The sequence below is a fragment of the Nylanderia fulva genome, unplaced genomic scaffold, assembly GCF_048542155.1.
Source record: "Nylanderia fulva isolate GAGA-0341 unplaced genomic scaffold, ASM4854215v1 Scaffold65, whole genome shotgun sequence".
In the NCBI taxonomy this organism is placed as follows: Eukaryota; Metazoa; Arthropoda; class Insecta; order Hymenoptera; family Formicidae; genus Nylanderia; species Nylanderia fulva.
In genome coordinates, this window is record NW_028190753.1 from 387,869 (window position 1) to 532,047 (window position 144,179).

General features: G+C 33.6%; 9 protein-coding genes and 3 long non-coding RNA genes across 20 annotated transcripts; 5 read left to right on the plus strand and 7 right to left on the minus strand.

The window, feature by feature from the left end:
* Positions 1–7,995: 7,995 nt before the first annotated feature.
* On the minus strand, positions 7,996–12,141 carry LOC146720632 (uncharacterized). Its single transcript, XR_014925999.1, has 2 exons — positions 8,764–12,141; positions 7,996–8,666 (listed from the first exon to the last, which is right to left on the minus strand). It is a non-coding gene; the product is annotated as an uncharacterized LOC146720632 (long non-coding RNA).
* A 284-nt stretch (positions 12,142–12,425) lies between these two features.
* On the plus strand, positions 12,426–43,749 carry LOC114931316 (luciferin 4-monooxygenase-like). Of its 5 annotated transcripts, XM_085488209.1 has the most exons (10): positions 12,426–12,567; positions 16,286–16,338; positions 16,626–16,791; positions 17,082–17,204; positions 26,214–26,421; positions 27,709–28,178; positions 29,768–29,942; positions 30,335–30,556; positions 38,973–39,202; positions 41,517–43,749. In XM_085488209.1, exons 3-10 carry the CDS (start codon positions 16,771–16,773, stop codon positions 41,685–41,687), a joined length of 1,620 nt encoding a protein of 539 aa, XP_085344335.1. In that variant the 5' UTR covers positions 12,426–12,567; positions 16,286–16,338; positions 16,626–16,770; the 3' UTR covers positions 41,688–43,749. The 5 variants fall into 5 exon arrangements, with proteins under 5 accessions (XP_085344335.1, XP_029159127.1, XP_029159126.1 ...); XM_029303294.2 differs by lacking the exon at positions 16,286–16,338; XM_029303293.2 differs by lacking the exon at positions 12,426–12,567 and having other exon boundaries at positions 16,232–16,338.
* LOC114935128 (protein GVQW3-like) lies at positions 20,900–26,206 on the plus strand. Its single transcript, XM_029307870.2, has one exon. It carries the CDS (start codon positions 21,738–21,740, stop codon positions 22,257–22,259), a length of 522 nt encoding a protein of 173 aa, XP_029163703.2. The 5' UTR covers positions 20,900–21,737; the 3' UTR covers positions 22,260–26,206.
* Positions 32,583–34,639, minus strand: LOC146720633 (uncharacterized). Its single transcript, XM_085488193.1, has one exon. It carries the CDS (start codon positions 34,587–34,589, stop codon positions 33,057–33,059), a length of 1,533 nt encoding a protein of 510 aa, XP_085344319.1. The 5' UTR covers positions 34,590–34,639; the 3' UTR covers positions 32,583–33,056.
* Positions 43,750–45,541: 1,792 nt separating the features above from the next.
* LOC114931317 (luciferin 4-monooxygenase-like) lies at positions 45,542–65,823 on the plus strand. 4 transcript variants are annotated; one of them, XM_029303296.2, is made up of 11 exons: positions 45,542–45,720; positions 48,677–48,725; positions 49,062–49,231; positions 49,428–49,544; positions 54,401–54,608; positions 55,057–55,532; positions 58,525–58,702; positions 59,973–60,194; positions 62,779–63,008; positions 63,250–63,416; positions 63,514–65,823. In XM_029303296.2, the coding sequence occupies exons 3-10, from the start codon at positions 49,211–49,213 to the stop codon at positions 63,409–63,411; spliced, it is 1,614 nt and encodes a 537-aa protein (XP_029159129.2). In that variant the 5' UTR covers positions 45,542–45,720; positions 48,677–48,725; positions 49,062–49,210; the 3' UTR covers positions 63,412–63,416; positions 63,514–65,823. The 4 variants fall into 4 exon arrangements, with proteins under 4 accessions (XP_029159129.2, XP_085344333.1, XP_085344332.1 ...); XM_085488207.1 differs by having other exon boundaries at positions 49,186–49,231; XM_085488206.1 differs by lacking the exon at positions 48,677–48,725.
* On the minus strand, positions 50,143–50,593 carry LOC146720634 (uncharacterized). Its single transcript, XR_014926001.1, has 2 exons — positions 50,543–50,593; positions 50,143–50,463 (listed from the first exon to the last, which is right to left on the minus strand). It is a non-coding gene; the product is annotated as an uncharacterized LOC146720634 (long non-coding RNA).
* Positions 65,824–88,295: 22,472 nt separating the features above from the next.
* LOC114931617 (uncharacterized) lies at positions 88,296–95,696 on the plus strand. The gene is made up of 8 exons (XM_085488202.1): positions 88,296–88,484; positions 91,192–91,405; positions 91,484–91,852; positions 91,939–92,160; positions 92,238–92,267; positions 94,696–94,913; positions 95,164–95,329; positions 95,515–95,696. The coding sequence occupies exons 1-8, from the start codon at positions 88,470–88,472 to the stop codon at positions 95,607–95,609; spliced, it is 1,329 nt and encodes a 442-aa protein (XP_085344328.1). The 5' UTR covers positions 88,296–88,469; the 3' UTR covers positions 95,610–95,696.
* On the minus strand, positions 92,579–97,343 carry LOC114931616 (uncharacterized). Its single transcript, XM_029303739.2, has 3 exons — positions 97,222–97,343; positions 96,573–96,719; positions 92,579–94,344 (listed from the first exon to the last, which is right to left on the minus strand). Exon 3 carries the CDS (start codon positions 94,240–94,242, stop codon positions 93,151–93,153), a length of 1,092 nt encoding a protein of 363 aa, XP_029159572.1. The 5' UTR covers positions 94,243–94,344; positions 96,573–96,719; positions 97,222–97,343; the 3' UTR covers positions 92,579–93,150.
* A 431-nt stretch (positions 97,344–97,774) lies between these two features.
* On the minus strand, positions 97,775–98,638 carry LOC146720635 (uncharacterized). The gene is made up of 3 exons (XR_014925997.1): positions 98,552–98,638; positions 98,175–98,381; positions 97,775–98,103 (listed from the first exon to the last, which is right to left on the minus strand). It is a non-coding gene; the product is annotated as an uncharacterized LOC146720635 (long non-coding RNA).
* A 20,533-nt stretch (positions 98,639–119,171) lies between these two features.
* LOC114939729 (uncharacterized) lies at positions 119,172–122,342 on the minus strand. Of its 2 annotated transcripts, XM_085488192.1 has the most exons (4): positions 120,880–122,342; positions 119,954–120,171; positions 119,538–119,703; positions 119,172–119,354 (listed from the first exon to the last, which is right to left on the minus strand). In XM_085488192.1, exons 2-4 carry the CDS (start codon positions 120,137–120,139, stop codon positions 119,260–119,262), a joined length of 447 nt encoding a protein of 148 aa, XP_085344318.1. In that variant the 5' UTR covers positions 120,140–120,171; positions 120,880–122,342; the 3' UTR covers positions 119,172–119,259. The 2 variants fall into 2 exon arrangements, with proteins under 2 accessions (XP_085344318.1, XP_029169987.2); XM_029314154.2 differs by lacking the exon at positions 120,880–122,342 and having other exon boundaries at positions 119,954–120,223.
* LOC114934719 (uncharacterized) lies at positions 120,909–122,000 on the plus strand. Its single transcript, XM_085488198.1, has one exon. It carries the CDS (start codon positions 120,909–120,911, stop codon positions 121,998–122,000), a length of 1,092 nt encoding a protein of 363 aa, XP_085344324.1.
* A 2,138-nt stretch (positions 122,343–124,480) lies between the features above and the next one.
* Positions 124,481–125,530, minus strand: LOC114939728 (uncharacterized). The gene is made up of 4 exons (XM_085488199.1): positions 125,510–125,530; positions 125,220–125,433; positions 124,773–125,141; positions 124,481–124,686 (listed from the first exon to the last, which is right to left on the minus strand). Exons 1-4 carry the CDS (start codon positions 125,528–125,530, stop codon positions 124,481–124,483), a joined length of 810 nt encoding a protein of 269 aa, XP_085344325.1.
* Between the last annotated feature and the right edge of the window lie 18,649 nt (positions 125,531–144,179).

The following is a 144,179-nucleotide window of genomic DNA, read 5'->3' on the forward strand; positions in this document are numbered from 1 at the left end:
TCTGTACAAACGTTTCGACCCTACTTGGTCTTCCTTAGTGCAACAATATATAATTAAATTTTTAATAAATGATCTGTTCAAGCAAAAATAAATTCATATTATTAAAAAATTAAAAATTAACGATGTGTCAATACATAAAACAATTAAAATGTCAATCGGTATGAGTCTTAGAGCGAACGGAACGAAAGGCGAGGATAATGCAAATTAGACAGACTTGTTGAAAAATGTCAATAGGAATGCACCTTCATCGTTGTGAGACGAGAAGTTACTCTTTAATTTGTTCATTGCTATGGTGTCTGTCTCTATTAAAAAGAAAATTTTTTCCTCGTTTTTGTTAAAAAATTTGATTGTAAACGTTATAAATGTTATAACTTACATGTCAAGAGCGTTGTCTAGGCCCTCTCGTCACATTTAAAGTCAAATACCGACTTATAATATTATTCAATAATATGTAAAAAGGAAATAAATTCATATGTATTGTACTAAAACAATATTATCATCACAGAAACAAATGGAGAACTAGGATAACATGTCAAGAACACCAAAATACGTATCATCGAGTAATTCTGTATTTGTATTTAAATTAATACCATCTTTCTGTTTTCTAATGTGAATTATTTCAGATATAATTCTTTTATGATAATTATTTATAATGTTCAGTATTTTCACGTTGTTCCAATTAAAAGTATGCTGTAAATTTATAATGTGTTCTGAGACAACAGAATGTTTCGATGAATTAAATTTTATGTTGTTCCTCTGTTCTTTAACTCTAGTATTAAGTTGTTTTTTGGTTTGGCCCACGTATGAAGCCTTGCAATTATTACAATTGATTTTACATATTACATTGCTGTTCGAATCATGGATGGTTTTATCTTTTTGTGTTTTAATGAATCGATCAAGTTTGTTCAGACAACGATAACCCACATTGATATCTGATTTTTTAATCGCAGATGCAACTGATTCAGATATGTTATTGATGTATGGAATAAAAAAAATATTTTTTATTGTTCTCAGCTATTGTTTGATTGTTAGTAGACTTTGTTTTATTGATCATGCTTTTAATTCTGCAGTTAATAGTGTTAAAAATGAGATTAAGAGGGTACCCATTGCTCAACAATATGTCTATGCACAATTCTAAATTCTTTCTGTAAAATTGAGGATGTGACAAAAGTAACGCTCTATCGACTAAATTATAAATTGTTCCTACTTTGTAGCAGGTAGGATGATTAGAGAAATAGGAAAGTATTCTCCCAGAACATGTTTTTTTCTGATGCCAATCCGAGTAAATAATATTATTAATTACTTTAATCGATAGATCTAAGAAACTGATACATCTGTCAATCTCATGTTCCACTGTGAATTGCAATCTGTATGATACTCATTAAATTTGTTTAAAATTGTTGTGATTCTTCGGCCCAGCTAAAACTATGTCATCGACATACCTATAATAAAACTGTATGTTTGCATTACAACTATTAAGTACTGAATCCTTCACAAATCTTGCGTCACCAAGTCCGTAATAATAGGTGATAATGGGGACCCCATAGGAGTACCAAATATTTGTTTGTATATAATACCATTAAAAGTGAAATAAGTTGATGTTAAAATGAATTTTGTAGATGACATAAATTCATTTTTAGGAATTGTGGTGTGCAATACTATGTATTCCCATCTTCTGTTAATGCTGTCCATTGCGAGATTTAAAGGAATATTGGTAAATAGTGATTTAACATCTAATGACACTAAAATATCCGATACGCCTATCTTTTTACCAGAAAGCATGTTACACAGTTTGAAACATTTTTCACACTATTCTTAACATGGCTATTTGCTTTTGGGACCAATAAAGTTAATATTTTTTGTAGGTAATTAGCAATCGAATATAGGGCCGTATTAGTTGAAGAGACAATAATTCTAAAGGGATTGTTTTCTTTATGGATTTTAAGTAAGTAGTAAGCCTTGGGCAAAAGGGAGTCGCTAGATCTTAGGAAAAAATATTCTTTTTTTGATACGAGGTGTGTTCAAAAAGTATCGCGAATTTTGTGTTTTTTCAAAAATTATTTATTTATTCATGAATATCTATTTTGTCCCCTTCAAAGTAATCCCCACCAGATATTATACGTACACTTGTGCCAACGTTTTTTCCAATCCTCGAAGCACTTCAAAAAATCATTTTTTGTGATCTTGTTCAGCTCCTCCTTCGATGCCGTCTTTATCTCCTCAATCGTAGCGTAGCGTCGTCCTTTCATGGGCCTCTTCAGTTTCGGGAACAAGAAAAAGTCACAGGGGGCCAGATCTGGGGAATACGGTGGCTGCGGCATTATTAGTGTGTTGTTTTTGGCCAAAAATTGAGCAATTTTGGTACGAATTTCGCGGCGACCCGTGTCATGCCCAAATTATTGGTAAAAATCGAATGGTACGAGCCAATCGATATGTTTAGGTCCTCAGCAACTTCTCTAACGGTGATTCGACGATTGACCAATACTATTTTCTTCACTTCATCAATGTTTTCGTCTGTTGTTGACGTGCTCGGGCGTCCGGCACGCTCTTCGTCGTTCACATCTTCTCGGCCCTCGGAAAACATTTTGTACCACCGATAAACGTTGCTTCGGTCCAAGGTAGCTTCACCATATGCCACAGTCAACATTCGGAATGCGTCCGCGCACTTAATTTTGTTTTTCACACAAAATTTGATACAGATTCTTTGATCCATTTTTTGGAATAAGCAAAAATCGAAGACGAGCCAAAACACGTGCAAGCAAAGCAGCTGTCAAAAATTAACTGAACATTCAAAATGGCCGTACTTGTCGGCATAAATGAGAAACATGAGTACCAACATAACGCCACAAAAAAATCGAAAATCGAATATACGTAACCCGCGGAAATTCAAAATTCGCGATACTTTTTGAACACACCTCGTATGTATTCTTTTGTTAATCATTCTTTTAACGTGTTATTCAAGTATCTTTCAATTTTAAGGGATGGATTTTATGTGACTATATTATATGTGTTGTTATATCGCTAAGTAAATCAATCATCTTCTCTACGTAATGATCTTTATTCATGGCCACCGTAACATTTCTTTTATCAGCCCTTGTGAAAATGATGTTCGGATTATGGAGACAAAAATTCTTCGTGAATTTGTACATCATATGGATTTTTTTTTGTATCAAATTTTCTTGGAGTTGATTGTGCATAAACTGGATGAATTGAGGAATTGCTAAATTTCTGATCGTTCTGAGGCTCGCAATTTTATTGCTTTTTGAGTAGCCTTCCAAGTCTTTAATAAATTCATGTATGGCTATTTTTTTGTTGTTAATTGGAAGATTAAATTTACCACCTAGTTGTAAAAGATTTGTAACCTTTTCGGGAATTTTCATATCTGATAAATAAATTAATGAACCATTTATTGTTAGTTTGGTTTAATTGTTGGAATGATTTCTCATAAAAGTCCTTAGGAGATATAAGTATATTAAACTTGTCATTATCATTAAGAGATATATAAGTGTTAATCCTGTCATTAGCTATAGTCATTTGTTTGTTGCTTGCGTGTGAAATATTGTGTAGTTTATTGTTTTTCAAACAGTAATTAAAACTAATTGATTTGATGTTGTTAATATAATTTAATTTGTTTTTTTTCCATCAGTCTGTAAAATTTATTTTTATGATTGTGATATAATTTTCTTTTATAATTGTTAAAAGAAACTGTGTGATGTCTCATAATTTTATCAGTAACGTTACTAGAAAGATGATTAGATAGAATATATAAGGTTTCTAGAAGCTCTTTGTTTTTAATTGTTTTTAATCAAGTCGATATAAATAGCACGTTGATAAAAATAAACATCCATTATTATTCGATAAAATATTCTCTCATATATGAATATTTTATCGAATAAAAATCTAGAAATGACTTATTTAATACATACACGTAATACATTTTTGAATTCTGTAAATAAATAGTACTTTGTATTATTTACGAAGTAAGATAACTGAAATATTTTTTACTCAAATAATCTCAGCTGACTCTTTTAGCTGAATGTTTTTAGGTAGTTACAGCCTTATGAAATCTATATATCTATAATAATAAAACTTGACTCAATTCATAAACTTTTGAAAAAATTTTGTTTCACTGATAAAATAATTCAATTTACAGTATTTTTATAAGTAAAACGACTCATTTTATAAGTAACATAAAAAACATGAATTTGCCTTCAGGTACGTTAGTAGTTATGTTTATATTTGTTTATTTCTTCTTCAACGCGCACAGATTCTTTCATAGCTTCATCCATTATCTTAGCCTTCTTAGCCTCCATTCTTTTCGACGCTCAAACAATGTTTGTTTTATTCTTAAGACCATCCAAAGAAACTGAATGTTCACAAGTAAAAAATCAAAGATCTACGAAAAATTTAAGCACATTTCCAGTATTTTTTAAAAACAAACAAAATTCCATAACATTTCAAGGACTTCAAGGATTTCAAGGACGAATGGACACCCTGTGTGTGTGTTTATTATTCAAATGCAACGTAGTCAATCGCAACGTGGTCAAATGCGACGTGGTCAAATGCAACGCGTGGTCAATAGTAATGTTTAGAATTATTATTCCATGTTATTATATTTCACGAATTTGCACGATGTTTGGACATGTATGTGTTGGGATGTGCTGGTCGAGACAAGAGACACGGTTTTCTTTTATATATATATATATATACGCATCATTGTCTCACTTTGTTTTGGTCTTATCACGTGAACGAAGAAACGGTCAATCACATGAACATGAACGGTCAAAATATCAATCACGGGATTCCGGGATGTATCGGGCTTTTTCGGATCGACAACGAAGGCTTACCTGTGCGGCCTGAAATAAATTCGCACAGGTCACTTGCTATTCTTCATGTATCGAGGAGCGCATCGCAATACATAGTCGCGCATAATCTTAATAAATCAATATTATACGGGGATCAAGTCATTACAGTTTATTTCAATCAAACTCTCTCATATCATCGCGCCCGTACTGCTGCATTAAATAAAAACTAGAAGCCTGTGCTTCGGCTCGCGTCGCCCGTGGAGATTCAAAATTATACCCGGGACTTTACACGCGAGAGAATTCACGAAACAAGTGACGTGGTCAAACAAAACGAAGTCAAATGCAACGCGTGGTCAATCGCAACGTGATCAAAAGTATCTGTGGTCAAATGCAACGTGGTCCAAAGTATCTGTAGTCAAAAACAACGTGGTCAATCAACTTCCACTCCGCCCACACACACACACATACACACACACGCGCGCGCGCGCGCGCGCACTTTTTTGTAAATACATGCACACATTTTATGAATAAAAATTGTAATATTTTAAAAAAGTGTTAATTGTAAAAAAAACCTCTCTCCATTTTTATTAAGAAATATATGTATATTATAATATAAAAAACATTTAAAAATATTTTAAAAAATTAAAAATAAAAATACATTTAAAAAATCTATCTCGCCACATCATCTCTCTATTTTGTACTATTTTTCTATCTCGCTACACCATCTCTCTATTTCGTTCTATCTTTCTATCTTGTCGTCTCTCTCTCTCTCTCTCTCTCTCTCTCTCTCTCTCTCTCTCTCTCTCTCCTTCGCATGCGTCTCGAGCTATCTTTTTTTTCTTACGCGCCGTCTCCTTCCTTTGCATGCGCCCGGATTTATCTCTTCTTCTCCTGTGCCTAGTCGCACCATCTCCCTCCTTCGTACGTGTCTCGAGCAATCTCTTTCTTACGTGTCCACACCATGATATCTCTCCTAACGCTAGCTTTCGCAGTCCTTAGCTTCGCGTTCCCTTTTCTCGCGTGACGTCATCCCTCCTTCGTACGTGTCTCGAGCAATCTCTTTCTTACGTGTCCACACCATGATATCTCTCCTAACGCTAGCTTTCGCAGTCCTTAGCTTCGCGTTCCCTTTTCTCGCGTGACGTCATCCCCCACTAGGACCACGCAACTATTGGGAGCTATGTATAAGAGTTGGGACTGTTTAAGGATGGGGGAAAGATGGAGAATGGAAATGCGTGCGAAGAAATTACATCATAATTTAGACTTAAAAAATTCTAGTGAGGTGATGATCTCACTCGATGTCTCTTTGTTATTCACTAATATTCCTAAACAACTTGTTATAAATGCAATTGAGAAACGTTGGAATAATATTGCACATAACACAACGTTTAGTCTACCTCAGTTCTTACATGCAGTTGTTACTGTTTTGGATTCAATTAGTTTGTGTTTTGAGGGCCGGTTTTATGAACAAATTTATGGTAGTCCGATGGGTTCCTCCTTATCACCGATTTTGGCTGATTTGGTTATGCAAGACTTAGAGACGATATGCTTGAGTTTGCTTGGTTTTTTAGTGCCACTGTACTTTAGATACGTTGACGATATTTTCGCTATTGTTCCGAAGACGAAAATTAGCGAGATGTTATTGACCTTTAATAGTTATTACCCTCGCTTACGTTTTACATATGAATTAGAATCTGATTTTGCAATCAATTTTTTGAACACTACAGTCATTAGATGCAATGGCAAATTAATAACAAATTGGTTTCGAAAATCCACATGTTCTGGTAGATATATTAATTATCACTCTAATCATCCAATGTATCACAAAATGAACACAATTTATAATTTTGTTGATCAAGCTATTTTGTTATCGAATGAACGATTCCATCAAATTAACATTAAAATTGTGTAAAATATTTTCCATAAGAATTGTTTTCCAACACATATCATTATGTGTCATATTAAAAAAAGACTTAATATTTTAAAACAACGAATAAATAATAATTTTGATGTAGATAATGTTATAAACAATCAATTTGATCTATCTACCGTTATTACATTGCCTTATGTGGTCAGTTTAAGTGATAACATTCAAAGAGAATTTAATCGGATGGACTTGAATGTAATCTATAGTATACCGAAAAAAATGGATTTATTAATTATGCGTAAGAAAGATAGAATTCCTATAAATAATAGAACGGAATTGGTTTACAAAATTGATTGCAATAATTCTAATGCTTCATATATCGGTCAGACAAAAAGACATCTAGGTACACGCGTAAAAGAACATTTTAACAATATAAAAATGCATATTAGCAATTTTTCGGTAATTAGTAAACACAAAACAGATTGCAGACATGATTTTAAATGGTCTACTCCACAAGTATTACATAAAGAAAAAAACGTAAAGAAAAGAGAAATTGCTGAAATGTTCTTTATGAAAAAATTTGACAACACGTTAAATTTACAAAAGAACACTGATAATCAAAACAATATTTATGACAATAAAAATAATAAAGGTCGCTTAGTATATTACTGTGCCGTATTTGACAACTAGCGGAATTTAGGTATATAAATAACAATTTTCTTGCTCTTTGTTAAAAAATTTTATAGAGACGATAATTTGTTGATTTCTGTAAATACTAATTGATTGCGCTAATTACTGTCTATATTGTTTGTGTAGTACACTTGAGAAGGACCAAAACCCATGGTCGAAACGATGTGTGATTATTGATTAAATAAAGCATTGCCAGTGTGGTCGATTTATATAATAAACCTTTGAGGGAAAAATAATAGGCCTTTGTTGAGCAAAAATAATGAAGACTATATATTTTTATTAAAAACCATGATATCTAAATGTTAAACAAAAGAAAATTTATAAACAATTTACAAAAAAATGAAAAGAATAAAAAAACCTCTTAAATATTTACAAAAATCGAATTTACAAGAAATGATACGTTTTGCCACTTACTTGTGGCTTCTTCAGTCGTGTATATAATTTAAGAATTTTTGTTATTAACATAAAAATAGTCGTTTCCTAATTATAAAAGTCAAGATTTAATACAAAATTTCATGCGAATAAGTACGATAAACGCATGCAGCGGAATCCCCTATTTGTTGCAATTTGAGGTGCATGATATTCCACCAGATATTCGTCCTCAATATAATGTATTGTCAAGCTATAAAACACCTCACATCTAATGATAAACCTTTCTTTGATTTCATCTACTGGCGACTATCATTAATTTCAAATTATTAAAAAATTCTTTTTATTTTTTTATATATTTATTATACATATTTTTTCTTACGTATTATAGACTAAAATTTAAAGCTACTAGCTCACAATCGACGAGGTTGGTGCTTATTGAAAGCATTGCTAGCACGTATTACATTTGGTACTTTATAATGATCCGTTACAGTAGACGTGATATTTGAAAATTGTGTAAACTTTATATCGACAATAGTTTTAATCAATCGATCAAAAGTTAGATCGATGTATCAATCGAGATTGAACATACGATTCAACATCGATTCGATCATCATTACGCGTACATTTGAAGATTTGAGACTTACGAGTTTGGTGTCGTTAATCGTATGAAATCTCACTGTTAGGTCCAATGCTTATAAAACTGTCATCTTTAGAGTTCCGAAGAATATTCTGAATATGGTGACGTTGCTCGTAGAGTTCCTTCTACGTTTCGATAGACAATATCAACTGCTTTCCTCGATGATCTCCTTATGACAATTTCCACGTAACTCGGTGAACTCACGTTAATACCAATTTCGAGGAATTTTAATTCCGTGGCTGTCAATGCGTATCGTCTTCCCAGTATACGAACCGCACGACGCCCTAACAAAATGCTGTAGAAAAAAAACAAAAATAAAATTAGTTTTATAAATAAAACAATTCTAATCAAACAATTTATAAAAATATTAAATAGAAAGAAGTTAAACTTACTCGTCACATTTATTCTCAAACAATGGAGTTTCATCATGACTCGGCATGTAATAATTCATGCGTAATAATTCTGCCGCAGCTGCTTCTTTTGGTGGAGTACATTTTTCTATGTTCCGAAATATGAACTATCGGTCCGAGCAGTTAATGTGAAACTAATCGTATAAAAATTTAGAGTATATATATATATATATATACTCATTTTCTCAAAGATAGTGGGGGTAAATGTGCTGGGAGAGTTTTTAGGAGTATTTCTAACGCTCTGAAATTTAGAAAAAGGGAAAGACGTCGCTCGGACAACATTAAAGATCCAAACAAGCGAAACAAAAATCTTAGACTACGAAAAAAATTATTATAAAAGGTTGATATCGGAAATGATACACATTAAAGAAGAAAAAAATAGTATCAACCTAAAAAAGGACACTGAGCGTCTTAACGGTTTTTATTTTGATATTTTAGAAAAATTGTCTATGTCATCATAGCATAGAGATATATATACAGCGCTCTGACATTGCGATTTACAGATATTGATTAGCTTCGCAAAAAGTACACATTGTGACAATGTTATTTAAAAAGAAATATTTTATCGTCTCGACACAGACGTAAGTAATCACTATTTTTTAAAATTCTAATATTTAATATTCGGGCTGACACATCAATTGTTTCACAGCATATTACATACTATAACATCATGAACTACAGAAATCTGATGTTCGAGAGTAGACGATTTATCTCAAGTCAACAAGCAGAAAATTTGTTACTGCGTTTTTCACATTATAAGCCGATAGATTTTATATTTATAATATGTTCGGTCTTACCAAACGATTTAATTCTTTGACTTATTAACATAGCGATAATGATATTGAAAAAGACTGTTGTACAGCCGAAACGTTTATCATTTGTAATATTATTTTATGACATATAATAAAAAAAAAATTTAATTAACATCTTATTAGCTCGTTAAGTTGGCCTTTTAATTTATTACATATTTTAATTTTATACGAGCCGAAGTTCATATTGTATTATATATATTAAAGATCCAATAAAAATTTAGAATAACTATCAATTCAACTTTGACCCAACTGGCAGATTACAAAAATAATGTCGCACAACGTTTCGGCCCTCCGTTACGGACCCTTATCAAATGCGTCTACAATAATAATTAAAAGTAAATAATAAATTATACAATATTTTACTTTACGTAATTTGTACAAATTAAATCAATACCTGTTAAAACAACTTTACATATTAACACTAAAATGATATTCGTGATTGTATATTAAGATATTAACAAAGAGTATAACAATACAGCCCGCGCCGCGAAGCCCGAATATATTTATCTGAATATATATATAGGTATATATGGATACTAGTATAACTAGACATATATACGCTGCGCGGAAAGTACCGTTAGAATTACCGCTTCCCCCACGCGCCACATTAATTGGGAATTAGACCGAAGAATTATGAAGCCGTACAAAGAACAACGATCGGGCCGAATAAAAAGCTCGCAGAAAACTGAAAAGAGATATTCCGCTCCGTACCGTCTTATGACAGTTACCGCTCCAGAAAACGCGACCGAAAAGGCTGAGAATAAAGAGATCGGAAGTGCCCAGTCTCGTGTGGGTGAGTTTCCACTGCCGAAGCCGCTTCGAGCGTCTCCTTAACAAACCCGTTTCTCACGCTATCCTCCTGAAAGATCGGCTGTTTATCCAGAGGTTGGGAGTTCTCCGCCTCTGTCGGGAGTTCCCGCGGCCGATTTCCTAATCCCAATTCCTCGGGAAAAGTAAACAGAATCCCCGCGACGCGATTACTGGGAAACAAACACCCGTTTCATAAAATTGCATCGCTCTCTCTCGCTCCCACGCGCGCGAGGGAGAGAGAGAGAGAGCTTTGCCCCCGCACAATAACAATAATACGGGAATTGCACCGCGCCGCGCCCGAAAAAGAAAAACAAACGCGGCCGTGAGGATTTAAAGAGCCGGTCTTTTAAATTCCGCATTCCGATCACCGAAACTATTTAATAGACCGTCGTTCCGTGGGGCCAATTAGCATCGCGCAATTAACACAAGACCGACACTTTTTTTTACAGAGTCAAATTGTCGTCACCACCGCTGCGCCGACCCGCACCCCGAAATACACGCACACACCAGCGTCAGGTGTATATACAAAGAGAGAGCTGCTTTCGCGTATTCGATTAGCACGCGTCCGGTCTCGCATTCATACACGCATCCGCACACGCTTGTACACACACATTCGCTGTCATACACACGACATACATTTATACTGGCGTTCGCATCCATACACGCACCCGCACATATTTATACACATACATACGCTGTCATACACACGTCATACATTTATACTTGCACTCGTATCTTAATATTATATACTCCTGCGTTCACACACAAACATCCACACACGTACACACACGCACACGCGCACGCACGCACGCGCGCGCACACACACACATGTACATTTGTATATAGCACACAAATAAACACTTGTTAAGTTTCATAAATCAAGGCGCACGTTTCTTGGATTAAACCCTTTCTCGAACCTTGTGATCCCGTCTGATTGTGAGTGATCCGGCCGCACTGGGAAAGCGGTCCGTTATAAGAGGACGACGCGAACATAATAGTCTCCGGGTAAAATTCTTTCTTGTTTTATAATGTCGCTTACAGCTAAATATTATAACAATAATCCGTACAAAGACAGTGTTGTACATAAAAATATAGGAACCAAATAAATAGAGAACACACAAGGAAAGCAATAAATAAATTATAATAAACAAACAACTAAATGTAACTTATACTCTCTGTATCGGCACATCATATATCGGGTTTAAATTTTCAGTATCCTTTTGCAAATTTATGTTATTATCAAACTTTTTGATAAAAACATCTCAGCAATCTCTCTCTTCTTTTTATGTTTTTCTCAATGTAATATTTTAGGGTCTTTCCAATTAAAATCGTGACCATGTAAAGCACGATGTTTACTGATCACATTATGATTACTGGGATGTTTTTTTATATTATTGCAATGTTCTTTAACACGTGTAGCTAATTGTCTCTTCGTTTGTCCTGTATATGTTGCTTTACAATTGTTACATTCTAACTTGTATATTACGTCTGTTTTACAGCCTAACTTGTCTTTGCCTCTGACAATTAAACTATTAAGACTTTTCAGGATGGTGTGTACAACTTTCCCTAACAGCACACATATCCCGAAGATGTTCAGAGAACATCCTGAGGATGTTCGAATGTCCTCTGAATATCCTCTGAATATCCTCTGAATATCTTTTGGATATGTTGTGCTCTTAGGCCAACCTTGTTGCGAAATTGAGAAAAATGGGTTCTTAAATTTTTTGTTAGAGTGAAAACTGAGATCTACCCGAAAAAGTAGGTTTTCTATACCAATTTGTATGTAATTTACCACTATCGTTTATCACTGTCACATCAAAATGCAAAAAAAATACTGAAAATTTGAACCCGATATACGATGTGCTGATACAGAGAGTATAAGTTACATTTAGTTGTTTATTTATCATAATTTATTTATTGTTTTCCTCGTGTGTTCTCTATTTATTTGGTTGCTATGTTTTTATGTACAACACTGTCTTTGTATGGATTATCATTGTTATCATATTTAGCTGTAAGTGACATTATAAAACAAAAAAGAATTTTACCCGGAGACTATTATGTTTGCGTCGTCCTCTTTGTTAACGTCTTAATGTACAATCGTGAATATCATTTTAGTGTTAACATGTAAGGTTGTTCTTGGATTGGATCACTGGTTGTTTAACAGGTATTTATTTAATTTGTACAAATTACGTAAAGTAAAATATTGTATAATTTTATAAAATAAATATAATATTGGAAGCTTGTTTTAATAAATTAATAATGAACAAATTAACAAAAGCTGTTTTACGAGCTAAGTATTGGATGGAATTTATTTTAAATTATCAATACATCTATAATCCCGAGATGTGACATTTCGACGCTAACTTGTGTCTCTTTAGCCACAATATATTAAATTTACAAAAAGTTGTTACAGCATTACTTCTTCTTTACAGTGTCAAAGTATAGACAGGTGTCATTTGAATGTATCTGTTACAGACAATGGATATAATTTATATAAATTAGCTACTAAATAATTTAAATAATCTTAGCAAAACACAGTTACTAAATTAATTAATAGAAAGAAAAATCAAATTTTATACCTTTACTTTAATAAATACGATATATAGATTCTTAGAGTGTCACACATTTTTAACACAACTTATATACACCTTCATACCTTGAAGGACAGATACGCAATGAGAAGAAATATTTTTCAGTATAAAGTGGGAAAGAAAATTGTGAATGCGCATGTGTGATGAAAAACAGCTGAGATTAAATTATTCAAGCTTTAGTTAAGCCATCCAGTACTGGGAAATACATTTTATCTAATAAATCTAAATCTTCGATTACATTCAAACCACTTTTTTGTTCTTTTATGCAGATCATTTCCGAAATTAATCTTTTAAAATAATTTGGTTCATGATCCGTGACTTTAATTTTTTCTCAATTCATAGAATAGTTAAAATTTCTTATATGTTCTGTAATAATAGAAGGTATTTTATAATGTTGAACCATATTATTTTTGTGTTCTATGATTCTCGTCTCTAGCTTTCTTTTAGTTTGTCCCACGTATGACGCTTCACAATCCTTACACTCAATTTTATATATTACATTATTCTTATTCGTTTTTGGTATTGTGTCTTTATGCACCTTAATGAACTTATTTACTCTGTTAAAACATCTGAAACCTATAGTAAATTTAGTGTTTTTAAAAGATTTACAAACACTCTCAGTGAGACCCTTAATATATGGAAATGTAATAAACTTTTTGTCTTTTTTTTTATTAGTGTTTTTTAATTTGTTGTAATTTAATTTTGTAAACAATAAATAATTTAATATAATGTTTTTTAAATCAGCCAACAGTACCAAAGCATGAAAAATTAATTATTCGGAACTGTATCTCTTGGTATGAGATCACTAAGTTTCATATATAATTTAATCTCAAAACTTACATATGTGGAGAAATAGGCGCGAAAAATATAGGTCCGAAAAGTCGCTGAAGCGGGAATCGAACCCGCGAAAAAATAATGTAATATAATTTGTAACCGCTCTTTAAAAAATTAATATACATATAAAAGGTTATAAGAGCTAATTTAATTCTTTCATTAATATTTATTTGTGGAAAAATATTTATAACATAAAATATTAGACAGAAAAAAATTCGAACGTTTCGGGTGCTTTTTCAACCTTCTTCAGCGCATCATTTAAAATTAAAGATGAATAGAAATAAACAATCAATTATTCATAACTGTCAATATATTAAAACTATATAGAAACACAGTTATTTGCATAAAACTACGTCAAGCTATTTTTTTAATTAACGAAATCAACGCATTTTAAACCTGAGCATTTTTATATATTCTATTCCTCGAATCATCATTCTACAGTATGTAATTGTCGCGAAACAGATCTCTCGCTAATTGTTCGGTTAGGAGGTCGGTTGCGAATCTCGATAACAGCAATCGTTATTATGTCTATAAAATCATTGTACGAAAAAATTAACATTGAAAGATAAGTAAATTTATAAAAATAGACCTCCTTTATCTCCTATTATAGCTGATATAGTACTGCAAGATTTAGAAAATAAAGCTCTTCAACTACTAAAGTTTTGTCCACTCATATACATCAGATACGTGGATGATATAATAATGGCTGCTCCGTCGGGTGCCGCGTATAAATGAGAGAGAGAAAAGATGAAGCACGACCGCGTGCGAGAGCGCGAAAGTGACAAGGACGGAGAGTGCGGGCGCGCGAGAGCGAGCGAGACGGCGAAAGCCGTGGACTGCTGGTCACCGGCGTATTTACTTTAAAAATCGAACTCTACCATATTACGGCGGTATTTTTGCTCTTTGCGTGTCGTCAAGATTCTTTCAGACCTAACTTCTGACTCTCTTAATTGTCGAACTCTTTGTTCTACTCTTTTCTTGTATATCGTATATTATAGGATTGTTGCGCATCCGACGTAAGTAAAGTCTTCGTTATTTTTCGAGCCTAGATTGTCGCGGTACTTCTCGTACTATTATATTTTGTTGGCTCTGTCGAAATCTTAGTGACGTCAATTCAATTTGTTCTTGAAATTAGCTTTCACATTACGAATGTTATATCGTATCAATTTTTTTTTTATTATCTTCTTTTTTTATATTGTAAAACCAATTATACGTTATTTTCTCTCTAATTTTCCAAATTATGTAAATTATAATTTCTGCTATATATTTTTTTTTTGTAATTTCATAGTTATTCGATTTACGTTATAAAATATATTGTTTTTCCTTTTCTTCTCTTATTAGAATAAATCGGAATTATTTTATATCATACTTTCGCGTCCTTATTTTCCTTTGTCTCTTTGTTCTGTTGCGTCTCATTACCGGATAATCCGTGTACAATTAATTTCGCGTGTACTTTGAGTAAACTATTTATTCTTTCTTTCGCGGCAACCACATCCTGTCTCTCTGCCGTTAGGTGAGCAGCCGGCCCGTCGCAGAACTTCTGGCCGTATTATCGCGTAATTTCGTGTGTCGCGAATTGGCACGTGCAAAACCGTGTCTGGCACCATAAAATCATAAAACCATAAAAGTACTTTTGCATATCTATCGGCTGGCGTTCTGCTACGGTACGCGCGGAGCGACTACGTTCCTAGTTCCCGCGTAATATCTTTCATAAAGAACAATTCCTTTCTTTTTTTTTGACGTCGACCTCTGCTTGCCGCGTTGCTCCGGGCGAGAAAAAGTCGTCGTAATATATATATGTAGTTATAAAAATAAGTAGTAATAAAAATATCAAAATATTATTTTATTAAAGAGATTTTATGATCAATAAAAATTAATAAAAATCATAAAGTGCTGGAAAAATTAGCCGATATATATATATATATGAACAAATATATGATTTTGCAAACGCATTTGTTGCTTGATTTAAAAAATGTCAGGATGAGTAGCAATTGTTTTTTTTCATTGCTTTTATTCTTTTCGCTATTCGCGCGTTAAAAAAACTTATACATATCTTCGTATGGTCACTTCAGTTATCTTTTGTCCGACATATGCTTAGCTTATCTTAGCACACGTAACTAGAAATAGAGAGAATATGTTTCTATTTGTCATAATTTCGCTATAGGGGCAATATATGCTTCTATTTACCATAACTTCAATGTCATGATAATAATCTTTAAGTAAAATTGCAGATATTGTTATATTTGCATAACCATATACAATAGTCTAACTAGTAAGCACAATGTTTTAGCATACATGTCATCAGCATTACTGATAATAAATAAGATTTTTTTTTGCAAACACTGTATGACTAATTAAAGACTCAAGTTAGCATTATTATCGTATAAATAAGTAAAGTTCAGTTTTTTCAAGTCATTAGTAAGGACACTGTTAATAATTCGTAGAATTTCTTTTCAGCGCTTCGATATTTCATGTTATTATATCATTCTGTGTAATACAACATATCGTCAGTAAGTGCTTAATTCTATTTTAGATATTTTTGACACATAAATACACATTTTAATTTTCATAAGACAAAATATTTACGGGTTCTATAATGATTCATTATTTCGTGCATAAAAGTATTAAAGTAAGATTATCGAAAACTGATTACTATACAAGATCTGTAATATATTTTATAGATGCGTGCGTACGTATGTGTGTGTGTGGGTGTCCAATACTATTTTTTTGCTTAACAAACTATTTTCTTATACAATATATATTTATATCATATTAATAATCAATTTTATCATTTAAGTAAAATGAGACAATAAAACGAGACCACAGAACATTGGATGCAATATATTATTTATGATTAGGCATATCATCAAATTATTACATTAAGTTATAACCATATTTGACACTTTATATTTGGGATATAAAATTTGAATATCTTCAGCAAAATGGCTACAAATTATTTGAGAGTAAGTACAAAAACAGTCGCGCAAATCTTATAAATAATTTTTTTATATAATTTTTTATTTAATATTGTAATAAAACGCGACCGTCAATATGACGTAATATACACACAGTTTAAAGATATGTGAGCAAGTTTTTTGTGACATGCAAAATTATAGTTGTTATTTAAAGTAACAAATTCATTCATTAATTTTAAGCGTTTACTGTGCGAAATAATGTTTATAAAGAGAAAATATTATCTTATATTCTTACTAACTATAACAGCCTTGCAGAGTTATATAAATTTGAATTTTAGGCTTTTACTGTGCGAAATAATGTTTATAAAGGGAAAATATTATCTTATGCTCTTACTAATTATAACAGTCTTGCAGAGTTAATATGGATTAAAATGATGAGCAATGGAGATAAAATTGCACACGTAAGTCAATCTTTACACGTGAAACAACACAATGTAAAACATTTTAGCAAAAGAGAACTTTTATGAGTACATAATCAAGTTATTAAAGTAAGTCACATATAAAACAAAAAAAATATATTTAAAGTTGTATAAAATTTGTTGAAAAAGCAATGACGAAAGTGTTACGTTTTATTTATATTATCACAGATATATCAAGAAACATAAAATAGATATATTGTAATAAAGCAAGATTTTCTCATGAAGGAAATTGAGAAAAAACGAACTAAATTTTGTTACATTTGCTTAAAATTTAATTGCACATTTAGTTTTTTATAATATTTTTATTATTAATATACGTACTTCTTTCCAATCGCTAGTCAATAAATAGGAAAATTAAATAATTGATCAAACTAGCAAGAAATTAATTTTATTAATTTTCACGGCGTTTTGACCATGTGATTGTGGCCCTTCTCAAATGAACAACACTAAAAAATATTTAAAAATAAATATCTAATGACTACTCAAAAACCGCATATAATAATGTACAAGTGCAAAACTAATAATACATATAATAATATTACTCACAATATAATCAAATTATAACAAAAGTTCTCAAGTTATTATCGAATTAAAACTATATATCTTTATGACAAAAGTCAGAAATTAAAAGCGAGAGATAGCATACAACATATCACAATAACGATCGTCAACAGAATAATAAAAATTTTTTGCCGGTAAGGCTATTTTATACAAGCTTACCTTTTTCATTTTTATTATTTTTTGTGTAACTTTATTCTTGTTGGAATATATGCATGCTAGGCCCTGTCATCAAGGATTGGCTCCTAAATCAAAAGGGTTAATGTTTATCTTTACACAGACCATTTGAGTCGCCTTGACATTGACATATGTTGTCCTGAGTAATATTGACAAAGTTTTAGCCGTCGTTAATTGTTTATTAAAATGTTATTAACAAATAAATTTTCATGAATTGTCTGTAATTCTCATACACCACGTATATGTTATAAAATTAATTTACTTTACGTGAAAAATTGCAAATCCATGTGAACTTTTCCATATATAGGTTTTTTTGCGCATGCTTTTGACTTACTACACATATAAATAAATGATTTCATTTTATAAAACGTACTTTATGATAATTATATTGCAGTGGTTCCATAAAAGAAAGCAAACTTTTATTTTGTACAAGAATATCTTAATGTACAAGAATAAGCACAGGTAAAAAGCGTGCGGCGAGAGATAAAGATAAAGTTAGGTTTCGGCGCTTTTTCCTAGTAACTTACTTATAAAACCAAAAAGAAACTAAAAACAGAGAAATGATAATTGTATTGCATGTCGCGCGCGCTATCTGTATCTATTATACAGTACAAATTATCTTTTTAATACCTTGCAATTTGATAACTCTAAGAACAAAATTAAATTTAAATTTTATTAAAACTTAAACTTTGAACATGCTTACACCCATAAGTGACCGTAGTTTGACAAACCGTACACCTGCCAAACCTTTTGTCAGAATATCTGCAGTCTGATCTTCAGTACAAATATACTTGACTTGCAACTGTTTACTATTATATAGTTTTTTCACAAAATTATATTTAACGTCAATATGTTTCAGCCTGCGATGCTTCTACTTACTTAACAAATGAATACACAATTGATTGTCCTCAAAAACAGTAATGGGTTCTTCACAGTTGATTCCCAAGTCACGCAACAGTTTCTTGAACTATATGACATCAGATGCAGCGGTGGCCAATGCCACATACTCCGATTCTGTCGACGACAGAGCTATTGTAGATTGCTTCCTGGTTACTTATGTTACCGTACCACCATATACTTGCACCAGGTATCCAGTAATGAATCTTCGATCACTGTCAATTGCTCAATCAGCATGCACGTATGCTAATAGTCCACGTAGGCTCGGAACACTTCTTTTGAAAATATAAGCCATAGTCTAGAGTTCCTTTGATGTAGCGTAGTATTTGCTTCAAACAATTCCAATGACTTTCAGTAGCACAGTTCTGGAAACAAATACAATAATTAATTGCAGTACTTATATCTAGTCGTGTATACAGGGTGTCCCATTCTAATGTCCCGTCTCAAATAAGTTTTTTTATTTTTGATTGTTTCAGACAAAAATTGTATGGTTTTATGGAGGACATAAGGTGGTACTATTAATTTGACCTAGTTGCTTGAAGGTCACGTAAAGGTCACTTTGAGCTGAGGAGATCTTGTCTTATAACTCAAAAAGTACTTGAGATAAAAATGTTTCATTATAGTGTTTTGGAAAGTTCTCGATCTCAGCTACAAGAATATGTAATAAAAAGTAGGTGGTTCCATTTAAAAAATTAAAGGTGATCTTCACATGACCCTCAAGCAACTATTTAAGGTCAAACTAATGTCCTCCTCGAAACCATACAACTTTTGTCTGAAACACTTTTCTACAATCAAAAATAAAAAACTTATTTAGGGTATATCCAACCAATTTACGATACAGCTTAGCTTTAATAATGCACTCTGCTCTTTCTTCAGTTGTTGAATTAACTCGGGTTTCCATAGGGGTTGGTTTGCACTCAGTCATATTAAAGCGCTCCAAAAGACGTTCCATGAATGCTCGTTGACTTAGAAAAACTCGCACATGTTTCAAACGTAAGATGTCGTACATTAAATGAAAGCTGCAATTTGTGCTGACATTTTACGAAAGTTCATTGAGTGTTTATTGATTTCCGTGACGTGTATAAAGTTTAATTATATTTTGAACATGGAAGGAAAAAACGTATATTTTCGGTGCATTTCGCTTTTTTATTTCCGGCAAAACTTTCCGGCAAAGAGAAAAGGCAAAAAACGCGTCGCAAACTCACAAAAAGATATGCGCCGTGTACGGAGAGAATGCCGTAAGTGAAAGTGTGTGTCGGAAGTGGTTCCAAAAATTTCGTTGCGGAGATTTTGATCTCCAAGATGCTCCTCGCTCTGGTCGACCAGTCACTACTGATCTCGATCAAATCAAGGCTTTAATCGACTCCGACCGACATTTGACGACTACGGAGATCGGACGTAACCTAAACATTGATCATTCAACTGTTTCAAGACATTTACGGAAGCTTGGGATGGTAAAAAAGCTTGATGTTTGGGTGCCGCACGAACTGAGCGAAAAGAATTTAATCGACCGAATGTCAGCTTGCGATTTGCTGCTCAAACGCCATCAAAACGAACCATTTTTAAAGCGGATGATCACTGGCGATGAAAAATGGATCGTCTACAACAATGTCAGTCGAAAAAGATCATGGTCGAAGCCCGGGGAGGCTGCTCAGACGGTCGCAAAAGCTGGGTTACACCCAAAGAAGGTCATGCTCAGCATCTGGTGGGATTGAAAAGGCATAGTCTATTATGAGCTGCTGCCACCCAACCAAACGATTGATTCGACCAAGTATTGCTCACAACTGGACAAATTAAAGCGAGCAATCGATCAAGAGCGACCCGAATTGGTGAACAGAAAGGGCGTTGTGTTCCACCACGACAACGCGAGACCACACGTTTCTTTGCTGACCCGACAAAAGTTATTGCAGCTTGGGTGGGATGTTTTGGTGCACCCACCATATAGTCCGGACCTTGCACCTTCCGACTGTCACTTATTCCGATCACTACAGAACAGTTTAAATAATAAATCCTTGAGTTCCCTGGAAGTACCATCAGTTTGAAAGTCAATCTTCATTCCGAGGAAATAGTGTGGGGTGTTTAAGTCTGTAATTGGGAACTCTTGCATTAATGTATCTCTCAGATCAAGCAAGTCTGGTTTATTGCTACCTGCCATAATAATGTCATCTACATAAAGCAAAATGTATAACTTACAATTAGTACATTTTGTAATTTTAATATAAAGACACATATCAATTTCAGATCTTTTTAAATTGAGGCCTTTAAAAAATTGATCAAATTTTGCATTCCAAGCACGGGCCGTTTGTTTTAAGCCATAGAGAGACTTATTTAATTTACATACTAGTTCATTATTTGTCAAATACTCTTTGAAGACCTTTTCATATATATTTGTCAAATACTCTTGAGACCTTTTCATGTTTATTTTCTCTTCTATTCCATGCAAAAACGCATTTTTTACATCTAGTTGCCTTGTAAATAGTCCTTCATAATTGGTGATAGACAGAAGAGTTCTAATTGTAGTAATGTGTGCGACATGTGTGTAAGTGTCTGTGTAGTCGAATCCTCTTCTTTGAGCACAACTTTTTACTACCAAACGGTCCTTATACCGCTGAATATTATTATCTTGATTTTGTTTAATTTTAAAAATCCATTTATTATTGATAGCTTTTTTGTCAGCGGGAAGTTTTGTAAGTATCCACGTTTTACGAGGGTCGTTTAAAAAGTCCGTGCAAAGTCAGAGAGATAACACTATTGACGCGTATCAAGGTTATGTTTAGTTAGTAGCATCTCTTGAAAGAACACACACCAAGTTTCAGCCACATCGGTCTATTTCTTTGTGTTTGGCATTTGTTTGAATCGAGGAAGTTGAGTGATTTTCAAAAAATGGACGACAAAGAATTTCGTGTGTTGATTAAACATTACTTTATGAAAGGCAAAACGCCTCAGGAAACTAAAGAGAAGCTTGATAAACATTATGGTGACTCTGCACCTTTGATTAGAACAGTTTATAAATGGTTTCAAAATTTTCGGAGTAGCCATATGGGCACAAGTGACGCTGAACGTTCTGGACGCCCTGTTGAGGTTACTACTCCAGAAATCATTGATAAAATCCATGATATGGTAATGGATGACAGAAGAGTAAAGATGCGTGAGATTGCTAGTGCTGTGGGCATCTCAAATGAACGGGTACATAATATTTTGCATCAACATTTGGACATGACAAAGTTATCCGCAAAATGGGTGCCGCGATTGCTTACGCTTGACCAAAAACGCAATCGTGTGAAGTGTTGCAAGGACGGTTTGCAGCTGTTCCAGAAGAATCCGCAGGACTTTAAGCGTCGTTTTGTCACTGTGGATGAAATATGGATACATCACTACACTCCTGAGACCAAAGAACAATCTTAACAATAGATTACCAAGGGGGAATCTGCGCCAAAAAAGGCGAAGACCGTTCTTTTGGCCGGAAAGATTATGGCGACTGTCTTTTGGGATTCGCAAGGAATAATCCTCATCGACTATCTGGAAAAAGGTAAAACTATTACAAGTGCATATTATTCATCGTTATTGGACCGTTTGAAAACCGAGCTGCAAGAAAAACGTCCACGATTGGTCCACAAAAAAGTCCTTTTCTATCACGACAACGCACCAGCTCACGTCTCAGCAGTTGTGGTCGCAAAATGAATGGAAATAGGGTTTCAACTCGTTGCACATCCCCCCTATTGTCCAGACTTGGCTCCCTCGGACTATTATTTGTTTCCCAATTTGAAGAAATGGCTGGCGGGAAAAAGATTTTATTTAAACAAGGAGGTGATTGCAGAAACAAATGGCTATTTTTTAGACTTGGACAAATCTTATTATTTGGAAAGGATCAACAAACTAGAGCAGCGTTGAACGAAGTGTATAAGCTTAAAAGGAGACTATGTTGAAAAATAAAAAAAGTTTACCCCAAACAATGAAATAGTTTTTATTTTTGCACGGACTTTTTAAACGACCCTCGTATTTATTAATAGAGATGTAATCTCTTCTTGAACTGCGTTGTACTATTTGTCCTTATCTTCTCGTTGAATATCTTGATAATCCTGAGGGATGTCTTCAACAAATGCTTCTGCATTTAGTGCTATTCCAATATAGCCTTTGAGATATTTTAGTCGAGTCTTGACTCTCGTACTGCATCGTGAAGTAGTGTTTGTAGATTATCTGTGGTTTCGATATCTTTGTATTTCCACCATAATCTGTTTTTCCTCGTCAGCTCTTATATAATTCACTTTCTTCTGAACTACTTGAGTTATCAGTACTATCTTGGATCTTATTTCTGTTGATGCTCTTTTTTTGAGCTTTTCTAGATGTTGCTTTAGAAGTCCTTTTTAAAATTATATCTTGATTTGTTGAAAATTATATCGCGACCAAGAATAATCTTTTCTTCTGGACACCAAAGGCGATAGCCATTCGTACAGTATCTAGCCATTAAACACTTTTTGGAGCGTGAATCAAACTTTTCTCTAATTAATTCTTTGGGTAGTTTTAAATATGCTATGCATCCAAATACTCTTAACTTCTGTACGTTGGGCTTTTCTGCATACCATTGTTCTGCGGGAACTTTTCTTTTTAATGCTTCTGTCGAGCTGCTTCTATTTATGAGATAAACTGCGGTGAGTACGGCTTCAGACTAGAACTTTTTGCTTAATTTTGAATTTGGAATCATACACCGTGCACGTTCTATAATAGTGCGATTCATTTGTTCAGCAATGGCGTTTTGCTGTGGCGTATATCTAATAATGAATTCATACTGGATACCTTTTTGTGCATGATAGTTTTTCATTTCAGTAGAAAGATTTTCACCTTCATTATCGCATCTCAGCCTGCTCAGCTTTAAATTAAAATGCACTTCCACCATTGCTTAATAGTTTGAAATATTTGAAAACTTTGCTTTTTTTTGTTAATGTATATGCTGCAGTGAAATGAGTAAAATCATCGTTGAAAGTCAGCAGGTACCTCTTCCTGTCGTAGGATTCCGTGCCCATAGGACCGCATACGTCGCTATGTACTAGTTGCAGGGTTTTTTTTCACGTATACAAGTTTATGAATGTGGCAATTTAGTTTGCTTACCAGTTATGCAGACTTCACAATGCTTTGGTTTGATGAACCTCTTGTTCCACTTGATTTCATTTACTATTGATGGCAATTCCTTTAGTGCACTGTAACTTATGTGGCCGAATCGTTTATGCCAAATTTTAATATTATTCTCACTATTACATACATTTGATGTCACAGATTCCGTACAGAATTCAAATTCATGCAGTTTATTCTTCCGATATGCAACTGCTATTTGGTGATCTCTCTGTATAATGCTTTTTCCATTGCAGAATTGCACTGTATGTCCGTTCATTTTTAACTTTTGAACGGATAATAAATTAAATTGGAGATGAGGTACGATTAGCACTTCTTTTATTGTTATAGATCGTGCTTGACTATTTACTTGTGTGCGTACCTTAAATTCTCCACATTCCGTTGCTGTCAATTTGTGATCAGACTTTGCGACGTGTATCTGTATTGGATTTTTCAGAGTCTTGATATTTGCAAGATTTTCACTCGAATGAGCTAGAAACTCCGTTAGGCCTGAATCCAGTATCCAAGTTGAGGTTTTTTCTTCAAGCTCAGTTTTTGTGTTAAATGCAAATTCTTCTTCTGTATCAGAGTTCTTGTGACCTTTTGTAGTGAGATTTGTACTTCCAGATACACTTTTATTGTGTCTTTCTGAGGTTTCCTGCAGTCGGCTCTTTTATGATCATACTTTCCACAATTGTAACACTGAAAATTAAATTTATTTTTATTCTTATCTTTAGCTTTAGTATTGTTACCTTTCTTGACGATGTTTTTGCTTGTCGCAAACGCTGCATGTTTATTTCCATCATCTGTTGCATTCGAACTGCAGTACTTAGCTTTTTTACCCAATAGTCGATTTTTAACGTAACTAATTCTGAGTTGTTCCGTTGACAATATCTCCAATGCAGTTACCACAGCATCGTATTCCGTTGGTGATGTTAATAATAAATGACATACTACATCTGTTTTTTCAACCGCAGCACTTGTAGATTTCAATTCACGAATTAGTCTATCAAATTTCAAAAAAATGTGCACTCATTGTCTCTGAAGTATCAAATTTCATAGTCAGTAGCTTCTTTCGTATCCTGAGTTGACTTGCGATTCCTTTTTTTTCAAATGTATTCTTCAGGACGTTCCAGATTCCGTACGATGTATCTTCGTCCTTAATGTACTCTAGATGACTATCTGCAATCCGCTGTACAATTAGAGATTTGCATTTTCGGTCACTTTTCTTTAGCAATTGTAGTTGCGTTTCTTTCAAGGTTCATTGTTCCGATGTGTCCGTGGTCCTCACCTCGACCATCTGAGTTACTGATTTTTCAATAAAGTTCATTTAACAAGGTTTTTATACGGAACTTCCAGTTGCTGAAGTTTGTTTCATTAAATAAAGGAATCTTATATCTGTCTTCTTCTATTATGTTGTAGATTAGGTTCCACAAACAGATTTCCGAAAAGAATATATGTACGATTAATTTACTTATATCCAGTTGCTTTGACTTTTTACTTTCTCTGGGCGTTTCGTTTTGGGCCCATAACCGATAATTATTTTGCAGTGGTTCATAGTAAAAGAAAGTAAACTTTTATTTCATACAAGAATATCTTAACGTACAAGAATAAGCACAGGTAAAAGGCACGCGGCGAGAGATAAAGATAAAATTAGGTTTTGACGCTTTTTCCTAGTAACTAACTTATAAAACAAAAAAGAAACTAAGAACAGAAAAATGATAATTGTATTGCACGTCGCGCGCTATCTGTATCTATTATACAGTACAAATTGTCTTCTTAAGCGGAGAGCACACATTTTTGCATAGACGCATAAGCGTAAGCATAAGAATCTTGATTGGTCTATAAACGTATGCATAAGAAATTCAACCAATCAAATTTCTTATGCATATGCTTATGCGCTTATGCAAGAGTGTGTGCTCCCCGCGCTTCCCCGCTATAACATTTTAAAATTATAATTGACATGTATCCAACTGTTTTTAATTAATAAAAATATAATGTATAAAACTATTACACTTTTCAAACCACATTTTATAATAACTTTTTAATAAAAATTTAACGATGATTAAAATCTTCTGAAAGTCACTCAGGAAGATGACGTTGACAACATATATTAAGATCAAGTCGATTCAAGCGGTTTGTGTAAAGGTAAACATTTACTCAAAAAAATTGTTATATCAATTTGGTAAAATGTAATATTTTTTGATTACTAATAATATAAATTATAATATATTAATAGTAATAATTTCATAGTTAGATGCATGCACTGAGAAAGTAGTTACGTATACAGAGCTACAAGACAAAGTAGTAAGATGCGCGTTGTGGCTAAAAAAACAAGGAATCAAATCCGGCGATGTTGTCAGTGTGTGTACACATAATCATCTTAATTCCATTGTGCCCTGCTTGGCAGCAATTTATATCAACGCGATCTTTAATCCGTGGAATGAAAACATAGACTTGCGTAAGTTCTGTCACTATGACAATTAAAAACATTGCTTTATATTCGATTGATAATCAAAGAAAATAAAATTTCAATGATAGCGTATGCGCAAATATAATTTTATCTATTGTATGTTAATTAAATTTTGTATATTTATTTTATTTATATATATATAAGTAATATTTATAAGTATAGCATTTATGTTTATTTAGAATTTTTATACTTATTATTTCTTATATGTCTCTTATTTTGACCCAGACTATACGAGGTGTGTTCAAAAAGTATCGCGAATTTTGAATTTCCGCGGGTTACGTATATTCGATTTTCGATTTTTTTGTGGCGTTATGTTGGTACTCATGTTTCTCATTTATGCCGACAAGTACGGCCATTTTGAATGTTCAGTTAATTTTTGACAGCTGCTTTGCTTGCACGTGTTTTGGCTCGTCTTCGATTTTTGCCTATTCCAAAAAATGGATCAAAGAATCTGTATCAAATTTTGTGTGAAAAACAAAATTAAGTGCGCGGACGCATTCCGAATGTTGACTGTGGCATATGGTGAAGCTACCTTGGACCGAAGCAACGTTTATCGGTGGTACAAAATGTTTTCCGAGGGCCGAGAAGATGTGAACGACGAAGAGCGTGCCGGATGCCCGAGCACGTCAACAACAGACGAAAACATTGATGAAGTGAAGAAAATAGTATTGGTCAATCGTCGAATCACCGTTAGAGAAGTTGCTGAGGACCTAAACATATCGATTGGCTCGTGCCATTCGATTTTTACCAATGATTTGGGCATGACACGGGTCGCCGCGAAATTCGTACCAAAATTGCTCAATTTTTGGCCAAAAACAACACACTAATAATGCCGCAGCCACCGTATTCCCCAGATCTGGCCCCCTGTGACTTTTTCTTGTTCCCGAAACTGAAGAGGCCCATGAAAGGACGACGCTACGCTACGATTGAGGAGATAAAGACGGCATCGAAGGAGGAGCTGAACAAGATCACAAAAAATGATTTTTTGAAGTGCTTCGAGGATTGGAAAAAACGTTGGCACAAGTGTATAATATCTGGTGGGGATTACTTTGAAGGGGACAAAATAGATATTCATGAATAAATAAATAATTTTTGAAAAAACACAAAATTCGCGATACTTTTTGAACACACCTCGTATACAATATATTCAAAAGCTTATCAAATTCAGAATTTGCGGATGGCAATCTTATTTTTATTAGTGATAGCAGAATCTTATATTCGAAATTCAATATTTTTTCTCGTCTGCTCTAATACTTATGTGTTATTTGTCATTAGAAACAGCATTGCATGTCATGCAACTGACTACTCCGAAAGTGATCTTCTGCAACGAGAAAGTCGTAAACGTTATTTTAAGAGCAACAAAAGAGAACTGCTTCAATCCCAGTGTTGTGGTTTTTGGCTATTATTCAGACGCAATCATGTTTTCCGATATTTTAAACATGCACAGCGATGCGGAAGTAGCAAATTTTCAATATGTCGAGCCTGATAACATCAAACAAACAGTATGCATTATACACACATCAGGCACCACTGGAATGCATAAAGGCGTCGAAATGTCCCATTACGCTCTCTTAATTACCAGCGAGAATACAAACATGAGTTTAACCAATACAGTTTGGTTCTCATCACTCCATTGGATCGGCGGAATAGTAATGAACCTAAAATCGATCGTGCAAGGCATCAAAGTGATCATCTACCCGGAATTTGAGGAAGAGATGACATGCAAACTAATCGAGAAATATGAGGTGAAAGTTGTAACGGAGCTAACAGAGAAAATTGCGATAATATATAAATTATAGGTTAATAAGAATTAAATCGATCAACTGGCTAAGGTGTTGAATTTAATTTATTAGCAACGTTTCAACCGCTATATCGGGTCCTCTTCAGGCTACAATAAGCAAAAAATTTTTTTACGAATGAATTGAAATTTAAGACGCATCAAACCAATGTAGGATAAATTAACAATAAATGTATAACAACGCACTAATAAATTATAAATATGAAATAAAAATGAAATAAAATGTACAACTAATTACACCTAGTCGACTAGCAAACTTTTGCAAATTTATTTATTAATAAAAAAATACAGAGAATTTAAATGCTGTTTATGATACGATTTTTAATGTTTTTTAAGATCCTTGAATATGTATTTTTATTTATTTTGACTTATATTGATTATTATTGTCTATGTTTATCTCATAGTTAATCCTTCCGATTATTTATCAGTGTATGTTTAACCGGCGTTTGTGCACAGTGTAAAGTTATGACTAAATTATTACTCTACTTTGTTCCTGGTTGGCATGATCGAATCTAAGACCTTTATCATCATTTAATAGGTATTAACATTATTTTACAATTCATTAAGACTTTAATTTAGGTATATTTAATGACTTTTATGTAATATAATCTGATTGTTATTTCGAGATTATTTGATTGTTAGATTAATACTTATTTCATTTGCACTGCATATATTTTAATGACTAGGTGTAATTATTCGTACATTTTATTTCATTTTTATTTCATATTTATCATTTATTAGTGCGTTGTTATACCTACATTTATTATTGTTAATTTATCGTACATAGGTTTGATGTGTCTTAAATTTTAATTTATTCGTAAAAAAATTTTTTGTTGCTAATAAATTAAATTCAACACCTTAGCCACAGTTGATCGATTTAATTCTTATCAACCTTGATTTCAAAATTCACTGGTGATCAAACTACTTATCTTGTTATATATATATATACACATTATTTGTTAAATATATATATATATATATATATATATATATATATATATATATATATATAACTTTAAAATTCAAATATATGTAAGCTTATAGATAGAAATATTTTTACTGACAAACGCAAATCTTTGAATAATATATAAATAGACTCTAACAGCAAATTAATAACATTTCCATATACATATATATATATATATATATATATATATATATATATATACAGGGTGTCCCATTTTAATCGATCACCCCTTGTAACTTTGCAGGGAGCAATTGTAAAGAAAAATGTTTCAGGCATGTTTGATTGCAAGGTCAAGGCCAAGATCACCATCTTATGTCCCCCTTGTAGCCATATAACTTTTGCCTGAAACATTTTTCTCTATGACTGTTCCGTGCAAAGTTACAAGGGATGATTAAAATGGGACACCTTGTATACATACATTGTTTTCGAAAAATATTAAAATATCATCTTGCAAACTGTTATAACGCATATTTATTAAGTAATTATATAACATTTATATTTACACGTCACTGACATATATTGTAACACGAAAATATGAATCTTTTTTCTCATTCTTTCTTGTTATTCAGGTAAGAATACTTTATATAAGCTCGAGCATGCTCAATCGATTTTGTAAATCAAGTTATGTAAGAAAGTATTCATTATCATCTTTGGAAGTTATAATTTGTGCCGGTTCGGTAATTAAACCAATAGTAGAAGAAACGAAATGTATCTTATCGCATATTCAGATATTACAAGGTTATGGTAGGTATATTGTAATAATTATTATAGTATATATTAGCTAACAAGTGCGGGGGATCGTAAATCGGCCGAGAGTGCGGAAGTTTGGCGCACGAGGCGAAGCCGAGTGTGACAATCCGCACGATCGATCGATTTATGACTCGCACATATTGGCTACGATATTTCGTGTGACCGGTGCGTGGAAAGGGAGCATTTTCTAAAATCCCATTATGTGCGTAAAGGGCGACGTTTCACAAAATATTATAAAGCGCGCTGGTTGCACAAAATATAAATATATATATTAATATATAATACACAAAATAATATCAATATATAATAAATAAAATAAATATATAGCAAGTAGATAAAGAAGATATATCTTCGAAATTCTATTATTATATATATTATATTTCTAGGAATGACAGAAATCTGTGGATTCGGTACATTGCAGCTTCCGAATCATAAGACTGGATCTTGCGGGACTGTAATCAGATATGTGGAAATAAAGATTGTAGACCCAAAAAACGGAAAAGTTCTTGGTCCGAATAATCCGGGAGAATTGTGGATAAAGACACCGACTATGATGACTTGCTACTACAAAAATCCTGAGGCGACTAAAAGCATTATTGATGAGGAAGGTAAAAAAAACACCATATTTCCTTTTGCGCGTATTCGTGCAATGTAAACAATATAATTAAATTAAATTAATTATTTATATGCAAATATTCAATTATTTGCATATATCTGTATTCAAACTATCCAGTTTAGTACCATACAATATAAGAATTTTATGCTTATTAATTTTTGTTATACAATATACCTACAAATAGCTGTTTTAATTTCCTATAAAAGTAGTACATAGTAGTGTTCAAAATTAAAAATTTATGCAAAAAAATAAACAATACAAATTAATACAGAGATAAGTTTTTAGAAATTTTCTAACACTGATGCAAAATTAAAATTACATTATTGTGTAAAATATTTTTTTACAGTAATTCAATTTTTTTACATTTAAAGTGTAAGACAGGCAATAAGAGCCAATCGCGGAAAACGGTGCGTTATCCCAACGAAACTAAATTTTTTCGTTGGAATTATATATCTGTGCGCAAGGCATTAAATTTTACTTGGTCACTGCCAAGTAAAATTATTTATATGCAAATATTCAATTTTTTTACAACCACCGTTTATACTTACAAGAAAACCGTTGATAGTGTCCCTCATCAATTTTGATGTGTTTTAGATATATTGTAGAACATCAAAAAATATTAAACCTATATAACTATACTATACTTTTTAAGTGTTTATCACAACATTTAGGACGGGTTGATACAATCCCTTCAAAATAACAAATTTTTTATTTTTATCGAATATCTGCGAAAATAAGGAATATAAAAATGTTTTACACAAAAATTTTATAGTATTTTATACTCTTACTTGCTTTTTAATCAGACCGTGTTTCGCGCGGTCCTTATATAGTAGCCTGTATAAAACTTGATTTAATACAGAAAATTATTTGTTCTGTCTTTATAACCGCAAACTACTTCCACATTTCTGGACCAATTTTTACTAAATTTTTGTCAAAATATTACAAATTTTTCGAGGATAACTACTGTGTTGTTTTTTTTTCACTTTCTGATATTTTATTTTGCACTGCGTTTTGTATAAACTTAAATATTTATAATAAATAAATAAATAAATATATATATATATATATATATATATATCGGCCAAGCAAGCAACGCGTTGTTATTGCAAAAATTAAGAAACATAGGAATTCGCATCTTGTGGTTGAGATCTCAAAATTTTTCTTATTCCTCTTTTAACCTTCCCAGGGATGGTACCCTTTTTTAAATTTTATTTACTCAAATATTATTTGTTTACGTCTAATTTACTCACCGCTAACCCGCCATTATTAGCTCTTATACCATTTTTTTAACTTTTTAAGGTAGTTCTATCGTTTTTCACAATTCTTACGAATTTTTAGAAATTTTAATATGTTGTAGACGGAGTTAATATCTATCGATTACGAAATTTTGAAGTCAATTCACCGTTTAGTTTAATAGTTATTTACAATTAAAATTAGCACTTTTTCTATACACCACGTGAAAGGATAGCATTTTTATCACATTTTAATATATAACAATAGAACGGATCTTACGATTTTAATAAAAAACAAGTGAGGTATACAATATGAGTGTGGGATTATTGAAAAAAAAATAAATTTTTTCCACCGTTTAGTTTAAAAAATATTACTTTTAAAAAAAATGAATTTTTTTCCAAACGAAACATAGAGAGAAATTGCGATAATGATGTGGCAATGCTGTACGTGACAGTTGACTGCTAGGCACACGCCAAAGCCGTCATTTCAATTTGCTGGATTCCCATGGATTTTAAGTATATAAAAAAGAGTTTGAGATTATTTTCTTTTTTATCATTATAGAATAAATTTATTTCATAACAAACATAACATATACACAACATTAAATACAGGAACAGGTTATAAAAGTATAAAAATAGTAAAAACAAAAGTATGGCAAAGAATAATTATATAGATGCATAAAACAGTCTCAAATATGTGATAATATAATTTATTTTTTTAATCTTTAGAATAATAAATAAATAATCAAATTAACCTTTACTTTTTAAATAATGGATTACTTTTTGGATTACTTTGTTGGATTTTGTAATCAGTGGCTCACGTGAGGTAATTTCTTTTGATAAAAGGTGTTCAACACCTTTTTCTCCCTTTTCCGAATATACCTGTTGTAATATTTCATAGGAAATTCCTGCTCCTGCCATTTTCTTAATAATACTATTCAAAATCACATCTTTTAAATTTTTTAAGGATGGTAATATAATTTTAGCTATCACAGATTCTTTATAAGGCTTACAGATTGTACATAAACTTTCCTTTTTGATGTAAGTATGACTCAATTTTTCTAAAACTTTAACATCAAATAATGCTTAATAAAATTGTCCAGATGTTTCCAATTTCAGCAAATCTCGCGCCAATGTTTGCAGTTTAAACGAATCTTTTTGTCCTTTCCTTTCAGGGAAAAGTTTTCTCAATATAGTTAAGCTGTCGAAAAATCCAACAATTTTCGAGAAATTTTCAATCATACCGTGACTTATAATCAATCAAAGTAAATGAGCAGAATCGAATGGTGCATTATGAGCCACCAAAATGCAAGATTTTGTAGAAAAGTTGAGAAACTCTTGGAATGATTGCAACGCCTTTCGAGGTGAAAAAGTTAGGACTGGTTTTCCATGGAAGTACAGATTCCATTTGATATATGTCAGTCCTGTTACTCGAGAAACATCAGCATCAATAGGTCTGGTAGAAGAGAGATACACAGTAAATGTATATTCTTCAAACTTGGCTGCTACCTGTAGGATTTCTGCATTTTTTGAAAAACCAGAAGTCTTTAAATCAAAATAAACGATATTGCAATTTTCAGGGGACACGGAAACATTAGGCAATTTATCAGCAAAACGTTGTGAATCTATAAGTGTGGCATTTTCCATACTGATATTTATACCACAATTTGACTGATACTGTACACCCTCAGACCTTTCTTGTGACTTTCTTGAAGCTTCTTTCATTTGATTTAGTAAATTTCTACGACTTTTAGTTGATGGTAATTTTGCCTTCATCGCTCTCTTTTCTCTTTTTTTATCCAATCGCATGGCTAAAATTGCAGTGTGTTTCCCAGGAGATACATTCAGCTTTGCATTAACATCCAGAAGATGATTTTCTCCATCATTTTTTGTGCAAACAACACTTGCAAGTCGATAATTGGCTGATTCACTAAGGCTGTAGCAACATTTTCTTGGAGCTTTGTGTGCCATCATATTATTGACATTTTTATTTGCTTGACTGGAAGCTATGACTGCAAATTTTGTTGCATTTTTTGCATATTTTTCAAATATTGCCCACAATTCATTATAAAGATTATTATCTTTTAGCTCAATTTTATGAGAATCTTTACACCAAGTTCCGCAGTTTTCATGTCTGCTAAATGCATGGTCAGGAATAATGTGAATAGTCCTAGCTAGCTGAGCACTTTGTCCTTGATTCTGTGACACTGCACACGTAAAACATTTCTTTAGATGAGGAATGACCTCTTTCTTTCTCATCTCTTTGAAATTTTTTTGCAGTGCATACAAATCTTTCATGACATGTTTCTTTAAATAGTTACTGTCAGACAATTTGTGGACTTTCAGTGGATTTCTCGAATTTATTGCTGCAATTGTTGAACTCTCTTCGTCACCTATCAAGACTTTAACGTTTAAGCCAGCTTCTTGAAGGATTGCGCTATTATTGACTAGAGCAGCCCCTACATCAGGCTCCATTGCTTTTGCACTGCCAGAAAAATTTTTTCTACAATCATGATCTTTTTGATTGTGACCTGTGTCACAAAACTTGTATTTTTGGTTTCGAGTGGCAAAATCGAGAATTTTTCCAGTGAGAAAACCAATTATTGTACCATAGCCATTGAGGCTATTGTAACTCCTCCCATTTCCACGTTTGCTCCATCCCATATCGTATGAAACAATGATATTTATAATGTTCTCTAATGCTGCATCAAATTGTTTGATTTTTGTGACAATATCTTCATGTGTAGCATCAGCATCAAAATTAGCATCCGTAGTAGAGTGAAGGGTGTTCATAAATGAATAGAGCTCATTCACAATCTCCTTTGGTCTAAGAAAAAAACGAATAGAAATACAAGATGTAAAGGATGTAAAGAATTTTCAATTGCTTATTAAAAAAATTTAAATTTATTATTCTTTATTTATCATAATTACAAAAAATAAAAACATCATTAAAAGAATTCTAAAAAAAAAATTTTTAATTCTAAAAAAAATTTATCTATATTCTCCTTGCTTATTGATAACACAACAAAAAACGTACAACTCCTTAGATAATTTGTGAAGATTTTCTGTAACTAATTGTCTCTCTTCTTCAGCAGCTCTTTTGTATGAATCTTTCGCAACAGCCTCTAAAACTGGACCAATCTCTCGCTCATATCATTTATATAAATTAGGGGTGACCAAAGGGACATTCAGACATGAGAGTAATTTATTTAGAGCAGTCTTCCCCATTCCAGAATAGACAGCCTGAAAAATACATTTTTACATTATAATTTGATGAGATATAAAATTCAATGAATCTTTTAATATTCTCTCAATTAATTATCTACATTTATTTATCTACATAATTTGTTTTTTTTTTAATATAAAATTTACTTACTCAATACAGCTTTGATGTTGACATCAGCATGCTTTGAATTATCTTGAGAATATGTGTTTTACTTGTTTGAACTTGTGTAATGATACAGCACTCATCACACATAATATATAAAATGGAATTTAAACCCATTTGCGTCTCTTTTATTGTTTTTCTCAGTGGGATGTCTTTTTTACAATTACAGCATATTAAATGTTTGGCAACATAACTCATATCAATAATACGTCTGCCTTCAAATTGAAATGTTTGTGATTTCTCAGTGAGATTATGTGGCACCTGTTCACGTTTAGCAGTATTTGCTATGCACATTGCCGCAACGGTTTTTTTTTGTTTATCAAGACTTTTTTTTACAAACCGACCTTTAAAACGCAATTGATCTGACATTATTAATAAATTCTTTTAAAAAATTAATATTTCTTAAAAAAATAAGAGACAGAACTGCGATGTTGCCACGATTAACACGCCGCTTCGTAAATGTGATAGTGGTGTATTCATACATGAGCTGTTTCTATGTGAAGAAGTTCAGACTGTACAGACTCAACTAAAATTGTTGCTACGGTAACATTGTATAAACGATAAATTTCCTTATCGATTAGAGGCAAAACTTTTAGTTGATATTGTAGCGATAGAACTACCTTAATCTACGATGATTTAATTTATGATGAACAAAAACACATGTATGATATAGTCATTAGAGCGATTGATAATGATAATGAACCTCAGCGGTTATTTTTCCCGAAAAATATTTAAAATTTTGGTATAGATTGCGTGAAAATCGGTCAATAAATATATGTTTGCGTGGATGAGTGGATTCGGTCAATTTTGTAATTGCGTAAGTGGGTGCATGGGTAGAGGTGTAAAACTTAAAAAAATCGCAATTGTCGCCTTCTTTTCTAAAAATTTTCAAAATTTTTTTTAAAATTTCGAGAGAATCAGTTCATTAATGAGAGAGTGCGTGGGTGAGTGAATAAAGTGGTAAAAATTTTTAAAAATATAGTAGCCATCTCCGACAAATTTACAAAATTTTAGTACAAATTTCGAAAAAATCGGTAAATAAATGTATGAATGTGTGGGTGGGATAAAATTAAAAAAAAACTACACAGCAACCTTCTCAGAAAAATTTGCATTTTGGTACCAATTTCGTGAAAATCGGTCCATAAATGCGCATGCACGTGGGTTGGTGAATAGGGTAATTAAAATTTTTAAAAATTATACAGTAGCCATCTCTGACAAATTTACAAAATTTTAGTACACATTTTGAAAAAATCAGTGAATAAATATGTGAATGCATGAGTGGATGCGTGGGTAATATAAAAAAATCACACACATCAGTCTTCTCCGAAAAATTTGCAACATTTTGGTATTAATTTCGTAAAAATTGATTCACAAATGCGCATGCGCGTGCGTAGATGCGTGGGTAGAGATATAAATCTTAAAAAAAAACTACATTATCACAATCCCCGAAAAATTTGCGAAATTTTGGCACCAATTTGGTGAAAATCGGTCCACAAATGTAAAAGTAGTTTGCGGTCAGACGGACAGACGAACGGTACTTATATACATATATAGATATATAGATTTAAAATAGCGCAATCACATTTATCAAGAATTTAAATCAAGTTTTTAAATTTAGGTTAGCGCAACTGAAAAAGAATATAATGCAAAATCTCGGCGCCTATAGTACGACGTTATCATCTCATTTTTTCAACAATTGAATCATGGAAAGTAGAAACATAATATTAATATATGTATATGAGTGGATTTGGCGTTCAATGCTCTTCAATTTTTCTTTACACAAATTTTTTTTGCAAAATAATAGATGGGGATGGGGTGGTAATTTAACAAATATGAAAATTTTGTAACATGTGTTATTACACCATTTTAAAGAGTATAAAACATTATAAATATCACGTGATACGGTGTCGCTCCCGTGACCATTTTAACGCTCGGTACGCTGCATCACACACACGTCCGACAGCCGTAAGACTCGTCGTCTGATCGACCAGCTGGCGATTTCATAAATCGACTACGAGTCCATAGAAGGATAAAAAATCCGCTCTGATAATAGCATTTTCCACGTCTGCGATCACGAATCTCCAAGCAAACGTGTGTCGCAGTCCGAAATCCAACGTAAGCGTCTATGTGCTATATGTGTATATCACCGTACCGTTCGCGGTGAATAACTCATACGACGATCTCTATTGTAATCCACGCACTAATTTACGGGGAAACACGCAAAGATCCGCACTTGTATCGATCAGAAAACTGATCTTAGTATCTCGATCGAACATGAATAGACGGCGCGATGCCTGATCTGAATCGCCAGCCGTCATCAACAATGGGCCGTGTTTCTCTGCGGTTGCATGGTACAGGGAGGATCGCATCTTCGCGCCTCCGGTCCGAATCGCCAATGGTAATAACACAGGTTATTTGAGACGTGGCCGCGTGTCCTCGACCGCGATCAAGAACGCTCCCGACGACGACGGTAACCTCCGTCACTCCGGCGCGATGCTCTCTCTCCAATCGTCTCTATCGATTTTCGAATCTCCGCTACTTGTTCCATCAATTCCTTCTGCAAGGTCAATCGCATCTGCGTAATCTGCAAATTCATGAACCTCCGTGGTTTGCAACATGGGTGCTCGCGTTGCTTCTACTATCGCGTTTGCCATATCCGCGAGCGTTTCTAATGTATCGTCCATACGCGTTACTAAATGCAGTTGTATGTACGCAGGCAATCGGCTTAACCAAATGGTACGGAACACCTCATCTATCACGTTTCCGGCCAGTCCGCGGAGATGTCTTAAAAATTGAGACAGTTTCCGATCGCCAATCTCCTCATGTTCAAGGAGTCGTCGCGTTTTATGTTCTTGCGACAAACTAAGGCGTTTTATTAACTCGTTTTTTAATGTTTCGTACGCTCGTTCTGGCGGATTTATTATTATATCTCGTACTTCCACTGTATGTCGCGGTCCGATTGCCGTAAGCACATAACTGAATTTCGTAGCATCCGTCGTAATTCCAGCCGGTTGGAAACTTTAGTCGATTATTCTAAACCAGAGTTTTGGATCGCTTGGAGTAAATTCTGACATTCTCATTCCTACGCGATTTATTTCCGCGCTCGGTAAAAATAACGGAGATGGTCGATCCATCTCTATCAAAGACCTGAGGTTTACCGTATTCTGCTGCTGTTGTTGCATCTCCGTTCGTGGCGGTGGCCCAACCTTATCGTCATGGGTTAAAACCATTACTCTCATTCTTTTCGGCTGTCTTCTTACTCCACGATTTCGGTGTCACTCTGTTCGTATGCACTCCTTCCGTCTCTCGCACTAAGATCACATCGGGGTTACCATTTTGTGGATTATTTGTGTTAATGCGTGCAAGAATGAATATGTGGAGAAGTCAGGAGAATTATTTATATCATATTTAATCATCATCACCACCTCAATTTATTCAATAGCGATAATACAAGAATACATTTTAGAAGTTTTATTAAGAACAACAATTTTTGTGATACGGACGTGAATTAATATATAAACGTTAAAACGCTTAAACGTTTTTCTCCTTATCTTTGGGTCTTATTATTTATTACTTCGTATTAGTCGTGTCGGTCGCACGCTTTTTATAATTGTTATTATAGTTTTTTTAATTTGTATCCTTGGTCGCGACGTTTGTTCATATATACCTATTATTTTAACTCTTTTTATTCTCTGATATAATTTAATTTTCAATAAAATTCTTCTTTGCTTTTTTTTATATGATATTTATCGCCACAATACCATAAAAGTAAATTTGAATTTATTTAGGATGGCTGCATTCCAGTGACATTGGTTATTTCGACGAAGACGGAGAACTTTTTATTATCGATAAAATGGACGAATTTATAAAGTACAGAGGGTATCAAATTTCACCTAGAGAAATTGAAGGTATTTTAGCGACACATCCAGCAGTGATAGAAGCTGCAGTAGTAGGAGTACCTCATCCAGTATATGGTGAACATCCTGTTGGTTTTGTTACAAAAATACTCGGTGAAAAGGTATAATCTTATTTCAATGATAATAAAATCACTGAGCGAGATTCTATAAAATGGTAATTTACTAATTTGAGAAGTTTTGAAAATTCTTTGATTAATTTCTTTAAAAGTTTTTTATAACAAAATATTTAATTTTATTTTTTTATTCATTTGACTTTTTAACTATTTTAGAAATAGACAGATGTGTACATTTTTTTATTTTTTAATATAATATAAATATGTATTAGTTAAATTACATAAATTTTAATATTAATTTTACATGTACAAAATATATAAAATTATGTAGCGCAAGTAAAATGATTTATTTTAAAAATGTAAATTAGAAAATCTTTTACATAATTCTTTGAAAAAATGGTCTCTTAAGATTTTTTTGTATACATGCAAGTTTCAATATAATATAATGATGCATTTATTTTATTAAATCATAAATGACTAAAAATATGACCCTTTTCACGTATGATATGAATTAAAAAAGCATGAGATAATAAAATGTGCTCTGAATCCTTATTTCTTTAATTATTTATATATTATATTAAAAATTAAAGACGATTTTGATTAGCCTTAGTATTTCGTTATTTTATAATTCTACGAGAAAAATTGAAAATAATAATAGACAATACGTGACATTCTTCATAAATACGAATAGAAATAATATAATAGTACGTAACGACATCCATTAAACAGATTTTTTTGTTAATCAAATGCACTCGTACTTAATGGAATTTTAAAATCACTTTTCTAAGAAACAAATAAATAAAAAAATTTATTGTAATTTTTTATTTATATTTACATAAGAAATTTTTTCCATTTTTTGTGTCCATTATTCTACAATATCTGCAAGATTATTTCATATATGCAAGATGTTCTATTGGGTCTGTGCATAAGTCCGTAGCGAAAATCGAATAAATTTCAAACGCAAAATTTTTACCTTAAAAAGCGATCTTAATCAACTATATATGTCCCATTCTGTTCGATGACTTTCTGCCATCTATCCACAAGCTTCATTATCCCTCGTTTGTAGAAGTCTTGAGATTTTTCTGCAAAGAAGTCTTCCAAGTGATTTTTGAGAACGTCCAGGGAACTCAAGGATTTATTATTTAAACTGTTCTGTAGTGATCGGAATAAGTGACAGTCGGAAGGTGCAAGGTCCGGACTATATGGTGGGTGCACCAAAACATCCCACCCAAGCTGCAATAACTTTTGTCGGGTCAGCAAAGAAACGTGTGGTCTCGCGTTGTCGTGGTGGAACACAACGCCCTTTCTGTTCACCAATTCGGGTCGCTCTTGATCGATTGCTCGCTTTAATTTGTCCAGTTGTGAGCAATACTTGGTCGAATCAATCGTTTGGTTGGGTGGCAGCAGCTCATAATAGACTATGCCTTTTCAATCCCACCAGATGCTGAGCATGACCTTCTTTGGGTGTAACCCAGCTTTTGCGACCGTCTGAGCAGCCTCCCCGGGCTTCGACCATGATCTTTTTCGACTGACATTGTTGTAGACGATCCATTTTTCATCGCCAGTGATCATCCGCTTTAAAAATGGTTCGTTTTGATGGCGTTTGAGCAGCAAATCGCAAGCTGACATTCGGTCGATTAAATTCTTTTCGCTCAGTTCGTGCGGCACCCAAACATCAAGCTTTTTTACCATCCCAAGCTTCCGTAAATGTCTTGAAACAGTTGAATGATCAATGTTTAGGTTACGTCCGATCTCCGTAGTCGTCAAATGTCGGTCGGAGTCGATTAAAGCCTTGATTTGATCGAGATCAGTAGTGACTGGTCGACCAGAGCGAGGAGCATCTTGGAGATCAAAATCTCCGCAACGAAATTTTTGGAACCACTTCCGACACACACTTTCACTTACGGCATTCTCTCCGTACACGGCGCATATCTTTTTGTGAGTTTGCGACGCGTTTTTGCCTTTTCTCTTTGCCGGATAGTTTTGCCGGAAATAAAAAAGCGAAATGCACCGAAAATATACGTTTTTTCCTTCCATGTTCAAAATATAATTAAACTTTATACACGTCACGGAAATCAATAAACACTCAATGAACTTTCGTAAAATGTCAGCACAAATTGCAGCTTTCATTTAATGTACGACATCTTACGTTTGAAACATGTGCGAGTGGAAAAAACGACATCTCACGGAATTTCGCTACGAACTTATGCACAGACCCAATATTTTAACTTTTGGATTGAAATTTTTCGAAAATTATATTTTTTTTTTTTTTTTGTAATATAATAATTTTTTAAATTTATCTTAATAACTTTCTGCATAGAATAATAAGATAAATTATAATATATATTTATTTTATATATAGGTGACAGAGCAAGAATTAATAGAGTTAGTGTCCAATAACATGAAAGATCAATATAAGCTTCGAGCTAGAGTAATATTTCTAGATGCTTTTCCATATACTGGTTCAGTAAAAATTGCCAGAATAGAATTGAAAACAAAAGCTAGAAAACTGGCAAATGTATACAATAATTAATTATATTTAATTACTGGTTATTATATACTAATAAACTTTGAGGGTATATCGAAGCCTAATCTACGGATAATCCCTCTCTCTAGTGCGGACAGCGCGAGCATATGGACGTTGGCTTACGTAGCGAGCGAATTAAATATATAGTTAAGTATCTCTAGACCTATGTTAGTTATTAAAAAAGTTTTGAATTTTGATAGTTGCATAATTCCTTTTGATTAATTATCATTGTTCTAATATGTTTTTGCATATTATAGTAGTTTCTTAAATTATCTGATTGCTTTTCTCTTAAGCGCGCGTGCTTCGATAATACCGTACACGCGAGCCTAACGTTTGAAAAATTGTGAACGTAATTTATTTTTCTTTGTAAATCACCTTTTTCTTGAATAAATTGATTGTGAAAATATATTAATGAAATCTCAACAATTATGTTAACTTTTAATTTTTGGAAGAAGTGGAATTTGGGCAGTGAAAAGAAAAGAAGAATAGAGAATACTGATAATTGAATTTTATTTTAATAAAGTGACATTCTCTCTCAGACAAACGCGAAACAAAAGCGCGACGATATCGATATATTTGTATATGTATATATGTATGTTTTAATATTATTTTTGTTCTATTTTTTTTCAAATTTCTTTTATATCATAATTTACTAGAATAAACTTTTTTCGCTCAACCATTTATTTTGTAGAGCAAATCTTATTTTGTGCAGAAAACTATATATATATATGTATCTTAATATAATATTTTCATTATATTTTTCTTCACAAATTTTTCCTTATTTCAAAATTACATATTCTAAGTTTAAATATTAAATGATTTTTAATCAGAAATAATGCACGCATTAAGACAATTAGGGTTATAAGATGAATTTAGTAATAGTAATAACAATGTCATGTTAAGGAGCAATTCTTAGAAAAGAGAAATATAAAAGACGGCAATCAAAAATAAGTGATATACATGTGAGACATCTAAAATAAATGGCTATTTTACCTTGCGTTTAAGCGGATTATACTAATCTCGATTATTGTTTTGATAAAAAAACGGATCAATTGATGTTCTGCGAATAATTAGCTTGCGTTTCTTCTGATTTGTTTCATTTAGCATATAATGGGTCAGCAATAAATTTTATGAGTATTTGAAAAATAATATAAAATCAATTTTTTTCTCTAACATATTTACAATTATTTGATTAATTAATAATTAATTAATTAATGATACAGTTTACACAATGCTTTTTTACTAACTATTAGTAGGTAGTAACATTGAAATGTTTTAATTTTATATTAACATATAATATTAATTAATTAAAAAGAGAAAAAAGCATGCTAATTTACTTTCAAAATACACTTTTTCTAATTACTAGTTATATTTTTTATTAATTGTTATAGCATACTAATGTCTAATAAAAGAGGATCATGCTAAAATGAGAAATATATTTAAATGTTATGTAATTAAATAACAATTATACAATGTTAGTAAAAAGAGTTAAACCGCAAATCACTATTTTTAGAACGTATTGATAGCAAGTCATAATGTTTAGAAAGATGATGAAATTATAGGAAGATAATCATTATGTGACGGAGCAGTTATCGAATACGTTATACTTATATATATATATATATATATATATATATATATATATATATACATATTAATAATGTAATTAAAAAATTCAAAAAATTTACAATTGCATGTAAATAATAATGATAATCATACAATGCGCGCTTGTGTTGTTTAGTAAATTTAAAAAATAAGAATTAAAAATAATCAAATTGACTAATGATATTGAAAATTGCCTTCTACAAACATTTCTGTAACATCTACGTATGTATATATCTCTGTTGAAATACTGGAACTTTTATTTGCAGCATTATTTTCTAAAAATTATACTTTTAGAAATAAAAAATTGTAACGTTTTATTTAGAACACTCAGTAAATATATTTATACACACATGTGAATGCTCAGTAAATATATTCATACACACACATGTAAATGATAAGTAATTATATTCATACATACACATGTGAATGATATATATATTATATATATAAGAATTGCATGTAAATATATAAGCAAAAAAAACAAATATATATATATATATATATAATATTATTGTGTTCAAACTATGTGATAAAGATAGACACAATTATGTATGTTTTACTGTCATTGACACGCTTAGATAAAAACGCATGTGCAAGATGATTCAACAGTAAAAATATATTATGTTGTCTAAAAAAATATAATATGTTGAACACAATAAAATTGTTTTTTTTTTTACATGCATGTAAATTTTTAATATATGGAAACTGCCGATAATAGCGAAATTAAAATTGTCGGTAATTATCGACAATTTTAGTTCCGCTTAGATGAGGGCGCTAACCCGTCGGAGTTCGGCCAACGCTCCGGCATCCCCACGAAAATTATCCATACAGCACAGATTATTGCAATTATATTGCAGCAACGTTGCAATGTTGCAAGTTGCAATGCAACATTATAAAGACATTGCAGAGATATAGGTGCACAAAATTCCAGCACACTTGTAGCAACATGACATTAATATTTCGGAAATATTGCATGTAATCCAAATTCTATAATTTATATATTGTAATATATATAAATTAACTACAACGTATTTTCATTAATAATTTATTTACATTTATATACTTGTATATGCAACATTAGTTTATGGTTGCAATAACAATGCATTATTGCAAATTCATAACATTGCAATATTTTGTTGCAATCTTCTAAAAAGCGGACATTTTAACATTGCTGCAATTCAACAGCAATGATGTAGCAACATTTTGCAGTGAATTTGCAATATTGCAATATTGCGGTGAAAGATTGTTGTAATGTTTTTGTATATTTATATTGAAAAGAATGTTGAAAAGAGTACATTCAAAATCAATTAAATCGAAGAATAAAATTAGATACAAAAAAGCGAATTTTGAGCTTTAAAATGATATATAAAACGTATACAAAAATAAAGATTTTTATTGAAAAAGAAAGTTTTAAAAAGTTTATATTTCAAAATCAGATATTTTGTATAGAACAATCTAATATAAAATATTTATAACTGTTAAACATTTATTATTGTTAACAGATGTAGTTTATGTGTAAGTGTAATAAATATTGTAAAATATATCAGTGGCTTATCGCTCTTATTCGTAATGCGCGTAATTTTAATAGCCAGGAAACCAGTAGATATGGCAGTAATTATGAGTATTTGAAAGATAATATATAATCAATATTTTTTTTTCTAATATATTTACATATAGGAAGATAATCATATTATGTGACAAAGTAGTTATCGAATACGTTGTTATATTAATATTGTATTCAAAAGATTCAGAAAATCTACAATTGCACATAAATAATAACAATAATAATCACGCAGCGCGCGCTTGTGTTGTCTAGTAAATTTAAAAAATAAAAAGTAAAAACATAATAATAATAAAAATAATAATAAAAAATATTAATAGAAAGTAATACATTTTTTGTTAGAAATATTTTAATGAAATCAAATAATCATCGAATCCTCAAGTATATGCGATTTAGCCAAACGCGTCTATTTTATTTATGTAATGAAGTTTTGAAGCGAACTTTATTTACGTATTTATTTACTGATTTAACAATATATCGATATATGGATTTTATCTGAGCGGCAATTTTCATTTTTCTGTAATTATTTTTATTTCTTTTGTTTGTATTTTGTAGAGAAAAATATTTTATATGTCGTCATATTTATCTTTGCAGTGTTTTCTGCTTATACATGTTTGTCATGTTTTAATAATCTTATCAGGTGCATATAAAAAGTAGAGGGGAAGATTTCTATCGTATTTCTTAATGCTAATGATATAATTACTTCATGCTATGTCATGAGAACATGAGAACATGAGATCATGAGAACAACATCATTAGTGTCGTGGATAATACAATAGAACACTGCGAGCCACTCGTACAATCAAGACACTGTGCAATCAATGTGCTCCTTTTAACGTCACGACATTACTCAAAAGTAAAAAGTAGTTACTGGTAAGCATTACATCCTGAAAATAGAAATAAGTTTAGTTCTTTTGTAATGAGTCATCAGTAAGGATCTGTGCACGACCCTTTGTTCCAAGAGTATGTTTTTCGGTCACAATATTTATGAATGTATTATGTGTGAACTTGTGTAAACGTCTTATTTACTGCGAAATGACTCGTTTATTCTGTATTTTATTATATCGCACACTAGCATTTATTAAATATTATTTTCTATTATACAATATTATACTAGCAATAATATTTTATTAACATTAGTACATAAAATTTTTAAGTTAAACTCGCCTCTTTAAAATGTTATTTTTATAATATTATTCAAATGATATCTAAATAGATCTCTCATTAAAAATATCAACTATGTCTGGTTTCTGAGCTGCCCTAACAGCGCATGCGTATTTTTGAGGCTCAGAAATCACACATCATAATGATATTTCAGATGACAATTTTTGCGTGCAAAATTTGCGCGTTTTATGCATATAAACTGTGTTTGCCTGAGTTTTGCATGTGGAATATGTTTAGTCGTACATATTGCATGCAAATGATTAGCTTATGTATTATTTGATACATCAGCAAATCATGTGCAAATGGATATCAAATTGCCAAAAATATGCCAGTGATGTAATAATGCGTGCAATATGCTTGCTGAATGTGCTCATCTTGCATGCTTATAACGAGATGAAATCGTGCGCAAAGTGTGCTAGTATTTGCTATCACTATGACGACGTACTAGGATAAAGTGTTGCTTGCGCAGTATGAGCCGCTTTTGTATGCAATGACTATATAGGTATTTGTGCGTAAAATGTTTTCTGAGATCTTTCATAAAAAATCAAACTGATATCACTTAACATGATATCAAAAAGATAACCCACTAAAAAATCATTGCTACAACGTTATTATTGTTGTCAAGTATGTAGTTTTACTTAACATTGTATGCAACATCATTATGAAGAAAGTTTGACATCGATTTAGAGGTTTCGGTTATGTTGAAATTAACGCTTTTAAAATATTTTATTAATATTTTGAAAGCAATGTGTTATTAAATAATAGTTTTAAAACATTTATAAAACATTAGCTAAAATATTTAAAAAAAAATTTATTAATAATATTTTAAACATATTTATAAAACATTATATCATAACGTTTAGAAAATTTACATAAAATCAACATTTTAAAATGTTGATTAAATATTTATTACTTACTGAGAACAATTTCAAGAAGTCTCTCAAATGAGATCTCTTAAAAAAATCTCTTGCAAGAGAACGATCGGAAGTGTCCCTCACCGATTTTAATAAGCCTTGAATATGTTGTAAAACATTGAGAAATATTAGATCCGTATTTTTTTAGCGGCGTATCTCAACGTTTAGGAGATAAAACACCCCGTCGAAACGGTAAAAGATATAAAAAAATGTTTCAAATAAAAGTTTTAAGGTTTTTAATGTTCTTTAAAACATTGTAATCAAATTTTTCAAAAATGTCAAATGTTTCCTCCCTTTCTAATTTGATTGGAAAGGGGTAATTGATTTGTAAAAATCAATTATTCTTTTCCAATACATTAGCAGAAACATTATCGAGCGTAACTGAATTCAACTGAATTTCTTAAAGTATCCCATTACCACAAATATATAACCCCACTTGTCCTAATCGATAGCTCTAATGGTACTTTCTTACTCTAACAAACATTTAATTTTATATAAATCTAAATTGTAAGAAGGCGTGAAGAGCTAAACGCGGATGTTGTTATGGAAACAAATCGTGCACAAGGCACATATTACTCTTGGTGTACTAACCAAGACTTTGAAAATTGAAATAATCTCTTACTTGAGATTTCATTTCAAAAACCTCTTGATCCCCCTATCGAAATAAATAATTAAATACGAGAGAAAAATATAGATCCGAAAGTCGCTGAAAGGGTCTGAATAGCTCAGTTGGAAGAGCAGTCGTCCGGCAAGCGAAAGGTCTCGGGTTCGATTCCCGATTCAGCGATTTTCGGATCTATATTTTTCTCTTGCATTCATTTATTTATTTTCCGTAGGGGGGTTAAAAGGGGTATTGAAATTAAAATCTCAAATATGAGATTATTTCATATTTAAAATCTTGGCCGTGTCCAAGTAAAATTTGGTGCCTTGTGCACCGGTATTTAATTCTAACAAAAAAATTATTTAGTTTCGTTAGGATAACGCATTGTCATCCGCGATTTGGCTCTTGTTGCCCGTCTTATACGTTAAATTTATAAAAAATTAAGGTTAATGTTTCGACTAAAACTGGCTTAAATTACAATTTTTTCTTTATTACTTATAAATACTACGTTTCGACCATTGGATTTTGATCCTTATTAAGTGCTACAAGTAACACAATATCATTGATTAATGATATTGTATTACTTGTAGCACTTGATAAGGATCAAAATCCAATAGTCGAAACATAGTGTTTATAACTAATAAAGAAAAATGTGTAATTTAAGTCAGTTTTGATCGAAACAAATATCAATAATTCAATAAAATAAGATATTAAATACAGTTTAAAAATTTAATTGTTTAATAATAAATTCAAAATCAGGGCAACTAAGTAAGTAGATAATTATATACTTTTAATTATAATCAATGAAAATGCAAAGTGTGATTAAAGATTTCATTAATTAGTACAATATATTTTATACAACGTATAATATAAATGAAAATTTCTCATAAATTCAAAATTGCGCAAAACAAATTTAAGGTCAATAATAACTTGACGAGTCTGCGTCACATTAAAAATTACTGTGACAAACAAAAGAAACACTAAACGATTATTGTTAAATTGCTATATCACAATACTAACAAATCCTTCAATGTTCAAGCACTCGAAACGAAAATCTAGTTAGTTTTTAGTTGTGATTTGACACATTGATCAAAAATCATTTTTATTACTGTTAATAATTGCTGTTTAATAGTGGTCATTTTATACCTAGCATCAAAAATTCCATCATCTTTGGCAAAATGGCTACGAACAAATCGAGGGTAAATATAAAAATGCATTAGATAATTTATCTTTTTATAAAATAGTTAAATAAAAATCCACTATCAACGTAGCATGATATTGATTACAAATATAAAACACAAATTTGCTACTAAAGTTTGCAAAGGCTCGTATTGTGTTTTTTTAATAACTAGATTTATCTATTATTTGTAGACTTTTATTGTGGAAGACAATGTTTATAAAGGATGTCTATAATGTTTTGTTTTTTAGTCCTTTTGTCAAAACTAATTGTCAATAAAACTCAAACACAAAATATAAAACTTTTCCGTTACCAAACGTCTGAAGAAAGTTATAATGTCTCTTTGTACTATTCTCAGATCTAACAGATTCTTATTTGATGTTATCTCAAACGCACGAAACGAAAATCAAGTCTTTAGTTGTGATTGGACACATTGACCAAACAACATTTCTTGCTGTTTAATTGTGTTTATTTTATACCAGCATCTAAACTCCATCATCTGGCAAAATGGCTACGAACGATTCAAGAGTAAATATAAAAACGCATAATTAATTAAATAATAATTTAATTTTTTACATAATATTTAAATAAAAATACACTGTCAACGTAGCGTAATATACATTACAAATATATAATAAAAGACAAATTTGCTACAAAAGCTTACAAAGGCTTGTAAGTATTGTGTCTTTTTTAAAATAACTACATTTATCTATTTTATTTTTAGACTTTTATTATGGAAGACAATGTTTATAAAGGAGAAATAACATCTATGCCTAACTATAAGTCTATTGGAGAAATGATATGGAATAAGATTAAAAGTCATGGAAACAAAATCGCACACGTAAGTCGATACTTATACATGATATAACAAATATCCGACATTTTAGGAAAAAATAAATTTGCGAGCTTATAAGTAACAAATAAATTTTTCAATAAGTGAGAAAAATAATTAAAAAAACATTTTTTAATTGTATAATATTTATGGAAAAATATTAATGATTATAAGAGAATAATAGGTTCTGTGTATTATTAATCATTCTTCTATCAATATGTTTATAAGATACACAACATAAATCTGTGCTAATAAAGTTCTCAAAAACAATTGAACGTATATGAAATAATAAACTAATATATTAATTGAACATGAGATGCAAAGCTAAGAACAATAAAAAAAACATAAAATGTTAGTGTTTCAAAATGATAAGAGTATGCATTCTTTATTACTATATATATTATTAATTGTTCATCAAAAAATTCCTTAATCAACAAAAATACTATGTTGAAATACTATGCGGACAGAAAAACAAAGTGATAAAAATAATATAATTAAAATACAGTATCTGACTAATAACAATCACACGCAAAAAATAGCAAACAGAAAATTATCTTCAAAAATTAATAAAACATAAAAAGTAGGCCAAATAAACGAGCCAAAATAATTTAGATGTAAGAATAATTAAAAATTATTTATTCATAATATAAATGTAGACGTTTCGACCTTACTAGGTCTTTATCAATACAATTAACCGCAAGTATAAAATTATAAAATATAATAAAAAAATGTAAACATAATCTCGCAAGCTAAAGACAAAACTTTGATTATCATTAGATTTAATTACAATGGTTGAAACAATTATTCTTAGATGTCTTATGTTTAAGACCATCTCTCAAATAAATGCACGGAGTCCAAATTCGTCGTTGGAACAGCGCAAACAGTCTGTTCCGGCATCTTCACGAGATGAGTCCCATTTATTCAAGCCCTTTTTTCCCACAAAATAGATAAATTAAAAGGATTCCAATGAAGAACACTCCAAAAAATATAAATTAGCAATAACTTACATATTGATGTTTTGTGTTGGTTGTTGCGACTCAGCAATATCAAGGAATAATATGCGTCATTATTATATCAAAGCCTGTTTATATAGTCAATAGTGTTGTCAATAGTTAAAGGTTAATTTTTTTATTAAAAAAGTGTGTCAGATAATTTTTCTAAAATGTCAAAATAACAGCTTTTAAGAGATTCGATGTCTTTCTTTAAATTTATACTATTTTTATGTTCTTTTATGTATAACATTTCAGAAATAAATATTTTATTATAGTTGATTTCATGATCTAATATTTTGATTCCATGGTAAAAATTTGCATACAGTTATAAACGTTTTGTAAATCTAAACAACTGGATTAAAACACCTAAAGACAAGAATGATGACTCCAACAATTCAAATGTTGTATATAAAATCAATTGCAGAGACTGTAAAGCAACTTATATTGGACAAACAAAAAGACAATTACGTACCAGACTTAACGAACATAAAAACAATTTTAAATTAGACTTTGCAAGACATTTAGTGATTTCTGAACATATTTTAAATAATAAGCACACTTTTGACTGGGAAGGGACTGAAATATTAGATCATGAAATCAACTATAATAAAATATTTATTTCTGAAATGTTATACATAAAAAAACATAAAAATAGTATAAATTTAAAGAAAGACATCGAATCTCTTGAAAGCTGTTATTTTGACATTTTAGAAAAATTATCTTAAACATTTTTTTAATAAAAAAATTAACCTTTAACTATTGACAACACTATTGACTATATAAACAGGCTTTGATATAATAATGACGCATATTATTCCTTGATATTGCTGAGTCGCAACAACCAACACAAAACATCAATATGTAAGTTATTGCTAATTTATAATTTTCGGAGTGTTCTTCATTGGAATTCTTTTAATATATCTATTTTGTGGGAAAAAAAGGGCTTGAATAAATGGGACTCATCTCGTGAAGATGCCGGAACAGACTGTTCGCGCTGTTTCAACGACGAATTTGGACTCCGTGCATTTATTTGAGAGATGGTCTTAAACATAAGACATCTAAGAATAATTGTTTCAACCATTGTAATTAAATCTAATGATAATCAAAGTTTTGTCTTTAGCTTGCGAGATTATGTTTAAATTTCTTTATTATATTTTATAATTTTATACTTGCGGTTAATTGTATTGATAAAGACCTAGTAAGGTCGAAACGTCTATATTTATATTATGAATAAATAATTTTTAATTATCTTTACATCAAAATTATTTTGGCTCGTTTATTTGGCCTACTTTTTATGTTTTATTAATTTTAAATTTTGCACGAACGTTGATTTGTATTTTTATTATCTTCAAAAACATTTATAAATATGACAAGCATATATATCGTAAATTAGATAAAATAATAAATTAAAAAATAAATATAGAGAAAAGAGAACTAATTGAATGCTTATTAATGAAAGCCTAGAAAACAGAACGCGAGCAGTTATTATCTTTAAAGAATTTTTTAAATTATTCAGATATGTGTATGTTTTAATTATTCAGATATATACATTTTTCGGTATCTATCTCCAATAACTGTTGATTAATTCTATTGATCCTGTTGATAAATTATTACGTGTTATACAAAAAATAGATAACATTACAAATATAATCATTAAAATATAATCAAATATAATCGATAAAAATATGTAATGTAATGTCAATGTAAAAATCATGCATTTCGTTTTTCAATTAATTCTATAAAGTTCAAAAATATAAACACATAAATTTTGCATACATACAGTTTCTTATGCACAATCTTATATCTCAAATCACACACATTTTATCTTGTCATATTATTTTGTTAATTTTGACTTAACGAAAACAAAACAGAATCAAACAATTTAAATTTTATTTATATAACAAAACTTTATTGAAAATTATTTTCTCACTTATGTTTTTTATGATTTTTTAATTAGCCCAATACTATTTTTTATTTAAATTGTATTATTTATATTTATATTATATTATATTATTGTCATATATATATATGTATATTCCTTCTACCTTGCAATAACTATTAAATTGTCGACCCTTGCAATGACAGCTTCTATAGATAACACAAGCGCTCGCTTATCATTTCTAACATAATTCAATATAACAATTGATTAATGTTTATAAATAACTTTTAACAATTTTACAAAAATAACTCGAAATAAAACGGGCTATGTAAGTCGACGCAAACGTTTGCGCGTTAGACAGCGGAAATTAATTTTTTCGCTGGTTTATAATTATGCACGAGGCACGAAATTTGTTTAGCACATTGCTAAGAATATTTAGGAATAAATCTCAATTAAAGATTTTTATTCCTAGGTTTCTTTCTGACCCCTCTTATAGTGATGTAGACGACAAATTTTACAAAATATATTTTACAAAAAATAAAAGTAAGCATATTGATTTTTATGTGCATTTATTGCAAACAAAATAAAAAAGTAAAAAGTTATAACTTTAAAAATTAATAATTATTAATTTTCACCATTATACATATAGATATTTCATAACAGATTAATTAATTTTATATTATAAATATTTATTTTTTTAAACTGCTTGTATCAAGCATAATTTTTTAATAGCTTTATTTACATATTGATGTTTACAGACTCGTCAAATTTTTTTTTTTTTTTTTTTAAGCTGAATGTGTATGTAATATTTCTGTGAGAAAAAACTTATATCTATTATTAAAAATGAGAAGTACAATTTTCAATGTAAAATTGCCAGCAATTATGAAGCGTACTAACTAATTATACATTCACAATTATCGCAAATTTGTTAAATTATAACTTTTCTCTTTTCTACTTTGTTTACAATAAGTGCGGGCACATAAAAATCAATATGTTTAGTTTTATTTTGTGTAAAGTTGTTAGAAGTTATTTATAAACATTAATTAATTGTGAATTATATTAGAAACTATAAGCGTGCGTTTGTGTTGTCTAGCTGCTGTAATCGCGAGTAAATAATTTGACAGTTCATCAAAATAAAATTACATACAATTATTTCGTAAAACCGGGCAATAGTACGCGCGAAGCATTAATGAATCACCACTGATACAATGTATTTTTTTACTAAAATTTGTTTTTAAAATTTGTTTTTAAAATTTGTTTTTAGAATTTGTTTTTAAAATTTGTTTTTAAAATTTGTTTTTAAAATTTGTTTTTAAAATTTGTTTTTAAAATTTGTTTTTAAAATTTGTTTTTAAAATTTGTTTTTAAAATGTTTTTAAAATTTGTTTTTAAAATTTATTTTTAAAATTTGTTTTTAACTTTGTTGATAATATTAAATCAAGATGAGACATATAATTATAATATTTAGTTCGTGAAAAAATAACATTTATCTGTAATGTATCACTACCATATCAGTACCGTGTCAATGACATCCGTGACCTATCAGTGATGGTTATTTACATCCGCGCAGTTCAGTCAGTTTGAATCAGTAATTTTGAGATTACTCACAATCAGTTTATATATACGGACGATGAATTGGCAATAATTCCTATAATTTTGTATGAAGAGAAAAGAAGTGAGTTAGAAAGAGGTGTCCATATAACTTTTTCGGATGTGATAAATTGTGCAGTACAGAATATTATCGCACTAAATCAGTTAATTAATTCATAAGCCTAAAAAATATCTATATGAATATAGGCATAAACTTACAGAAGTCTTTTCATGCCAAGTAAGTTTGTTTTTAAGTTTAAAAAAGTCGTAAATTTGAATGCAATTAATAAGATATTTCTGAATCACCCAATGTCTTTTTTTAATTATAACGAAAAAGAATATAGAATAAAACGTACGCGTTTGGTGGTTTTGAAATATTCTGTAAAATGGTAATAAAATTATAGCTGGACGCATGCACTGAAATAGAAGTTACTTATGCGGAGTTACAAAATAAAATCGTAAGATGCGCTTTATGGCTACAAGAACGAGGAATCAAATCTAACGATATTATCAGTGTGTGCACAAATAATCATCTCAATTCTATCGTGCCCTGCTTAGCGGCGATTTATATTAACGCAATCTTCAATCCATGGAACGAAAACATGGATTTGCGTAAGTTTTCCCGCGTTAACGTAGTTTTACATATAATTACTACGTTATTGTTCATTAATAGTCAGAAAGACATAATTCTAACAATAATACATATAATTTTCTCTATTTTAACTTAATTATATTTCTTATTTATATTTCATAATATTTATTTTATTATTATTAAAATTTTATTATGTATTATTATATAATATGTATATTATTATATTTTTTTATTATAATTATATTTATAATTATATTTGCTTTGAATTAATTAGATTCTATATATTATATTATTTAGTTGTATATAATGACATTGGTTATTATATTTTTTATTATGTTTTTTTATTATAATTATTATTATATTTTTATTTATTATTATTATACTATTTATTTTATTTAGTCTCTTTTATTTTACAGTCTGTTTTATTTCATATACTCTCTTTATTAATTGTGCGCTTTTTGTCATTAGACAACACGCTGCACGTTATGCAGCTCACTACTCCGAAAGTAATATTCTGCAGCAAGAAATCCGTAAATGTTATCCTGAGTGCAATAAAAAAATTTAACTACAATCCTACGGTTGTGGTTTTCGGTGATCATCCCGACATCATTAAGTTTTCCGATATTTTGCGTACGCACAGCAACGCAGAAGTGGAGAATTTCCAGTATGTCGATCACGATGACATGAAAAAAACAATGTGCATCATGCACTCATCAGGTACCACGGGGCCACCAAAAGGAGTTGAATTATCCAATTATTCATTGTTACGGTTCAGCGATGATAAGAACGTAGACTTAATCGATGGAGTCGCAATTTGGTCCTCAACAATTTATTGGATAACAGGGGTAATGATGAACTTCATGGCGATCGTTCAAGGCGCCAAAGTGATCATTTATCCAGAATTCGACGAAGAAATGTTATGTTTATTAATCAAAAAATACAAGGTAAGAAAGAAAAAAAGATAAACATTTATTCGAGCTTGAAGTATTTTCAAATCAACACAAATCAAGATCTAAAACTTTTAAAATTGAAAGCATTGTTTCCAAAATACCAAGTTGTTAAGAATTATGGTTAAGAGTTAACAGTTTATGGTATATATTTACCACCCTATATATTTGTACAAGTATTCTTTTATAAAAATAGGTTATTCGTTTAAGCAAAATTTGAAGTTTTCAATATTATGTAAAATCTCTCTTAATTTCTTTTAAAAAAAGTATTTATTAAATTATTATTTCCTGTTAATAAATTTAAATTATATAAACAAAAAATATCAAATATACATATATCTTTTTTGCGTGCATAATAATATATTTATTATTTAAGTATACAAATAAAACACTTTTATAATAAACTTAGTAAAATTAATTTCGACGTAACTAGCAATTTTATTCAATAAATTCACGACGTTTCGACCATTTGATTGTGGTCCTTATCAAGTGAGAATTCTATCAATTAAATGCGATTAACACAACATAAAACCGATCTTATTTAAAATTAATAGTTAAAAGAGGAACACTTCTCATCTCCATGATGTTTCGTCAACGACTCCTGAGTCGTTTTTATGTTGTGTTAATCGCATTTAATTGATAGAATTCTCGCTTGATAAGGACCACAATCAAATGGTCATTAATTATTTCACAGCTCATTACATATCATTATTACATCATAGATTACAAAATTAAACGTTTATTTAAAAAAACTACAGAAATCTGATGTTCGGGATTAGGCTCTTTAATGACTAATTCGAACGATCAGCCGTAATTTAATTATTTTGCTAAGACAATTTGCTCTATAATTATATATTTTTTTATAAAGTCAATTATATAAAAATTGCTATATGTTATAACATTATTAGAATCAATAATATTAAAATTTAAGTTAAAATTTGTTTAATGACAAAATATATTATACATTATATGTATATTAAAATTAAAATAATGCTAAAACTTTTCTGCATACTTGGGTATATCAATTAATACATGAATTTTACATTTTTGTATATAATAATATAATACAAATATTTAAAATAATATAAAATAATATAATACATATTTTACATTTTTGTATATAATATTATAATACAAATATACATATTTTACATTTTTGTATATAACAATATAATACAAATGTACAGGGTATTTCCGATACATACACATCATTATGTCGGGTTGCCTAGTTGCTTACCGACAAGAGCATGCTTTATAAGAAAAGGAAGAAATTGACTTTATTATTCTATACATACAATCAACACTTGTGAAATTAGATAATATAGATAAAATATATATTTAATAATAATAGATAAAATAATATAAGTAAAATTTAATAACAAGTTGAAAATGAAAAACGATGAACTGGTTATGATTTATTCTGCAGCTACGTTTCGACTCTCAATTTAACTTGGATCCTCTTCAGACTAAATACATAAAATAATAAAAATAAAAAAAGAAATATTTTTTCTAAATAACAAATAGTACAATTGTTGTATTTATATCTTCAAATAAAAAGAAAAAATAAAACATGGTTGTTACTATACCGTTTAAATTATAGAAATTATAAAAGAGATACATGGCAGTTATTCTCAAGGATCGAATTTAAAAAATTAATGTCTAAAAGTACACCAGAAATACAATTAAACATTTTTTTTAATAAAAATTAAAAGGACCATATCACAGTCAAACAAAAAATAAGAAAGGATAGTAAAAATAATCGACCAAAACTAGCGTATATTTCGTTTATTAAACTCACTACGTTATTTAATTATATAACTTGACGATCCTTCGGCGTGACATGTTGACTATTTCTCGTACTTTCAATTGTTTGACTTTTATATAATTATAGTTTAATAATTATCGACAGTATTACTAATATAAAGATTTAATTTAATGATATATATTGTAATTTTAGTTTATTGTTTCAATTTTTGTCATATATTGAATTGCGTATGTTAATAATTATATATTTTATTATTAGTGTTCACTTGAAAAGGACCACAACCACATGGTCGAAAAATTGAATTGCGTATGTTAATAATTATATATTTTATTATTAGTGTTTACTTGAAAAGGACCACAACCACATGGTCGAAACGTAGTGAGTTTAATAAACGAAATATACGCTAGTTTTGGTCAATTATTTCTACTATCCTATTTTAATAACTAGTGACAAGGATTAATAATTTGGGAATTATTAAAAAGTAAGAAAATTATTAAGGTCTTTTATTTACATATATTAGAATTAAGAGGACCCAAGTTGAGGGTCGAAACGTAGCTGCGGAATAAAGATTATCATAACTGGCCAGTTCGTCGTTTTTCAGTCTCATCTTGTTATTATCACCACTGTCTTGTCTTTCATTATCTTGTTAAAATTTAATAATTAAATTTTATTAAAATTTTACTAAAAAATATTTTTTAAATTTATCTTTAATATAATTTATCTTTAATATAATTTTTATCTGTAAATATAATAAGTCATAAAATTAATCTATAAATATAATAAGTCATATAATAAATTTATTATATGATTTATTATATTTATTATATAAATTTATTATATGACATATATTTAATATAAATTTATTATATGATTTATTATATTTATAGTTAAAAATTATATTAAAGATAAATTAAAAAATATTTTTTAAATAAAATTTTAGATTATTAAATTTTACTTATGTATTTTTATCTATATTATTAAATATATATTTTATCTATATTATCCAATTTCACAAGTGTTCACTGTATGTATAGAGTGATAAAGTCGACTTCTTCTTTTTCTCATAAAGCATGGCCCTGTCGGTAAGCAGATAGGCAACCCGATATAATGATGTGTATGTATCGGCACAACCTAACCTCGTCAGTGGTATCGGAAACACCCTGTATAAATCTTTTATATGATCTCTTATGTGATAAACTTTTTTTTTAATTTTATGCTATTTAGATAACTATGGCTTTCCTAAGCACCAGTATGATCAATCGGTTGCTTATATCAAATAACGTAAAAAAATTTTCATTATCGTCTTTAAAAACCATAATCTTTGGCGGTTCAAGACTCAAGCTGAAAGTACACGCAGAAATAAGACATATGTTATCACATGTACAAGTATTACAAGGTTTTGGTAAGTTATCATTTTAATATCAATATATATAATATATAAATTTAAAGTAGGAACGATATATTAAATTCGACCCAAACTAGCCAAAGAAAATTTTTATTTTATTTCCACAACGTTTCGACCATCTGTTTTTGGTCCTTTTCAAGTGAGAAATTTCTTAATAAAAACGCAGTTAGTTGACATTGTTGTTATTATTAAACTACTTTAAAATAAATTTAAAGCATTAAAAATAAGCTGTAAAAATCTAATTAGTGAAATCAGAAACTTAAATTACTAACAATTATGTCACTAGTGTCATCTAGTGCTCGAATTTTAAAAATGTAAAAGTTTTGAAAAATAATTCAAATGTATTTTCTTCATATTCATTTATTTTGCTATTTTTTGTTTATATTTCTTTTCCTTTTACATGGTAAAAAATCCACACCGATAAAAGCATTTTTGGGCGCATACTCAAAATTTAACAAATATTTTAACTTTGTTAGAGTGTGTTTATTTAAACAAGAATCATTTGTATAGTACATTTTGTTTCGTTTATACCATAAAATGTTTAAAATTACACTATTTCACATTGTTTTTTAAAGAAATATATCGATATACATAAAAGTCAAATACCACTCACTGACTCACTCATTCATCACGAAACCTCAAGAACCACAAAATCTAAGAAGCTGAAATTTGGAAGGTATATTGTTTTTATAACGTAGGCACCCACTAAGAAAGGATTTTTGGAAATTCCATCCCTAAGTCAAAAAGTAGGAGTGAATTTTTTTATGAGAATACTTATTACATCTCAAAAACCGAAGATGTTATAGACGTGAAAATTGGTATTTAGAATCTTCTTTTAAAAAAAGAAAGACGTGTTTTATACTATTTTCCGAAATGTATTCTTATATTTTTGAATTAGTTTGGAAGTAATAGTTCATTGGCTCTAAATCATAATATCTTCATAGACACGTAGTTGATCCAGATATTAAAAAGTATCCGCAAAAACACTGGTTTTTTCGCCCGATTGGTGGACTTCGTGAATCAAATCGAATTGTGGTCTAAATGATAGCTTATATAATAATGATATATTAATTCAGGAAAAATTTTAAGTTGAGCATAGGAACGGTTCGGTTGTACCTGAAACACGAACATTTTGTTAACAAGCCGTAGCGAAGCACGAGTATTTTGCCCAGCTCGTACATGTATAAATAAAATAAAAAAGAGACAAAATATCTACAATACTAACAATATATTTAATGAAAACGTAATCATTTATATACGTTTCAAGGAATGACAGAACTTGGTGGATTTGGAACATTACAAAAATTGAATCATAAGAATGGATCTTGCGGAACAGTAGTTCAGAATGTACAAATGAAAATCGTTGACCGAGAAAACGGAAAGGCTTTTGGACCAAATCGCTTGGGAGAATTGTACATAAAGACGGAAAACAAAATGAAGGGCTATTACAAAAATCTTGAAGCAACTAAAAATACCGTTGATGAACAAGGTAAAAAATATATACATATAATTATCTTCAAATTAGGATCCTTTTTCCCTGTTTCCCAAGTGATTTTGAGTCTAATGTAATCAAGATTATGATCCTGATTAACTTCCAAAACCTTTTAAAAATTGCTTATTATATATTAAAAAATTACATAAATATAATGATTCATGTAAATCAATATTCGATTAAAATGAATTGATAAAATATAATATTAATATTGCTTAAGTGAAAATGTGTCACTGATTGAAACAGTGACAAGAATTTATCAAAGATCAGAAAGTATTTAAACTTTAGTAAAACATTTTTCTCGACTGTTTTATATTTCAGTAATTATGACAGTAAGATTTCACTGAAAAATCAGCCACTCAATAATTGGATTTCTCTTATAAAAAGAAATAGTAAAGTCCCTCTCCGATTTTGAAGAGCTTAAGATATGTTGTACTCTAGGTCTAAATCAGAAACATTTATTTTATTGCATTATATTATACATATACAGGGTGTAGGGTAGAGCAAGGCTAGTTGAGCAACTTTTTCTTTGAACTCTTATAAAATTTATTTATTTGTAATATGATTATAAAAATGATACCAAAACAGGGGTTCAACATTTAAATTCTTAATTATATATGCAAAAGTTTTAAATATATGTCCAGAACAAAAATAATACATCTTAAATGAAGAGTGTCAGAGTGGTCCATTGTTCCCCACTAGCCGAATAAGTTGAGTCAGCAGTGGGGCCAGTTGAACAAAGAGATGAAAAACAGAAAATATTCAAAATAAATAATAATATTATTATAAAACTTTGATGGTTTCTTTTTACTTAACCATTAATTAAACTAATCATTAATAAGTTATTATGAATAGTTTTTTTTATTAAAAAATTATGAATCTCTGTCAATTAATGCATACAAATATCTTGGATTTATTTAAAATGCAAAAGTGACTCTGTTAGTCTTTCGTAAGTACATATGCATCTTAAAATAGATAAATAACAGCAAAATTAACATATGACACATTAAAGTCACACACACTATTAGTATGGAATAAATTGAACAATGCGTCCCAATTAATTCCACTCACGTGCTTTTCAAAATATATCCTTGTAACTTAAAAACTACTTAAAAGTATACTATTTCTATAATAGTATTAAAGAATATAATAATAAAAAATATTAAAATTATTTACTTCAAGTTTGTTATTGTTTTCTCTTCAGACCAAATATAATATCAAACAAAAATTTAACTTTGACTATATAATATATAAATGTATAAACTGTGACTATATATATATAAATGTATAAACTGTGTTTGCCTTTGCACTGAGTAATTTATCACAACTAAATGACTCGCGAGAAGAACTTTGCTATGCTATGCTACGTTCTTACTTGTGCAAATTTATTTCTGAACTACGAATGTCGAGCATTAAACAAAATCCAACTTGCCCCTATGCTCATCTAGCCTCGCTCTATCCTACCAGAAAGATGGATACCCCGAATTAACTTGAAGGGATGATATTTCTGAAAAAAATATTTCAGACAAAAGTTGTATGGCTTTAAGGAGAACATAAGATAATGACAAAGATTTAGAGAATTGTTTGGAGGTGACATGAAGATTATCTCAATTTCTTAAATTGAAACTACTATTTTTCATTGAAGATTCTTGTAGATTATCTCGAGAGCTTTTCAAAACACTATAATACACTATTTTTCTCTTAAATACTTTTTATATAAAATTCGCTTTGTATTTGTATTTAAAGAGGACTTATGTTTAATTCTTTTTTGTCACCTTTTATTGTAATTCATTATTATATATATATAAACATTAGATTAAAGAATATTATTTTTATATATGACTTCACTTTCAAACATAATTTGAATTTTTATATTTACTGCTCTTAACAGCCTTTTATCAAATTTATTATAATTTAATAAGAGCCTTGACTTACTACGATTTAACTTTTTATAAAATTTGAAGATAATAATATTTTTACGTAAAATATAAAATATCTTATAAAATATTGGGTTTTTAGTAGTGTAAAGAAAACAGATAATAGTTTAAAAAAAAATATGTAATTAAGCAACATGCAGCTGCGTATTTTTTTTTAAGCAACTATGTGTACATTTTTTTTATATCAATTGATTAGTCTCATTATTCTGTACATAAAGTGTTAAGTTAAGCTTACCGAAAACTGAATATATTACAAGATTTTACATTTTATTGTCAAAAAATTGTTAATTTCGAAACTTATACAACTACAATAAGTACTTAAGAGAAAAATACTTTATTATAGTATTTTGGAAAGTTCTCGAGATAAACTACAAGAATATAAAATGAAAAATAGTCGGTTCCATTTAAGAAATTGAAGGTGACCTTCATGTAATCTTCAAATGAATATCCAAGGTCAAATCTTTGCCATTATTTTTTGTCTCCTTTGAAGTCAAAGAACTTTAGTCTAAAATATTTTTTTCCAAAACATCATACATATCAACATATACTATAAAATTACATTAATAAGATACAACAAAATATCAAATAATAATAATAATATCACATAATATATTGTATTATAAAAATAAACTCAATTTTTTTAGGATGGCTGCATTCAGGTGACATCAGTTATTTCGATGAAGATGGAGAACTCTTTATTGTCGATAGAATAAAGGAGCTTATAAAATACAGAGGATATCAAATCTCACCTGGAGAAATTGAGGATGTCTTACTATCGCATCCAGCAGTATCGGAAGTTGCAGTAACAGCAATTCCTCATCCAATAGACGATGAACATTGTGTTGCTTTCGTAGTCAAGAAGCCAGGAGTCGAGGTACAATTTTGTTACAAATTTAATAAGACTGCAGAGAAAGTGTTCACAAAATAGAACTCTATAAGAAATTCAGAATTTAAAAATAACATCATAATGTTAAGAATATTTCGAGGGCGGTTTCTTTAAATTTTTATAGTCAAATTATTAACAACTGTGACTAGTTATTTTAACAAATTATTTTCTATCACAGAGTATAAAATCAACTATGTTATTTTATAATGATCAAATTGCATATGTGTAGGTAACGGAACAAGAATTAATAGACTTGGTGACCAACAACATGATGGATCAATATAAGCTTCGTGGTGGAGTGATATTTGTAAATGCGTTACCACATACAAATACAGGAAAAATTTCAAAGAAAGAATTAAAAGTTTTAGCTGCGAAACTACTTTTGATGTAAAAAAGGTAATTATAAATATATTTTTTACAATTATATTTATAATCACATATTTATAATTTATATAAGCTTTTTATATAACTGGGCATCTAAACATTGTTTCAGATACTTCCAAATAGATGAATAAAAATAAACTATATATGCATATATTATATACGAGGAGGGGCAAAAGTTCCCTGACGGCAAAATGTCTAAAAAAAATCTTGATTTGGAAAATGTTTCAAACGAAAAGAGTACGGCTTAAAAAAATATATTAGCCGATGATATCTTTTTGACTTTGGGATATCCTTGAAAGATGCAGTCTAGATCTCTATAAGATCTATATAAAAATCTTAAATAGAAACATCTATTTTTTGTTTCATATTCTTTTAGCTAAATCTTGACTTCACCTACAAGAATTTGTAATGAAAAATAGACATTTCTATTTAAGATTTTTATGTTGACCTTGACCGGTCTTTTCAAGGTCATCACAAAATCAAATAGATATTATCAGCTAATAGATATTTTTAAACCATACTCTTTGAAATACTTGTTTGAAAAGATATATAACGACAATAAAAATGAAATAGAGATACACAACAAAGTGGTATTATCTATTTTTTAATCACTCAAGGAAATAGAATGCATCTGAAGAAAAGTTAATCTATTTGAAAAAGCACATTATGACTTAAAAATATACATATATTTCTCAAGATTATAATTATTAATATATCTTTTTTAGGATAGGATAGTAGAAATAATCGACCAAACTAGCGTATATTTCATTTATTAAACTCACTACGTTTTGACCATGTGATTGTGGTCCTTTTCAAGTAAACAAATATATATCATTAAATTAAATCTTCATATTAGTAATACTGTTGATAATTATTAAACTATAAATTATATAAAAAAGTCAAACGATTGAAAATACGAGAAATAGTCAACATGTCACGCAGAAGGATTGTCAAGTTATATATATAATCTCTAAAAACTCACCTTTAAAAAAAGGTAAAAAAAGGCGACCAGTTAAGGGCACGCCATTAACAAAAATTATCCATTGCAAACCCATGTAGAATCCTATCCTATTGCAAACCCATGTAGAATCCTATGAAAAATTAATCATTGCAAACCCATGTAGAATCCTAGGCAAAATTAACCATTGCAAACCCATGTAGAATCGTACCCATTGCAAACCTATGTAGAATCCTATGAAAAATTAACCATTGCAAACTCATGTAGAATCCTATGAAAAATTAACCATTGCAAACCCATGTAGAATTGTATTAAAAATTATCCATTGCAAACTTATGTAGAATCCTACATTGCAAACCCATGTACAATAGAATTGTATGAAAAATTATCGATTATAAACCCATGTACAATCGTAACAAAAGTAATGAAATAAAAAAAAAATTGCGCCAAGTGAAAGTAGAAACTTGTACCAGTGGAAAATTAAAGTTGCAGACATATATAGAGTCGTATAATGAATCAGTAAAAATTTAAATTTGCAAATGTAGAATCGTACCATAAAAAAACTTATCTTTTAAAAAAAAAGATAAACAAGATGCCAAGTCCATGCGCCATGTGAAAAAGAAATAAAAAAATTTTAGTTAAAAAAACTGGGAGCGCTGCTAAATAATATTCTAACAATATTAAAATTAAATTGTTACTTTTAAACTCATTACAGTTAAAATATGTTTTGTGTTTAAATTAATTAATGTTACTTTAAGGTGCATTGTAATTTTGAAACTTAGCAGCGCGCCCAGTTTTTTTAACTAAAATTTTTTTATTTCTTTTTCACATGGCGCATAGACTTGGCATCTTGTTTATCTTTTTTTTTAAAAGATAAGTTTTTTTATGGTACGATTCTACATTTGCAAATTTAAATTTTTACTGATTCATTATACGACTCTATATATGTCTGCAACTTTAATTTTCCACTGGTACAAGTTTCTACTTTCACTTGGCGCAATTTTTTTTTTATTTTATTACTTTTGTTACGATTGTACATGGGTTTATAATCGATAATTTTTCATACAATTCTATTGTACATGGGTTTGCAATGGATAATTTTTAATACAATTTTACATGGGTTTGCAATGGTTAATTTTTCATAGGATTCTACATGAGTTTGCAATGGTTAATTTTTCATAGGATTCTACATAGGTTTGCAATGGGTACGATTCTACATGGGTTTGCAATGGTTAATTTTGCCTAGGATTCTACGTGGGTTTGCAATGATTAATTTTTCATAGGATTCTACATAGGTTTGCAATGGATCATTTTTGTTAATGGCGTGCCCTTAACTGGTCGCCTTTTTTTACCTTTTTTTAAAGATGAGTTTTTAGAGATTATATCATTCATTTTTGTATATTTTTATGACCGGAATAGAACAATTATTAAACATGTTTATCTAAACTTCTTTGCTTAAAATGATGTGTACAATTATATCCTAGAATCCTGATCATTCCTCCTAAAGCACCCTATTTATATAAATTTACCCATATGTGTGTGTGTGTGTGTGTGTGTGTGTGTGTGTACTAATGTCGAGCATTTTTTATACATTTTCTATTAAATTTAGATAAAAGTTGCAGGATTTCGAAAAAGAAAAAGTTGACACAGACTTTTTCCTAAACGGCGATTTTCAAGGTTATTTAAAAGTCACTTATATTTTCAAAATAGAATTACCTTAATTTTTCTCATATAAATCGATTTCTCGCAATATTTACTATAAAAAGTTGTAAAGGTATAATTTTTACATAATCTTACATAAACTTCGAAATATTACAAATATTTTATTTTATGAAATATTTCAGTTTATGTAAAATTATGTTAACTATCTTTTAAATTATTCACTTTTAGCCATCTTACCCTTACAACCTTTTATAGTGAATATTGCAACAAATTGGTTTATATATATAATATATATATAACATCAGTTATTATTAATTGATGTTTACATTTATTTTGGCTTCCGGTTCCGGTAAGAGAGTGAGTGACAGGTGTGTGAAAGCGTGGCAGGTATTTGTGAGGAAAGAGTGAGAAAAGGGGTGAGGTGAATAGGAGATAAGAGGTGAGAGGGTGTAGAAAAAAGAGGAGGAGAGATTGAAGGGATAGGAGAGGATAAAGGGGTAAGGAGTTAGAAAGGAGAAAGTAGGAAAAGGTGAGACACGTGGACACGTAGACACGTGGAAGAAAGAGAGTAGAGGAGAGTAGGTGTAGGGAGTAGGTGCAGTAAAGTAAAAAGATAGGGAATTCACTAGGTAATTCACTAGCGAGTTGGAGCGAGTTGGAGCATAGAGTAGGTGAATCGAAGAAAGAAAGCGATAAGAGGGAAATGATTAATGAAGAGAATATTAGAGATAGGAGGATAGAGATCAAGAGATAGGATGTTAGAGGAAGGGGGAAAAAAGGGAGATGAGGAAGAAATAAAAAAGAAGGCAGGGAGGCCGAGAAGAGTAGAGGAGTTAGGGAAGGAGAGGAGGAGCAGTATGGGATGTATAGAGGATTTTTTGAAAAGGAAAAGAGAAGAAGGGGGAGAGGAGGATAAGGAAGAAAAGGAAAGAAGCCTAAGAAGGAGCAAGAAGACAGAAAGGCTGAATAGAGAGGTAGGGAGGATAGAAAAGGAGGAGTTAAGGAGAATGATGGAAGAGATAGGGGAGAAGATAACAGAGAAGTTAGGCGAGGAAATGAGAAAATTGAAGATAGAAATTTGGAAAAAGGAGGGGGAATGGAGAGAAGAAAGAAGAGAATTGAGAAAAGAGATAGAGAGCCTGGAGAAGAGAGTTATAGATTTGGAAGCAAGAGTAGAGGAAAGAGGAAGAAAGGAGGTAAGAGAAAGAGAGGGGGGCGAAGGAGGGAGTAAGGGGATAAACGAGACATAGGAAAGAAATTAGAATGGAAGGAAAGAGAAGAGAGAAGAAACAACATAATAATAAAAAGAATGGAGAAAGGGAAGGAAGGTGTAAAGGAAAGAGTAGAGAAATTAATGAAAGAGATAGGAGCGAAAGCAGAGATAGAATGGATAAGGATGTTGAAAGGAAAGGAGGGAAAGGAAGGTGAAATGATGGTAGTAAAACTAGGAAGTGGAAAACAGAAAAGACAGGTAATGGAGAGAAAGAAGATATTAAGAGGAAAGAGGGTGAGAATAGAAGATGATTTAACATGGGAAGAGAGAAAGATAAAATGGAGACTAATGGAGATCGCGGAGATAGAAAGGAGGAAAGGAAACAATGTATGGACGAGCTATGGAAGGATAAAAATCAATGATGTATGGTGGAGATGGGAAGAGGAGGAAGGTGTGCTAAAAAATTGGAAAGGAGAAATTAGAGAAGGTATAGAGAAAATGAGGGGGGAAGAAGGGGGTATGAAGACAGGAATGAGGAAAAAAAGGGATAGAAGAAGGGAGAAGAGAAGAAAGGAGGAAAGGAGGAGGGGAGAACAATAGTAAGAAGAGAAAGGAGGAAGGAGAAAGGGGGACGGAGGAAGGAAGGAGAAAGGAACAGGAGAGAAAGGAAAAAGGAGGGGAAGTAAGAGAAGAATGGAAGATAGGTTTTTGGAATGTGGCAGGGCTGAAGAATAAGGAAGAAAAGTTCTGGAAGGAAATAGAAGATTGGGAGGTGGTGGTGATGATGGAAACATGGATAGAGGAAAGGGGGTGGGAGGCGATTAAAAGGAGGTTACCGAAAGGATATAGATGGGAGAAGCAAGCAGCAAAGAAGAGAAAGAAGAAAGGAAGACCGATGGGGGGAATGATCATGGGGGTAAGGGAGGAGAGGGGGAAGATAAAAGTATCAGGAATGGGAGAAAAGGCGGAGGGAATAATGATGGCGGATTTAGAAGTAGGAAGAGAGAAGTGGAGGGTAATAGGCGTATACATCATGGAAAGGAAATTGGAGGAAATGAAGGAATGGATGGAAGAGAAAGAAGAAAATAAATGGACGATTTTGGGAGGAGATTTCAACGCAAGGACAGGTAGAAAGGGGGGGGGGGTGATAGGAGGGGAGGAGGAAGAAGAAAGAAGATCAAAGGACAAGAAAGTTAATGAGGAAGGGAAGAAGTTGATAAAAGAGTTGGAAGAGGTGGGATGGGGAATTTTTAACGGAGGGATAAGAGGGGATAGGAAGGGGGAGTACACATATACAGGAGGAAGAGGGGAATCGGTAATAGATTACGTGGTGGGAGAGGATAGAGTAAAAGAAAGGATAAAGAGAATGGAGGTGGGAGATAACATAGAATCGGACCATCACCCATTGATTGTAACGCTAGAAAGAAGAGGAGGAGCTGAAAAGGGAAAAAGGGGGGAGGGAAAAGGAATAAGAAAAAGAGGGAGATGGACAAAGAAGGGAGGAGAAAGAATAAGAGAGGAAATAGAGTGGGGAGGATTGAAGAGGAGCTAGAGGAAAAAATAGGAAGAATAGAAGAGGAATTGAGAGAAGGAGAAAAAGAGAGTGGAGAAGGGAAAAGGAAAGGGTGGTGGGACGAAGAATGTGAGAAGAAGAGGAAAGAAGTGAGGAAAAAGTTAAGGGAATGGAGGAAAAAAGGAGGAGGAGGAGAAGGATATAGAAAAGTAAGGGCGGAATATAAGCTAATGTGTAAAGGAAAAAGGGAGGAGGAGAGGCTAAGATGGTACAAGGAGGCGATAGAGGCAAGAACGGAAGGAGAGGTATGGAAGATTATTAACAGGGAAAGGAAAAAGAGAGAAGGGGTGAATGAGGAGATAAAGGCGGAGGAATGGAAGGAATACGTTATGGATTTATTGGGAGGGATAGAGGTAAAAGTGGTAAGAGGAGGAAAAGAAAAAAGGGAGAGGGATGAGGAGCAGGAGATAAGCAGGGAGGAAGTGAAGAGGATGCTGGGAAAACTGAAGAAAGGAAAAGCACAGCGGGGGAGGATGGGATACCAAGTGAGGTATGGAAATATGGAGGGGAGAGGGTAGAAGAGTGGGTATGGGAAATGTGCAACAGAGTATGGAGAGGAGAAGGATGGCCGGAGAGGTGGAAAGAAGGGATAATAGTGCCACTGTTGAAAAAGGGAACGGGGAATAAAGTGGAAAACTATCGAGGAGTAACATTGATGCCAACGCTATACAAGATATACGTGGGAATTTTAACTGAAAGGTTAAAGGAAGAAATGGAGGGGAAGAATATGATACCGGAGAGTCAGACAGGTTTTAGGAAGGGAATGGGGGGTGATGGATAGTATCTATGTGTTGAACTATCTGGTGAATAAGAGGGTAAACAAGAAGGGGGGAAAGATAGTCGCGGCATTTATGGACCTGAAGGCGGCGTTTGATTCGGTAGATAGGGAGGTGTTAATGGAGGCAATGAAGAGGAGGGGAGTGAGGGAGGGATTAAGGAGTAGGATAGAAGAGGTGTACAGTAAGGTAAGAGTGGGGAAGGAGGAGGGAGAAAATTTTTGGACGGCAAGGGGGGTGAGGCAAGGTTGCCCAATGAGTCCGCACTTATTCAGTTTGCTGATAGCGGATATAGAGGAAGTGCTAAGAAAAGGAGGTTGGGGGGGGGGTGAAACTGGGAGGGGAAAAGGTGCATTGTTTGGCGTACGCAGATGATATGGTACTGTTGGCGGAGGATGAAGAAGGAATGATACATATGTTGGGGAAAATGGAAAGTTATATGGACAAGAAAAGGTTAGAGGTGAATGTGGATAAGACAAAGGTAATGAGGTTTAAAAAGGGAGGAGGAAGAATGAAGAGAGTGGAGTGGAGATGGAAAGGAAAAAGGTTAGAGGAAGTGAAAGAATTCACATATTTAGGGTATAAGCTACAGAGGAACGGGGGGCAGGAGGCGCAGGTAAAGAACAGAGTTAGGAAAGCAGGAGCGGTGATAAGACAGGTGTGGGGAATGGGAAAGAGAAGGTTTACTGGATGAAAAGAGTATGGCTAATGGAAAGGTTGGTGGGGACGGTGTTGGAATATGGGGCGGAAATATGGGGATGGAAGGAGAGGAGAGAGGTGGAGGCAATGCAGGAGCGATGGATTAGGTGGACGTTAGGAGTAGACTGGTGCACGCCGGGGTATATGGTAAGAGAGGAGATAGGAAAAGACAAATTTAGGATAAGGGCAGGAAGGAGGGCGGTAGGGTATGAGAGGAAGTTGGAGGAAGGAAGGGGAGGAAGTTTAGCGAGGAAATGTTTTGAGGATATGAAAGAGAGGATAAGGGGAGGAAAGGAAAGAACGATGTGGGAGGAAGAGAGGGGGAAATTCTGGGAAGAAAGAGGAATAGAAGGGAAAGAGATGGAGGAAAAAAGGGGAAGGGGAGAGGAAGTATATGAGGGGTGGGAACAGAAAGACAGGGAAAGGCAGAAGGAGGAAAGATGGGAGAGGATAAGAGAGTCGAGATATAATAGATGGTATGGGGAATGGAAGGAGGAGGGTTTACCGGAATACCTGAGAAAGGGATGGGGGGAAAGTAGATGGAGAAGGATAGTCAGGTTCAGAATGAACAATGAGATGAGAGGGGCGAGATACTGGGAAGAAGAGGGGAAAAGAAGGTGTAGGTTATGCAGGGATAGAAAATGAAACATGGGAGCATGTGATAGGAGAATGTGGGGGAGAAGGGGGGAAGGGAAACTGGTGGGAAAGAATGAAGGAAATACTGCAGGAAGGAGGAGAAGGGGAAGGATGGATGAGAGAAATAGAGAAAAAGAGGGAAGAGGGGAGAACGGAAGAAAGGAGGGAAGGAGGGGAAAAGGAGGAAGGAAGTATGAGGAGGAGAATGAGTGAGGTATGAATGAGGTGGTGGAGAATGTATGGGGAATCGGAAGCCGAAGCGAAGCGATAGGTAGGGACGGCTCTTTCTCTCTCTAAAGTAGTAGATAAGTAGGTTAAGGTAGAATTAAGTTATTTGTAAATTAGATGTAAGAGTAGAGATTAAGAGTAGATATAAGTAAGATTGTAAGAGTTTGTAAGGTTGGGGAACGCTCCTTCAAAAGCGCCTTCAATCCCTTAGGGGACGAATAAAGAATTGAATTGAATTGAATATACGTTACATGTAAACATGCTTAAGTATATAACATTTATATACTGTGTTTGCTGGATAGGTATTAAATATCACAAAATTACGTTATTATAATACATCATTCCAGCAAACACAGTAATAAATGTTATATACTTAAGCATGTTACATGTAACGTATATGTTAGTTGTAATTTCCCACTCATAGATGATAGGAATAGCCGCGTTCAAAGTCATTGCCCACGGCTTCAGCCGTGGGCAATGACTTTGAACGCGGCTCAGCCGTAGGCAATGGCTTGAATGCGGTTTATTCACTCACCGCGTCGCCGTTAGATGGCGGCGTGGGAAATCGGCCGCTTTCCGCACAAAAAACACGCACACAAAGTACCATTTTGCCTGCACGTGTAATACAAATAAATAAAAGCCATCGTAACCATTCCCGAAAAATTAGCAAAATTTTTGTACAAATTTTAACAAAATCTGTCTATTAATGAATAAGTAGTTTGCGGTCAGACAAAACAGATAAATTGTATTTATGAAAAAGAAAAAGAAGAAAAAGACCATCATTGCCATCTCCGAAAAATTTGCTAAAGTATTTTCACTGATTTTCAATCAGATCTTGTCATTTTAATTAGTGACAATTTCACTTACTTAGTTTAGGAAAATTATGTACATATACATATAAATTATTTAGTGGTTAATTAATTTTTTAATAAAAGTTTACTGGTAGAATCAATGAAGAATAAGACGAAGTTGCAAACTGTGAGTATTTTCACTGATTTTCAATCAAATGGTGTCATTCATTGTCAGTGAATAATATTTTTACTTATTTAATTTTGAAGAATTGTGTACATAAACACATACTATTAATTAATGGTTATTGTTTTATTTTTCAATAAAATTTTGCTATATTATATTTAATAAAAAATAAAACAAAGATTCAAACTGTGATTTTCACTGATTTTCGATTAAATCTTGTTACTTTAATTAATTACATTTTCACTTGTTTAGTTCAGGAAAATTATGTACATACATATACATATATAAATTAATTAGTAGTTGACTGATTTTTCAATAAAATTTTGCTATTTTATTTATGAACACATTACAATCAAGAAGTGATTTTGGATAAATATATGGGTGTGTGTGTGTGTATGTGTGCTTACTATGACAGATAGATTCAATAAAAAAAAAAAAAAATAAATAAAACTTAAAAAAACCACATCGTCACCATCCCCGAAGAATTTGTAAAATTTTGGTACTAATTTCGAGAAAATCGGTCCATTAATAAATGAGTGGTTCGTAGTCAGACAGACAGACAGACAGAGAAGCTATACTTGCTTATATATATAGCTTATATATCCCTCTATATTTTTTCATTTTATCACATATAAAAATAATTATTATAAATTTTATAGCTTATGTTATAGCAAAATATAAGATAACAATTTATTAATTTAATTGAAAAGTTTGCGTATGTGTGTGGCTTTGTGATATACAGGGTGTCCCATAATTCGCGAACCACCGCGAATGGGCAGATAGAGCGTGTTAAACTGAATAGAAAAGTCCTGTATCATTTTGCGATATTTGCAATAATTATTGAGTTATTTATTAAAATATCTAAACGAATAAGCAGGTAGAAAGCATTATTTGATCGAGAGGCGGCGTCATGCAGCGAGCGGCGACCAATGTAGTAGCGCCGAAAAGTAAGATGATACTTTTGATACTAAGCGGTACATGCACACCGAGTCCGGCCTACCGCTTTCTACCCGCTCATTCGTTTAGATATTTTAGTTAATAACTCAATAATTATTGCGAATATCGCAAAATGATACAGGACTTTTTTATTCAGTTTAACACGCTCTATCTGCCCATTCGCGGTGGTTCGCGAATTATGGGCCACCCTGTATATATATATACGAGGGTCACTATTTATATTTCGGGAATTGGCAACACTGATGTCATGTGAGTCCATTTGACGGTTCCATCGTAAAGTTTGACATTTTTGACGATATACGTACTCAGAACATTTTGTCATACGGACGCTATTTGTTTATTTTATATTTAGTTGAAAGTTTCGTCTCGGCAAAAATGGAACTGAATCGTGAACATTTTCGTGCGATGATTTTTTACGACTTTCGACGTGGATTATCACAACAAGAGTGCGTCAATCAACTTAATTTGACTTTTGGCGATGAAGCTCCATCAAAAACCACTGTGTATCGCTGGTATAGTGAATTCAATCGTGGTCGTAGTTCGCTGTCCGACGAGTTTCGTGAAGGTCGTCCAAAATCGACTGTAGTGCCAGAAAACATCGATGCTGTGCACGAAATGATTAAGCAAGATCGTCATGTAACCTATTGTGAAATTGAGGCATCCCTAAGCATTAGTTCCACCAGCATATATGCGATTTTACATGAACACTTAGCTGTGCGAAAATTATGTTCGCGTTGGATCCCACACAATTTGACAATCGCTCAAAAAAAGGCTCGTGTCGATTGGTGCAAAGAAATGCTTAAGAAATACAATCGCGGTGCTTCAAAAGACGTTTATAAAATCGTGACAGGTGACGAATCATGGATATATTCGTATGAGCCCGAAAGTAAGCAGCAGTCGACTGTATGTGTTCCAAGATGAACCAAATCCAACAAAAGTTGTTCGCGCACGAAGCACTTCAAAGAAAATGGTGGCCTGTTTCTTCGGAAAAACTGATCATATTGCAACAGTGCCTCTAGAGGATCGTAGAACAGTAAATTCTGAGTGGTACACAACCATCTGTTTGCCAGAAATCTTCGGTGAAATAAGGAAAACAAACAAGAGACGTCGGATTGTTCTTCATCATGACAATGCGAGCTCTCACACATCGGCTCAAACAAGGTACTATTTGAGCACTCAAAACATCGAATTGATGGGTCATCCGCCGTACAGCCCTGATTTGGCACCCAATGATTTCTTTTTGTTCCCATCCGTGAAGAATAAACTGCGTGGTCAACGATTTTCATCGCCCGAAGAAGCTATTGAAGCGTTCAAAAATCATGTTTTGGAGATATCTCATTCGGAATGGAATAAATGCTTTGAAAATTGGTTTAAGCGCATGCAAAAGTGTATCGATCATCGTGGCGAGTACTTTGAAAAACAATAAAAATATATTCGCAGCTTAACTATTTGTTTTTGTTCCTATTCCCGAAATATAAATAGTGACCCTCGTATACATATATAACATAATCTATGATATATCTTCTTTTAAAAAGAATAAAAAATAATTTTTTTATTTCTTCATTTAATATATAAAATAAAATAGAAAATAAATTGATAGAATTCCACATTTAGTATATCCGTGTTCCCTTTTCTTAAAAAGAAAATCTGTTTGCAGATATCTGAGATACCAATATGATTTTTCTAAAATTATTATTAACTGGCGGTTTAACATTCTTTTCCACGATGGCTACCGACGAAAATTCATTATTATTGGATTATATAATACTAGAGCACTACAACGTCAAGCTCCAACAATATGTTCCAGATGGATACAATAATTACTATGGTGAATGCAATGTCAACATTAATATTCTTCAAGCCACGCAAAGAATAACTTTTAATTCAGAATCTCTGTGTATAATGAATGTAATATTGACTGATAATCCAAAATATGAGAAATATGACAATGAAATGATAATTTATAGACCGTTTAAATATATAAGTGACAATAAAATGCAAACTATCGATTGTTTTTTCATGAATGAGTTGCCATCGGGACGCTACATATTGAATATAACATTTATTGGTATTATCACTGATAATGGAGGCTTCAGAATAATATTATATCTACAAGGAAAGGAGAAAATATAGCGTGAGAAATTAATAAATTTATAAAATATTAAATATATATAATATGCATTATTAAATACATAATACACTGTAATTATTATTTATATATTTAATGCAATTTAAAAATAGTATATTAGCTAACAAGTGCGGGGGATCGTAAATCGGCCGAGAGTGCGGAAGTTTGACGCACAAGGCGAAGCCGAGTGTGACAATCTGCACGATTGGCTGATTTATGATCCGCACATGTTGGTTATGATATTTTGTGTGACCGGTGCGTGAAAGGGAGCTCTTTCTAAAATCCCATCATGTGCGTAAAGGGCGACTTTTCGCGCGCTGGTTGCACAAAATATTATTAAACACATTATACAATAATGAGTTTACATTATTCTTCAAATAGTATAACGTTTTTATATTTTGTAGTTTCCACTATTTTTATGATGGTGAAAACAAAATATTTATTAAAAGATTTTTGCGCTCTAATTACCGCGTTGACTCTTATTTGCCTCTTATGAATGTTTGATTTATAATAAAGAGCCTAATGTTATATATAAAAATATTTATCGTTATACCCTATATTTATATTATTATTAAATTGTAATTATTATTTATATATATTAAATGCAACCATATATATAAAAATTATTTCAAAATAAATATATAAAAAATTTAAAAATAGTTTTATTGCATTAATATTTGTTTCTTTTACCAGCCTTTTCTCTATCGTATTTTGTGTGAAAATAAAGCAAAATTAGTTTAAAACATTATCCACATAGAATGCTTATTTATTTTATAATTTTTAATACCTTTTTGTTGACAAACACAAAAAAAGTTTTGTTATCTTATCATCATGTATTTTTAAATCATGATAGATGGATTACTGCCACACATTTCCAAAGAACTGGCGTTCGACGATTGTTTCCATGTTGGGACAAGCCAGAATTAAAAGCGACTTTTAACATTTCTATACTGCATTATTATAATAATATGGTTTTCTCTAATATGCCAGAACGAGAAAGGATAAATTTTGGAAAGCTTATGTCATGGACACATTTTGAAACCACTTCTGTAATACCTGCTTATCTCGTAACAGCAACTGTGATTCAATTTACTTTTATTAATTTTTTTATAAGACCGAATCTATGAGCCTATGCTGCAGAATAGAAAACTTATCCGACATATTATATACAGAGAGTGTTATTAAAAATACCACACTGTACTTAATAAGCGAATGGAAACGATAAAAAATGATTACGAAAGCAAATCATATAGCAATACCAAATTTGAAAGACAAAGACACGATGAAATTAGGGCTTATTTTATACAGGTAAATAATACATAAATAAACAATATTTTTATTTATTAGAAAACTAACAATAAATTCTGTTATATATAATATTTAAAATAACAAAACGTTATAAATTAACATATTTTTGGGTGTGTTTAAGTTTGTTCAATTAATAAAGTTACATTGTTTATTAAGAATACATTTTAAAAAATATATTTTTAGAAATCTTAAATATATGAAAATTAAAAATAATTTTTATTACTTACGAATTAGTATGATAGTCCATGCGGATATATTATAATTTTAAATGTATATTTATATATATAAAACACTGATCGAATACATCATACTACTTGCATCACATAGAAATGTTCCCATTTTGATAAATTTACTTAAAAAGCTTATTCTTTTTGTTAAGCAAAACATATTAAATTAATGTTTTATACTTGTTAAAAATTTGAATTATATATATATATATATATATATATATATATATATATATATAACTAATTAAATTATTTATTTAGTGCGCAAATAATACCCTTGTACACATCTGAATTTACCTATATGATATAATAAATATAAAAAGAAAATAGGGAGTAATAAAATACTATATTATTTAAAAAAAAATTTTTTTTAGTTATTTAGATATATTGTACGACACAACTTTAGATCCAATTGCGCGCAAAATCGAAGTGACACATTTCATAGGACGAAAAACAGTACAAGAATGGTTTCTAATATGTTGAGCTCATTTCGATTTTCTTCCTCTTCATGGTTAGACAAAACTTTAATACCGTTCTGTGGAATAGATGTCATTAACAAGGTAATTTTTACTTCTTTTGCACTTTTTACATATTTTATATCTAGTTTGCTAAATAAGTCAAAAATACATATTATAATAAAATATTTATAAAATATTTTTGTGTTTTTGAATTTAATGCAAAAATTGATTGATAACTTCACATTTTTTGAAATCTAAATTATATAAATTATTATATCGAAACTGATAATAGCTACATCACGTATTAAAACATTAATAATTAAATAAATAAGGCCAACTAAAAACGAGCTGTATTAATTCAGGTGTTAATCATTTATTATTACAAATCAAAATTAATTTCACATCAAAATTCTTTACTTCCGTATACGTTTCGACTGTACGACAGTTTTCCTCAATACATTTCAATCTTTTACATTTAAATGTATTGAGGAAGACTGTCGTACAGTCGAAACGTATACGGAAGTAAAGAATTTTGATGTGAAGTTGATTTGATTTGTAATAATAAATGATTAACACCCTGAATTAATACAGCTCGTTTTTAGTTGGCCTTATTATTACTTATTTGATTATTCAATCAATCAATCAATCAATACTTTATTTGCCCCCTCAGGGATTAAAGGCGCTTTTGAGGAGCGTACCCAAACCTTACAAATTTCTTACAATCTTCACTTATAGACTACTCTTACATTCTACTCTTACATCTATCTTACAATTATCTTATCTCTAACTTAATCTACCTATTTACTAATTAAGAGAGAGAAAGAGCTGTCCCTAACCTATTTCTCGCTTCGCCTCGGCTTCCAGTTCCCCATACATTCCCCAACACCTCATTCATACTTTCACACATTCTCCTCATACCTCCTTCCTCCTCTTCCCCTTCCACCCTCCCCTCCATCCTCTTTTTCTCTAATTCCCTCATCCATCCTTCTCCCTCTCCTCCTTCTTGCAGTATTTCCCTCATTTTTTCCCACCAGTTTCCCTTATTCCCCTCTCCCCCACATTCTCCTATTACATGTTCCCAAGTTTCGTCTTCCATCCCACATAGTCTGCATCTTCTTTTCCCCTCCTCTTCCCAGTATCTCGCCCCCCCTCATTTCATTGTTCATTCTATACCTCACTATCCTTCTCCATCTGCTTTCCCCCCATCCCTTTCTCAAGTATTCCGGTAAACCCTCCTCCTTCCATTCTCCATACCATCTATTGTATCTCGACTCTCTTATCTTCTCCCATCTTTCCTCCTTTTGCCTTTCTCTGTCCTTCTGCTCCCATCCCTCATATACTTCCTCCTCCCTTTCTCTTTTTTCCTCCATCTCCCTCTCTTCTATCCCCCTTCCTTCAAAAAATTTTGCCCTCTCCTCCTCCCACACCGTTTTCTCCTTTCCTTCCTTTACCCTCTCCTTCATCTCCTCATAGCATTTCCTCGCTAAACTTCCTCCCATTCCTTCCTCTAATTTTTTCTCATACCCTATCGCTCTTCTTCCTGCTCTTATCCTGAATTTATCCTTTCCTATCTCTTCTCTTACCATATACCCCGGCGTACACCAATCTACTCCTAGCGTCCACCTAATCCATCTTTCCTGCATTGCCTCTACTTCTCTCCTCTCCTTCCACCCCCATATTTCCGCCCCATACTCCATCACCGTTCCCACCAACCTTTCCATTAACCATACTCTTTTCATCCAGTCTCCTGCAAATCTTCTCTTTCCCATACCCCATACTTGTCTCATCACCGCTCCTGCTTTCCTCACTCTGTCCCTCACCTGCGCCTCCTGTCCTCCATTCCTTTGTAACTTATATCCTAGATACTTGCAACTCTTTCACTTCCTCTAATTTTTTCCCTTTCCATCTCCACTCCATTTTCCTCATTCTTCCTCCTCCCTTTCTAAACCTCATTATTTTTGTCTTATCCACATTTACCTCTAGCCTTTTTTTATCCATGTAATTTTCCATTTTCCCCAACATATGTATCATCCCCTCCTCCTCCTCCGCCAACAACACCATGTCATCAGCATATGCCAAGCAGTGCACTTTTTCCCCTCCCAACTTTACTCCTCCCCAGCCTCCTTTTTTCAGCACTTCCTCTATATCCGCTATCAACAAATTGAACAAGTGTGGGCTCATTGGACAACCTTGCCTCACACCCCTTGCCGTCCAGAAGTTTTCTCCTTCCTCCTTCCCCGCTCTTACTTTACTCCTCGTTTCCTTGTATACCTCTTCTATCCTACTACTTAACCCTTCTCTTACCCCCCTCTTCCTCATCGCCTCCATTAACACCTCCCTATCCACTGAGTCAAACGCCGCCTTCAGATCTATGAAGGCCGCTACTACCTTACCTCCCTTCTTCTTCACTTTTTTATTGATCAGGTAGTTTAGCACATATATACTGTCAATCACCCCCATTCCCTTCCTAAAGCCTGTTTGACTCTCCGGCAACATATTCCCCCTCTCTATTTCCTCCTTTAACCTTTCTGTTAGAATCCCCACATACACCTTATATAACGTTGGCATCAAAGTCACCCCTCTGTAGTTTTCCACCCTATTCCCCGTTCCCTTTTTTAACAGTGGTACTATTATCCCCTCTTTCCACCTCTCCGGCCATCCTTCCCCTCTCCAGACTCTGTTGCACATTTCCCATACCCACTCTTCTACCCTCTCTCCTCCATATTTCCATACCTCACTCGGTATCCCATCCTCCCCCGCTGCTTTTCCTTTCTTCAATTTTCCCAATATCCTCTTTACTTCCCCCCTGCTTATCTCCTGCTCCTCATCCCTCTCCCTTTTCTCTTTTCCTCCTCTTACAACTTTAACCTCTACCCCTCCCAATAAGTCCATGAAATATTCCTTCCACTCTTCCGCTTTTATCTCCTCATTCACTCCTTCTCTCTTCTTCCTTTCCCTGTTTATAATTTTCCATACCTCTCCTTCCGTTCTTGCCTCTATCGCTTCCTTGTACCATCTTATCCTCTCCTCCTCCCTTTTTCCTTTACACATTAGCTTATATTCTGCCCTTTCTTTTCTGTATCCTTCTCCTCCTCCTCCTTTCTTCCTCCATTCCCTTAGCTTTCTCCTCACTTCTTTCCTCTTCTCCTCACATTCCTCATCCCACCACCCTTTCTTTTTTCCTTCTCCACTCTCTTTTTCTCCTTCTCTCAATTCCTCTTCTATCCTTCCTATTTTTTCCTCTAGCTCCTCTTCTATTCCCTCTTTCCACCCCTCTCCCCATTCTATTTCCTCTCTTATTCTTTCTCCTCCCCTCTTCGTCCATCTCCCCTTTTTTCTTATTCCTTTTCCTTCCTTCCTTTTCCCCTTTTCCGCACCTCCTCTTCTTTCTAACGTTACAATCAAAGGGTGATGGTCCGACTCTATGTTATCTCCCACCTCCATTCTCTTTATCTTTTCCTTTACTCTATCCTCTCCCACCACATAGTCTATCACCGATTCCCCTCTTCCTCCTGTATATGTGTACTCCCCCTCCCTATCCCCTCTAATCCCTCCGTTAAAAATTCCATCCCACTTCTTCTAGCTCTTTTATCAACTTCCTCCCATCCTCATTTACCTTCTTGTCCTTCGATCTTCTTTCCTCTTCCTCCTCTCCTCCTATCACCCCCCCCCCTTCTACCTGTCCTTGCGTTGAAATCTCCTCCTAAAATCGTCCATTTGTCTTCTTTTTTCTCTTCCATCCATTCCTTCATTTCCTCCATTTTCCTTTCCATGTCCCCGTTAATGTATATACCTATTACCCTCCACTTCTCTCTTCCTACCTCTAACTCCGCCATCATTATTCCCTCCGCCTTTTCTCCCATTCCTGATACTTTTATCCTTCCCCTCTCCTCCTTTACCCCCATGATCATTCCCCCCATCGGTCTTCCTTTCTTCTTTCTCTTTTTTGCTGCTTGCTTCTCCCATCTATATCCTTTCGGTAGCCTCTTTTTAATCGCCTCCCACCTCTTTTCCTCTATCCATGTTTCCATCATCACCACTACCTCCCAATCCTCTATTTCCTTCCAGAATTTTTCTTCCTTGTTTTTCAACCCTGCCACATTCCAAAAACCTATCTTCCATTCCTCTCTTACTTCTCCTTTTTCCTTTCTCTCTTGCTCCTTTCTTCTTTCTATCTCCGTCTCCCTTTCTCCCTCCTCCTTTCTCTTCTTACTACTCTTCTTCCCTTCTCCTTTCCTTCCTTCTTCTCTTCTCCCCTCTTCTATCCCTTTTTTTCCTCCATTCTTGTCTTCATGCCCCCCTCTTCCACCTCCATTTTCTCCATTCCTTCTCTAATTTCTCCTTTCCAGTTCTTGAGCACTCTTTCTTCCTCTTCCCATTTCCACCAAACATCATTGATTTTTATCCTACCGTAGTTTGTCCACACCTTGTTCCCTTTCCTCTTTTCTTCCTCCGCAATTTCCATTATTCTCCATTTCATCTTTCTTTCGTCCCATGTTAGGTCGTCCTCTATCCTCACCCTCTTTCCTCTTAACAGACTCTTTTTTTCCATTACCTGTCTCTTTTGTTCTCTGCTGCCTAGTCTTACAACCACCATTTCTCCTTCCTTTCCCTCCTTTCCTTTCAACCTTCTTATCCATTCTATTTCCGTTTTCGCTCTTATTTCTTTCATTATTTTCTCCACTCTTTCTTTTACATCTTCCTTCCCTTCTTCTATTCTTCTTATCACGATGTTATTCCTTCTTTCTTCTCTCTCTTTCCACTCTAACTTCTTTCCTATGTCTCTCATTTTCCCCATTATTGACTCACCTAACCCCTTACTCCCTCCTTCTCCCCCCTCTCTTTCTCTTTTTTCCTTTTTACTTCTCTTCTCTATTCTTGCCTCCAACTCTATCACCCTTTCCTCCAGTATTTCTATCTTTTTTCCCATTTCTTTTCTTTCTTCTCTCCATTCCCCCTCCTTTTTCCATATTTCAATCTTCAATTTTCTTATTTCCTCACCCAACTTCTCTGTAATCTTCTCTCCTATCTCCTCCATCATCCTCTTTAACTCCTCCTTTTCTATCCCCCCTACTTCTCTGTTCAGCCTTTCTGTTTTTTTGCTCCTTCTCAGACTTCTTTCCTCTTCATCCTTATCCTCCTCTCCCCCTTCTTCCCTTTTCCTTTTCAAGAAATCCTCTATACACCCCATACTGCTCCTCCTCTCTTTCGCTAACTCATCTACTCTTCTCGGCCTCCCTGCCTTCTTTTTTACTTCCTCCTCATCTCCCCTCTTTCCCCCTTCCTCAACCATCCTATCTCTAGTAGTCTCTATCCTCCTATCTCTACTATTCTCTTCACTAACATTCTTTTCCTCCTTATTCATTTTTCTCTTATCGCTTTCTTTCTTTGATTCCCTTACTCTATGTTCTAATTCGCTCCAACTCGCTAGTGAATTCCCTAGTGAATTCCCTATTGAATTCCCTATCTTTCTATCTGCACCTGCTCTCTACACCTACTCTCTTTCTTCCACGTGTCTACGTGTCCACGTGTCTCACCTCTTCCTGCTTTCTATTTACTAACTCCTTACCCCTTTTCCTTCTCCTATCCTTTCACTCTATCCTCCTCTTTTTCCTACGCCCTCTCACCTCCTATCTCCTATTCTCCTCACCCCTTTTCTCACTCTTTCCTCACAAATACCTGCCACGCTTTCACACACCTGTCACTCACACTCTCACCGGAACCGGAAGCCACTTATTTGATTATTCATGTTTTGATATTATATGAGGCAAATTTGATTTTTAATATATCACGTATTAATATTCAATTTGAAATAACATCAAAATAAAGAACAATTCTGTTGTATGTAACGCATATTATTTTATAAATTTTTTAAATATTTTTAAGCTATAAAATATAAAATAGCCTTTTTACAAAGCAACAGCACAAATGTATATTTGTTGTTGCATGATTTTTTTCTGAATTTATATTGATGAAATCACATCACATAAAACATTGTTTTTAGGCTTTATCTAATGCCCGGATAATGAATTTATTTGTAGTTCAAATTCAACAAGAATGTTTTTATTTAAGGGTCGGCAGGCGACATGGTGGAGACGCCTATCGGCCGGCCGGGAATTAGAGATTCTTATATTCCAAATATTAGCGAAACTACTGAATGAATCTTATTAAATTTATGATATTCTTAATCAGTAAGCTCAAATGCAGTCCGCCAAAGAGTTATTTATTGAAAAAAAGATGAAAATAAAATTTATAATATAACTTGGGGGAATGCGCAGCTAGTAACGGGTAAGGTTGGGTTAGCCAGGAGTCCGTATTTTATTTATTATAAATTTTTCAGAGCAAAAATGCAAAATCCGACTCTTTGGCGGACTACTTTATTATATCAAGAATATATTAAAAAAAAAAAACCAAAGTTTTGTCACTTATTTTATGAAATATCTGGACGATAAGATTCTCACTAGATTCATAAGGAGCAGGGGAAATTTCCGTGGTAACATACTGACAGCTAACAGCTTGACAAGGAGAGACTATCATTCTGTCTTTGTCTCTCTTACATCGCATATGTAGTAACATCCATGTAGACACAAACACTAATGCGTTGAACGAATGCGATTATTGGGAGATATCAGCAAGAACCGGTTTTCGTATTATCATTGTTTCTCTGTATATGTATATTATATGTAAAAGAACAATAAGAATAGCAATAATTCTTGCCTAACATTATCTTCCAATTATCGTTTCGTGTACGCAATATATATTTCACATTATGCATCTGTAACAAATAATCGAATGATTTATTTAAATATTTGCATATAATCTATATAAATCTATATAATAAATAAATGTGTAATAAATTATCGAATGATTTATTTCAATATTTGCATATAATCTATGTAAATAAAATATGTACAAATAAAATAATATTTATGCAACTATTATTTTATTTGTGTACATATTTTATTTATTGTATATACCCAAACAACACCAAGTCCAAAATTGGCGCGTAAGATATCTTTAAGATGTCTTTTTGATATCATATCATAAGATAACTGTCTTAAAGATTTCTTAATGCTATCTTATGCGTCAATTTTAGACTTGGTGCTGTCTGGGTAGATAATATGCAAATTAATATGCAAATAATAAATCATTCGATATAATTTGTTACAGATGCATAATGCGAAATACATATATTGCGTACACGAAACGATAATTGAAAGATAATGTTAGGCAAGAATTATTGCTATTCTTGTTCTTTTACATATGTGTGTGTGGGTGTGTGTGTGTGTTTACAAAAATGTAGATTATTTCACATAATGTGTTTCAAATTATTATGATTTATATATTTGTAAATAAATCTATATAAATAATTAAATATTTATGTACAAATAAAATAATATTTATAAATATTTTATTTGTACATAAATATTTAATTATTTATATTAAAAATTTATATAGATTTATTTACAAATATTTAATAAATCATAATAATTTGAAACACATAATGTGAGATAATCAACATTTTTGTATACACACACACACACACACACACATTTATATTTATTATATTTTATATTCATTAAATAAATAAACATGGATAAAATAAAAGATATTTATTTAACTTAGTTTAAATTGCGATCCACTCGAATTATTAATTTGTGTTGTTTATTAAATATGTTCAGAAACAATAGCAATTACATATATTAAAATTTTTATTAACTTCAAATTATAGAAAAGATTAGATATTTAAATGTATGTATATTTATATGTACATTGCTTTGCTATTATTTACTGTACATTGTATACATATTATTATATATCTTTATTCCAAAGTAATTGTACTACATTAAAAACTTTAAAATAGAAAAGATCTCAAAAATAATACAATCAAATATATAATTCATAGATGTTTGATTGCATTGGAAAAAATTGCATATATTATTCTTTTATTAACATTTCTTATTATTTATATTATTTTTTATATTTATATTAAATATTTTTTACAATATTTTGTATTAAATATTTATATATAACGATTTTCGGGATAAGAATATGTAACAATATGTTGTAGCGCTTCTATTGTTGTGTTTCCAATAAACGCAAAAAATTATGATGTTATTATAAGTAATTGATATTTTAATATTATATAATTGACATTGTTTTCCTTTCAGATTTTATAATGAATTATTTCTTTTACTATAGTTATATTGATATTATCTATAGAGTTGCTTGTTGCAGATAGATTTGGAGACGTCTGAAGGGCGGATCACTTTCAATAAAGAGGCGTGGATACCATTGAATCAACGCCATATTGCAGCATGTAACGTATGCATAGTGGGGGTTTTAGTGAGTAAGAATCTCACACTACCCCAGAAAACCGGGGTGCCTTTTGAAGGTTTCCCCCACGTAAAAAAAAACGCTGCTGCCATGTTGCTCTAACTTCAATTAATTAATAATGCAATATAATAATCAACAATTATTTGTATATAATAATATATATAGGTAGTATATTTTAATATATAAAAATATTAAAAAATATTTTTTTAAGATTAATAGAGAAAAAGAATATTTTTTTAAATATTCTTTTTCAATTTATAATCTTTAAATTAATTAATCTTTAATCTTTAAAATTGTAATCCGCCTTTCTTAATTTTAAAAATCTGATTTTACATTCATTATTTATCAGTGAAGAAATTTTTACATTAATATCTGTGAAAAAAGTGAACCATTCTATCGAACCTCTAAAGACTTTGTATTAGTAGTATAAGGAAACGTGCGAAAAATATTTTCAATTTTTTAATTTAGTTTTTTCAATAAACTGTTTATAGGTTCGACCTTTTATATATTTTTTACATAAACTACAAGAAGTTTTATTTTGAGCCGTCGTAGCACTTTTTATCACATCCCAATTTAAAGCTATATATTTTACGGAAAAGTATCTAAAATGCCCTTTTTTGCATCTTTAGATCAAGATATCTAAAAAACGTGACGTGATACGCAATTTTTGCGGCCGAATTTGTAATCGGCATGAAAAAAATCTACAAAAATACGCTTTGGAAATCTTCAAACCTAAAAAAAGTCATTTTTTGTTGACCAGTGTTATTGATTGAAGCATAGCACAAACTGAACATTTTATATTGTATACATTGTCTGCATAATATTTTACTTATTTATAAAATATATAATATATAAGTTTATATATATGCACACACATAGATATGACAATAGCGTTATCGTGATTTTTTTCGATTATTGAAGTTATATTGTATAATCTCTCTCTTATCTCTTTCTCTCTGCTACATAAATACTATTATAACGTAAAAGAACTTACGAGTAACGTATGATGGCTCAATGCAATAATATTCAATCACGTAAAAAACTTGAGTTCAAATATATCAATATCAATTTTTTTATAATATATTAGAATATAGAAAAATTATAGAAATATAAGGCGATAAACTTGAAAATTTTTAAATATTGAAAATATTTTAATCATTTTTACAATTACATACACTATATATATATATATATATATATATATATATATATATATATATATAAATGCAAAATAAATCCGTAAATAAATTTATCAGGTAATAAATCCGTTGCATGCTTGCAGCTACATATACACACACAAATAGCTGGTATGTTGATTTTTATTAAAAATTTATTTTCTGTATTATTTTGCATTTATATAGTGTGTATGTGGGTGTGTGTGTGTGTGTGTGTGTGTGTGCGCACGCGCGCGTGTAGTAAAAATATTTTCAATATATTTATAAAATTTTTATTGCCGAAATATATTTTTTTATCATTTCTCTGTAATCCAATATATTATTAAAAAATTGATATTGATATATTTGAACTCGAATAATTTACTGGGTGATACATACTGAACATCCTTTGCATTGATCAATATTACTCGACATAAGTTCTTTTATGTTATAAGTATTTATGGAGCAAATTATACAATAACATCAATAATAGAAAAGAAATCAAGAATAACCAACGCATATTCGTCAATCTATGATTGCTATACAAGCTAATAATAATTTATATTTGTTCTCTTATTCTTGTCTCTCGAAAAAGTATAAGCAATAAATTATCAAATCTAACAAGTACCCGTGTCTAACATTGTAGACTAATTTACTTTCAATTATGCTACTGTTATTATTTATCATTAGACAATTATAAAACATATATATATATATATATAGCACTACAAATTATATATGTATATGTTTTATAATTTATTTTATATTTTATTATTTGACAAGTTAAATCTCTCCGAATCATAATTTGCGCTTAAATTTTAAAGACGAAATGCTGTAACTCTCTGATATTCCAATCTGTATTTTTGAAAAGGACCACATCCCGTATGGTCGAAACGTTAAAATAAATATATATACAACTTTAATTTGAGGCCAGTGTAGTCAGACCAAATCTCTAACCTCTGTTTTATAATTGTCTAATGATAAATAATAACAGTAGCATATATAATTGAGAGTAAATTAGTATATTTTATATATATATATATATTTATATATAAATAATATATCCACATATGTGCATAAGCATATATAAAATTTACAAAAATGGGTGCTTATTAGTCTTGCTACGTTACTGCTTTCTGCTACGGAAGGCCAGAAAGCATTTTTAGGCGGCATCTCGCGTATACCGGCACGGTAGAGGAACAAGGAGAACACGTGATTATCGGTCCTTGTCTCTCTTACGTGCGTCCGCGTGAGCGATGCAGTGGTGTATGTACGTGTACAGACATACACCACTACATAAAACCCGAGAATTGGTTTCTCGGCGTTGGCAACACTGAAACCGGAGTTTCGCGTTGTCACCGCACGAGGTCTCCAATATCAATTCGGAGTTTGCCTGGGTGTACTGCCGACCCTTAAACGCAGATTACAGTACATCACAAACTTACATTTCTTTTGACCCAAGGAGAACAAAAAGTCACGATAGTGTCAAAATGATGTCATTTTTGACTTTAAAATGTCAAATTTATATCAAGCCTTTCTGCGGTGACGTCAAAATGACGTCATTGTAGCCTGCATGGATATAGAGGGCGCTAAAACTTTAGAAATCGAAAGTGACGCCATACAGTTGCCATATTTATTTTGACGCGTGTTGTAACGTGTGTGCACGTGTACTACGCACAAAGCAAGCGTGAACAAATCCAGAAGAGGACGAATGGTCTGTTTTCATTAGTGGTGTGATTATTTGGCGGTTTAATTGTGCCTGGAAACACGAAGAAAATGAATTCATTAAAGGTATTTATAATTGCTAATTAATATTAACCTCTTGATTTTTAAAGTTTCATAGTTAAAATATTAGAGAATTGTGTAGTACAAATTTATTATTTTTTAAGATTTTTAAAATAATATTTGTTAGATTTTACATATTTTTGTGTATATTAACATCGTTGATGGAATAAAGTTCCTTGCGTTAGAATAATATATATGTGTCGGCTGACGCACTTTCTTTATAAAGATAGCAGAAAATGATCATATAGTTTGACATCAGAAAAATCCAACAAAGAGGTTAAAATAAAGCTGAGTAAATATTTCTGTTCATTTGAATAATCTTTCTTTTTTTATATGTATTGTTGTATTGTCATGTTGTGATAATATTTCTATTTACTTTAAATTTTTTTACTTTTATATTGTGTTTTGTTGTACTGTCATATTTATATTATGTATAATACTGTTGCGATATTATCTTATTTATTAAATTTACAGACTTTTATGCTGTCACACACATATACACATTTAGGTATAAATAATATATTCTCTTAAATTTATTTATTGTACGTAAAGCAAAATATGAAACGCAAGCTGCATGCTTCATTTGTGAAAGAGGTCAGGAAGCGTCTTAAGACCGAAGAAGTAAGACAGACTTTGACACAAGTTAATGATGCATTAGAAATTTTTGAACTAGAAGGTCATAATCAACATTCATGTGATAATTCATCAATTCATTCAGAAGTAGAAGAGAATCGAAACAACTTTTGCAATAATAATGATGAATTAGATGAAGACAATGTTAGTTTTGAGCAAAATGTGGAGACTGATGTTGATTCAGATGAAGAATTTGTAATTAATCTTCAGGATCAGAATGATATTCAATTAACACAGAATTCTGATGAATATCTATTAAAATTTTTGAAGAAATGGGCAATGAGAGGTGTTGCACATAGAAAAATTGATGAACTTCTTGTAGGACTACGATCCCTCCATAGTTTTTTACCAAAATCTCACAAAACTTTACTGCAAACTCCACGCAAAGTTGAATTACAACGTAATGGTAAAGGTTTAATGTGGTATAAAGGCATTATTGCTAATTTAAATCAAAGAATTACCGATGATTACTTGCTTAAACATAAAGAAATTATTATTGACGTAAACATTGATGGTTTGGCATTATTTAAAAGCACTGATGATAACTTCTGGCCTATACTGGGTTGTCTTATAGGAGAAGCTACACCATTTATTATAGGTGTGTGGCGTGGTGTTGGAAAGCCAGACAATCTTGATGCTTTTTTAGCAGATTTTATTCATGAAGTTGATGAATTAGCCCTAAATGGTTATGACTTCTATGGCAACCGCTATTCCTTTAAAATTAGAAATTACAATACATACTTGATGCTGTAGCACGACAATATGTAAAATGTATTTCAAGCCACAACAGTATCTATGCATGTGAAAAGTGCACAGTAAAAGGTGCACGTTTTAGAAATCGTCTTACCTTTCTGAATCTCAATGCATCATTGCGTACGGATGAATCTTATCGAAGAAGAGATCAGCCTAGTCACCATAATGGAGTATCGCCTCTAGAAAATATGGCAAGTGACAACAGTGGAATGGTTTCAAAGTTTCGTTTAGATCCAATGCATCTGTTATTTGAAGGGGCTTTTAAGAGATGGGTTCTGTATCTTTGTGGATATCAAGCTATCACATATGGTAAAATTTCAAGACTAACACGTTTGAGCTTATGCTCTGATATAATTGACATTGCTTCTTGGATTCCCATGAAATTCAACCGTAGACCAAGATCTTTATATTATAAAGCCAAGTTTAAAGCAACTGAGTGGAGAGGTATTCTTCTGTATGATGGAGTGCGCATTTTTCGATACAGACTTCATGAAAACACTTACAAAAACTTTTTATTAATTCATTCTGCATCTTACATTCTCTCATCTCCTGAATTTGTCAAAAGCAATTATTGGATTTTTATTGCTGATAATATATATCGTGAGTTTATCAGGCATTCCACAGATATTTTTGATAAATCATATGTGGTATACAATATACATTGTCTTTGTCACATGGCTACTGAATGCCAGAAAAATGGTACGTTATTGGATTTCAGTGCTTTTAAATACGAGTCTTTTATGGCTGTAATTAAACATCACTTGCGTTTAACTGATAAGCCTCTCCAGCAGTTAGTTAATAGGGATTTTGAGACAAGAAGGCAACTTGCTGCATAGTCAAAGAGACCAAATCTGAATAAAGTTACATTAAAAAAACAATTGCATAGAAATATTGTTCCAGAAATTCCTGGTGATCGCTATGCACAAATATATTTAAAGGATATAACTCTTTCGACTAATAAAGCTAATTGCTGTTTCTCAACAAAAGATGGGAACATACTTATCTTAACCGAAGTTATAGCTTCACCAAATGGCGATATATTATTAGCAGGGCATAAGTTTCTTTGCAAAGTAGATTATTATGACTACCCATTTCCTTCCTCATTCATTGGAATTTTTAAAGTGTCACATATAGATTCTGTAAAAACCATATACAAACTGCAGGATTTTTTTCAAAAATGTGTTATTTTACCCGATGAAGATAGTTTTCTTTGCATTCCTCTCCTTCACAATGGTCCTCAGTAAATTTTTGGTGAGATCTTATTGGTCATTTATGTCATTACTTTATTTGTTTTTTTGATGTAAACTTCAAATTTATTTTTTTACAGTATTCTGTCATAGAGTTTGTGCCTCAAGCTGAAAGTGATGAAGAAGAAATCCTTGTAGAAGTTGTACCAACCAAGTGGATTAGCGAGGACAGACAGTTTTGTTATTATCCGCCACGTTTCATGAAGGGGAAATGTATGAAGATGGTGATGAGTCTGGTGGATTATGATTCATCCACATGGGAACTGCTGCCCATTATATTTCATCATAGTTATTGTAAGTTTTTATCTTTTTTTTTACAGTGCAAGACTATATCTTCGTAATTTAATCTTGTCTTGTGGTTTTTGCATACAGCCACTTTCAATGTTGCCCGAAAAGCTAGAAATAAAGCTGTTAAAGAGGACACAATTGTTGCAACAGATGTTGAGACAGACTACAATCAACCACGCAAGAGAAAGCCGCCTGAACATCTAACATTTTCATCAGATTCTGAGTCAGTTGAAGAATCAAAAAAGAAGAAACTTAATATTCCAAAACACAATATTCCAAAACCTAGTTCAATTCTGTCTTCAAAGCTCAAGGAATTATTTGAGAGTAGCAAAGCCAAGAATTCAGCTAAGTCTACGAATGAATATTTTGCTAATTCAAATCTTTCATCTACATCATCAAAGAAAAATACAACTCTTGTTCGTCGATTATCGCAGGAAAAGTCTACACAATCTGGTTTGTATTTCTAATTACTGGAATTTTATTGCAGCATTTAATAGTAGTAGACTATCCTTATATGCTCTTGTACTTTTATTTTTCAGAATCTATTAATAAAGAAAACTTGTCTGACAATGAAATGTCATCAACTTTGAGATCTCCAAATTCTTCTTACAATTTTGATTTATCTGAAAAGGCTTCCACTTTTGAGCAATCTCCAGAATCTCAAGATATACTTACAAAATCTGATTACGATAGTGTGAGACAAATAAATAAAAAAAAAAATTCTCGAAACAGATCTACATCATTAAAAAGGTTTTTAGAAGGTATTTTTATTGATTACCTTATTATTATGATAAAAAATAATTAATTAATTCTGAATTGAACATTTTATTATTGATAGGTTCACAGTCTTCACCAGAACTAGCTAGTAGTAAGTTATATTCTCTACTTTATTTTTATAATGAAAGAATAAAAATTGTTTTCATTGGCAAGTGATCATTTCTACATATACAATAATTTTATATTCTACATATACAATAATTTATGCTGTAAGCCTTAAATTTAATCCATTATATTCGATTATTCTTCTGACATTTAACTATATGATTAGTTTATTTTTTACAATTTACGGCTTTAGGTATTGACAGCCATAAATCAGGTTTAAGGTTTATTATACCTGTTATAGAATCGAACTTTTATAGTAATTTGTCAATAATATAAAAAAGTCATTATTATCAATAACATTAGTAACTCTCATTATATTAATTAATAAATTTGAGTAAAAATAGTCGGTTCCAAAAACTATCACTTGCCAATGAAAACAATTTTTATTATTCGTAAAAGATTAATTATAATCACAGAATGTGTGAGAGAAATAATCGAATATGATTATACATATAATTAATTTCTTATGATTTAAAAGTCTGGAAGTTTCTACATATACAATATTATTATTATTGTATATGTAAAAACTTTCAGACTGTTCGTGGGACGCCACGTACTCAAGTAAAAAAGGATTTATTGGATGGTTTTATTTTGGCACAAAAAAATGAGTAAATTTACCGGGTTCGTAATCGCGGATTACTCGCTCGTTAACGTTCGGGTCTCTTGGACGACTGACTCGTCGGAGCGCTTAGGCATTTCACCCAAAAACGGGGCAAGCGTGCCTCGCAGGGAAGATCACGACGTGCTCACGCTTGAGAGTCGCATGGTATCACGCGCCCATCATGCCGAATAACAGTTCGGACGGACTCCGAACATTCCGCCCGCCTCCGTCGTCCTCGACGGAAGAAGTGGCCACTGGTCTGCTGAACTCAAGGTGTCTTCCCCTTGTCGTCCTCGGTGGGCAGCCTCACCAATTTGACCAGAAGCCTCGTGAGGGTGGAATCCGCGGTGCGGACCTGTGCAACTTTCACGCGACCGTCTGGTCCGGGGTGTAGCGCTAAAATCCGCGCCATCATCCAGCGCGACGGTGGGAGTCGCTCGTCCCGGACGACGACGAGCTCGCCGACTCGGGGAGCCTCGGTCTCCTTGGTCCATTTTCCTCTCGCCTGGAGGGTATGTAGGTAGTCTCGCGACCAACGAGACCACAGGTGCTCGGTCAACTGCTGGAGTAACTGCCATCTGGAGAGTCGTCTCTCGTTGACACCCTCCAGGCTCGGTTCCGGAACGCTGACCAGCGGCCTGCCGATCAGGAAATGTCCCGGAGTCAACGCGCTGAGGTCGTCCGGATCGTCCGATATGGCGTGTAGAGGCCTCGAATTGAGACACGCCTCGACTCGTGCCAAGAAGGTGCCAAGCTCCTCGAATGTTAGGGTGTGTTCCCCGACGACTCGGCGGAGGTGGTGTTTGACCGATTTGACCCCGGCTTCCCAGATCCCGCCAAAGTGGGGCGTCGCCGGCGGTTGAAATCGCCATTCCGTGCCGTCGTTCGCCAGTGCTTCCGCGATGGGGCCTCCTTCTGCACCAGCGGCCTTGAGGGCCGTCCGCAGTTCCCGATCGGCTCCAACGAATGTCGTGCCCTGATCACTGTATACGACGGCCGGTACGCCGCGTCTGGCGGCGAAGCGATGGAACGCCGCAAGGAAGGCCGAGGTCGAATAGTCGCTCACCAGCTCTAGGTGCATCGCGCGGGTCACAAAGCACACGAAAACCGCGATGTACCCCTTGCAACTGCGATGTCCTCGCCCCTTGGTCGTCCGCACGCCGATAGGACCAGCATAGTCGACCCCGCACGTGGAGAACGGGGGAGCCGGCGTCACCCTGGTCGCCGGCAAGGGCGCCATGAGAGGCTGGAACGGGGCGGCCCTATGCCGCACGCACGTAACACAGCGATGAAGAATGCCACGGACCAGGCTGCGACCCGCCGGTATCCAGAAGTTCCTCCGCAGGTTCGCCAAGGTCATCTGAACCCCGCCGTGGTAAACCCTCAGATGTGCGTTCCTCACCAAGAGTTCTGTAAGACGATCGAATCTCGGCAGTATAACTGGATGGTTCTCCTCCTGCAACTGACGTGAATGTCACTTGCCAATGAAAACAATTTTTATTATTCGTAAAAGATTAATTATAATCACAGAATGTGTGAGAGAAATAATCGAATATGATTATACATATAATTAATTTCTTATGATTTAAAAGTCTGGAAGTTTCTACATATACAATATTATTATTATTGTATATGTAAAAACTTTCAGACTTTTAAATCATAAGAAATTAATTATATGTATAATCATATTCGATTATTTCTCTCACACATTCTGTGATTATAATTAATCTCTTACGGATTAAATATTATATTTATTATAGATAATATAGATTTGACTAAAAACTGTCATTTGATTAATGTGGTTTTCTGACAGGTAAACCTCAAGATCAATTAATCCTGAATTACATGCAAGAATTGTCAACGAAGATAGATTGGCTGCACATTAAGATTTCTCAAACTTTGAACGAATTGTTCCCCAATAATGACGCTTTTGATCAGCCTGAAGGATTTCCCTCCTTGCCATTGGAAACTGAGGAATCTTTTGTAAACTTTGATGAACAATTAAATAATAAAGTATTATATGGTCAAATGGTGAGTATTTTAACTAAGGCACTATAAAAGAAGATATTCTCACGTCCGCCATTTTTTTTCCAACTAGGAGGAAATTAACCAATCACAAAATTATTTTTCTCTAAATTCAATTGTGATTAGTTAATTTCTTCCTAGTTGGAAAGAAAATGGCGGACGTGAGAATACCTTCTTTTATAGTGCCTTATTTTAATCACTGTTAATTCAAATATGTATATCTTTATTAAATATTTAAACTGGCTTTATGTTATAGCTCAATTACCTGTTACAAAAAGGAAAGGAAGAAACAACCTCTATTTACACTTATTCTATTTTGTCGACTTTACTTAGGAACAACGTAGCACGACTCATTAGTTGGAAAGGTTCTGGAGGAGTCAAGCTCAGTTTTCAAAAATCCAAAGTGAAAAATCTAATAGAAGGTGATTATCATCTTGTTTTTTAAAATTTATTTTCAAATTTATTAAATATATATATATATATATATATATATATTCAATTAATGAACAAATATATTATATTAGAAATATATATTTAAAGTTAAATTATTGTTTGCTGATTAGAATATTAAATTACTCCTGCTTTATTGTTTTTTTTTTAATTATAGGTGTTTGTTTCAAGAAGTTTCCTAAGGTGCAGGTTTCCGTATTTGAAGACCATATAAAACGATGGTTTAACACTTCTATGCAGCGATCAGACTAATTGGATCTTTTGATGGGGATTAATTGTATTCCGACTTTAACACATAAATTCTACTTTTTTTTATTTGTCACTTTTTGTCTTAGTTTAAATAAGGTAAATAAAGTTAATTTATTTTTATTTTTTAGTTCTATAAAATATATATATTTATCTTTGTTATGTCTTTAAAATTTTTATTCTTCAATTAAAAAAGATAGTATATTATTATATATAATATTTCTATAATAATATTAATTTTGTAAAGTTATAATATTTGTTATTTAAAAAAAAAGTAATATTTCTTTTAATTTATAGAAGAGCTTTTCTATATTTAATTTTTTTTAGTTAAAGACTTCTCTTTATAATATTAAATGTTTAGATGCAAAATATTTTTAAGTTAACAAAGACACTACAATAAAAAGTAATTTTAACTTATTTCTACATTGTTCTTTCTTTATCTTCTACTTGTGAAACTGCTTTAAAGGAGATTCACACCTAGACAGAAAGCAGAAAACAGCAAAGCATTAATAAGCTAATATATTATAACTCGCGCTGATAGTAAGTAGTAACCGAAGAATTTTTCTGTTGTATTATGTTTACTACCAGTCCGAGTTTTGATTGGCTAATGCTTTCCTGTTTTCTGCTTTTCTGCCTAGGTGTGAATTCTCCCTTATTCAATGCACTGAATATAAAAAACAGGTCAAAATAATGTCAAAATATAGTCACTTTTTTCCCTGTTTGACGTCATTGTGATTTTCGCCATTTAACTTCATTTTGACGTCATTTTGACATTATCGTGACTTTTTGTTCTCCTTGGGTTAAAATATCTTATTTTTGCTTTAAAATTTAATTACAGTAATTAAAATTTTATGTAAAAAAATAAATATTAATTTGTACTTAAATGAATTACATTTGGAATAAAATCTTAAATATTTTCATTATTAAGTTTGCTTGGAAACACAATGATAATAAGAAGAATTTGTATACCTGAACTCTTCGCTGTCTGAACTCAATTATTCAATATGAAGAAAAACTTGAATAAAATCGCTAAGACTGGACCACAAGGACTTTGCATGTGTGACATTCTCAATATGTACAGCAACTTGTTTGTTCTTCATATTTAAATTTTGCTTCCTAAAAAGATACAAAGATTAAATTATATAGCATTACTCAATAATGTAACGGAGTAATGTATTTTGCTACAAGTTCGAGGTTACTTGTAAACAGATGGCAAAATAATAATTAATTTAGGCATTTAATGCAAAAAAATGTAATGATATAATAGCCGATTAAACTTAATGTGTATTCGCATATCATCGTTGTATATTAATGTAGACAGAAAACATACACCATTGCATATCAAATTTTTGATCTGTCTACAGTAGTCTACATTAAGATGCAACGACGATATACAGATACACATTAAGTTGATTTTGTCATTATATATCATTACATCTTTTTTGCATAAAATGCTTAAATAAATTCTTAATTTGCCATGTTCTTACAATTAACCTCAAACTTGCAGAATATTTTGTGTCACACATATTATATTATAATAAAATGTTATAAAAATATTTTTCATAATGCTTTATATATTTTTAAAAAAAGAGTTTACATACAAAATAAAAGAGATTACCTTATTTAATCAAAATTACGCTTTCGTTCTCCTCGCCCGTCGTCCATGCGGTCGTCCGTCGCCCGTCGGCAGCAAAAATAATAGAGAATGTTCGGCTTGGAACCGCGGAATATACAAATACATTTAGAAAGCGTAATCCCGCGTAATTAAAATTATATAACACTAGTTCTTTAATTATAATAAAATAATATATACAGTATTATTATTTTTATAATTTAATTTAATATATATCTATTAAACATCTTTTAAAAATTTGTTTTAAGATGTCTTTAACATGTGATGTATAATAGATATCTTTTAAAATTACATTAAAGACATCTTTTAAAAGAAATTATTTAGATATCTTTAATATGTATATTACATAATATGTTAAAGATATCATTTAAAATGTCTTCTCAGATATTTAAAGGTATCTTTTAGAAATTCTACAAAGAAATCTTGAATAAAGTATTTTTAGACATCTTTTAGATATCTTCTGGATATCTTTTAGAAATATCTTGAATATTTCTTTAATGAGATATCTTTTAGATTTCTACAAGATTTCGATGTTTACTGGGTTGTTATTACTTCCTGAATAGGAGTAAATATTTCTTTTAAATGTGACTGAGATGATGATAAATGTGCGCTTACTGCTTTAACTATATTGGATTTATTATATAAAGTGTTCTTCACAATTGTAGGAAGCCTAGAAAATATCTTTGCATTCATATTAGTTGCATGTATTGTTGATTCTCTCTCTTCATCAGAAGATTCAGACGATGTTGTTTTATACTTTTGGTTTTGTCCTATTACTTTTTCCAATAATATTTTCATTGTCATCTGTCGCGATATCAGATGTCCATTCATATTTTTCCAACTTTTCTTTTGATTTTTCAAAATTGTCTGAAAATATAGAATAAGAAACCAAGAATTTTATAACCTAATTTTTAAACAGAATGTTATATTGATCTTACCAGTTGTAAAAAGAACTTTTTTATTTTATATATTTGCCACTTTTCTGTCGGTGTTTCTTTCTTTTTTAGTAATTTATTATAACTGTCCTGTGTTTTAACAGGTGGCTAAAGTACTTCTTGTTTTCGTGGTGTGAGCCACTGTGAGTGAACACTAGCCAAACTTCCATCATTTGCTTCTGTACAAAATTCTACTCCTACAAATGCCATCTATGTGTATCAACAATTATAAAGGCTGCATTATACAATATGTTAATTAAATTTTTTAAATGAATTATAAATATAGATATTGTAAAGCATTTACATTGCAATATAACCTCACATGTCTAATTCATGCGTATATCTGTGCAAAATAATACAAAAAGATATTTTTATCTTACCTTATTGATGTTGAAATGCACTTTAATAATGTACAAACTTAAACACAATTTAAACTTCTTACTTAAATTTACTAAAAAATAACTTAAAACACATAATACACATGTGGCTTCTGCCTGCACGAGATACGAAAACGCTTGCCTTACACATGTGCTCGCCGCGCGGCAAGAAGGGACGCGGTATAAGCGGGAAGCTTGCTACCTAGCAAGCTGACATCAAAATGACGTCAAAATGACGTCATTTTGATGTTTAATAACGTCAGCTTGCTACCTGGGACTCTTGCATAACGCATAACAAATATGCATAAGGAATTCAACCAATCGAATTTCTTATGCGTATGCGTTATGCGCTTATGCAAGAGTGTGTGCTTGGGCCTAATAGTAATAATAAAGCCAATAAACTTTGCTCAAAAAGCAATACGTTGATTGGCTATCGTGTGTTACTTCTTAATTGCCGCGTGGCACCAAGGTAGCAAAATTCGTCATTTTGACGTCAATTTAACATCAAATATACGTCAAAATAACTATAATTTAGTTTTTGGTTAATTGTCTTGTTAGCTGGGAAGGTCATCTATCGGACGGTGAAAGAAATTTTTTTCTATAATTACTTTATGTCGATGAGGTCGGAAACTTTTCAAATGACCTTTGTATTTGAAAAAAATATATATTCATAAATATTTATGAATTTTTATCATAAATATTGTGTGCTGTCTGGGTCATGTATAAAGTAATTTTACCGCGTGCACATATAAAGATATATTTTATTTATGTATAATAAATTCATAAAATACTTACTTCAATAAGTTGGTTTAAAGAATACATGCTATTAATAATAGCAGTTAATGTTGCAATTATGTTAATTTGTCTACAAAACAACAAATGTACAGATAAAGTTTGCATATATCATTAAGAATAGTACATATACATACATATATATATATATATATATATATATATATTTATGTAGGGAATAATATTATTTTTTACCTAAGATTAATTCTTTCAAAGTTTTTTAATATATATGTTAGTACATCATTATTTGTTGCATGTTTTGCAATAATATTGAAGAAACTATTAATCAAATATATTTCAATTTGCCGATTTAGTTTACGCGAAGAAATACATGATGTGGGCTTAACATCATTGATTCGATCTAAATAGAAAATTATAATGATAGAGCTTTTAGTGCAGGGCAGAAATTTCCTAACGCAACTTTGTTTCAAAATTTATTAAATTTATCACGAATATGCGGAAATTATTAATAATAACCAGTCAATGTGATAAATTTATCACTTTAACCTTATAAGATTGAAGTTATTGGTTTGTATTAATAATGACCGGTAATCTATATATATAAGCACCATCCGTCTGTCTGTCTGTCTGTCTAACCGCGAACTACTTCCACATTTGTGGACTGATTTTCGTGAAACAGGTACCAAAATGTTGCAAATTTTTCGGGGATGGATATTATGTGGTTTTTTTTAAGTTTTACACTTTTACCCACGCACCCACCCACGCAGTTGCATATTTATGGACCGATTTTTTTCGAAATTGGTACTAAAATGTTGCAAATTTTTCGGGGAGTGTGACGATGTGGTTTTTTTAAGTTTCCACCCATCCACGCACCCACCCACGCATTCACAAATTTATTGATCGATGTTTTAGAAATTGATAGTAAAATTTTCTAAATTTTTTAAGAATGGTGATGATATGGTTTTTTAATTTTTACACCCCTATTCACGCATCTACCCATGCATCACCTACGCACCCACCTACGCAATCGCGTAAATATTTATGGACTGATTTTTCGAAATTGGTACCAAAATTTTGCAAATATTTTAGGTAGTGTGACGATGTGGTTTTTTCTTAAGTTTTCACCCACCTTCGCACCCACCCACGCATTCACAAATTTATTGATCAATGTTTTAGAAATTGATATTAAAATTTTTAAACCCACGCACCTATATATATATATATATATATATATATATATATATATATACCCATGCAATCACATTATTATGCGAATTTTTCTACGCATTCATACATTCACCGATTTTCTCGAAATCGGTCTCAGAGAGATCATCGTTAAGGGGGTTGTTTATTAACAATCGGCGCGATATTCAGCGATCAGCGGTGGGAACATCAGCAAAAAATAAAAATATTAATAATAAAAGATAAAAAAACATTTCGGTACATATTTCACGAAAATCAATCCATAAATGTGTAAGTAGTTCGCGATCAGACAGACATACAGACAGACTTAAAAAATTTAAAGATTACTTAAAAACCACATCGTCGCTCACCCCGAAAAATTTGCAACATTAAAGGAAATCCAAAATCTTTTATGACAAATGTTGTATAACAAAGAGTTTTTGTAAAATGAAAAATTGTGTGAAAACTAATAAGCAGGGTCAGTGTTGGGAAACTAGGCTTTGAGGCCCGCGCTTCGCGCGGGCCGAAAAGGCTAGTTATTATTAATAATTCTCAATTAATTACACTGACTGTAACATATACATATTACACACCGTACATTTTCAGAGTTTTTGTTAATGATGAAAATATTAAACATATTGAAAATTATATAATTTTAACCACAATATATGAATTTCCACATTGCTGTAAGTTGAATATTTCAGAATACATATTATGTTTTGTTTTCAATAAATAGATTGTTTCATTAATTTACACTTTTTCGTGTTGATAATCACTGCATTGTACAAAATAAATTTAAGTATAAATATCTTAAATATTGAAAAATTACCTAAGTATACCAGTTTTTAGATGTTGATTCAATTTACGATTGGCTTCTTTTTGACACGTTGTGCTTTCGAAAAAACATGCCCATTTTGCAGCCTCCTGTCTTAAGCATTTTGTAAGATCGGGTTCATTAGTTAAAGGATCTTCTTCGTATTTAAATTTTTCAAGCATTTAATATTTCCTGCATTTTTTCTTACAAATCATAAAATAATATAAATTTAAATTAGTTTTTAGTATTAAAAATTGTTGTTATATATGTATACATAATTTTCTAATTTTAAATAAAAACTTTGATAATACGATAGGATTAGTATAATGTTGTTCTATATATAACAATTATTATATGAGTTTCTTATTAAAGCAATGATTTTACAAAAATTTTGTTAAATATAAAAAATGAACATATTAATGCATTTTCTTCTTGAAAATTTAATGTAAATCATTAAAATAATATTTTACAAAGCAAAGTTTCACTTTTACTATTTTATCAATTTTCTAATGATTCTAAAGTCTTGTAGAAAAGAAAATTGATATGGTTATAAAACTTGTTTAAAAGAAGTCGATATAAGTTACGACATTATATAGATTTAGCAAACGATATAAATATAACAACAAATTTTATTATAATAAAGCATCATAATAATTAAAAATAAAAAATATCAATTAAATTATAAATGGTAAATCATAGTGTTGTGCCTCGGGTGAGACAACGAAGGGATATGGCCGGATTAGAAAGTGGACTTCCGAATCGTCGCGGTTTCTCCGTAGATTATAGTCTTGTTAGATGTAGAGTTCCTTTTCTTTATTCAATATATATAGGTATACAAACTTATCAAGACTCGGCGTATAGTTATTTCTAAACCTCTGGTAACTTCGTTTCTCTTTTCCGCTCGTTTGACGCGACTCTAGATTTATTTGATCGTTAGTTAACGGCTCGTCTGATTGCGAGTCAGGAGTTATCCTTGATATGACTCGGTTGGTTGGTCTAATTGAACTCGTTTTCTGTTCACTCCCGAGTTTTTACGTAAACTCGGTTTTTTGTTATTTTGTTTGGAAGGGATGCCTGGCGACAAGAACCCGATTGGTGAATAGCTTTTGCTTACGGCTAGATTTTGAGCGCAGAGCTGTTCAAAAGATGAAGCTCTTAGCTTGCGTCTTTGCGGTTTCCGGCCCACTGCTGTATCAGCGATCTCCACGCAGAAAGTGTAGTAATTCTATATTTTATATCTGCTAAACCTATAATTATAGTCTTTCGGGCTATAACATCCCTCCCCCGTTGAAAAAGAAAAACGGAGGTACGAGGTTTTTTGTTATACATTTGGTTTTAACAATATTTGATTATGTTTATATCTTATTCTACGTCCATTTATATTGTAGTTTCCCCGATACATAGTAGGTTTTATAATTGTTTCTTAAAATCTAGTACTTTGACTCCTTTTTAGTATTAATTTCGGTATTTCAAAGTATGTACATCGCGAGCAGACAATTAGGTAAGTCCTAATTTTCAATAAATAATTTTAATCTGTTTGCATGCGCACCATTTTTCTCCCTCTTTTTATAGTGTAATTTACGTCAGAGTTTTTCTCTATTATTGTGTACGGTCCTACTCATAATGCGTCTAATTTCTTGGATCGTCTGCGTTGGAGTGTCTCATCGTATACGAGTACCTTGTCGCCTATTTTAAATTTGGTTTCTTTCGCGGATTTATCAAAGTGTTCTTTTGATTTTATTTTATCTTCTTTAATATTTTCTTTCGCAAGTTGATTCGATGCACGTATTCTTTTCCTTAGTTCCTGTAGATAGTCATCGTAACTATACGTCAGTTTGGGCGGTTTCGTTAGTGCTGTCGGTAGTTCGATTTGTCGTCCGTATATTAATTCAAAGAGGGTATATCCCGTAGCTGTATGAGAAGTGGTATTATATGTAAACATTGCGTATGGCACCCATTCATCCCAGTCGGTTTGGTTAGCATTTATATATTGTTGCAAATATTCGGCTAATGTGCGGTGCGATCTTTCTAATGCTCCATTACTCTCGAGATGATACGCGGTTGTTTGTATCTTTTTTATTCTTAATAACTTGCATATATTTTTAAATACTTCGCTCATAAAATTTGTGCCTTGGTCTGTTAAAATTTTCTCGGGAATGCCGTGTTCAAAAATTATTTTCGTAACAAACTCTTTCGCGACGGTATTTGCTTCTTGATTTGCGATCGGTATCGCTTTACTGAGTTTTGTCAGGCTATCCTGGAATGTTAACAAGTATTTGTTTCCGTTAATGGTAACTGTTAAAGGTCCGAGAATATCTAATGTACATTTTTCGAATGGTTTATTCGGAGTATCCGTGATCACGAGGGGTGCTTTTACTCGGCGCGATAACTTATTTTTTTGGTAGGATTTGCATTTGGCAATATATCGTTCGACATCTCTTGTCAATCCTGACCAGTTATGTTTTAATCGAATTCTTTTGATTGTTCGTTCGATTCCTTGATGCCCTCCTGTGGGTGCATCGTGATATTCGTAGAGTATTTGATTCTTTTCCTCTTCAGAATATTTTCTTGTATTATCGGCAAATTCTTCTTTTTTTTCCGTCTTCCATATTTCTTCCATTTTTTCGCTCGAGTCAGTGTTTCGGATTACGTTCCAACTCAGTGCGTCAGCGTTTGCGTTCGCTCGCCCGGCCTTATGTATGATTTTGTAATCATATTTTTCTAATTTTAACCTCCAGCGAATTAACCTTGAGTCGGGGTCATTTACGTTGAATAGCCATACTAATGGTTTATGATCGGTAATTATTTTAAACTTTGTGCCGTAAATGTATGGTCGAAAATGTTTAACAGCCCATACAATTGCCAATAGTTCCTTTTCCGTAGTATTATAATTTTGTTCCGCGCCAGATAATACTCGGCTGGCGTATGCGATAGGTCTATCCTTGCCTACCGTTCCTTGTGATAGTACAACTCCGATTGTATAGTCCGAGGCATCGGTAGTCACGTTGAATTCTTTATTGAAGTCCGGATACTTTAGCACTGGCGCTGTCATTAATTTTCCTTTAATTTTTTAAACGCGATTTGTTGTTCACTTTTCCATTCGAACGTTTCCGTTTTCTTCGTTAATTTTGTTAACGGTTTTGCGATTCGCGAAAAATTTTCTATAAATTTTCGGTAATAACCCGCTAGTCCGATAAACGACTGTACGTCTTTTACTTTCCGCGGTGTCGGAAAATTTTTTACCGCCTCTAATTTCGACGGATCTGGCAGTATACCGTTTTCGGAAATGATATGTCCAAGGTATATCACCTCTTTTCGTAAAAATTCGCATTTGTCAGGCTGTAGTTTGAGACTATGTTTCCGTAGGTATTGTAATACTTCCGCGAGTCTTCTGTTGTGATTCTTTAAACTGGATCTGTATATAACAATGTCGTCGAGATAAACAAGACATCGAAGCCCTTGTATCCCGGTTAGTACCGAGTTCATGAGTCGTTGGAAAGTCGCGGGCGCGTTTTTAAGTCCAAACGGCATTCTATTAAACTCATAGTGTCCGTAAAGAGTCAAGAAGGTTGTCTTATTTTTGTCGCGCTCGGCCATCGGTATCTGGTGATATCCAGATGCGAGGTCGAGCATCGTAAAATACTTCGCGTTTCCCAGCTGATTTAAAATATCGGTAATATTTGGCAGTGGAAATGAATCGCTTATAGTTAATTCATTTAACTTCCGGAAATCGACTACTACTCTTAATCGCGGTTTGCCTGTTGCGTCAGCCTTTTTTGGCACTACTAATAACGGTGCATTCCACTGGCTAATGCTTGTACTAATAATTCCGTCTTTTAGCATTTCCTGTACTTGCTTGTTCACTTCTAATTTGTGTTTCTCGGGAAGGCGATACGAATCTCACATTGACGGATGAGGTATCGGCACGCGTGCTTATCTCGTGTTTCAATGTTGCTGTGCATGACAGTGGTTCTCCGCTTAAATAAAACACGTCGCTATATTCTTCGCATATTTTCTGTATCGCTTTCCTTTCTTCCTTATTTAAATGTTCTGTGTGTAATAATTGTCAGATTCTCTCTGTCTATGTCTTCTACGGTTACGACTGGCGTGTCAATCTCTACGGTAGTATCAGTCGTATTAATCATGCTGACAGGGCATCGAAAATTCTTTGGTTCAACTAGGCATCATCCGATAAAAATTCCCGGCGCGGTTTGTTCGGCTTTTATCACGCCTATTTTGTTACAATTTGTTGTAGCTTGTACAATAATTTCACTACGCGGTTTCAATAGGATCTTATTATACGGGCGCAATTTTATTACAGCGTTTCCTATTTGCAGCTCCTGTTTTCTATAATCGCAAGAAACTTTTTGTTTTTGCAGGAAATCTATTCCTATGATCCTATCATATTCCATCGGGAAATCGTCACGACGTAAATCGCGTGTTTGATTTTTCGGTCGTCCAGATCGATGGTCGCGAAAAATTTTCCTATTGTTCGCGCCTTGTGCCCGGTTATGTCGATCAAAGTAATTTTATCTTTATGAATTTCGATTTTGCCTTTTAAGTGTTTGACCTTTATTAGAGAGACAGTAGCACCGGAATCGTAAAGCATATTAATCTTGCCGGTTTTTACTTCTCGTATCGGTAGGGTTATCAAGTTCAAGCTTGCCTTTTCGCGAGGCGTCGAGCGCACGTGCGTCACCTGATATTCCAGCGTGCGTGTCGTCTTATTCTTTTCCTCGTGTCGCTCGTCCTCGTCGCTGCTTCGCTCGGAATCCGTATCACTGTTTCTCGTTTTCGGCTTCTTACGACTTTCGGTTACATTAACGTTACGCGATTTTTTATCACCGTTTGTTTTATCGTGACTTGATATCGTTTTTGGCCATCCATTTAAAGTCCAGCACTCGTCGCGGTTATGCCCACGCTTCTTGCAATAGTTGCAAAATTTTTCGACGGTATTCGCACGAGAGGGTCTTTCTAATTTAGGGAGCAAGTACTTGCTGCTGCGACATTCTCGTTTATAGTGTCCCGATTTACCGCATTTGTAACACTGCACGGCGTTTTTTGATGGTCGCGATGACGTTTGATCATATCGATTTTGATTTGAATAGTAGCTTGATCGGTTGTGCCCTTTATCTTTTCTTCTCGGCGATAGCGGCAGTTATGGCTTCTTGTAGCGTTCGGTAATTTCGAGAACAAATAAGCAATTGTGTTTCATCGCGTAGTCCTATTTGGAAATTTTGCAGGACTTGTTTTTGTATGGTACTTAAAATAATCCGCTTTTCGATGATGGAGTGATCTTCTCCTTCCGTCATGGATTCGTATAATTCCAGCTAAAGTGTCGACGTGCGTTCCGAATGCTTGCGCGCCTTCATTTACCTTTTGTTTTAGAGAATTAAACTCTATCTGCAAATGCGTAATGCTCCGCTTGCTTTGATAAGAAAGTTCTAATTGTCGCTTGAGTTCATCATACGTCTGTATGTCTCGCGTTTGGAAATCTAACATTGCCTTGCCCTGTAATTTCGTACACAGAATAGTTTCCACCAAACCTTTCTCGTTAGCAGGGTGTATATTTTGCATAGCATAAGTGCATGCGCTTAAAAATTCTTGCAGTTTATGTTGTGTCGTCCCGTTAAATTCCGAAATCATTTGTCGTGCTTCTTTTAATGAGATAAAATACTTATGAGAGTGTGGCGACCAGCTAGGGGAAAAACTGTCACACTCAACAGTTGGCGGAATTGTATAAGCGCGCAGCGCCACACGTAATAAAGAGAACTCCTTCTTCTCTTTCATTGTCCGTTCTATGGTGAACACGTGTAATACGTAGCGAGTTTAAAATATATTTTGTAGTTGAGATATTAATATTAGTTGTCATTTTGAAACCTGATCATTTATTATCCCCATAAGAGCCTTGTCGGTGTCTAGCGTCATTCTCCGTCCGTCCGTACATAAGGTCATATCTTTCGTTATCATACTCTGGGTATCGCGTCTCTCTCTCGAGTGTACGTGAGCGTGTATCTCGGCGGATCTGACATCGTTCGTCAGCGTATGCGTTAGATTCACGAATTTGTTCGCGCAATACATTTATTTCAGTGAGCATTTTCCTACGTAATTCTCGCATGCCTCGCATTATTTTGCGTAGTATAGGGTTTTCTATTTCTGTCTCCCTATAATTAGGTGTTTCGCGCATCTCGGCTTCTGCAACGCGTCCATCTGTGTATCGCCTAATATCACGGGGATTATCGGTTCCTATATCGCGATTAGTGTATGGTGTATGTACCATATATCAACTTCCACGAGTCGATTATTGTGGTGAGCTATTGTATCGTGAAGACGGTCAATTTCGCAGTCGATGGCACCCTCGGACACATCTATGATACCGTTCGGCGGTGTTCGCAACATGTTTTGATATTCGCTCCGATCAAAACTGCTGTTGTCGTAGGACGTAAGCGAGAATTCTCCGCGTTGCGACACGTTACTAGGAGTTCGACTTACGCGTACTTTAATTTCTTTTCTTAATTCTTGATCGGCGTCGGTTTCTCCTTTTTCAAATAAGCTTTCGTCGAAAATATCAAACGGAAATTCGCGTTCGGTTTTCCCGTGAGTAAATGATGCTGAGTCGCTTTCGCTCGAGTAATGTGCTTCTAATTTTATTCGCACCGTTTCGAGATTTTCGAAAGTCAGTGGCAATGCCTTTATTGCCTGCTCGGCTGAGTCGCTAAATAGCCACGATTTATTCGCTATCGGTTGCTGAGGGGTTTCGAGTCCCTCCGACATCCACGCAATTAATAAAATTCGGACTTACAGTATTACGGCTCGCATCGTTACGCTCTATACGGGTCGGCTGCTGCTGCTGCAACTCGATCACTCGTGGGCTGATAACGGCTGCTCCGTGTTGGTGATAGATACGGCGGGTCGTCGCTCGTGATGATGCGTTGCCTGTGAGGTAGTCGTAGGTCGGCGTTGTCCTTGGACGTCGGCGATCCTTTTCGATTCTCTGCTGCTTATCACTCGTTACACTGCTTGTGTTGTCCGCTCTCTCTTTCTCTCGTTCTTGTCGTGGTTTCTGTTTGTTCCCATCAGTGTTACTGACGTGCCCGTCTAACAGCTTTTATAAAATTTTGTTTTTACAGGTCTTCGTCTTGTGAGGGAACCTCGGCGATCTCCGACATCCCACCGCTGCCACCAAATTTGTTGTGCCTCGGGTGAGACACAGAAGGGATGTCGCCGGATTGGGAAGTGGACTTCCGAATCGTCGGGGTTTCTCCGTAGATTATAGTCTTGTTAGATGTAGAGTTCCTTTTCTTTATTCAATATATATAAGTATACAAACTTATCAAGACTCGGCATATAATTATTTCTAAACCTCTGGTAACTTCGTTTCTCTTTTCCGCTTGTTTGACGCGACTCTAGATTTATTCGATCGTTAGTTAACGGCTCGTCTGATTGCGAGTCGGGAGTTATCCTTGATGTGACTCGGTTGGTTGGTCTAATTGAACTCGCTCTCTGTTCACTCCCGAGTTCTTACGTAAACTCGGTTTTTCGTTATTTCGTTTGAAAGGGGTGCCTGGCGACAGGAACCCGATTGGTGAATAGCTTTTGCTTACGGCTAGATTTTGAGCGCAGAGCTGTTCGAAAGATGAAGCTTTTAGCTTGCGTCTTTGTGGTTTCCGGCCCGCTGCTGTATCAGCGATCTCCACGCGGAAAGTGTAGTAATTCTATATTTTATATCCGCTAAACTTATAATTATAGCCTTTCGGGCTATAACAATAGGAAAAAAATAAAAGAAAAGAAATATTAATATAATATGTACATCTTTACGGAAAGAAACTACAGCGGATTACAGAAATAAATTATATTACAGTGATTACACGAAATTACAGACTATGGCTTGTATTCATAGTTCGATCTTATATTTAAGATTGTCTTAAGGGAATGCTGGAGTGACGACCAAACTTTGACGGATGGTTTGAGAAGTCTTTTGTTTTTTCCTTTTTTATCGACAAAATATGCGGTTAGATAAACCATAAATCTATTTATTAGCTATACGGATTGTTTTTTACTCGAAATTAGAACGCTCCGCAATTTATTAGTATTAATACTTTAATTTGTACAGGAAAAAGATTCATCAATCTGTACAGTTTCATATTTCTTGATTACAGAATTATGAATTCTTATTCTGAAGAATTATTTTGGGTATAACCATAATTTTTGAGAAGATAATATTTCTGATTACGACTTTTTGTAAAGAACAATTTTTGCTGGCAAAAGATATAACTTAGCGCTTTTTTTATATCTGTGATGTCTTTTTTGTGGAATATATTACACATGTAGTGAATTACACGTGTACTCTATTACACAAGTTATTTGTCACACGTGTAATATATTATACATGTAGTAGATTACACACTTCATGGGGTAGACATGTATTCCGTATATAATAACTATAGTGTGTAATAATTACAGATTATTGTAATTCTTTATGTAATAACTATAGGCAGTGCCGGTTTTAGCAACATTGGCGCCCTGGGCAAGATTATCGTGGCGCCCATTCAGCCCATTCAAATGTTTAGACTACATAGCAGCTTTACTAATTAAGGTGCACCGTGCACCGGGCAGCAGCTCCCCTACAGATCTGGCGCCCTAGACGATCGCCCGCCCTCGCCACCCCTTAAAGCCAGTACTGACTATAGGGGATCTTGCAATAACTGTAATATTTTCTGATTTCTTTCTGTAAGGGCATGTAGAATTTAATATAAGATATAATATAAAATAAAAAAATATATAAAAGAATATAAAAATAATTTTTAATTTTCCAGTTTCAGTTTAAAGAATAATATAAAAATTAATTTTATTAGCTCAATAAATTCTGTTTAAAAATTATCTGATAATTGTATGTGACAAATATTTTACATGTACTCTTTAATGTGGGTTACATTTTTATTTACTATCGTTTAATTTAACTGATATAAATTAATATTTACCTTAATGTTATCGGTTTTTGGTTCCCACAGTGGAAAGAGATTCGATATGTATTCCAAAGCTTTGAACATAGGATACCATGCTACATAATCTATTTCTCGGTAGAGATATGTCGTAAAATTCCAGAATATAGAGGACTCGAATTTTCTTGCTATTGTAAGATGAAATGCATCATCGATAATTTGGGCACGATTTAAAACGTGTATTTTCGTGTAATTTTCCGAATCCAAATAATTCGAAATCTTTTGCCAATTTTTTGCATCGTAATTAACTCAATAATATCCTATCACACAACAAATAAATTTTATTGATAATTATATTATTTGATATCGATTTATCAAAATACACTTTCTCTATCTACTTTACATACAAAACAGATTAAAAGTATAATAATATGCTAATAAAAATCTAAAATAATCTAGAATATCAATTATATAGAATAAATCAAATAAGAGAAAATATTTTTTTTTAGTTTTGCCCACCCATGCATCCATCCACGCGAATGCGCATTTATGGACCGAGTTTCACGAAATTGATACAAAAATTTCGCAATTTAGCAAATTTTTAGGAGATGGCTGTTATGTGGTTTTTTTTTAGGTTTAATATCCACGTCAGTGTTTTTTTTAGGTTTACACCCCCACCTACGCATCCACCCACGCGTATGCGCATTTATTTACAGATTTTCAAAAAATTGTTACCAAAATTTCACAAATTTTTCGGGGATGACTACTAAATATTTTTTTTTTATTTTATCCCACCCATGCATCTACCTATGCGTGCGTGCATTTATGAACCGATTTGCACGAAATTGGCACCAAATTTCGCAAATTTTTAGAGGAGGGCTATGTAGTTTCTTTTTAGGTTTAACGTCCACGTCATACCCATGCGTATACGGATTTATGGACCAATTTTCAAAAAATTGGTAGCAAAATTTTGAAAATTTTTAGGGGATAATTACTTAATATTTTTGTTTAAATTTTATCCCACCCACGCGTCCACCCACGCGTGCGTGCATTTATGGACTTTTTTTTTTTTTTAAGTCAGGAAATTTGCCTAAACCAAACTTCGCCGTCCTGACCCCTGAGGGAGGGCCAGGAGGCTTCGTGGTGGATTCCCGCCCGTAGTATCCCGAAGGACTATCGGACGGGGTACCGACCTAAAACCTGACTGAAGCCCCTGGTCATATGGGTATTGTCCACCGCGGAACCGCGTAAGCATTACTTCACGGTGGACACCCGACCGGCGTCCTTTAGGAAGGACACATCCCCCGAGAGGATACTACAGGTATCCCCCCGGAGAGGACATTCCTTGCCCCGAAAGGGCATCGAGGGGAGCCGGGCTACTAGCTCCCCCCGGACTTCTCAGGGTCGACGTGCAATGGGATCGGGGGCCCCCACCCCTCTCCCTGCCGAACCCGGTAAGTGAGACGGCCGCAGCCGTCCACCCCACATTTAAGACGTCACAGGACGTTACAAAGACTAACAGTGCACGACATGTACACAACCACAAAAGAACAAAGTAAGGGCCACAGGCCCAGCCCTCTAGGGGCCCACAGTAAGGCACTATGGCCAACCACAGTAAAGGTGGGAGAGTTGTTACTCCCACCTGTAACAAAAGACAACAAGACAAGGACGACATAAACTTGGCGCGGGTGAAGAGGCCGCGGAGTCACCTCTCGGCAACCTCCCCGGCACTCAATCACCCATCGCCGCAACCTACAACATAAACTTGGCGGGGCAGGGAGACCACGGAGTCACCTTTCGGCAACCTCCCCGGAACTCCCCGCATCCCACCGCTACTCACTACAACAATGGACAAAAACGACACTAGACATCGGGGGCAGAACTACAGCCCGGGACAGGGGAGCCACCTTTCGGCGATCTCCCCCTCCCCCAACTGCAGTCCACCCTCGTCCATTCCGGGCTCGCAAGCCCCCCATCAGGGCGCCCCGGAGCCTGCGCACGTTCTGTTGGGGTAGTTTCTCTACCCCCCTGATGTCTCTTGGGAGGGACGCGCGTCTTTGCACAGGCCGCCGAACCTATCCGATGTCCCGACGGCTTCCCTCGAGCCGCGCACGAAAAACAACGGGCGGGCGCCACACAATTGGCAGCCTTATGCCCCAAATTACCGCACCTATAGCACACGCCGCTACGGTCTGCATTAGCGCCACAGGAATTGGCCGAATGGCCAAACTCATGGCACCGATAGCACTGCAGGGGGCGACGAGCCAGATGAATCACATCCAGCGTCGCCCACCCCCCCGCCAGTGTCAACTTCTTCCCAGCTAAAAGCTTCCACGCAGCCCCAGCCGGACAGCGGATCCAGATTGTCCCGACATCCGACTTAGGGAACAAACGGATTTCCCCAGCCGTCAGCTCCGCAACACTATAGCCTCCAGCCGAAGCAACTTCCCGGAGGATGTCCTGCCTAGTAAATGACATCATCGTCCCCCTCAACCGAACATCCTCCGTACGAGAGGGACGACCAATCCTCACCTCACCCGCAGATGGGAACACATCCTTCAGTCTGGACATCAGATTATCAGCTTTAGCCAGATAATCCTTGCCCTTGACTGACAGCAGAATGCTGCCAGTCACTCCCCTACGCATACGTAGCGAGCTGATCTCCAAATCCTTCACATCAATTTTGGACTTGGCCTCGGATAGGACCGAGGCATAGGTCCTTTCCCGCTCTCCCCCCTTGAGCGTCAGTGAAACCACCGACTCCGCAGGGGGAGGACGTCTTGGGGTTTTCTTTTTTCCCCCTTGTTCAGCTCTACCTTTCAGGATACTCCCTTTATTTATTTGAGCCTCCTGCAAGGGTCGCCCGGAACCACGCCGACGACGCCTAACTCTTCCTCCTGGAGACCCCAGGACCGGGGGCATCCGCCAGGACTTCCGCAGAAACGGAAACGGCAGAGCCCCCAGGCACAGGGTCAAGCCTCGGCGCAACCGCACCACCACCTACACTCAAAGTAGGCGCACGCATGGGAGTCATTTCCCCCGAAAGGGGAGCGGCCCCAGCCCGCCCACCGAGCTCCGACCTAAGCGAGGCCATAACTGAAATCGATATGTCGTCCCTCAAGTCGCTAAAGCGACGATCCAGAAGGGACGACAAATCGGACAGCATAACTGGTCGATCCTCGACCAAAGGACACGCCGACACCGTCGCCGAAACAGGCGGAGAACCCCCCGAAGAGGGTGGGCGAGGTCTCTTTTTTGCTCCCTTATCTCCGAGATAAAACCCTTCGATTTGGGGGATTGCGGAATGAAGGAACCCTATCTTCTCCGTCAATCTGTCCACTTCTCGTTCCAGGGCTGAGACGCGACCCCTCAGGCCCTGGTTTTCACTCCTCAGTGAGTCCATCCTTGGATCTGCCTCCACAGTTGTTCGGGAAACAGCCTCGCAAATAACACCTCCCAGTTTCCTTGAGGAGACACGAAGCTCCTCGGCCATGATATCACCAAGGCCGGGGAGTCCAGCCACCCTCTCAACTTGGGTCACAAACCTCTCGCCTAGCCTACGGAGCTCCACGGTGGTGACTCCCTTGAGCTCCTCTGCAAATGCCGCATCCGAAGGGATGTTCTCCGGGCCTACTGCGGTTAGAGTTGGACCAAAGGAAGGATCCAATACTCTTTCCATATACTCCAATTTCAACGCCTCCTTCATGGCAGCATTTAGGCGCTCCCTCTCAGCCGCTAAATTAGCGTACTCCCCAGTTGTTTTGGGGCGACCCCTTTTACGGATAGTGCACTTACCTGCAACTTTCTTTCGTGGGTACTGTTTTCTCCCCATTAGGACCCTCTTGTCCTCCGGGGCCCACGAATCCCTGTCTCGTCCTGTCTCTCTGATCTCCGAGGAACTTGACGAGGGCAACGTAACAAACGATGGATCTGCCAATTCCTCGTCATCGCTATCACCCCGCACTTTTTCCGGTGAAGGAAGGAGCTGAGGACAATCGCTCTCCTCCTCAGCCATTTCACCGGTCATCGAGTCCGATGTGCTGACTGCTATCACCGGCTCGAAGTGTTGCATACAAACATGTTCAGTGCAAAACCCTGTTTCCCCTCGCGAACACATGTGAAAAAAGGTATCCACAATTGCTACGAGCTCTTTGTATTCGTGGAAACATAGATATTCCCGCACCTCTTTTTCTAAAAGGACTCGGCGAATATGCGCAGCGAGTTCCTTTTGATCAACACTCCGGTCACGATCCCTCCAGCGCAAAGCTAGATCACATAACCGATCGCGCACAACGTCTTTCTCCTTCCTCGGCACTGTCGCGTTCCCATCCGCGGACCCAGCCGGCAAATCCGCGGACGACCTGTCGTCTGATGTCGACGAGGAGGGAGCCAGACCTACACCCCCCCCCCCCACGCCGGTTCCCGGTTACCGACCCCGGGTCGATCTCTTCTTTTCCTGTGCTCATCATGATAACTGAAAAAGAAATTGGTTTTTTCTGTCAGGGGTTTTCCTTCCCCTTAGGAGGTTGCCTTACTCAGCTAACGGGGCCTCCCCTCCGGGTGTTATCTTCGGTGTTTTCCTTCACCTAGTGCAGTGGACAAGTCCTTTTTAGGGCCTGCACGTCCATCACGCCTCGTTCATCCATCACCAGACACTCCAGCTCGGGTACCTCGGGATTGCGACACCCGTACACTACAGGGATGAGTCCGTAGTGCCCCTGAGGGAGTGCATTTATGGACTAATTTTCAAGAAATTGTACTAAAATTTTTTTAATTTTTTGAGAATGTCTATTATTAGTTTTTTCTTTGTATTACACACACCCTCACCCTCTCACGCACCCACCCACGCGTTTGCGGACTTATTTAAAGATTCAATACATATCTTTATAGAAGTTGTAGAAATTAATCGACCAAACTAGCAAGTAAATTATTTATTTATTCAGCTTCACGACGTTTCGACCATATCCTTATCAAGTGAAACAAATTAAATTAAAGTTAAACACATTATTATATAAATTTACTCAGTAACATTTCTTAAAATTACATAAGTTAAAATACTAGTGACTGTTATTAATAATTTTGGGAATTTACATATCTTTATCTTTTATTCCAAAATTTTTCAAATTTTTGGGGGAGGATTATTAGATATTTTTTTAAATTTTATCCCACCCACGCATTTACCCATGCGCGCACGCATTTATGGACCGATTTGCACGAAAATGGTACCAAAATTTTTCAAATTTTTCGGGAATGGCTGCTATGTAGGTTTTTTTTTTAGATTTCCACGTCACTCACCCACGCGTGCGCGCATTTATGGACCGATTTTAAAGAAATTGTACTAAAATTTCTAAAATTTTTTGGGGATGTATATTATTAGATTTTTTAGGTTTGACACACACCTTTACTTACCCACGCGTTCGTATATTTATTTAAAGATTTAATACATATCTTTATCTTTATTTCTAAATAAATAAAGACAAACATACGCATTGCTACAATCGGGAATTAAATATTAAGATTCTTCTTTGTAAGTTATTTAAAAAATGAATCTATATATGACCAGATTCTATATATACCTAATCTATATATACCTAAAAAATCTAATAATATACATCCCCAAAAAATGTTAGAAATTTTAGTACAATTTCTTTAAGGTTCATAAATGCGCGTACGCGTGGGTAAACGCGTGGATGGATAACGTGGAAACCTAAAAAATACCACATAGCAGCCATCTCCGAAAAATTTGAAAAATTTTTGTACCAATTTTGTGTATATCGGTCCATAATGCGCGCACGCAATGCGAGAACGCACAAAATATGAAATTATGTGGAAATTAAAATAAACAAACAAGAAAATAAAAATAAAAAGATAAATATTTAAATATATGCAAAACGCGGTGCAAAATAAAATATTTGGGAGAAAGAAATAGATAACATAGTAGTCATCCACGAAAAAATTTAAACATCTATTTTGGTATAAATTTCGTGAAAATCGGACAACAAATGTGGAAGTAGTTTGCGATAATACAGACAAAAGAATTAATTTGCTTTCTATTTGCTCTTATGATTGCAGTCAATATAGTGCTTTGAAGAACATTACCCAGATAGCACAAGACGTCCTATGGATGTTCATTTTATATCCATTTTACGTATGTACGTCTATGGACATAAAATGAACGTCCATTGTACATCCGATTTCGGACATCCATCAGTGACTAATATTTGGACGTCCACAGGATGTCCATCAAATTCTCTTACAGCACGAAATATTGCTAAAATATTGCATAAATATTTTATTTCATTGTATCATAATAAATATTGAAGCAACATTGTGCAAATATTATAAATTTAATATTTCATTGGAGACATTGCAAAATATACTATGCAATATTATCTTGTAATAGTTCCTTCATTTGCCGCTATGCGACGCAAGATTCGCTGTCCATCTCGCTATTAAATTTAGTTAAAAGAATTATAAAGCGCATGCAAAAAGTGGCTATTACAGTTAAATATGTTATAATTATTTTGATCAGTTTAACCTTTCTGATATACTATCCCAACACAAAAAATTTAGATATTGAATTAATTAAAGAAATTGGACAAAGAAAAATTCGGATAAATAAAATGCGAAAATAAGAAATATTCTGCAATAGTTTATGATTAGTATAAAAATGAATTAATTTTGCATGTCAAATTTATTATTGCTTATAAATTTCTTCTTTATGAATTTTAAATGTCATTTTCAACGATATACATGTATAATAAAGAACCAAAATATGTTTATTAAAGATTTAAAATTTATTCATAAAAGATCCAAAATTCGTCCGTTAGATACATAATTTATCCATTTAAAATCCATAAATGACCAATAATGGACGATTTATGGACATCCAGACCAGTTGCAAACGGACGTACAATGGACGTCCCTTGTACGTCCGCTGCAGGTAATCTGGACATCCGATGGATGTACACAATGTCCGACCGGACATCCGTTGTACGTACATAGGATGTACTTGTGCTTATTGGGTAGAAGCCGTTCCTCTAAAATTTCAAAATTTTTTATTTAATATTGAGAAATAGAAAGTAATGTATAATAAATATGATTATATAACTTCAATTTTTTACATATTTTATATATTAATAGTATAATTTAATTTGAATTAGAATTTCATATACCATATGTTCTTTAAATTAAATCTAATCTAATAAAGAATAAAGGACTTTTTATTCGAGTTATAAGAAATAAATAAATGCGCAAATATTGTTCAATAAAATAGATTTTTCTGCACATAGTCATATTTAAACTTTACTTTTAGTTTCAATTGTAAAGTTTTGATATAATAAAAAAGAAGAGAGGCAAAATATATATACAATACAAAAAATATAAAATAATCTCAAAATGGGATTATTTTTTGAATTTGCATAAAGATACAGTTTCTCTGACAATTTAAAAATAAAAAAAATGAATTATGAATGTGTTAAAGAGCAATTTGAAATTTATTGATATAGAAAATGCAGATGATAAGTGGATTTAGAAAATAAAGAAATATAAAATAATAGTAATAGCATTTATCTAAATGCAAAATAAAAGGATTATTTTATAAAAAAAATATAAATAATGATTTTAATTAATTTACTAAATATGTTTTTATACCCAACCAGAAATAAATGATCAAATTGACGATCAATGTCGATTCGACATCGATTTATCTAATCGACGTTGATTCAACGATAAATCGGCTGGGTAGTGTGTATATTGTATATATAATTATTATATTATATAATAATTTATTACTCATTCATTATTCAAATATTTTCGGACCGCGTTCCAAAATACCTCTGCACTAATCGAATGTTGAAACATACGCAATAAAACCAATGCTATGGCACATTCACACATAATTCATACTACATATAAAACATGATTATATATAAATATATAAAGTATATAAAATAAATTGATCATAACGCGTTGATTTATAAATATTGTTCAAGAAGAAAAATAATAGAATATTTATACTTTTTATAGATGTACTTTAGTGCATATATATATAAGTACTTATACTTTTTCATGTAGATAATTAAAAAATAATTCAAATTTTGAATGATTAGTACATTTTTGAGTTTGTCTATTTTTTTATAATTTATATTAATAATCACGAATTTGCGCATACGACAATTATTAATTATACTTGCATTGCTATACCTTTGTTGTAATGAGGAAGTTCCCCAAGGAGAACAAAAAGTCACGATAATGTCAAAATGACGTCAAAATGAAGTTAAATGGCGAAAATCACAATGACGTCAAACAGGGAAAAAAGTGACTATATTTTGACATTATTTTGACCTGTTTTTTATATTCAGTGCATTGAATAAGGGAGAATTCACACCTAGGCAGAAAAGCAGAAAACAGGAAAGCATTAGCCAATCAAAACTCGGACTGGTAGTAAACATAATACAACAGAAAAATTCTTCGGTTACTACTTACTATCAGCGCGAGTTATAATATATTAGCTTATTAATGCTTTGCTGTTTTCTGCTTTCTGTCTAGGTGTGAATCTCCTTTAAAGCAGTTTCACAAATAGAAGATAAAGAAAGAACAATGTAGAAATAAGTTAAAATTACTTTTTATTGTAGTGTCTTTGTTAACTTAAAAATATTTTGCATCTAAACATTTAATATTATAAAGAGAAGTCTTTAACTAAAAAAAATTAAATATAGAAAAGCTCTTCTATAAATTAAAAGAAATATTACTTTTTTTTAAATAACAAATATTATAACTTTACAAAATTAATATTATTATAGAAATATTATATATAATAATATACTATCTTTTTTAATTGAAGAATAAAAATTTTAAAGACATAACAAAGATAAATATATATATTTTATAGAACTAAAAAATAAAAATAAATTAACTTTATTTACCTTATTTAAACTAAGACAAAAAGTGACAAATAAAAAAAAGTAGAATTTATGTGTTAAAGTCGGAATACAATTAATCCCCATCAAAAGATCCAATTAGTCTGATCGCTGCATAGAAGTGTTAAACCATCGTTTTATATGGTCTTCAAATACGGAAACCTGCACCTTAGGAAACTTCTTGAAACAAACACCTATAATTAAAAAAAAAACAATAAAGCAGGAGTAATTTAATATTCTAATCAGCAAACAATAATTTAACTTTAAATATATATTTCTAATATAATATATTTGTTCATTAATTGAATATATATATATATATATATATATATTTAATAAATTTGAAAATAAATTTTAAAAAACAAGATGATATTCACCTTCTATTAGATTTTTCACTTTGGATTTTTGAAAACTGAGCTTGACTCCTCCAGAACCTTTCCAACTAATGAGTCGTGCTACGTTGTTCCTAAGTAGAGTCGACAAAATAGAATAAGTGTAAATAGAGGTTGTTTCTTCCTTTCCTTTTTGTAACAGGTAATTGAGCTATAACATAAAGCCAGTTTAAATATTTAATAAAGATATACATATTTGAATTAACAGTGATTAAAATAAGGCACTATAAAAGAAGGTATTCTCACGTCCGCCATTTTCTTTCCAACTAGGAAGAAATTAACTAATCACAATTGAATTTAGAGAAAAATAATTTTGTGATTGGTTAATTTCCTCCTAGTTGGAAAAAAAATGGCGGACGTGAGAATATCTTCTTTTATAGTGCCTTAGTTAAAATACTCACCATTTGACCATATAATACTTTATTATTTAATTGTTCATCAAAGTTTACAAAAGATTCCTCAGTTTCCAATGGCAAGGAGGGAAATCCTTCAGGCTGATCAAAAGCGTCATTATTGGGGAACAATTCGTTCAAAATTTGAGAAATCTTAATGTGCAGCCAATCTATCTTCGTTGACAATTCTTGCATGTAATTCAGGATTAATTGATCTTGAGGTTTACCTGTCAGAAAACCACATTAATCAAATGACAGTTTTTAGTCAAATCTATATTATCTATAATAAATATAATATTTAATTCGTAAGAGATTAATTATAATCACAGAATGTGTGAGAGAAATAATCGAATATGATTATACATATAATTAATTTCTTATGATTTAAAAGTCTGTGTTCGGAGTCCGTCCGAACTGTTATTCGGCATGATGGGCGCGTGATACCATGCGACTCTCAAGCGTGAGCACGTCGTGATCTTCCCTGCGAGGCACGCTTGCCCCGTTTTTGGGTGAAATGCCTAAGCGCTCCGACGAGTCAGTCGTCCAAGAGACCCGAACGTTAACGAGCGAGTGATCCGCGATTACGAACCCGGTAAATTTACTCATTTTTTTGTGCCAAAATAAAACCATCCAATAAATCCTTTTTTACTTGAGTACGTGGCGTCCCACGAACAGTCTGAAAGTTTTTACATATACAATAATAATAATATTGTATATGTAGAAACTTCCAGACTTTTAAATCATAAGAAATTAATTATATGTATAATCATATTCGATTATTTCTCTCACACATTCTGTGATTATAATTAATCTTTTACGAATAATAAAAATTGTTTTCATTGGCAAGTGACATTCACGTCAGTTGCAGGAGGAGAACCATCCAGTTATACTGCCGAGATTCGATCGTCTTACAGAACTCTTGGTGAGGAACGCACATCTGAGGGTTTACCACGGCGGGGTTCAGATGACCTTGGCGAACCTGCGGAGGAACTTCTGGATACCGGCGGGTCGCAGCCTGGTCCGTGGCATTCTTCATCGCTGTGTTACGTGCGTGCGGCATAGGGCCGCCCCGTTCCAGCCTCTCATGGCGCCCTTGCCGGCGACCAGGGTGACGCCGGCTCCCCCGTTCTCCACGTGCGGGGTCGACTATGCTGGTCCTATCGGCGTGCGGACGACCAAGGGGCGAGGACATCGCAGTTGCAAGGGGTACATCGCGGTTTTCGTGTGCTTTGTGACCCGCGCGATGCACCTAGAGCTGGTGAGCGACTATTCGACCTCGGCCTTCCTTGCGGCGTTCCATCGCTTCGCCGCCAGACGCGGCGTACCGGCCGTCGTATACAGTGATCAGGGCACGACATTCGTTGGAGCCGATCGGGAACTGCGGACGGCCCTCAAGGCCGCTGGTGCAGAAGGAGGCCCCATCGCGGAAGCACTGGCGAACGACGGCACGGAATGGCGATTTCAACCGCCGGCGACGCCCCACTTTGGCGGGATCTGGGAAGCCGGGGTCAAATCGGTCAAACACCACCTCCGCCGAGTCGTCGGGGAACACACCCTAACATTCGAGGAGCTTGGCACCTTCTTGGCACGAGTCGAGGCGTGTCTCAATTCGAGGCCTCTACACGCCATATCGGACGATCCGGACGACCTCAGCGCGTTGACTCCGGGACATTTCCTGATCGGCAGGCCGCTGGTCAGCGTTCCGGAACCGAGCCTGGAGGGTGTCAACGAGAGACGACTCTCCAGATGGCAGTTACTCCAGCAGTTGACCGAGCACCTGTGGTCTCGTTGGTCGCGAGACTACCTACATACCCTCCAGGCGAGAGGAAAATGGACCAAGGAGACCGAGGCTCCCCGAGTCGGCGAGCTCGTCGTCGTCCGGGACGAGCGACTCCCACCGTCGCGCTGGATGATGGCGCGGATTTTAGCGCTACACCCCGGACCAGACGGTCGCGTGAAAGTTGCACAGGTCCGCACCGCGGATTCCACCCTCACGAGGCTTCTGGTCAAATTGGTGAGGCTGCCCACCGAGGACGACAAGGGGAAGACACCTTGAGTTCAGCAGACCAGTGGCCACTTCTTCCGTCGAGGACGACGGAGGCGGGCGGAATGTTCGGAGTCCGTCCGAACTGTTATTCGGCATGATGGGCGCGTGATACCATGCGACTCTCAAGCGTGAGCACGTCGTGATCTTCCCTGCGAGGCACGCTTGCCCCGTTTTTGGGTGAAATGCCTAAGCGCTCCGACGAGTCAGTCGTCCAAGAGACCCGAACGTTAACGAGCGAGTAATCCGCGATTACGAACCCGGTAAATTTACTCATTTTTTTGTGCCAAAATAAAACCATCCAATAAATCCTTTTTTACTTGAGTACGTGGCGTCCCACGAACAGTCTGAAAGTTTTTACATATACAATAATAATATATATTGTAGAAACTTCCAGACTTTTAAATCATAAGAAATTAATTATATGTATAATCATACGATTATTTCTCTCACATTCTGTGATTATAATTAATCTTTTACGAATAATAAAAATTTTTTCAATTGCATGATAGTTTTGGGAGACCACATATTTTACTCAGATTCTAATTATACTTAGAGTACTTGTATTGAAATGAGACTTTTATGGTTGACAATCTATGGAAGGTTCGATCTACTAGGTGAACCTAGAACCATTTTGGATGTCAACCTAAGGCGTAACTTGTGGCAAATCTTCATCGATGTTAAATGTGCGGAATAGGACGCCCCGATTCAATGCATTAATAGGCTTGCGGATACAGGGTATGCAGTCCAGATATAACTATTGTAGTGAGAATCGATACTGGCCATAACGCTTGTGTCTGAGACAATGAGTAGAGAATTTACTTCAAGGTACTATTCGGGTGTAGCTTGACCTATGTAACAACGCGTTCACCTAGACTTTAATTATTTTAACCTCAATAAGGTATCAATTCAAAATACCTTCTAAAACCTTTAATGCAGTGATCTGTTCGAGATTTTATTATATTGTCACACTATCGTAATCGATTTTGAAGTAACTGGACTCTAGATGCCAAGTGGGCAAGCCTTTCATGGAAATCGAACTGAGAGAATTGGGATCAAATTAAACCTGCGACCCCACTTTTCGGATATAGAGAAAGCGGTCAAATGCAAACAACCATCCGCGATGTCTCTATAAGCGGAACAATAACCATTAGAAGTATGGCAACCAGATTGGACGATCGCTGCTCAATTCGAGAACTAACGTCATTTTTCGGAGCGTGGACAAGCTTGACTCGGGACATTTCTGATCGCTAGCTGATTCATGTTGCGTACCGCTGAAGTGTTCGAGCTGAAGACGATCTGCAATGAGTTTTGCATTGATTGGAAATGTAGTCTCGTTGTCGCTTTGAATCTTCATACCAAATCTCAGGGAAGGTAGATGTCAGGCGGCTCCCGGGTTCGATGAGTCTGCACGTCTGTCGGACATTGTGTCTCTTAGCTTATTCAGCTTCGGCAGATATGGAGTGGATGTTAGCAAACCACAGACAAGAAAACAAGATCGGTCTGACACGTAAAGACACAGGTACGAAACTTCACCCTCACGATGTGGTAAAATATGGTGAGCGTTCCCATGGGACGACAAGGAACACCAGCTTCATTCAGACCAGTTGCCCACTTCTTCCGACGGGCGAGAGGTAGCGAAACTTCTGGTCCTCGCGACACTGTGTACATAAGGATTTTTTTCGCATTATGGCGAGGAACATGACAGAATACGTGAAAACAGATATTGAATTTCATGCAAAACATTAGCCGTTTGATAAATGCCATAAGCCTCCAAAGTCTAGGCCATGGACCAGAGAATAACAAGCGAAGAATCCGGTTACGAAACCCAACATTTTGAACCATTTTTGTGTAATAATATATGTAGAAACTTCCAGACTTTTAAATCATAAGAAATTAATTATATGTATAATCATATTCGATTATTTCTCTCACACATTCTGTGATTATAATTAATCTTTTACGAATAATAAAAATTGTTTTCATTGGCAAGTGATAGTTTTTGGAACCGACTATTTTTACTCAAATTTATTAATTAATATAATGAGAGTTACTAATGTTATTGACAATGATGACTTTTTTATATTATTGACAAATTACTATAAAAGTTCGATTCTATAACAGGTATAATAAACCTTAAACCTGATTTATGGCTGTCAATACCTAAAGCCGTAAATTGTAAAAAATAAACTAATCATATAGTTAAATGTCAGAAGAATAATCGAATATAATGGATTAAATTTAAGGCTTACAGGATAAATTATTGTATATGTAGAATATAAAATTATTGTATATGTAGAAATGATCACTTGCCAATGAAAACAATTTTTATTCTTTCATTATAAAAATAAAGTAGAGAATATAACTTACTGCTAGCTAGTTCTGGTGAAGACTGTGAACCTATCAATAATAAAATGTTCAATTCAGAATTAATTAATTATTTTTTATCATAATAATAAGGTAATCAATAAAAATACCTTCTAAAAACCTTTTTAATGATGTAGATCTGTTTCGAGAATTTTTTTTTTATTTATTTGTCTCACACTATCGTAATCAGATTTTGTAAGTATATCTTGAGATTCTGGAGATTGCTCAAAAGTGGAAGCCTTTTCAGATAAATCAAAATTGTAAGAAGAATTTGGAGATCTCAAAGTTGATGACATTTCATTGTCAGACAAGTTTTCTTTATTAATAGATTCTGAAAAATAAAAGTACAAGAGCATATAAGGATAGTCTACTACTATTAAATGCTGCAATAAAATTCCAGTAATTAGAAATACAAACCAGATTGTGTAGACTTTTCCTGCGATAATCGACGAACAAGAGTTGTATTTTTCTTTGATGATGTAGATGAAAGATTTGAATTAGCAAAATATTCATTCGTAGACTTAGCTGAATTCTTGGCTTTGCTACTCTCAAATAATTCCTTGAGCTTTGAAGACAGAATTGAACTAGGTTTTGGAATATTGTGTTTTGGAATATTAAGTTTCTTCTTTTTTGATTCTTCAACTGACTCAGAATCTGATGAAAATGTTAGATGTTCAGGCGGCTTTCTCTTGCGTGGTTGATTGTAGTCTGTCTCAACATCTGTTGCAACAATTGTGTCCTCTTTAACAGCTTTATTTCTAGCTTTTCGGGCAACATTGAAAGTGGCTGTATGCAAAAACCACAAGACAAGATTAAATTACGAAGATATAGTCTTGCACTGTAAAAAAAAAGATAAAAACTTACAATAACTATGATGAAATATAATGGGCAGCAGTTCCCATGTGGATGAATCATAATCCACCAGACTCATCACCATCTTCATACATTTCCCCTTCATGAAACGTGGCGGATAATAACAAAACTGTCTGTCCTCGCTAATCCACTTGGTTGGTACAACTTCTACAAGGATTTCTTCTTCATCACTTTCAGCTTGAGGCACAAACTCTATAACAGAATACTGTAAAAAAATAAATTTGAAGTTTACATCAAAAAAACAAATAAAGTAATGACATAAATGACCAATAAGATCTCACCAAAAATTTACTGAGGACCATTGTGAAGGAGAGGAATGCAAAGAAAACTATCTTCATCGGGTAAAATAACACATTTTTGAAAAAAATCCTGCAGTTTGTATATGGTTTTTACAGAATCTATATGTGACACTTTAAAAATTCCAATGAATGAGGAAGGAAATGGGTAATCATAATAATCTACTTTGCAAAGAAACTTATGCCCTGCTAATAATATATCGCCATTTGGTGAAGCTATAACTTCGGTTAAGATAAGTATGTTCCCATCTTTTGTTGAGAAACAGCAATTAGCTTTATTAGTCGAAAGAGTTATATCCTTTAAATATATTTGTGCATAGCGATCACCAGGAATTTCTGGAACAATATTTCTATGCAATTGTTTTTTTAATGTAACTTTATTCAGATTTGGTCTCTTTGACTATGCAGCAAGTTGCCTTCTTGTCTCAAAATCCCTATTAACTAACTGCTGGAGAGGCTTATCAGTTAAACGCAAGTGATGTTTAATTACAGCCATAAAAGACTCGTATTTAAAAGCACTGAAATCCAATAACGTACCATTTTTCTGGCATTCAGTAGCCATGTGACAAAGACAATGTATATTGTATACCACATATGATTTATCAAAAATATCTGTGGAATGCCTGATAAACTCACGATATATATTATCAGCAATAAAAATCCAATAATTGCTTTTGACAAATTCAGGAGATGAGAGAATGTAAGATGCAGAATGAATTAATAAAAAGTTTTTGTAAGTGTTTTCATGAAGTCTGTATCGAAAAATGCGCACTCCATCATACAGAAGAATACCTCTCCACTCAGTTGCTTTAAACTTGGCTTTATAATATAAAGATCTTGGTCTACGGTTGAATTTCATGGGAATCCAAGAAGCAATGTCAATTATATCAGAGCATAAGCTCAAACGTGTTAGTCTTGAAATTTTACCATATGTGATAGCTTGATATCCACAAAGATACAGAACCCATCTCTTAAAAGCCCCTTCAAATAACAGATGCATTGGATCTAAACGAAACTTTGAAACCATTCCACTGTTGTCACTTGCCATATTTTCTAGAGGCGATACTCCATTATGGTGACTAGGCTGATCTCTTCTTCGATAAGATTCATCCGTACGCAATGATGCATTGAGATTCAGAAAGGTAAGACGATTTCTAAAACGTGCACCTTTTACTGTGCACTTTTCACATGCATAGATACTGTTGTGGCTTGAAATACATTTTACATATTGTCGTGCTACAGCATCAAGTATGTATTGTAATTTCTAATTTTAAAGGAATAGCGGTTGCCATAGAAGTCATAACCATTTAGGGCTAATTCATCAACTTCATGAATAAAATCTGCTAAAAAAGCATCAAGATTGTCTGGCTTTCCAACACCACGCCACACACCTATAATAAATGGTGTAGCTTCTCCTATAAGACAACCCAGTATAGGCCAGAAGTTATCATCAGTGCTTTTAAATAATGTCAAACCATCAATGTTTACGTCAATAATAATTTCTTTATGTTTAAGCAAGTAATCATCGGTAATTCTTTGATTTAAATTAGCAATAATGCCTTTATACCACATTAAACCTTTACCATTACGTTGTAATTCAACTTTGCGTGGAGTTTGCAGTAAAGTTTTGTGAGATTTTGGTAAAAAACTATGGAGGGATCGTAGTCCTACAAGAAGTTCATCAATTTTTCTATGTGCAACACCTCTCATTGCCCATTTCTTCAAAAATTTTAATAGATATTCATCAGAATTCTGTGTTAATTGAATATCATTCTGATCCTGAAGATTAATTACAAATTCTTCATCTGAATCAACATCAGTCTCCACATTTTGCTCAAAACTAACATTGTCTTCATCTAATTCATCATTATTATTGCAAAAGTTGTTTCGATTCTCTTCTACTTCTGAATGAATTGATGAATTATCACATGAATGTTGATTATGACCTTCTAGTTCAAAAATTTCTAATGCATCATTAACTTGTGTCAAAGTCTGTCTTACTTCTTCGGTCTTAAGACGCTTCCTGACCTCTTTCACAAATGAAGCATGCAGCTTGCGTTTCATATTTTGCTTTACGTACAATAAATAAATTTAAGAGAATATATTATTTATACCTAAATGTGTATATGTGTGTGACAGCATAAAAGTCTGTAAATTTAATAAATAAGATAATATCGCAACAGTATTATACATAATATAAATATGACAGTACAACAAAACACAATATAAAAGTAAAAAAATTTAAAGTAAATAGAAATATTATCACAACATGACAATACAACAATACATATAAAAAAAGAAAGATTATTCAAATAAACAGAAATATTTACTCAGCTTTATTTTAACCTCTTTGTTGGATTTTTTCTGATGTCAAACTATATGATCATTTTCTGCTATCTTTATAAAGAAAGTGCGTCAGCCGACACATATATATTATTCTAACGCAAGGAACTTTATTCCATCAACGATGTTAATATACACAAAAGTATGTAAAATCTAACAAATATTATTTTAAAAATCTTAAAAAATAATAAATTTGTACTACACAATTCTCTAATATTTTAACTATGAAACTTTAAAAATCAAGAGGTTAATATTAATTAGCAATTATAAATACCTTTAATGAATTCATTTTCTTCGTGTTTCCAGGCACAATTAAACCGCCAAATAATCACACCACTAATGAAAACAGACCATTCGTCCTCTTCTGGATTTGTTCACGCTTGCTTTGTGCGTAGTACACGTGCACACACGTTACAACACGCGTCAAAATAAATATGGCAACTGTATGGCGTCACTTTCGATTTCTAAAGTTTTAGCGCCCTCTATATCCATGCAGGCTACAATGACGTCATTTTGACGTCACCGCAGAAAGGCTTGATATAAATTTGACATTTTAAAGTCAAAAATGACATCATTTTGACACTATCGTGACTTTTTGTTTTCCTTGGGAAAGTACTATCTGTTACTTGATAACGATGATTATCACGAATCGTGGTAAAAAGAAATTTAAGAAAATATGAAACATAAAATTATTAAAATTAATTTTATTAAAATATTGTTATTGAATTTAAAAAATATTGATTTGAATATTTTTTAGTTCAACACTAATTGTAAGTAGCATTGATCTCGAATTGTAGATCGTGTAAAGTAGGCTTAATATTTAGTATTGATTATATTGCATTTTAAAAAGATGTAACGCGGTTATTAATTGAATATTGTACGTATTGTATTTAATATACAGAGTTAGCACACACACACACACACACACGCACGCACGCACGCGCGTGTGTGTGTGTGTGTATCAGTGTTCTTTAGAAGTGTAAACATGCATCAAATATCTTGAAAACAATCACTTATAACAAAATGTTTATAAAATAACAAAATTGTAGGACTTGAATAAATATGTAACGAAAATTCTAATTGTGGTAAAAATTTCAAGTTTTTTATTTGTATTAAATTAAATTATTTTATTTATATATATTAAATTAAAAGTTGCTGTTTGTGTAAGTTGCTGTTGGAGATACCTTAAAAAATAAATCCGTGCTGGAAAATGAATAAAATAATGTAGCATACTACTAATGTTGATAATGTTAAATGTTTAACATACTACTAATTTAAATAATGTTAAATGTTATAATTAATATTTTTTAAATAAATTTAACATTATATGCTACATTATTTTTTATTTGTCTAGTATAGATTTATTTTCTAAGATTTTTTTAATTGCAACTTACGCAAGCAGTACCTTTTAATTCCTAAACGTTTTAAAGAGATTTAGGAGATATTTTTAAGATATCTAAAAGATATATTTAAGACATCTCAATCATAACGTGAAAATGTCTTAAACGGTATCTGCATAATATCTTTAAAATATCTTGAAGATGTCTTAATATATACTTTCCGGATATCTTAAAGAAGTCTTGTGGACATCTTAAAATGACATATAATATGTCTTTTAGATTTCTACTAGATATTTTCAAGACATCTTTAGATATCTGAAAGATATCTCAAAATGTTGCGTAAGATATCTTTTAGATCCCTAAAAGATTTCTTTTCTAGATTTTTGGAAGATGTCGCAAGATATAGCGAGATATCTTTTAGAAATATAAAAGATATCTTTTTGTCTATCTGGGAAATACTGAAGAAAAGCTCGAAAATGGTAATACATCACTTTTCCTATATAAAATTTATTTACATACGTGCGCGCGCACACACACACACATACACACAATCGTATTTCATAATTTATTTATTTTATTTGTTTACAGAAAGTGTTTCAAACATAAATAATACCACAGTTTTTTTGAAAGCACTTGTTTTCGTCAAGCAACAGAATCGACAAATAATACAACAAAACAAAGAAATTTTTAAACTATTAAAAAATAATAAGCAACGTCCTGAGGGCCCAAATTTTCAAGAACCAAATTTACCTGTACAACTACCATTGAAAAATTTTGAAGAAGTGACTCTTCTTTATGATCATATAAGTGACAACGAGAATTTTTCTGAATTGGTATGCTTTTCAAATGTTTTTAAAATATAATTATCTAAAATATAATGTAAATGTCTTTATAAAGATTACATAAATAATTATATTTGTAGATATCATATTTTTCAACATTAAGAGGCCATGATGTTACTTCGAAAACAAACGCTATTTTAAGGAAGATTCTTACTAATAAAGTGGCATCTCACTATAGCTTTCTTGGTAGCAAAAACAATAAGAAAGCATTTTCAACAATAAATTTAAATCGGGCAGTAATTAGTAAGTTTCTTTTATTTTCTTCTTATTTTGCTTTTTAATTTTTTTATTACAATTTTATTATATAAAATTTTAATTTAAGGAGCAGTTCAAATTGCAATACCACAAACATCAGAAGATGATGTAACTATTTGCATTAAAAACTGGTTAAAACATTCGCCTCAACGTCTTTCATTGCAGTTAAGAAAAACAAAATAATCAGTAAAGAAAAATTCTTTATTTGTGCAATTACGCTAATAATTTTTTTTTATTTGTTATTATTTTATTATATAATTCTTTTATATAATTATTTTATTTTTATAATTATGTCTGCATATAATAAGTGCAATCGTAAAAGCAAAAAATTCGTTACTAACAGACATTTATATTGAAAGGTAGAAAAAGAAGTTAATGAAATTGTTTCATATTTAAATTCAAACACTAAAAGTAAAATGCGAGAAGAAATAGTAGCAAAAACATCGAAAGAATTCGCGCAACTTGATAATTTCCCTACATGTAAATCTCCAATCATGGTTGACTATACTGATGCAGATTTATCGACATGTGATGTTAATAGTTACTGTTTTAATATATCTTCTGATTGTATTGAAGAAATAGATACTGCAGAATCTATACAAAATACACATACAAAACAAGAATCTAACAATTGCAGTTCAATTGTAGATGCTATAAGAATGTGGGCATTGACAAACTCGAATGTTTCTTATACATCGATTAGTTCAGTACTTCGTATCTTACATTCATTTCACCCAGAACTGCCTCTTGATATTAGAACGCTTTTGAAGACTTCGTCATTGAAATTTAATATCAAAGAATTGAAAAATGAACAATTTATTTATCTTGGCATTAAAAATGCATTAAAGACATATCTTTTTAAGAATTCTAATTTTTCGGAAGATATTATTAAACTTATTATTAATGTAGATGGACTATGCTTATTTAAAAGTTCTAGTATAAATTTGTAGCCAATTTTAGGAATGGTGCAAAATTCTGTTCGAAAACCATTTGTGATTGGAATTTTTTGTGGAATATCGAAACCACAATCATTATCTGATTTTTTGGATGATTTTATAACTGAATTATCGCATTTACTTACTAATGGCTTTCGATTAGCAAAAAAACCATATAAAGTACAGATTTATTCATTTGTTTGCGATGCCCCTGCGCGATCGTATTTGAAATGTGTAAAATCACACGGCGGTTACTCTTCTTGTGAAAAATGTATTGTGCATGGTGATTATTATGTAAAGAAAGTAAAACGAAAATTCTCGAACAAGACAGCTATGAAAGGAAAGGTAATACTAAAAAATGTGGACGAAGAGTTAAGAACAGACAAATCATTTCGATGTAAACGTGATGAAGAGCATCATTTAAGCGATACACCTTTATTAAAATTAAATATTGGACTTGTCACTTGCTTTCCAATCGATTATATGCACAATGTATGCTTAGGGGTAACTCGCCAACTTTTAACTTGTTGGATGAGTGGAGATTTAAATGTACGATTATCAAGTCGCGAAATAAATACCATTTCTGAAAAAATGGTTGCATTGAAAAAGTATTTTCTGCAAGAAATAAATAGAAAACCTAGGCCACTAAGTGAAATTGCGCGTTTTAAGGCAACTGAATTTCGTTCTTTACCAACTGATGTAGAAAAATACGGACAACTTGATAACTTTTCTGCTTTTTCTTTCGAAAATTTTCTAGGACAGTTATCGCTACTTGTAAAATCTCCTAAAGAACTATTAGTACAACTTTGTAATAGAATTGCAGAATATGATTTATTGGAAAACAAAACAAATGATACACAGATATATCCCAAATTAGAAAGAGAGCATTGCGTTGGACCAATACCAAATATATTAACATCGTTTTCTGCCCAGTACCAAAAAGTTTATTTTAAAGATTTTATGTTAAAAATTTGTTTACATTCTGAAGCTGATTTTGTTATTGCCTCATTAAATCAAATGTTGTTCAAATACATAATTTTATTAAATTAAAACATGAAGGAACTATCGTAGTAGGAAAAATGTTTACTAAATATATATGGTTTATTATATAATTATCCATTTCATTCACAAGAATTAGATATTTTTGTTGTTGAACAACTATCTGATTTAAAAATGTGGCAATTAAATGATATAGACGCTAAATGTTTAGTTTTTCCTCATAAAGAAAAATATATTTCTTTTCCTTTATTACATACAAATTATTATTAGAAATCATTTATAATTTATCCCAGCAAACACAAAGTAACAATTACATCAATGTTACAATTTCCCACTCAATAATATAACTGTTACGTACAAGCCATATTATATTGCAGTTATATTGTTAAGTGGGAAATTGTAACATTGATGTTATGTAATTGTTACTTTGTGTTTGCTGGAATTATAGTTAGAAATCTATGTTTTAATTTTGTTAAACAAATAATAGATATATATTAAATACTAGCTTATTGGACCGCGCTTCGCGCGGTCCTCATATAGCCTATATTAAATCCGTTTTAACACAAAAAATTAATTCTTTTTTCTGTAATACCGCGAACTACTTCCACATTTGTTATCCGACTTTCACGAAATTTATACCAAAATAAGTATTTAAAATAAGTATTTTAAATTTTTTTGTGGATGACTACTATGTTATCTATTTCTTTCTCCCAGATATTTTATTTTACACCACGTTTTGCATATATTTAAATATTTATTATATATTTTTATTTTTATTTTCTTGTTTATTTTAATTTCCACACAATTTCATATTTTTTAAATATAAAAAATTTTAGTTATTATATACTTTAAATATTTTTTTATTACTTAATTATTATATCTTTTTTTAAACTTTACTCAATTTTTTTTTATTTCTAATGTACCCACCGCTAACCCGCTATTATTAGCTTTCATACAATTTCATAATTCTTCAATTTACAAAATTTCCCTGTATATTACATTTTTTGTAAAACATTTTTCACTTTCTTCAATTAAATGTTCTTAATTGCTAAATTCATCAATTTTAATTTTTACACTTTCTCTTTTTGTTGCTCTAGAAAATGCCACATAAAGTTGTTCACCCGCTTTCGATTTACGCGTGAAACACTAATTTAAAAACAAACAATATTTTTTTTTCTTTATTATTACCGGTTCGTCACTTGTCGCGGGTGGGATAATAATGAGTCAATGGGGTTTAATTAACAAACGTATATATTTAACACTAGAATAACACCTTGATTTAACAAGACAAGGCTCTCTAGACCGATCAAAGGCCGACCAGAATAGTTGTACGAACTCCGAGCTTCCGTACTGATCTCGAGTAAAAACCGACCGATTCGTACGCTATGGAGGTTTGTCTCACACACCCGATTCTGCTCAATCCTCGATAATAGTCTCTATCGAGTCGGGTACAATAACATACTCGGTGTCGGTCGTATGATTTCTTGAACCAATAACGATCGACCACCGAGATGTTTGTCATATTTTGGCAGCAACGGTAAGGTCAGAAAAACTAGAGGAAATAAATTCCTTAGAATCCGAAGCAAATGTTATTTGTCCGAGGACTCGACCTTCGAATCAAAAGTTATAAATCAAACGAGAATTTATCTATATTGTAATCGTCTCTTTCTCGAACAAAGTTGACCATGAGCAAATACAGGATGTGGCAAATAAATTCCAATTTTTTCTAAACTTTGTCCTTGTAATTTATTTATTGTCATAGCAAATGACACTCGAATAGTATCGGTCCATAAATGCGCGCATGCGTGGATGGACAAAACTAAAAAAATCAAATATTTGCCATCCCCGAAAAATTAGCAAAATTTTAGTACTGATTTCGAGAGAATCAATCAATTAAAACATAAATGTATGAGTCGGTGTGCGTGGGTAGGGCTGTAAAATTAAAAAAACCACCGAGTAGTCATCCTCGAAAAATTTGCAAAATTTTAATAAATTTTGGTACCGATTTTAAGAGAATCGGTCAATTAAGACGTGAATGCGTGGGTGAGTGCATGAGTGAGGATGTAAAATAAAAAAAACACCTAGTAGTCATCCCCAAAAAATTTACGGTTTTGGTACCAATTTTGTGAAAATCTGCCAATAAATGTGTAAGTGCGTAGGTGGGTGTGCGTGGGTGGATGGTAAATAAAAAAAACACCTAGTAGTCATCCCCGAAAAATTTGCGAAATTTTAGTACCAATTTCGTGAAAATCTGCCAATAAATGTGTAAATGCGTGGGTGGGTGTGCGTGGGTGGATGGAAACTTGAAAAAACCACGCAGCAGCCACTCGCGAAAAATTTGCAACATTTTGGTACCAATTTGATGAAAATCGGTCCATAAATGTAAAAGTAGTTCGCGGTTATACAGACAGACGGTACTTACGGTCAATAAATGTATGAGTGCGTGAGTGGGTGGGTAATGATGTAAAACTTAAAAAAAACCACATATTAGCCATCTCTGAAAAATTTTCAAAATTTAGGTTTTATAATAATTTCTAGGGAATCGATCCATTAATGTGAAAGTGCGTGGGTGGCGCGTGGGTGGGTAAGTGAAGGTATAAAAAAAATCATTAAACTTAAAAAAATCTTTTTTTGCAATATTTCTGAACACATTGGCGTAGAAATTTGAAAAAAAATATTTTTCGCAAAAACATACCCTCCTCTGAGGAAAAAAAAAATTAAAAAATTAAAAAGAACCCCACAGCAGCCACCCCCGAAAAATTTGCAACATTTTGGTACCAATTTCACGAAAATCGGTCCACAAATGCGGAAGTAGTTCGCGTACATACAGACAGACAGACAGACAGACAGACAGTACTTATATACAGGGTGTCCGGTAACTAACGGACCAATGATTAAGGGCGGATTCTCTGGCCAATTTGGAGACGATTTTTTCTTAGCAAAAGTATTAAGAAGCCAATAATTTTCGAGTTATAAGCGATTGAAAAAAATGGGTTTTTTGAAAACTAAACGTTTTGGAGTTAAAAGTCTAACATAATTACATTCTACCGTTAATTTCAGGTAGAGTTTACTGTAATAAAATTTTAATTTGAGGCTTAGTTATAAAGATACATAATGACAAATATTGGAAAGTGTAAAAAATGATGATCTTTTTCGACATTTTCGCTGAGAAAAAATCGTTTCCAAATTGACAAAAGAATCCATTTGTAATCGTTGGTCTGTTAGTTACCGGACACCCTGTATATAGATTGTGTATTTCTTTTGTATGAATAATATAAAATATATTAAAACATAATACTCGTAAGTAGGTATACTATGGGAGTTCTAACCCGGGGGCAATGAGGGGGGGGTGCGGGGCGGGGGGAAAATCAGGGGCAAGGGGGGTGACGTCACGCGGGGGAGGGGATTTTATCAGCAGATAAGCTTATCTTATCAGCTCAGGTTACCTGATAAGGGATCATGTTACCTGATATGTTTATAAACAAGATAAGCGGATATCTGTTACAAGATAAGATAAGCGGATATCTGTTACAAGATAAGATAAGCGGATATCTGTTACAAGATAAGATAAGCGGCGTCTTTGAGCGATATCTAAGTTTTCATAAACAAGATAAGCGGCGTCTTTGTAAGGTATCAAAGTTTGCCGATAAGATAAGCTTGAGCGATATCTAAGTTTTCGTAGAAAATCCAAGATAAGATAAGCGGCGTCTTTGTAAGGTATCAAAGTTTGCAGATAAGATAAATTCTACGAAGGGCTGCCGCAAAATCCAAGCTTGGATCGAGCGCCGACATTCAGATATCTATTACTAAAGGGGTTGCGTTTCTTCATCTAAATTTTCTCCGAAGATAAGATAAAAATTCTGCGAATGGCTGCCGCATGGATCGAGCGCCGACAATCAAGCGGGTTGATACGTATATTTCTAAGAAATATCAGCGGGGGCGAACGCAGGCTTCACAGGTTGCGACATGTCTTCGCAGAATCCAGGCTTGGATCCGACGTGTCTTGCGACGGGGTGAAATGGAATGGCGGCTTTATCTATAAATTTCTAAGAATTATCAGCTATATCTAAGTTTTCGAATCCAAGATAAGATAGCGCAAATATTTCTCGCGAATTGACAATTGCATCATACGTTAAAGAACAAAGGGATGATCGGGATATATAATGAGGACCGATGCAGCTGCCAGGTCATAGTACCACTGGCGAGCATAGTAGTGAGTGAGTAAATTGTTTTTTGCAATAAAAATGGAGAACGCAGAACATATTGAGCGCAGCCTGTTGGAGCGTTCCCGCCAAGTCGCCACCTTGGGCGAATATTTCGGATGGCTGCAAGATTGTGAAGAATTTATCACACAGCTGGAAGAACGCAGCCGTGCCAAGCGTCCGCGTCTCTCGATTGGACATAGGCAATCTCTCGTGGCGAGAATAGCGCGACTCGAGGGTGCGAAGGTGCGCTTGCAGAGACAGTATGTCGGTGAATTCATGTTTAGTGGTGGATTTAGTGGCGGTGGCAATAACGCGTAAAGACTCGTTTGGCGCGAAATCGATACGGCGTTCGATAACCGTATACTGACCGGTCGGTAATTAACGCAGACTACATCAAACCGCGTCAGTTTTTGGAAAATGCAGCAAATATTGTAGTCGAAAACGTGGAGAATGTGCTGCAGAGACACATCAGTGTAAAAGTGAACACTGTTTTCAACGGCGAATTTGTGTCCGGTGACAAGCGTGCCAATAAAAGTATCAACACGAGAAACTTTGAACTCTTTCGCACGTCCGATGTACGCAAGTGGTACAAGCGCCGCGTAATCAAGCCCACGCTAGCATCGCTAGAAGAGTTCCAGGAACGCGATAGCGGCTAGGCATTGTCGCGAATAATAGATTTGACTGTGAATATCAACAAGTATAATCCAATGCGCGCTGGATGCCATGTCAAATTACCGCAAAAAATTATGGTAAAAAGAGCGGTTGTTAATGTGCGATCAGCGGACAATGCGTGTTTCGCATGGTCAGTGGTAGCCGCTCTGTACCCCGCTGAAAGACATATGGAACGAGAATCCTTCTATCCGCATTACACCACAGTGCTGAATCTCCAAAATATTGAGTTTCCAGTGACTGTGAATCAAATTAAAAAATTCGAACTTGCAAACGACATCTCCGTAAACGTGTACATCATCGAGAACGAGAACATCGTCCCGCTACGTCTTTCGGAAAAAAAGAAAGACAGACACGTCAATCTGCTGTACGTGGAAAACGAAAACAGCGTCGGGCATTTTGTTTTGATAAAAAATTTGTCTCGCCTCGTGAGCTCACAACTGAGCAAACACAAATGTAGAAAATTTATTTGCGATCGGTAAGTATATATATTTATTACACGTAAATTATATTAAAAATAATTTTAAATAAATTTTTTTATTTTTTACAGATGCCTACATTATTTCTATTCTGAGGACCAGTTGCAGGCGCATACGGAAGATTGCGGAAAACTAAACGACTGCGCTATTCGGTTGCCGAGCGACAAGGACAAGTGGCTCAGCTTCGACAACTACACGAGGAAGGAGCAGCTGCCGTTTGTGGTGTACGCCGACCTCGAGGGTGTTTTGACAAAGACCGAAGATGTCAAAAATTATCAACACCATCAAGTATATTCAGCATCGCGTATTACGTACAGTGTTCGTATGACAGTTCGTTGTCCACATACAATTCCCGCCGTAGTGTCGATTGCGTCGCGTGGTTCGCCGAACAGCTTAAAAATTTAGCAATCCGCGTAAAAAATATTTTAACGACCAATGTCCCCATGATAAATTTAACGCCTGACGAGTGGGCAAAATTTTGCAGCGCAACACATTGTCATATATGCGAAAAACCGTTTGACGAAGACGATACACGCGTTCGCGATCATTGCCACCTCACCGGGCGGTACAGAGGCCCCGCACACTCAAATTGTAACTTAAATTACAAAGAATCATTTTGTATTCCTATAGTCTTTCACAATCTGTCCGGCTACGACGCGCATTTCATTATCGAGGACATAGCCACAGCGTTCGAAGGGGAAATCGAATTACTGCCGATAACAAAGGAAAAATATATATCATTCTCGAAAACTGTTAGATTGACACAAGACAACAATGCAAAAAATTATATCAAATTACGCTTTATCGATTCGTATAAGTTTCTCAGTGCTAGTCTTGACAAATTAGCGTCATTTTTGGACAAAGAAAAACTAAAAATTTTACATTTGAAATATTAAAATGTAACTAGTGAAAAATTCAATTTATTGACACGGAAGGGCGTCTTTCCATATGAATACATAGACTGCGTGGACAGATTACAAGACACATGTTTACCGCCGCGCGACTCATTTTACAGTTCCCTGACCGGCGACACAGTATCCGAGAGTGATTACGCGCACGCCGAGACCGTCTGGAGCCGATTTTCCTTTCGAACGCTAGGCGAATATAGCGATTTATATTAAAAAATTGATGTCTTGTTATTGGCAGACATATTTGAAAATTTTCGCGACAGTTGTATAAAAAGTTACGGACTCGATCCCGCGTATTATTATACTCTCCCCGGATATATATGGGACGCCATGTTAAAACATACAAATATAAAATTTGAATTATTAACAGACATTGACATGGTAATGTTTGTCGAACGAGGTATACGCGGCGGCCTTAGTCAATGTTCAGGCCGATACGCACAGGCAAATAACAAGTACATGCAATCGTACGACCCATCGAAACTCTCATCGTACCTCATGTATTTTGATGTAAATAATTTGTACGGATGGGCAATGTGTCAACCATTGCCGTATGCCGATTTTCGGTGGGTCGACGATATATCGAATTTTGACGTTTCATCTATCGCGTTCGATTCGCCTATAGGCTATGTTCTCGAAGTAGATTTAGAGTATCCGCGGCATCTTCATGACGCGCACATTGACCTACCGTTTTGCCCGACGCGCGATAAGCCACCCGGCAAGCGGGAGTATAAACTCCTCGCAACGCTTTGCGATAAGAAGCGCTATGTAATACACTATCGTAATCTACAGCAGTGCACGCGCCACGGGCTACGCATAACAAAAATATACCGCATACTACAATTCACACAGTCAGCGTGGCTGCAAAAATACATCGAACTCAATACACAGTTTAGAACACATGCGAAAAACGATTTGAAAAAAATTTATATAAACTGATGAATAATGCGGTATTCGGCAAGACGATGGAAAATGTGCGCAATCATGTAAATGTAAAATTATTAACAAAATGGGACGGACGGTACGGTGCGGAGGCAATGATCGCGAAACCAAATTTTTATAGTACGAGCATATTTTCGGAAAAATTAGTTGTCATAGAATTACGCAAACTCGAAGTAAAATTCTACAAACCAATCTACGTCGGCATGTGCATACTCGACATATCTAAAGTATGCCTTTATGAATTTCATCACGAATACATGTCACCGCTCTATCGTGACAATTGTAGAGTACTGTACACCGACACGGACAGTTTAATATATCAAATTAAATGTCAAGATGTCTATGAAAATTTGAAACGCGATATTGCTCGATTCGATACCAGCGATTACGCCGCGAATAATGCGTACGGTATACCGCTCGCGAATAAAAAGGTGCCGGGTCTGATGAAAGATGAGAATAACGGCGCGATAATGACCGAATTCGTCGGGCTTAGAGCAAAAATGTATGCTTTGCGGGTGGACGGTAAAAAGGACACTAAAAAGGCAAAAGGTGTCAAAAATAACGTCGTAGCGCGTAGTATAACATTCGACGATTATACGCGTTGCCTTAATGATGAAATAGAAATGACGCATCAGCAGTCATGCATAAGATCAAAATTACATAAAGTGTATACCGTCAGCGAGACAAAAATTGCTCTAAGTCCCTAAGACGACAAACGGTATGTCGTACCTGAGTCGACCGACACCTTGCCGTGGGGACATTATAGAATACCGTTGTAAATTATATTTATTATACTTATTATATTTATTATATTGATTATATTTATTATATTTATTATACTTATTATATTTATTATATTTATTTATTATATTTATTATATGTATTATATTGTGAGGATGTATTAATGAGAAGTATATATTTTTTGTTATATATTTTATATATATAGTATACAATATATATATAATGTTATACAATGATTGAATAAAATACATTAAATAACATTGTTTTTATGTATCCAAGAGTTGTGCGAACTGTCGAATCCCAGCCATTTCACGTAAACCTCGTCACCCCTCCTGCGCAGTATTTTCTCCACGAGGTACACTTCCGGACAATTTGCGCGATGCAGCTCGTGCTCGTAAAACGCTCCAGCAATAGATGTCTTGCGATAATCCTCGAGTAGATATGTTACGGGATTAGTATGCTGCACTTTAACAATCTTAAACACCTCGGTTGTCCAATTTGGCGTGTAACCCTTCTCGAAAAGTTGTTTGTACTTGCTGACGCGTACCTGATCACCTACTTTGAACTTTGCCGGGCCCGCGATTTTTACACGATTGTACACGGTAGCCAAGAGTCTTTCGGCGATCGCGGGAGTAACGTCGGCGGGTCGCATACCAATCGTTCGATGCTTGCGTCCGTTGTAATCTGATACGAGGCGTGGCAGTATGTCGAACCACTTGTAAGTGCCATTCAGCGTAAACATCTTCCACATGTCGTTCTTTAGCGTGCGATTGAATCGCTCGACGACCGACGCCTTCAATATCGAATATGTCGAATAGTGATTAATGTTTTCGCATAAGTCGTTGCACATCGGCGTTGTAAAATTCCTTCCCGTTATCGGTTTGCATGTTTTTCGGACATCTCTTGCTGTCTCGAATTATCTCAGCGATTGCGTCAGCTGTCTCGCTTCCTCCTTTACTCTTGAGTGGTACAGCCCACGCATACTTGCTCAACACATCGATGATGGTGAGTATGTAGTGGTAACCTCTGTTGAAACGGGAGTACGGACGCATCTCGACAATGTCGGCTTGCCACAGATCATCGTATCCTCGCACTATGACATGCCTTCGAGGGAAATTTTTTCTCGCTGACGCGTGCAACTCGTTTACCAACTGCCTTCTCTCCAAACTATGTTGCTCGTTGTTATTTTCACTATTCATTCTCGTTTGTTCACGTTCGTGCCACGTTGTTTCGAGGTTGTTTCGGGGTTCTTTCGGGGTTCGTTCACGTTGTTTCGAGGTTGTTTCGGGGTTCTTTCGGGGTTCGTTCACGTTCGCGCCACGTTGTTTCGAGATTGTTTCGGGGTTCTTTCGGAGTTTGTTCACGTTCGTGCCACGTTGTTTTGAGGTTGTTTCGGGGTTCTTCCGGGGTTCGTTCACGTTCGTGCCACGTTGTTTCGAGGTTCTTTCGGGGTTCGTTCACGTTGTTCACTCCCGTCCTTGACCCATTCGAAAATCATCTTTGACTCGTTTGCAGCCTTTTTCACAGTCGCTTCTGACCCGTTCGTAGCCGCTTTTGATTCGATCGTAACCGTCCCTGACCTGTTCGCAACTCTTACTGAGTTGTTGATAGCCTTGTATGTAACCTTTAAGGACTTGTTCGTAGCCTCGTTTGCAGCCCTGCTTGACATGTTTGTAACCTCGATCGTAGCGGTTGCGTTCACCACCGTTTCCAGGTCGTTCACTGCTGCTTCCGGGTCGGTCACTGATGCCACTCATTGTTGTTTGGTAGCACGCTGATAATCCTTCGTAGCTGTTCGTTTGCAACCACTCGAGAATCCCTTCTAGACGTTTCACAACTGTTTGATAGACGTTTCTGAGCCAACCGCTCATTAGATGTCTGTGTCTGAGGTAGTGTTTGGTGCATGCAAAAGTTCTTTTATCGCAGTCTCCAACGCTCGTACATCCTTCTCTAACGCAGTCAGCTTCTCATCTAATTCTTTCTGTTGGACCATCAATGTTTTAAAGCACTCTTCCAAATACAATTTGTTGACGGCATCGGTATCCGCCTCAGGTTGCGCTACACGGCGAATCTTGCGCGATCTCGCGTCATAATCTGTAGCGACGCGACATAGAGCGTTTGTACGCACACATCTCATCAATGTGTGCCAATGATCGCCGGTTGTATCAATTCTCCTCTCGAATAATCCAAATTTATTGATACACATTTTTTGCAATGCTTTGTAAAGTGTCACGCGATGAACTGAATAGATTGTCGGGACTTCCGTTTAATTTATAATAATGCCCGCTTCCCGCAGTTCTTTGATGATCGACAGGATCTCGTTGTTATGCGCGTTGTTGCCAGCTTGGCGCGAAGCGTCGAGCAATCGTAGGCGATCCACTAGATCGTTGGGGTCGTCCCAGTGCACGTAATCAATCTTATTGTTGGTTAGCGTCATAGCGCGAGGCATTCCCATGCCAGATTTTGGGCTCTCCACCCGCGTCAACGGTGCAATTATATATTTGTACTTGTCCCCCTTGCTACCCTTCACACGACCTTGCGCATCAAAATTGCGTTTATGCACGTTTGTCGTCAATAATATGTGCTTGTATTTTTGCAAATCGTCATCCCGGTAATCAGGTCTTTTCTTGAAGATCAACTCGTACAATCCGGGAGTTCCAATGTACCGCGTGTCGCCTATGATTATAGTGTCATCTTTGTCAATATCGAATCGCTTGCTGCCGAGCCGCATTTCATTCTCGTCGAAATAAATTCCGTATACATTATCAATTTCTTTCTTCTCATCAGCACCGAGGAGAGCGTCCATGTACTTTTGTCCTAATGGCCCCCAATCCTTTCACATCATTGGTCGATTTTCCGACAATCTTAACCAGTGTCGAAGGGATATTTCGGGCGGGTTACGCGTGGTTTCAAAAACATTTTCGTCTACTAGTGCTTTGGGTATCACAGGTAGTACGCTTATCGGTGTAGATGTTGTCGGCAGTGAAGCGTCCAATGGCTTCGAAATATCATATTTTCTCTTTTTCAATGCCTCCTCCTTTTTATATCGCTTGATAGTTTTATGTTTTCTCTTTTTCGGTGTCTCCCCCTCATACCGTGTGTCGATCTTCACACCGTCATCGTCGTCGTCGTCGTCGTCAGTGTTAGGCTCGTTTTTCACCGAAATCGTCGCGTTGTCGACAATCTTTTGTAGCGGCTTGATAATAAGTTTAAAGTGAGTCTTGACGGTGATATCATCATCGATCTTTCCGGTCTTCAGAGCGCGGTGTTTCTTGCGGATCGATTCGGCCGTCTTCGCAATCTCCTTGGCAACCTTTTCACGCTCGCGAATATTATCAGCCATGTCGGCAGCACTCTCTAGAGTTTCTCTCGACCGGGAGGATTGTTGGCGACGACTAATGGCTCTGCGGTATCGCGAACTCGTTAAATCCTTTTCTGTATCGCCCGTTTGTAAGCGAGCTGTCCTTGTTTATCACTAGAAATCCATACTTTTGTTGCCAACATGTACGACATAACTTACTAAAATCCTCATACGACATGTCGGTATTCACGTGATCGTTGTACACGTGCTTCAAATTGGTGGCGTCCTGTTTAAACAGGATTAGCAGGTTCGCGTTGTCGCGTATAAGATGTTTCGGTATTCTCGCGTATGTTTGACAGAGATAGAAGCAGTCGATGTTCGAGTGGCGCCCCATTGAGAAGTACTCTCTTATCGTATCTTTCTTGTCGCATGCCACGTCATCAAAGACAAAAATTGAATTTGGATATGCCTCGCTCGGTGGAATGACGTCACTGTTATTGGAGAATGTAAAGTCGCCGATTTCGTCAATCGGCGTCACTAACTCTTCCAAATAGCGATATTTCGGCTGTTGCAGCGATTTAGAGTGCACGTACACGTTCTCGAAACGCACACCGTGCGGACTTTCCAGCAGGCTTATCAACACGTTGGTTTTACCGCAGTTTGAGGGGCCGCAAACGATCGCGCGTATAGTTGTCG

Bases quoted from the DNA above. Each gene is read 5' to 3' on its own strand.
- LOC114931316 (XM_085488209.1), top strand. From the start codon at position 16,771: ATGGCTACAAATTATTTGAGA. The intron at 26,422-27,708 runs GTAAGTTCTGTC...ATTTGTCATTAG, and splicing joins GAATGAAAACATAGACTTGC to AAACAGCATTGCATGTCATG. The intron at 28,179-29,767 runs GTGAAAGTTGTA...CTTGTTATTCAG, and splicing joins AACTAATCGAGAAATATGAG to GTAAGAATACTTTATATAAG.
- LOC114931317 (XM_029303296.2), top strand. From the start codon at position 49,211: ATGGCTACGAACGATTCAAGA. The intron at 54,609-55,056 runs GTAAGTTTTCCC...TTTTGTCATTAG, and splicing joins GAACGAAAACATGGATTTGC to ACAACACGCTGCACGTTATG. The intron at 60,195-62,778 runs GTAAAAAATATA...CAATTTTTTTAG, and splicing joins AAATACCGTTGATGAACAAG to GATGGCTGCATTCAGGTGAC.
- LOC146720633 (XM_085488193.1), bottom strand. From the start codon at position 34,589: ATGAACACCCTTCACTCTACTACGGATGCTAATTTTGATGCTGATGCT.
- LOC114934719 (XM_085488198.1), top strand. From the start codon at position 120,909: ATGACCTTGGCGAACCTGCGGAGGAACTTCTGGATACCGGCGGGTCGC.
- LOC114939728 (XM_085488199.1), bottom strand. From the start codon at position 125,530: ATGGTCCTCAGTAAATTTTTG. The intron at 125,142-125,219 runs GTAAGTTTTTAT...TTTTGCATACAG, and splicing joins TATATTTCATCATAGTTATT to CCACTTTCAATGTTGCCCGA. The intron at 124,687-124,772 runs GTTTGTATTTCT...TTTATTTTTCAG, and splicing joins GGAAAAGTCTACACAATCTG to AATCTATTAATAAAGAAAAC.
- LOC114935128 (XM_029307870.2), top strand. From the start codon at position 21,738: ATGGACGACAAAGAATTTCGTGTGTTGATTAAACATTACTTTATGAAA.
- LOC114939729 (XM_085488192.1), bottom strand. From the start codon at position 120,139: ATGCAAGAATTGTCAACGAAGATAGATTGGCTGCACATTAAGATTTCT. The intron at 119,704-119,953 runs GTGAGTATTTTA...TTTATGTTATAG, and splicing joins AAGTATTATATGGTCAAATG to CTCAATTACCTGTTACAAAA. The intron at 119,355-119,537 runs GTGAATATCATC...TTTTAATTATAG, and splicing joins AGTGAAAAATCTAATAGAAG to GTGTTTGTTTCAAGAAGTTT.
- LOC114931617 (XM_085488202.1), top strand. The intron at 92,161-92,237 runs GTATTTTTATTG...TATTATTGATAG, and splicing joins ATTAAAAAGGTTTTTAGAAG to GTTCACAGTCTTCACCAGAA. The intron at 94,914-95,163 runs GTGAGTATTTTA...TTTATGTTATAG, and splicing joins AAGTATTATATGGTCAAATG to CTCAATTACCTGTTACAAAA.
- LOC114931616 (XM_029303739.2), bottom strand. From the start codon at position 94,242: ATGACCTTGGCGAACCTGCGGAGGAACTTCTGGATACCGGCGGGTCGC.